This window comes from Tachypleus tridentatus, chromosome 9 (genome assembly GCF_004210375.1).
Source record: "Tachypleus tridentatus isolate NWPU-2018 chromosome 9, ASM421037v1, whole genome shotgun sequence".
Classification (NCBI taxonomy): domain Eukaryota; kingdom Metazoa; phylum Arthropoda; class Merostomata; order Xiphosura; family Limulidae; genus Tachypleus; species Tachypleus tridentatus.
The window spans coordinates 165,160,269-165,269,526 of NC_134833.1; the positions used below are offsets into that span (position 1 = coordinate 165,160,269).

Sequence of the window (109,258 nt, forward strand, 5' to 3'; positions counted from 1 at the left end):
TATGTCTGAAAAACTTATATCGCTAAAATCCAGGGTTCGATACTTGTGCTGCGCAAAACACAGATGGCTTTTTTAGTTTTGCTGAACAACTAAAGTACCAATATTCGACTTCATAGAATACAGGTTTCTTGTTATTAATGTATCCATGATTGTCTCTGTTGATGTGAAAATGGTTACTATCAAAGGTACATCTGTAATTAACTGTTAATGTATACAATATTAATCAATTCATTATTAAACTTTATTAATGTATCGATGGTTGGCTTGATTATTGAATACATTATTAGATGGTTGATTTCGTTATTTTTATCAATTTATATCATTGTTAGATGATTATATCATTATTGGCTTTTCTAATTTATTTTCTAATTCTATCTTCCAATGTATTTCAGGACCGCTTGTATAGGTGTTTAACACTTTATCAATAAAGCAGAGAACAACATTTCGACCTTCTTAAGTTATAAGCACAGATAGCCCTCGAGGACTTTGTGCGAGTAAAAAAACAAACAAACAAACTTAAGTTATGTTCAGGTTGAAACGTTGTTTCTGCTTTATTAGTAAAAGCGGTCCTGAGATACATGTTTACTCAAATGGGTTTCTCGTCATCACGAATATCTTTACTAGTGTATAAATGGAGTATTATCATTGGGTCTTTATTAATGTATCTATTCTGGGTTTACGTTAAGACATTATTTCCTTCATGAGATCATTCTTACTTATACAACACTTACCCATCAGCATCAGGTTGGAGGTTATTAGGGTTCATAAAATATGTATGTAAGTTATTCATTACAACTGGAGTGAAGGCCATCCCTGAAGACACTATTCCTGCCATGAGACCCTTATTGTTGGGGAACCACTAAAATCGATAAAAGTTTGAGTATTAATTCTTAATATCGACAAACAACGTTTTTAAACTCAAGAAGGCAAAGTTCTTACTTAAAAAAAACTTTAGATTCAAGTTTCCTTTTCTTGGTATATAAACACTTTTTTAATCTTTCGTGTTATTACCATTTCCAGTTACTACAAAACAGCACAAACTAAAGATACAACCATTTTAAAAGAGGTTAAGAAATACTATTCACTAAATTCAACATTACAATAATATTTAATAGAACGGTTCTTAAACGTATAATAATTTTCCCTCTTTAATTTTCACAGAGCTACTTTTTTCAACTACAGGTTTAAAAGTTACTACAATAGTTTTACTTCTTACAAACCTTACTTTCTTATTTTTCTTCCTCTACATGATTGAGTACGTTACATTAAAACGATTTTGGAGCTTCACAATGTCGTTACAGTCCATGTCACCACGTCTGGTCATGTTCTCTGTCTTATGACAGTGTCTGGGCAATACCTCTACTGTAGATTCCAAAGTACGCTACCCTCTCTGCATGCCTCCTCTAATCTATCTTGAGAACAAGAACAATGACGCCTTTCAATAGTCTGACAAGCAACTTGACCGGTTTGTCTTAGAACGGGATAGCATGAATAATTGTTTCATTCTGTAAAAACTTGTACTATGCGATTGTTGATCTAATGTCTCGTGGAAGCACATATTATTTACACATAACACATATCTTTTGTTTCCTGGGGCATGGGATTTGATGTTGTATCATGTATTTTAACTTGCTATAAGAAGACACACTTATGGTTGCATGTTTGCTTTTCATGGGTCTTTTATTATATTTTCAAGTTCCCAATTTATACACATATTTATGATCTAGATGTAATAATATTTTGCTCTTGAAAAGACAGTTACCTAACCTTTCAAATAGTGATTAAACGTCACAAATTACAGTATCAAAGTAGTGTTAAACAAAGCCAAACAGCAATTCTAATACATAGCGTTGAACAAGTAGTTGTTGAACATCTCATTCAAAACCATGAGCACTAAGATGGAGTTGGTCCCCTTTTTTGCTGTTATAAGAGCATCCACTCTTGTTGGAATGCTTTCACTAAGTTTTGGAACATGGCCGCAGGAATTCGCTCCTGTTCGGCTACAAGAGCATTAATTTAGATTGGGCACTGATATTGGGCGAGAAAGCCTGGCTCGCAGTCAGTGTTCCAGTTAATCACAGAGGTGTTCATTGGGGTTGAGGTCAGGTCTCCGTGCAGGCGAGTCAAGTTTTTCCACACCACCCTTGACAAACCATATCTCATGGACCTCGTTTTGGGCATGGGGCATTGTCATGCTGAAACACAAAGGGCCTTCTCCAAACTTGCCACAAAGTTGGAGCACATGATTCTCTAGAATGCCATTGTATACTGTAGCATTAATATTTCCCTTCACTGGAACTAAAGAGCCTAGCCCAAACAATGAAAAACAGCCCCTGACCATTATTCCTACTACACAAAACTTCACACTTGGCACGATACATTCAGGCAGGTAACATTCTTCTGGCATTCGTCAAACCCAGATTCGTCCGTCAGACTGCCAGAACGTGAAGCGTGGTCCGTCACTCAAGAAAACGCATTTCCACTGCTCCAGAGTCCAATGACAGTGTGCTTTACACATCTCCAGCTGACGCTTGGCATAATGCATTATGATCTCAGGCTTATGTGTGGCTGCTCGACCATGGAAATCCATTTCGTGAAACTCTAGACGAAGAGTTCTTGTGCTGACGTTGCTTACAGAGGCGGTTTGGTACTCGGTAGTGAGTGTTGTAACTGTGGACAGACGATTTTTACGCGCTTAACCACTCGTCGGTCCCGTTCTGTGAGCTTGTGTGGCCTATCGCTTCGTGGCTAAGCTGTTGTTCCTCCTAGACATTTTCACTTCACAATAACAGCACTTAAAGTTTACCGGAGCATCTCTAGCAGGGCAGAAATTTGACGAATTGACTTGTTGGAAGGTGGTATCCCATGACAGTACCACGTTAAAAGTCACTGTGCTCTTCAGTACGATCCATTCTGCTGCAAATGTTTGTCTGTGGAGATTGCATGGCTGTATGGTTGATTTTATGCACCTGTTAGTGATGAATGTGACTGAAACCACAAATTAGAAGGGTCGTACACATACTTTTGGTCATGCAGTGTACAATAGTGAAATTAACATATAAACTATAAAGTTCCTCTAAGAATAATTTGATAATTATGTGGAGGTTATAACGGTTTATCATGTAAAATCTGAAATTCTCTAATGCATAAAATATTTTAATATTAAAATGTTAATTACTTTGATATTTAATGGTATACATTTGAAAAAGTAGAGCGATAATAACATTGGTTATGAAATTGTAAAATTAATACTGTAATCTGATATTCTACGTGCCTTGGGGTGTTCACAAATAAAGTACAGAATCTTTTAAAGATACGAATATATTAATAAAAGTCAGAGAATGTTACTGTCATGGGTACTTTCATGGCTACATTTGGGTTTTGAAAGCACGATACCCAAATGCTTGTAATAGATTTTGAAGGCATCTAATACTGAACATTAGGTTGCCTCTAGCCACAATTGACCAGTCTAATAACACTAACGGAATGAACACAGTACAAACCAAACACCAAGATTTTCACAGGTCACCATGAAAATATGTAGCTTAGTTTGTAGGTTCCACATATGGCAAAGTGAACCTCATCATGCATACAAACATTTATATCGCCACGCATGTTTCAAAGAGCCATTCAGGTTGAAAATGCGATTTACATAAGCAATAAATGCTCAACATATTGATTAAAACCTTCAAACCAGAAAAAAATATTCGCTTTAAAGAATGAAACGTCTTTTCAAGTAAAAGACTTCGGTAAATATTATGTTTTTTTTGTTTCTTTTTTGTTTGATACATTTGTATCCTACCACAACTATTTTCAGTAAACCTTAAAACACAGTACCTAACTGGTTGTACACACCTGCATTGCCACAGATAACGGAAAACCATAACAACCAATAAACCCAACATTAACGACCATTCCTAAGGTGGCAATTGTAGCTCGAGGCTGTGTTGTATGGTCCAGTACGTCGCTATTATCCCGAGACTGAAAATAAATAAAATATATTGAAAGTAATTTATGTTATATGATTTATCGTGAAAAGAAATTACATTCTAATCGTTTTTGGTATATAATATCATAAAACCTTTGGTCTATTTTTATGTGCTATATTAGACAATTTATTTATTATTTCCAGTATCACTTTGTTTAATACTTTATTGGATTAACAGTTGATCATTCTAAATTTAAATTAATTTTATTTCCACAAATAAATACACAGAGGGACTATTTTGGTCGGTGTAGTGTTTATTATTTTTATAAATGGATTGTTCGTTTTAAACGAAAGCCACATTGGGTTATCTGCTGTGTCTACCACATGAGTATATATTTTGTTTTAAAGCAAACCCATAATGGACTACTTACCGTGTCCAACGTAAGCAATTCAACTTCAGACTTTAGTGTTATAAGCCCATAGTCTTACTGCTCTTCCATTGTGAACCATTAAAGAGCAGAATAGAGTCGTGTGAATATTGTATATTGTTGGAGGCATGTCGTATCAGAAGAGGAAACATTGTGAGTGATGTTCAGTACAGAAATAAGACGTATGTTGATGGTAGTTATCTGTGGAATTAGCATGGTGTAGATGGTACTTATCACTAAGTTGTGAGAATATGATATATACCAGTGGATTAAGAACGTTAAATATGGTGGTTTATTTTATCTCAAGATAAGAAAATACAAAAAAGTTCGGGTGTTGAGTTTAATCTCAAAATAAGTCAGCATACTAATTATTACTGATACAGTTTTCTAATCATTATAGGTACATGTTTAAAGTATTTCAGGTATAGTTTTGCCATTAATGCAACTACAGTTTTCTAATTATTATAGAAGGTTTATTACAGCTTTTTAGGTTCCTTACTTTTATCAGTGACAATATTTCTCAGCTATAATTCAAGATCTTACTGCGCATGATTCTACACGCCTCATACTGACCTACCACCATACAATTTAAGTCTAGTGTTATTTCAATGACTATTTCATACTGACATCAGTTAAACTTTAAAATAGTGAAATGTGGCGAGTTCCAAATCGACCTCGGTCTTACAATTAGAACCATCTATTCAACACTTCATAACTAAAATTTAATTGTGAAATAAGTACAGAATGTTGCCAGAAAACATCTCACATGAATTCGTAATGAACTGCATCCAGGTTCTCACTCTTGACCAAGAATATGTATTATGCAGATCCATTTGCAAATAGAACAGCAACAGAGCAAGTGAATATTTCGCTGTTGACGTTGCAGAAAAAAAGAACAGTGTAAAACATGATTGAAAACATGGACATCGTGCACAACAACAAGGATGCCAGGACAAAACTTAAAAACTAAATACTGACCAAGAAAGCATAACACCACTACGGTGTAACAGCAGACCAAATAGTGTACTATCTCTTGAATAATAAAGAATGGAGAACAAAACTCAAAATGCAAGAAATAGGACAACGTTTTCAAATTAACGATAGAATAATTGTTTAAAATCCCTTAAAATACGAAAAACTGTAACGCTGCTGAATTTGATGAGTTCTGTACTGCACAGATCAAGAAACTTAGTAATAATGTATTGGGTTTTACTATTCACAAAGATACACCACATACAAGTTTGGAAGAAAGTATATCTGGTATCCATCCAGAAGCCCGGAAAAGATCCGGGCACATCTGTGCCTCTTGTACACTCCATTCTGAATCATTTGACTTCTGTCATTGAAAACTAGTTCTCATGAAACAAATTATGCGTGGTTAAGATTTTCCATTTACTCAATATGTTGAAACAACATGATAATTGATACCATGTTTATTGGACTCTCGACATAAGATAACACAGCTCAATTTACATATATTTCACTGTAAAATATTCAACATTACAAAAAAACACCAACTTTATCTGTATGGTCAGTCGTTTTACCTTGAGACCCACGTGGCACAGCGGAATGTCTGCGAACTTACAACACTAGAAACGTTTAACTTCAAATAACCACAACAAAATGTACGTTAAACTAGAAGGAAAGTGCAGCTACCCAAGGAAGCTGTCTTAACTCCTGTATCTCAGGCTGGTATGGGTATTAACACTTTTAATAAAAGCAGCGAACAACATCTCGACCATTTTAGGTCATATTCAGGTTAACAAAACATCCGGGATTCTAAATGGATACCATATATACTTTCTACCAAACTTTTACTATAAGGTGTGTCTTACTGAGTTCTTGATCTGTACGATACAGAACTCATCAAAGTCAACAGCGTTGGAATTTTAAAATTCTTCTATCGTTAATTTGAAAACGCTATCCTATTTCATCTAGTTTGAGTTCTGTTCTCTTTGTGAACCTGAAGATGACTTAAGAAGGTCGAAACGTTGTTCTCTGCTTTATTAGTAAAATTATTAATATCCGTACAAGCCATCATGAGATACATTTTACTTCAAGTGGGTTACTCGTCATCACGAATGTTTTTACTTGTTTTAACATCCACATGAATGACCAGGCCATATTCTAGCAAGTGCAGTCTGGTCTGTGTCAAATATTTCACTATTGCGATGCTATAGTATGAAAAATGTATGTGAAACAGTAGCTGCGATAAAACCCATGTATGTTGGAGATTAACTTCTTTCTTCTGTGAAACAAGAAGTTAAACAGTGGAACATTGACACAAAGATGGAGTTGGAAGTGAATATCTAATTCATTCTCACCTACAAAGAAAACACCAGAAAGACCAAAGTCAGCTCCTGGAGTAACACCATCAGAAAACTCACCAACGTGACATTGGCTCCACAATCAACGACAGCTGTCTAACGTGAAATAACTTTAGAATAACAATCACCAGTAGAAGATTTTATGAGTTTACATAATTATAATTATACACTTATAACTGATTCACGATCATGAATGGTAGGTATTAATGAAAACACGATAACATGATTTGTTAATTACCTTGATCAAAACTAATCTTCTGCCGCTACTTTCCACGTGAATGAGTGTCGCATTGTCTTATAAGATTACTTACTTTATGTATTTAAAATACAGATGTATCTTAGAACAATTCACGGGATTATGAAATGTGTAAGTTTCTATGTTTTTTTTTTAAAGCAAGACCGATAGAACTACCTATCTGTGCAATGTCCACCAAGAGAATTGAACCCCGAATCCTAATATGACAGAAATGATTTTAGAAAAGAAACATAGGTAATATTAAATTACATCCATGACTTGGTTAGTGTATATATAAATAATTATTTTAGAATTATTAAAATAAACTTACAACATCAATAATGCTAATTATTTTAACTTTAACAATTTGATTTGCATTATTTTATCTAGGGCCTGGCATGGCCTAGCGCGTTAAGGCGTGTGCTTTGTAGTCTGAGGTCGCGGGTTCGCACCCGAGTCGCATAAACATGCTCGCCCTCCCAGTCGTGGGGCGTTATAATGTGACGGTCAATCCCACTATTCGTTGGTAAAGTGTAGCCCAAGAGTTGGCGGTGGGTGGTGATGACTAGCTGCCTTCCCTCTAGTCTTACACTGCTAAATTAGGGACGGCTAGCACAGATAGCCCTTGAGTAGCTTTGTGCGAAATTCCAAAACAAACAATTATTTTATCTAAGTGTAATTACACTCAGTTTTGGTGTGTATGTCCAACATTAAATTCACATTCCTGCCTCACCTGTAAATAACTGTACCAATCAGGATGCTAAACCGATGTCCAATCCGTTCAGCTAGCCAAACTCCACAAAAGAAGAATGAAGTTAAACAGTCGGATATATAGATGATCCAGGCAGTCTGTTCGTATCTCGTGTTATTGTTAACTCTTTTTCTGAGGTATGATGTCAGGTAAGGAGTGATGTTTCCAAACAGAAATGTTGTACCAAGACCAAGATAAATCAGAAAACATCAAAACTGATATAAATGGACGAACTTTCATATCTAAAAATTATCGAGAAACGGTTGACTCCAAAGTTTAACTGATTTGATATTAATAAATTATATAATTATTTTACCGGTGAAACACTGTATTACACGAAGGTACCAAAATTATCACATTACAAGAATAAAAATAAACGTTTATTCTGCAGTCTCTTTAGATATGCACGAGTTGAACGTGTGGGTCACGTGAACATTTTCACACGTGATATCTGTGTTTGTTGATTCACTCTTCTAAGGATAAACTGCCATCTGTTTGCTAAAGAAGAGACATAACTGTAACATGTTTATTTCAAAACGGCAACTCTTTCGGTACATATCACACAAGTAGCTTTCTGGTTTTTTGTTTCCAAAAAGAAGTACTTTTCTCCCCATTCTTCACGACACTTGGAAGCCACTTTTCTTCTTTTAAAAGCAGTCATAACGGTTGGTGAAAAACAACAGGATCTGAAAATGAAAAACAAAGAACGCTGTGAGAAAAGTATTGTACTGGTCCAAGAACGCACAAATAAAATATATTGAAACGTACGTTTGACACGACACTTACCTAAGAACGAGTTACGAAAAGCGCATAATTCAACTACGAAGAGAAATGAGCTTGCCCTAGCGGTAACCCTAGGCCGCTAAATTTACAAGACGAGTCAATGGGACAAGGGATAAGTCTGTACTTGTTTTGAAATCTAATGCTTTCATAGAAACGGGCAGCAATGACGAAGGAAGAATTTTCCTGTTGGTTAAATTGCGCGTGACAGCCTTGTTTCTTTATCATAACGTCTTCTGTTTGCCAGGGCCTGGCATGGCCAAACGCGTAAGGCATGCGACTCGTAATCCGAGGGTCGCGGGTTCGCGCCCGCGTCGCGCTAAACATGCTCGCCCTCCCAGCCGTGGGGTGTATAATGTGACGGTCAATCCCACTATTCGTTGGTAAAGAGTAGCCAAGAGTTGGCGGTGGGTGGTGATGACTAGCTGCCTTCCCTCTAGTCTTACACTGCTAAATTAGGGACGGCTAGCACAGATAGCCCTCGAGTAGCTTTGTGCGAAATTCAAAACAAACAAACTGTTTGCCAGCTTAAAGTGGCCATCAGTGTGATTTATTTTGTTATGACAGTCGGACATTTGATGAAATGTCACGTTTTATTTCAAGCGGCTAGCTGTTGGCGGGCCGTACAAAATGACCTCGAGGGCCGTAGTTTGGTGATTCCTGGCCTAGAGTGATGTAGAATGTGAAATGTTTGGGTTTCTGCTCAGCAATCGTTCTTATTGTAAAAGTACAATGATTTTACGTTAGTTGTAGTATTGTTGAACGTTATGTGTAACGTAGACTTACAATTTACAATGTACAATGAGTAACGTTTCTAAGTCAAATTTTCTCTTTAAAGAAAGGTTCAAGTAGCACTGAAACTAAACGCACGTAATTTATATATTTTAAGAATAAGGAATGTATGTTATTTCCCATAAAATTTCGCAAAACCACGTAAGAGAATTTAAAGTTGGTAAAACGCCTTTATTTTAGGTGTATTATGTGAGTTCAATACCCAATCTGGTAGTTATGAAACTTTTAGTTCAGAGAATCTGTGATTTAACAGTGTTTTAATGATGGCTTTTAAGATATGAGATACGTTGTAATTGATCGAAAAATAAATTTGCTTAGTTATTTTAACTTTACATTTGCTACTGTTAAATTGTAATTTATTTGAAAGTTAATGTGTAAGTACATTTATTGGGCTAGAAGTAGCGATGTTTAATAATTGAACATATTTTAAAATACAGTAAAGATGAAACAGGATACATATTTATTTTATTCGATACAAACTCTCATAACTTACCAATAAATAAAATACTCCCAAACAAACAAACAAAATGTTCCGAACCATCCGAAGTACTGAATAATTTTTTGAAACACAATAGGCCAGAAGATAATAGAAATACTATACATGAAGACACATCAAAAAAATGTTTGTCAGTAATCTGATGTACTAGCTACAAGAAAATACACTGTCGCGAAGTGGCGAGAAGGTTGAGACAAAAAAATTACATTTTGAGAAAGAATGAAGTATCAGCTAAAGAATGTATATATAGTCACTTAGCAGTTAGATGGTTATTTAATGATGTCAGCAAGATGAAGTATCAGATAGAAGAATATGTATATATATATATATAGTCACTCAGCAGTTAGATGGTAATTTAATGACATCAGCAAGTTGAAGTATCAGATAGAAGAATATGTATATATATATATAGTCACTCAGCAGTTAGATGGTTATTTAATGACATCAGCAAGTTGAAGTATCAGACAGAAGAATATGTATATATATGGTCACTTGGCAGTCATTTGTTATTTAATGATATCAGCAAGATGAAGTATCAGATAAAAGAATATGTATATATATATATATATAGTCACTCAGCAGTTAGATGATTATTAAATAAAATATCACTAGGCTGGAGTAATACATAGAAGAAAATATACAGACGTTTAGAAGTTAGATGTTTGAGTAAAGATCAATATATAGATTAAAATATAAAACAGAAATTATATCGACATTCAGCAGTTAAGTGTCTATGAAAAGGCTAAAGTAACTATCATGGTTTGAGAGTAACTACGTAGGTGAAATAAAGAATGTTTAATTTAAAAAACAAACAGAAAATTAAACATGGTGTATGAATACTTCATGTATTTAATATTTAATGTTCTCCTTTTATTTTTTATTCATAAAGAAATGACGATATTGGTGCTCGTTGTTTCAACGATAATTTCGACGATACTAAAGAATACATAAACATCTTGTAGATTGTCAGTCAGGTGAAGATACACATATCATTTTAGTTACTTACTGCTATAAAGTAGATCATTCCATAAATCATAGTTGTGTGTTTTCTGCCAAACACTTCAACAACAGCGGCAGCAATGCATACAAACTCAACAGGAAACGCAGCATATAGGGCACAAATCCATATTATGACCATCACTTGCCCACCGTAAGATGTCGCTACCAGCATAAACAGCAATAATGTTCTCAGTCCCATAAAAATCACGCTTGTTGGCTGCATATTAATTCAGTATATATAAAACAGTTTTACGTAAGGTATAAGTTCAAACTGAATTTAATTATTTCAAGACTAGAAATGAAATAGACAATATACAATGACTAAAATTAGATTTAATTTAAAACATTCCGAGATTGTAGTTGATCACTGTGTATTGTATTACAAAATAAAAACATTTTTATCTTAAGAAAAGTTAAAATCGAATGACATTGTTTCGTATGAAAGCGACACAATTATAAACGTTTGTTTCTAGTTCTAAGTATGGTAAAATATGTTAATTACCTAAATAACTTAAAGATAAAAATTAAGCAACAAATTTCAAGACAGCTTTATAAAGAGATCTGTTCCAATTCACTCTTCTATTATAAATTTGGTTTATTTTGAAATTTGCAAAATTCTATTCGAGAGCTATTTCTCCCGGCTTTCTCCAATTTAGCAGTGATAAACTACAAAAAGGCAACGAATGAAGAAATTAAATATTACATTATAACGACCCCAGAGTTGAAAAATAGAGGAAATCACGTTTCGAACTCGTGTATATTAGATTGTGAAGCAAGCGCTCTAACCATCAGGTCACACGTTTAAGAGATATTTCCGGTTAATCATGAGCGAGAAAAAAGGCCTCACTCAAAGAACAAACCTTTTTTATGAAGTTTATTGTGAGCCTCCTCTGGAAATAGTTTGATTAGCACCAATTCTCGTTAAATTCTTTGGTTTTAATGCCGTTTATTTTAAACTAATTCAATAAGAAAGAGTGGTGCCACAGTTGGCTAACACTCCCATCTGATAATGAATGAAAAATCAGATAATGAGGTAAGGAAACTGTATGAGATGGTGAATGTTGTCATTTACTTGTTATGGGTTTATCATTTAGTCTGATTACCCACTTAAAGAGAGGATGTTTTAGAACCTGCCAACACCAACTATCTTGAAGCTCTATAATAGGACGTTCTTCACTGTCATACTGGTACAATATATCATTATTACTTTTTTGGCACAATATCAGACCAACTGTACCTTAACGGGCAGTAATGATGTTGAAAATTGACATTCCATTGACGAAAGTCGTAATTAAGGAACAAATGACCATGAAGGCACCACTCATGGGCCATACAGAAGAAATGTTGATGGATGTTTGGATTCCATAGAAAGTAAAATATACTGTTGTAACTTTGTTTCGAAGGTCCTCCATCTCAAATGCATTGTAGGGTGATGCACAACAATCACTATATCAGTGTTTACGAAAGTGATGAAATTGAGATTTATTAAATAATTGTAACATTAAAAATAATTATAACAAAATAAACATTTCTTGAGGTATATGAAATTATTTTAACAATAATCAGAGTTTCTTTATGCTTTCTTCATAGTTAATTGATAAAGCTTTTATACTGTAAAGATATTTTGATTATCAACTGCAGTAGGCCGTGTACATTTTACACACAAAATTAATATGTAATACTTTCTCAATTAATTTTTCAATCTTGATGAAATAATGACTGAATCATAAGGGAAATATTCTCAGCTTTTAGACTAACACGTCTTCAACCATAATACACAACTATGGATAAATACTTTTTACTTATTCTTTGATAGATTATTTACACATAGTAATCATTATGATTACACTAGAATAGGTAACAATTGCTTGTAGAAAAAAACACAAGTGTAGAAGTCATCAACTCTTTACTATTTCGTTAGCTTATAGCTCTTCTTTTGGATAGTTACTTTCAACTGAAATAAGTTTGGAAAATATTACTGAGATTACTTTTAACCTTTAAAAACTCTGCCCTGTGTTATGTTGCTGTTATTTTTCTCAAAATGGCGAAGGAAAATTATTGTTCAAACAAATATTGATATTAACTTTTAAATATACATAATAATATTTCTTTTTACTTACCTTGAAAGATATTTTGTCCTGAATTAGGCCCATAAGTACCCTAAGAACAACGTGAACACATCCAGATACAGAACCAGTTGTGGTTAGAAATGCGTCATCATCTATAAATGTTTGTCCATATATCTAAAAAATACGATAATGTAATTTAAGTGTATGATCCCTCTCACCAACCTTACTGTAATTCGTACAAATTTCAGATTTCCCCACACACTAGCTAATATTTACCACTATCTCTGAAGAACGAAACGTTACTATTTTGTTGATTTTAATATCTTTACACATAATAATAAATACAACAATATTTGATTTAATGATTCATATTTTTTTAATAACAAAGTTCACTGTAGTTAATAAAATACTCAACTTCAACAACAGCGGCAGGAATGCACACAAACTCAACAGGAAACGTAGCATATAGGGCACAAATCCATATTATGAACATCACTTGTCCACCGTGAGATGTCGCTACCAGCGTAAACAGCAATATTGTTTTCAGTCCCATAAAATCACGCTTGTTGGCTGCATATTAATTCAGTATATATAAAACAGTTTTACGTAAGACATAAGTTCAAATTGAATTTAAGTATTTCAAGACTAGAAAAGAAATAGACAATATACAATGACTAAAATTAGATTTAATTTGAAAACATTCCGAGATTGTAGTTGATCACTGTGTATTGTATTACAAATTAAAACATTTTATCTTAAGAAAAGTTAAAATCGAATGACATTGTTTCGTATGAAAGCGACACAATTATAAACGTTTGTTTCTAGTTCTAAGTATGGTAAAATATGTTAATTACCTAAATAACTTAAAGATAAAAATTAAGCAACAAATTTCAAGACAGCTTTATAAAGAGATCTGTTCCAATTCACTCTTCTATTATAAATTTGGTTTATTTTGAAATTTGCAAAATTCTATTCGAGAGCTATTTCTCCCGGCTTTCTCCAATTTAGCAGTGATAAACTACATAAAGGCAACGAATGAAGAAATTAAATATTACATTATAACGACCCCATAGTTGAAAAATAGAGGAAATCACGTTTCGAACTCGTGTATATTAGATTGTGAAGCAAGCGCTCTAACCATCAGGTACGTTTAAGAGATATTTCCGGTTAATCATGAGCGAAAAAAAGGCCTCAATCAAAGAACAAACCTTTTTTATGAAGTTTATTGTGAGCCCCCTTTGGAAATAGTTTGATTAGCACCAATTCTTCTTAAATTTATTGTTTTTAATGCCGTTTATTTTAAACTAATTCAATAAGAAAGAGTGGTGCCACAGTTGGCTAAGACTCCCATCTGATAATAAATGAAAAATCAGATAATGAGTTAAGGAAACTGTATGAGATGGTGAATGTTATCATTTACTTGTTATGGGTTTATCATTTAGTTTGATTACCCACTTAAAGAGAGGATGTTTTAGAACCTGCCAACACCAACTATCTTGAAGCTCTATAATAGGACGTTCTTCACTGTCATACTGGTACAATATAGCATGATATAGTTTTTGGCACTATATCAGACCAACTGTACCTAAACGGGCAGTAATGATGTTCAAAATTGACATTCCATTGACCAAAGTCATAATTAAGGAGAAAAATGACCATGAAGGTAGCACTTCTGGGCCATGCAGAAGAAATGTTGATGGATGTTTGGATTCCAGAGAAGGTGAAATATACTGTTGTAACGTTGTTTCGAAGGTCCTCCATATCAAATGCATTATAGGGTGATGCACAACAATCACTATGTCAGTGTTTACGAAAGTGATGAAATTGGGATTTACTATTATAATGTAAAATTAAAATAATTATAACAAAATAAACATTTCTTGAGGTATATGAAATTATTTTAACAATAATCAGAGTTTCTTTATGCTTTCTTCATAGTTAATTGATAAAGCTTTTATACTGTAAAGATATTTTGATTATTAACTGCTGTAGGCCATGTACATTTTACACACAAAATTAATATGTAATACTTTCTCTATTATTTTTTCAATCTTGATGAAATAATGACTGAATCATAAGGGGAAATATTCTCAGCTTTTAGACTAACACGTCTTCAACCATAATACACTACTATGGATAAATAATTTTTACTTATTCTTTGATAGATTATTTACACATAGTAATCATTATGATTACACTAGAATAGGTAACAACTGCTTGTAGAAAAAACACAAGTGTAGAGGTCATCAACTCTTTACTATTTCGTTAGCTTATAGCTCTTCTTTTGGATAGTTACTTTCAACTGAAATAAGTTTGGAAAATATTACTGAGATTACTTTTAACCTTTGAAAACTCTGCACTGTATTATGTTGCTGTTATTTTTCTCAAAATTGCAAAGGAAAATTATTGTTCAAACAAATATTGATATTAACTTTTAAATATACATAAAAATATTTCTTTTTACTTACCTTGAAAGATATTTTGTCCTGAATTAGGCCCATAAGTACCCTAAGAACAACGTGAACACATCCAGATACAGAACCAGTTGTGGTTAGAAATGCGTCATCATCTATAAATGTTTGTCCATATATCTAAAAATACGATAATGTAATTTAAGTGTATGATCCCTCTCACCAACCTTACTGTAATTCGTACAAATTTCAGATTTCCCCACACACTAGCTAATATTTACCACTATCTCTGAAGAACGAAACGTTACTATTTTGTTAATTTTAATATCTTTACACATACTTATAAATACAACAATATTTGACTTAATGATTCATATTTTTAATAACAAAAGTTCGTTATAGTTAATAAAATACTCATACAAATTCAACACAGTTTAACAATGTTCAGATAATTATCATAATAGTCTTGTCGACATTTACATGTCTGGATGTAAATTATCTAGTATTTCTTTGTCAGGTAAAAACAATTTACTCTACTGGATATAACTCTCGGTGGACTCAGCAGATAGTCCAATGTGGCTTTGCTATAAGAAAACACACAGAAACAAACACACACACATACTACTGGTTATTTAGATATCGAACCCATAAATCGAATGTTTGGCAGAGTGATTCAAGGGTAAAATGATAAACCCATCAACTCAAACATTTCACTGTTCCAAGTGTATTTGAAGAGTTGATTCTCTTGGCCAGAGAGTTGAAACATAAATTTCATTCTGGAATGTTAAAAAATTCTTTTCAGTTATAATTCCTCCCAGTTCCAGACTGTGTGTACTTGCTTCAACAGACATAATACTCATTTCATCTTTAAAGGGCGTCTACCAATAGTTCCGTGAGGATTTGAAGGATATATTATTGAAGGTGATGAGGTGGGAGATCCATTAATTATTTGAAAAGACAAATAACATAAATAACGTAAATAGTATTTACGAAATACTAACAATGAAACATATTGATTAGTCCCCACTTTCAGGACAAGCTCCTGATTGGCTGTTTATATGTTCGCAAAGGTGTTTACTTTTCACAACAAAATGTAAAATTTTATTTCTGTATTATTTTGTACTGTGTTAAGCTTCAAGATAACTTACATTTGTATTTTATGTTTCTGAACTTCACTTTTAAAACTTGTGAGACAGAATTGTTTCATATTTTAAAGCTTGTAAGATAGTACTGTTTCACATTTTAAATAACAGCACATAATCCTAGCAAATTAATACTGATCTACTTCATTTTTCGAATAAAGATGACGGACGGATTGTCCCACATTCTGGAAATAATGGTTCGTAAATATATGGAAAATTGTTATGTGTTTGGCACTGGCAATGAAGGATTCGTAAGCATACTATATTTTAAACATCAAATGGTAAATTCTTTCAATTTCTTATAATTTTAAATTAATTTAGAAACTAAATCAAAATAGTTTCACTGAAAACAATAAGATAAAGAAAAGCATATCACATACTTTATAAAAATTACAGATAAACGTTCCTGAATGAAGTGACCCAATGCACGTTATTAATAAAATATAAAATTCTCTCATCTTCAAAGCTTCTTTTGGTACAACAACAAATTCTCTTAGTATTGGTATTTGTGATTTTTCTACTTTCTGATTGGTTGAATTTCCTTCTGACATAACAGGAGAATCTTCCTGAAAGGTTAATGTACGGGTCTTGTGTTCACAATCCAACTCTGTTTGTGCTAATGCAGAACATTTGTCAACTTCTGTCTCCTTTAAAGATAAAATAAATTTTCTAACTTCAAAAATAATCAATATTTAGTTTCAATAACTCAGAATACTTCTTGTATTTTGATGCATACTCGAGAAATACTGAATTCTAATAAATTTCAGGTTTTTAGTAATTCTTCATTCACCACATTTGCACAATATACTTTCTGTAACAACATTTTTCAATTTCCTATATAAAATTCTTACTTTTGATTACAGTAACTTCTACATTGTGTATGATATACTCTCAAGTGCGAGTTGATGTTGTTAACTATAACACTGATTTGTTGTGTTTTTATTTAACTATAAAATATATGTAAAGTTTAATATGTTAATGATTTGGTTTATACTAAAAGAGCCATGACATTTCATCATTTATACAGTACTGACATTTAACAGGTTAAAACATATCATAGAAAGTAAAGAATATATATCTATGTAAACGACATTATATCTATCATATCAAGTACTGACTACGCCTCTCTACCAATACCAGGACTCATCAGAGCAGCTGGAACAAACGTGTTGCGATAAAACCAAAAACAATTGTTATGCTGTGAAATAGATTAAGATACTTGGTAGTTACTGTAGTTAAAACATTTAGAAAAGTACAATTGTATTGGTAAAACCCTATGAGGGTTTTGGTCTTATTTAGATCTTGACACAAAAGTTAACTCTATAATTTAAGTAATTATATATTTATAGGTATCAAATTCTTTGCAGTTGTTTCTGTGCCTACCGCTTTAGAGAATATTTCATGCAGCAAGTAGTAAAGAGAAAGGCTTACTATCTATAATATTTCAAAACAGATATTTCTAGACTTCAGGGAGTAGACAGAATTCATGGTTCATATAAATGTGTTAGATGTTGAGTCTCACGAGAAAAAACGTAAGTGAGGTTAAAAGTCCTAAGTTGTTAATACAGAGTTTGATATAACTTATACAAACAAACAAAAATCGTGACAGGGGTTAGGCTTAAGAAATGAGAGAACTCCTTCCAACGGGAGTAGTCAAGAATTGCTGTCCCTCTTGAACCCCCCTTCGTGAATTTATTTGGTCGACGTGGGTGAAGTACAATGATTGATGTGAAAAAGTCTTTAAATCCAGTTTCTGTTGGAGCTGGGGAGATACCCGGAGAGGAAGCGAAAGAAACCAAGGATCTTGAGAAGCATAAAGTTCCTGAAATTTACTTATGATATCTTGCTTCGTTGATTGAATGAACATGAGATTATGTTTAAGATACTGTAATTTGGAATGGAGTTTTAGGTCATTAAAATCGTGGATGGATTATGGGCCCTTTCAGGGAGGCGGGAAAGAAGTCCTATGTGCGTAATTTAGCTGTGGGTGGGAACCGAAGTGCCCAGAGAAACCCACTTTCACAAGCAGAGTGCCACATGAAATACCCTAACCGTGTCCGAATGTTGCTAGTATGGAAACAAGGTAAGTGAAACATAACATTAATTGTAAATATCGATAGGAATATCCTAGTATAAAAGCAAGTTTATACGGTCCCGATTTTTATTGTTGTGAACGGGTTCCGCGTGATGTGCAATTACCCGGGTATGCGTCGACTGTGTCGCCGCTGTGGCCAAGAGTGCCAGACCCCGCGGTGCGGGATATGTCTGGCGTATGGACATGTTGATGACGCGAGTCGTATTTGGTGTGGTGGCCACACGCCCTGGCGTTGCACGCGGCGTGTGGCGACGTATGTTTCGGTGCCTCTTGGGCCACCGACGATAACACGGCCCAAAAATCTTGGGTGAAGAAGGCGGGGGCGTCAGTTCGTCCTCCGGCGTTGTCTGCGGCGGCCGAGGGAGGTGTCCCCGAGGGGGCTTCCGTCACGGCACCTACTGTGTCTGGGGAGAGAGAGCCTCGGTCTTCTGAGGGGGACCATGTCTCGCCCGCCCAGGAAGTGGAGGCTGCGTCCTCTGAGGTGGATGGTGGCGCTTCGGGTGCTGTTCAGGTGAGGGGCCTCTGAGGAGTCTTCGGCCCCTGGCTTGGATGGGGCCCCTGTAGGTGTTCTAAAAGGTCCGAGTGCCCCTGGAGCGTCCCCTATCGCCGTGGGGGCTCAGAACTCCCTGTCGGGTGGTGCGGGGGTTGGGGCTGTTTGGGCGTCAGCTATCCCGCCACACCTGTCAGTGTTGGGGAGGGTCCCTGTGTGGAGGGTCCTGCCCCCCTCTTTATGTGGGGTGTGTCCCTCTGTGAAGGGTCCTGACCCCTGTTGAAGATGGGTCAGTGGGGGTGGTCGGGGAGTACGTGGAGCGTCAGGCATCCCCTGCTGGTGATGCTGTGGCTGGGAGTTCTGAGGGACCATCGGCACTGGCTCTGGGGATGATGGTTGTTCCGGCACCCTACCGCGAGGCGCAGACCCAGACGATGGACGAGCTGCCGTCACTCAGCTCGTTTGTAAGTATCTTGGACTTCCCCATTCTTCCTTGCCTTTGTGGCTTGAGTGAGGACAGTGGGAGGTGCTGGAGCCTTGCATCCTGGATGTTCCCGGTGGTCGGATGTCGGCTGCCGCTGCTGCGAGGATGGGTGGGATTGGGTAGCTCCAAAGTCTGTATGGCCCCTGCCTCCGTCAACTTTGTCAAAGCAGCAGCGTCACTGAGTTCTCCCCTCTCGCTGAACATCCGAGGAATGCGTAGCGTTGCTATTCAATTCTACGCATTCTTCCACTTGAACCGCTTTGTGGTTAACGTTATCTTTCTTCAGGAGACCCATTTTGTCTCTCGAAGGGACCATTTTTCACTGACTTCTCACTACCCTGTGTGTGCTTTTTGGTCGTTTGTCGCGACACGTTCGCGTGCGGTGGGGATCCTCTTCCACCCGCGTTTTACTGGGACTATCCTCGCGTCGCATAGCGATGCTGAAGAGCGGGTGGTGTTCGTTGATATTGTCACTAGGAGTCGTAAGATTCGACTTGTCAATGTCTATGCACTTGTCCGGACTGAAAAGCGGGAAGTCTTCTTTTTGTGGTTGGACAGGTTCCTCCCCTCGACAAGTTTGGGGTGATCCTCTTGCTAGTGATCGGTGTACGCGGTCTATGCATGCGTTGATTTCGGATTTCGCCTTTTTCGATGTCTGGCGTGCACTGCATGGGTCTGCTTTTGTGGCTACCTGGACTTGTCAGGGCATTTCTTGTCGCCTTGACATGTTCTATGTGACACCTAGTCTTCGGCAGAGCCTCGATGGGGCTGCTGTTCATCGGGTTGAAGATGTCTCGTGTTAAGTGTCTGACTATCGGGCGTTTCTCGCCACATTTCGAGAATATGTCCCCGTTTTTCGGGGCCCCGGTGTGTGGAGGCTCAACGTCTCCCTCCTTGACGAGGATCGGGTTGGAGACGCTTTGCTTGCCCTTATTTGGGGCTCTGTTCTGTCAAGTCTGTCAATGGGTCTTGGTGAGCGGGTCTCAAGGATGCCTGTGCCTCCTTGCTGAGGCAAGCTGGCATGCGGCTTTCGTGGGCCCGCCGCCTGGACTTGTGGGGCAAGCAGGACATGTTAGCTGCCTTGCTACATGGCGGACCGACAGATCTCGTTGTAGCGGACTACCAGCGCCTGGATTCCGGGATGTTTTACCATCTCTGCCTACCACTCTCGTTTCTTGTGTGTTTTTGTATATATAAATTTTGTGTATATTTACTGTTTTCTTTTTGTTCACATTAATCTTTGAATATATTTATTGTTTTTTCCACTTGTTAATATTATTGTTTGTATATTGTTTTATTGTTTTTTTCCACTTGTTAATATTATTGTTTGTATATTGTTTTTTTTTCCATTTATTCATATTTACGTCTGTATATATTCATGTTTTTACGCTTGTTTATATTTCTTGTCTTGCCTTTTTGTCCTGTTTTCTTTGTTGTTAATAAATTCAAAATTAGAGCAAAAGAGCTGTCTGAAGCCTTCAGAAAGAAACTTGTAGCAGCTTATGAGTCTGATAAGGGATTTTAATATATCCCAAAGATTTTGAAATCAGCCATTCCACTGTCCGGAAAATAGTCAACAAGTCCAGATCTTAATCCCATTGAGATGCTATTGGGTGATTTGAAACGGGCTGTACAGGCAAAAAAAACCTCAAACATCTCACAGCTGAAAGAATTCTGCATTGAGGAGTGGGGTAAACTTTCTTCAGACCGATGTCAGAGACTGGTAGATGGCTACAAGAAGCGTCTCACTGCAGTTATTTCAGCCAAAGTGGGTAACACTAGCTATTAGGGGCAGAGTGTCCTAAATTTTTCCCAGTTAGAATATGCATTTTTGTAGAATTTCATTTACAGAAGATCTTGAAAAGTCTTTTCTTCAGTTTTAATTGTTTAGTTGTATTCCTATAATCTCTCAGTATTGTTGAAATTGAGATTAAATATCTACCTATCCAAAAATGTTAGAAAAATACACAGGCTTTCATCGGGTGTCCTAACTTTTTCACATGATTGAAATTGCTGAACATCCCTAAGGAAGACAAAAAAAAAAACGGCTGGTTTGGCTTTCCGTGATAGAACACTGAACATTAATGTTGGCATTCCACGGTTTACACAGAAAGGAGAAGTCATCCAAGGTACAAGGCTGGAGAAAAACGTCGCAGAATTCTTTCTCTCTTTTGGTCAATTGGCAGATTTGGTTTGCAATAGTCGATGAAAGCGAAATTTTGTCGATGGGTGAAGTCAGGCGGTAATCCATCAATGATTACCGAGAGATGTGTCAGGTTAGTGCAGTAGAATTTGAGATGGCAACATCTTGGCACCTAATAACTCGCTCGTCTTAACAGCTCTACTACAAGACCAAAAATACCTTGCACATTAAATAATTGCTTTAAAATATGCATGAATATTTCCTGTACCCCAACATATAATACTCAGCATTATGGTAAGCTCCACACTTTTATCCACTTTTCACTTAGGACATGTACTTGAGTAAGTTGTATCAATAGGTAAAATTTACACATAGTGGTTTCATGTTACAGATGTTAGAGTCAGTATTCATAGTGTTGTTTTGTTATAGGGAAATTAAAACAGACTTATTTCAAGCTGTGTTTGTAACTCGTTGATGATGAGAATATACAGAACAGACGATACAGTAATATATATGTACACATATTATGAAATAAGCGGGAGACAGCTGATAGACGTGGACAATAACAGAAGAGAAGAATGTTAGGCCAAGGAAACGTTCGGTGCGATGGTCACTACGGTGAAAGTGCTAGGCCTAACGCTTAAGAGTAAGACTAACAGTAGTAAATGAGATAAAAATAATAAATTATTAGGTCAAAGCGTGATTATAAAGTAACTGAATCAGCCTGAATACACTTTGACAAAAGGAACAGAGGATATTTTAAATAAAGAAGACCAAACGATTACAGGAAAAGTAGTATACGACTGAGGTAACTCACGTCAAAATTGTAAGTAAAATATAACAGAATATTAGTACGATAGAAATAGTGAAAAGTAGTTCAACTTGTCAATTGAAGTTTTAATGTAATTGAGTATGTCTAAGTGCACTTTTGTTAACTAGAAGAATATAGTTTAAGATATCCGTATAATCACTATAGTGTAAATAATTTGTTGTAAATATGTTAAACTATTTTCGGATATATAAGTTAGAAAACTAGTGGAGCGCATGCTGTTCATTTATCGCTAAGAAATCACATAAAATAATGCACAAGAATACTATGCCCAACAACAACACACTATATATTTACACTGAAAGAACACGAGTGAAAGCCTTTAACTGCCAGTTGGCGAACATAACATTAACATCTGATACACAAGCAAACCTGTCACATGCAACGAATACGTAACAGGAAGTTTTGTAATTTTGCATCGCTTGGAATTTGAAACATCTGAATTAGATATAGAATGGAGGGTGATGAAAGGTTGGGAATGGAGAGATATACAGAGTTTGATTTGATATTACTGACACCTTGCTCCTTCTACCAAGAAGATTCATTGATTATTCTCGTGATAAAGTTTAAGGTGTTGTAGGTCCAAGATCTCAGTGAGAATTTACCCCTATGGAAAGTCCTGACAACTTAAAGGTTATATAATTTTCAGACTTAGATGTTACAATAAATAGCGCCCATAACCAGTAAAGTATTTTAACAATTATAAATTATTATTATGAATTATAAAATTCATGCTCTTACAGATTAATAAAGGTGACATTTTACTCAAACATTTGTCTCACAAAAATGCTTGATATGAAAGACAAAAATGTTCAATTAGAATCACTTGTGTGAGCTGCAGTGGTAGAGTATTTAATGTAGGGTCTTACAGAATTTACAAAGTTACAAGTTTATGATTCGGTATCCAATGACCCCACCATAAGATTATGACAAGGAATAATGGTATCAGGCAGAGGATAAACTCAATAAAGGTTCTTCATCACACATGATCATTACTGACCAGCTAAAGGACTAATCTACTTTAAGAACTTATCGAAGGTTGTGGCATTTCAAGTGGCCATAAACTGGCATGTTTATAGTTTTTATTTTCATGAAAACATATTGGTATATACATTGAAATTCCATAGGAAGTAACCTGAACAAGAAGAATATCCCCTGTGAAATCCACGAATATCATGAAGAAGAATAGATATCATGGTAGAATTTCTCTTTGAAACAATATTATAAAATCCTACGTTGAAAACAAAAGGTACTAGTTCCTCTTTTAAATTTACATTATCTCGTATATTAGCATTATAAATGCAATATTTGGACAAATCCACTTACCTCGGGCATATCTGGAGGAGGTTCCTGGTACAGTAGTAATCCAATAAGTAAAATACCACCTTGTACCGATCCTATGATTATAAATAAGAAAGGGACACGATCCAAAATCCCAGAATCGGAGAAATAACTAAAAACAACATATAGAAAGTTAAAAACCATTCTGGTTAATTTGGTAGTAGCACCAAATAGAACTCTCTACAGTTACTCAAATTGGTGATCTTCTAATAACAGGTATTATAATCTATTACGTTAGCTGTTACTTCACTAATATTATTTGTTATTCATTATGCTTAATTAAACATGGATTTTGAAAGTAACCGCAAATGAGACACTATGATGTAACTCAAGAGAAGAACGAGGAAAACTGAGAAAGTTTTAGCAACGTTATGCAACAATATAAGAAGCAACATTATGCAACAATATAACAACCACCAGTTAGTGAAATACTCACGGTATTATCTTCACACAGTTTTGTAAATAAACCTACGATGCGCAGTGCTTTGTCAACCACATATGTAAGCTTACAGATAAGCTTTTAGGGGTACCAAATAAAGGGTACCTGATGTAGATAGCTCACGAGCTTAAAGTGAAGATAAAAAACATACGGTTTGTGATGTGTAAGTTGTTGGCGTTGTGAATGTATCCATGGTTCGTCTTAATACTGATTATTGCTGAATTTATTACTTTGTCAGTGGTTAGCTTTATTATACTCATTCCTTCTTTTATTAATGCAATCGTGTTATGCTTTAGTAATGTACCCAAGCATTATGTATGGATACATCTTTATGTATTGATGCATCAATAGTTATAATTGGTTTGATTAAAGTACCCATGGCTGACGATAATCTGTTATGAGCTTTATTAGTGTTTGTATGATTCTCTTTATTAATGATCCCGTAATGTTTTATTAATATAACAAAGGATAGCGCCAAAAGTGGCTTAGTTGTATGTCTGAAAAACTTATAACGCTAAAATCCAGGGTTCGATACTTGTGCTGCGCAAAACACAGATAGCCTATTCTTTAGTTTTATGCTGAACAACTAAAGTACCAATATTCGACTTCATAGAATACAGGATTTCTTGTTGTTAATGTATCCATGATTGTCTCTGTTGATGTAAAAATGGTTACTATCAAAGGTACATCTGTAATTAACTGTTAATGTATACAATATTAATCAATTCATTATTCGCTTTATTAATGTATCGATGGTTGGCTTGATTATTGAATACATTATTAGATGGTTGATTTCGTTATTTTATCCAATTTATATCATTGTTAGATGATTATATCATTATTGGCTTTTCTAATTTATCCAAGTACGGATTTATTAATATATAAATGGCTAACTTTAATAATATTTTCATTTATTGCATCTATAAGTGTAGTTATTTGGTATTCATCTCTGACTTCAGTACCATATCCGTTAGTTACTTTAACAGTGTATCTGTGGTTGTATTTATTAATGTTTGTCTTTACTAGCATGACCATTACTAATATATCTATAATTATACTTAATTACTGTGTAAATGTTATATGATACATTTATTTCAGTTTATTAACGTATTCAATACTATCTTTACCAATGTATTTCAGGACCGCTTGTATAGGTGTTAACACTTTTATCAATAAAGCAGAGAACAACATTTCGACCTTCTTAAGTTATAAGCACCGATAGCCCTCGTGAGGCTTTGTGCGAAATTAAAAAACAAACAAACAAACTTAAGTTATGTTCAGGTTGAAACGTTGTTTTCTGCTTTATTAGTAAAAGCGGTCCTGAGATACATGTTTACTTCAAATGGGTTTCTCGTCATCACGAATATCTTTACTAGTGTATAAATGGAAGTATTATCATTGGGTCTTTATTAATGTATCTATTCTGGGTTTACGTTAAGACATTATTTCCGCCATGAGATCATTCTTACTTATGCAACACTTACCCATCAGCATCAGGTTGGAGGTTATTAGGGTTCATAAAATATGTATGTAAGTTATTCATTACAACTGGAGTGAAGGCCATCCCTGAAGACACTATTCCTGCCATGAGACCCTTATTGTTGGGGAACCACTAAAATCGATAAAAGTTTGAGTATTAATTCTTAATATCGACAAACAACGTTTTTAAACTCAAGAAGGCAAAGTTCTTACTTAAAAAAAACTTTAGATTCAAGTTTCCTTTTCTTGGTATATAAACACTTTTTAATCTTTCGTGTTATTACCATTTCCAGTTACTACAAAACAGCACAAACTAAAGATACAACCATTTTAAAAGGAGTTAAGAAATACTATTCACTAAATTCAACATTACAATAATATTTAATAGAACGGTTCTTAAACGTATAATAATTTTCCCTCTTTAATTTTCACAGAGCTACTTTCAACTACAGGTTTAAAAAGTTACTACAATAGTTTTACTTCTTACAAACCTTACTTTCTTATTTTTCTTCCTCTACATGATTGAGTACGTTACATTAAAACGATTTTGGAGCTTCACAATGTCGTTACAGTCCATGTCACCACGTCTGGTCATGTTCTCTGTCTTATGACAGTGTCTGGGCAATACCTCTACTGTAGATTCCAAAGTACGCTACTCCTCTCTGCATGCCTCCTCTAATCTATCTTGAGAACAAGAACAATGACGCCTTTCAATAGTCTGACAAGCAACTTGACCGGTTTGTCTTAGAACGAGATAGCATGAATAATTGTTTCATTCTGTAAAAACTTGTACTATGCGATTGTTGATCTAATGTCTCGTGAAAGCACATATTATTTACACATAACACATATCTTTTGTTTCCTGGGGCATGGGATTTGATGTTGTATCATGTATTTTAACTTGCTATAAGAAGACACACTTATGGTTGCATGTTTGCTTTTCATGGGTCTTTTTTTATTATATTTTCAAGTTCCCAATCTATACACATATTTATGATCTAGATGTAATAATATTTTGCTCTTGAAAAGACAGTTACCTAACCTTTCAAATAGTGATTAAACGTCACAAATTACAGTATCAAAGTAGTGTTAAACAAAGCCAAACAGCAATTCTAATACATAGCGTTGAACAAGTAGTTGTTGAACATCTCATTCCAAAACCATGAGCACTAAGATGGAGTTGGTCCCCTTTTTGCTGTTATAAGAGCATCCACTCTTGTTGGAATGCTTTTCACTAAGTTTTGGAACATGGCCGCGGGAATTCGCTCCTGTTCGGCTACAAGAGCATTAATTTAGATTGGGCACTGATGTTGGGCGAGAAAGCCTGGCTCGCAGTCAGTGTTCCAGTTAATCACAGAGGTGTTCATTGGGGTTGAGGTCAGGTCTCCGTGCAGGCGAGTCAAGTTTTTCCACACCACCCTTGACAAACCATATCTCATGGACCTCGTTTTGGGCATGGGGGCATTGTCATGCTGAAACACAAAAGGGCCTTCTCCAAACTTGCCACAAAGTTGGAAGCACATGATTCTCTAGAATGCCATTGTATACTGTAGCATTAATATTTCCCTTCACTGGAACTAAAGAGCCTAGCCCAAACAATGAAAAACAGCCCCTGACCATTATTCCTACTACACAAAACTTCACACTTGGCACGATACATTCAGGCAGGTAACATTCTTCTGGCATTCGTCAAACCCAGATTCGTCCGTCAGACTGCCAGAACGTGAAGCGTGGTCCGTCACTCAAGAAAACGCATTTCCACTGCTCCAGAGTCCAATGACAGTATGCTTTACACATCTCCAGCTGACGCTTGGCATAATGCATGATGATCTCAGGCTTATGTGTAGCTGCTCGACCATGGAAATCCATTTCGTGAAACTCTAGACGAAGAGTTCTTGTGCTGACGTTGCTTACAGAGGCGGTTTGGTACTCGGTAGTGAGTGTTGTAACTGTGGACAGACGATTTTACGCGCTTAACCACTCGTCGGTCCCGTTCTGTGAGCTTGTGTGGCCTATCGCTTCGTGGCTAAGCTGTTGTTCCTCCTAGACATTTTCACTTCACAATAACAGCACTTAAAGTTTACCGGAGCATCTCTAGCAGGGCAGAAATTTGACGAATTGACTTGTTGGAAGGTGGTATCCCATGACAGTACCACGTTAAAAGTCACTGTGCTCTTCAGTACGATCCATTCTGCTGCAAATGTTTGTCTGTGGAGATTGCATGGCTGTATGGTTGATTTTATGCACCTGTTAGTGATGAATGTGACTGAAACCACAAATTAGAAGGGTCGTACACATACTTTTGGTCATGCAGTGTACAATAGTGAAATTAACATATAAACTATAAAGTTCCTCTAAGAATAATTTGATAATTATGTGAAGGTTATAACGGTTTATCATGTAAAATCTGAAATTCTCTAATGCATAAAATATTTTAATATTAAAATGTTAATTACTTTGATATTTAATGGTATACATTTGAAAAAGTAGAGCGATAATAACATTGGTTATGAAATTGTAAAATTAATACTGTAATATGATATTCTACGTGCCTTGGGGTGTTCACAAATAAAGTACAGAATCTTTTAAAGATACGAATATATTGTTAAAAGTCAGAGAATGTTACTGTCATGGGTACTTTCATGGCTACATTTGGGTTTTGAAAGCACGATACCCAAATGCTTGTAATAGATTTTGAAGGCATCTAATACTGAACATTAGGTTGCCTCTAGCCACAATTGACCAGTCTAATAACACTAACGGAATGAACACAGTACAAACCAAACACCAAGATTTTCACAGGTCACCATGAAAATATGTAGCTTAGTTTGTAGGTTCCACATATGGCAAAGTGAACCTCATCATGCATACAAACATTTATATCGCCACGCATGTTTCAAGAGCCATTCAGGTTGAAAATGCGATTTACATAAGCAATAAATGCTCAACATATTGATTAAAACCTTCAAACCAGAAAAAAATATTCGCTTTTAAGCATGAAACGTCTTTTCAAGTAAAAGACTTCGGTAAATATTATGTTTTTTGTTTCTTTTTTTATTTGATACATTTGTATCCTACCACAACTATTTTCAGTAAACCTTAAAACACAGTACCTAACTGGTTGTACACACCTGCATTGCCACAGATAACGGAAAACCATAACAACCAATAAACCCAACATTAACGACCATTCCTAAGGTGGCAATTGTAGCTCCGAGGCTGTGTTGTATGGTCCAGTACGTCGCTATTATCCCGAGACTGAAAATAAATAAAATATATTGAAAGTAATTTATGTTATATGATTTATCGTGAAAAGAAATTACATTCTAATCGTTTTGGTATATAATATCATAAAACCTTTGGTCTATTTTATGTGCTATATCAGACAATTTATTTATTATTTCCAGTATCACTTTGTTTAATACTTTATTGGATTAACAGTTGATCATTCTAAATTTAAATTAATTTTTATTTCCACAAATAAATACACAGAGGGACTATTTTGGTCGGTGTAGTGTTTATTATTTTTATAAATGGATTGTTCGTTTTTAAACGAAAGCCACATTGGGTTATCTGCTGTGTCTACCACATGAGTATATATTTTGTTTTAAAGCAAACCCATAATGGACTACTTACCGTGTCCAACGTAAGCAATTCAACTTCAGACTTTAGTGTTATAAGCCCATAGTCTTACTGCTCTCCCATTGTGAACCATTAAAGAGCAGAATAGAGTCGTGTGAATATTGTATATTGTTTGAGGCATGTCGTATCAGAAGAGGAAACATTGTGAGTGATGTTCAGTACAGAAATAAGACGTATGTTGATGGTAGTTATCTGTGGAATTAGCATGGTGTAGATGGTACTTATCACTAAGTTGTGAGAATATGATATATACCAGTGGATTAAGAACGTTAAATATGGTGGTTTCTTTCATCTCAAGATAAGAAAATACAAAAAGTTCGGGTGTTGAGTTTAATCTCAAAATAAGTCAGCATACTAATTATTACTGATACAGTTTTCTAATCATTATAGGTACATGTTTAAAGTATTTCAGGTATAGTTTTGCCATTAATGCAACTACAGTTTTCTAATTATTATAGAAGGTTTATTACAGCTTTTAGGTTCCTTACTTTTATCAGTGACAATATTTCTCAGCTATAATTCAAGATCTTACTGCGCATGATTCTACACGCCTCATACTGACCTACCACCATACAATTTAAGTCTAGTGTTATTTCAATGACTATTTCATACTGACATCAGTTAAACTTTAAAATAGTGAAATGTGGCGAGTTCCAAATCGACCTCGGTGATACAATGGGAACCATCTATTCAACACTTCATAACTAAAATTTAATTGTGAAATAAGTACAGAATGTTGCCAGAAAACATCTCACATGAATTCGTAATGAACTGCATCCAGGTTCTCACTCTTGACCAAGAATATGTATTATGCAGATCCATTTGCAAATAGAACAGCAACAGAGCAAGTGAATATTTCGCTGCTGACGTTGCAGAAAAAAAAGAACAGTGTAAAACATGATTGAAAACATGGACATCGTGCACAACAACAAGGATGCCAGGACAAAACTTAAAAACTAAATACTGACCAAGAAAGCATAACACCACTACGGTGTAACAGCAGACCAAATAGTGCACTATCTCTTGAATAATAAAGAATGGAGAACAAAACTCAAAATGCAAGAAATAGGACAACGTTTTCAAATTAACGATAGAATAATTGTTTAAAATCCCTTAAAATACGAAAAACTGTAACGCTGCTAAATTTGATGAGTTCTGTACTGCACAGATCAAGAAACTTAGTAATAATGTATTGGGTTTTACTATTCACAAAGATACACCACATACAAGTTTGGAAGAAAGTATATCTGGTATCCATCCAGAAGCCCGGAAAAAGATCCGGGCACATCTGTGCCTCTTGTACACTCCATTCTGAATCATTTGACTTCTGTCATTGAAAACTAGTTCTCACGAAACAAATTATGCGTGGTTAAGATTTTCCATTTACTCAGTATGTTGAAACAACATGATAATTGATACCATGTTTATTGGACTCTCGACATAAGATAACACAGCTCAATTTACATATATTTCACTGTAAAATATTCAACATTACAAAAAACACCAACTTTATCTGTATGGTCAGTCGTTTTTACCTTGAGACCCACGTGGCACAGCGGAATGTCTGCGAACTTACAACACTAGAAACGCTTAACTTCAAATAACCACAACAAAATGTACGTTAAACTAGAAGGAAAGTGCAGCTACCCAAGGAAGCTGTCTTAACTCCTGTATCTCAGGCTGGTATGGGTATTAACACTTTTAATAAAAAAGCAGCGAACAACGTTTCGACCATTTTAGGTCATATTCAGGTTAACAAAACATCCGGGATTCTAAATGGATACCATATATACTTTCTACCAAACTTTTACTATAAGGTGTGTCTTATTGAGTTCTTGATCTGTACGATACAGAACTCATCAAAGTCAGCAGCGTTGGAATTTTTAAATTCTTCTATCGTTAATTTGAAAACGCTATCCTATTTCATCTAGTTTGAGTTCTGTTCTCTTTGTGAACCTGAAGATGACTTAAGAAGGTCGAAACGTTGTTCTCTGCTTTATTAGTAAAATTATTAATATCCGTACAAGCCATCATGAGATACATTTTACTTCAAGTGGGTTACTCGTCATCACGAATGTTTTTACTTGTTTTAACATCCACATGAATGACCAGGCCATATTCTAACAAGTGCAGTCTGGTCTGTGTCAAATATCTCACTATTGCGATGCTATAGTATGAAAAATGTATGTGAAACAGTAGCTGCGATAAAACCCATGTAAGTTGGAGATTAACTTCTTTCTTCTGTGAAACAAGAAGTTAAACAGTGGAACATTGACACAAAGTTGGAGTTGGAAGTGAATATCTAATTCATTCTCACCTACAAAGAAAACACCAGAAAGACCAAAGTCAGCTCCTGGAGTAACACCATCAGAAAACTCACCAACGTGACATTGGCTCCACAATCAGCGACAGCTGTCTAACGTGAAATAACTTTAGAATAACAATCACCAGTAGAAGATTTTATGAGTTTACATAATTATAATTATACACTTATAACTGATTCACGATCATGAATGGTAGGTACTAATGAAAACACGATAACACGATTTGTTAATTACCTTGATCAAAACTAATCTTCTGCCGCTACTTTCCATGTGAATGAGTGTCGCACTGTCTTATAAGATTACTTACTTTATGTATTTAAAATACAGATGTATCTTAGAACAATTCACGGGATTATGAAATGTGTAAGTTTCTATGTTTTTTTTTTTCAAAGTAGACAGAACTACATATCTGTGCAATGTCCACCAAGAGAATTGAACCCCGAATCCTAATATGACAGAAATGATTTTAGAAAAGAAACATAGGTAATATTAAATTACGTCCATGACTTGGTTAGTGTATATATAAATAATTATTTTAGAATTATTAAAATAAACTTACAACACATCAATAATGCTAATTATTTTAACTTTAACAATTTGATTTGCATTATTTTATCTAAGTGTAATTACACTCAGTTTTGGTGTGTATGTCCAACATTACATTCACATTCCTGCCTCACCTGAAAATAACTGTACCAATCAGGATGCTAAACCGATGTCCAATCCGTTCAGCTAGCCAAACTCCACAAAAGAAGAATGAAGTTAAACAGTCGGATATGTAGATGATCCAAGCAGTCTGTTCGTATCTCGTGTTATTGTTAACTCTTTTTCAGAGGTATGATGTCAGGTAAGGAGTGATGTTTCCAAACAGAAATGTTGTACCAAGACCAAGATAAATCAGAAAACATCCAAAAACTGCTATAAATGGGCGAACTTTCATATCTAAAAAATTATCGAGGAAACGGTTGACGCCAAAGTTTAACTGATTTGGTATTAATAAATTATATAATTACTTTACCGGTGAAACACTGTATTACACGAATGTACCAAAATTATCACATTATAAGAATAAAAATAAACTTTTATTCTGCAGTCTCTTATATGCAAGAGTTGAACGTGTGGGTCACGTGAACAGTTTCACACGTGATATCTGTGTTTGTTGATTCACTCTTCTGAGGATAAACTGCCATCTGTTTGTTAAAGAAGAGACATGACTGTAACATGTTTATTTCAAAACGGCAACACTTTCGGTACATATCACACAAGTAACTTTCTGGTTTCCAAAAAGAAGTACTTTTCTCCCCATTCTTCACGACACTTGGAAGCCACTTTTCTTCTTTTAAAAGCAGTCATAACGGTAGGTGAAAAACAACAGGATCTGAAAATGAAAAACACAGAACGCTGTGAGAAAAGTATTGTACTGGTTCAAGAACGCACAAACAAAATATATTGAAACGTACGTTTGTCACGACACTTATCTAAGAACGAGTTACGAAAAGTGCATAACCCGACTACTAAGAAAAATGAGCTTGTTGAAGCAGTAACCCTAGGCCGCTGAATTTACAAGACGAGTCAATAGGACAAGGGTCAAGTCTGTACTTGTTTTTGAAATCCTAATGTTTTTATAGATACGTGGCTCGATTTGAATAAACGGGCAGCAATGACGAAGGAAGAATTTTCCTATTGGTTAAAGTGCGCGTGACAGCCTTGTTTCTTTTTATCTTAACGTCTTGTGTTTGCCAGCTTAAAGTGGCCATCAGTGTGATTTATTTTGTTATGACAGTCGGACATTTGATGAAATGTCACTTTTTATTTCCAAGCGGCTAGCTGTTGGCGGGCCGTACAAAATCACATCGAGAGCCGTAGTTTGTTGATTCCTGGCCTAGAGTGATGTGTAATGTGAAATGTGTGGATCTGTGCTTAGCAATCGTGCTTATTGTAAAAGTACAATGATTTTACGTTAATTGTAGTGTTGTTGAATGTTATGTGTAACGTAGACTTACAATGTACAATGAGTTAGGTTTCTAAGTCAAATTTTCTCTTTAAAAGAAAGGTACAAGTAGCACTGAAACTAAACGCGCGTAATTTATATGTTTTAAGAATAAGGAATGTATGTTATTTCCCATAAAATTTCGCAAAACCACGTAAGAGAATTTAAAGTCGGTAAAACGCCTTTATTTTAGGTGTATCATGTGAGTTCAATACCGAATCTAGTTTGTTATGAAACTTTTAGTTCAGAGAATCTGTGATTTAACAGTGTTTTAATGATGGCTTTTAAGATATGAGATACGTTGTAATTGATCGAAAAATTATTTGCTTAGTTATTTTAACTTTACATTTATTGCTGTTAAGTTGTAATTTATTTGAAAGTTAATGTGTAAGTACATTTAATAGGCTAGAAGTAGCGATGTGAAATAATTGAACATATTTTAAAATACAGTAAAGGTGAAACAGGATACATTTTTATTTTATTCTATACAAACTCTCATAACTTACCAATAAATGAAATACTCCCAAACAAACAAAATGTTCCAAACCATCCGAAGTGCGGAATAATTTTTTGAAACACTATAGGCCAGAAGCTAATAGATATACCATACATGAAGACACATGATAACTATGCATCTAGATGTATATCAAAAAAATGTTTGTCAGTAATCTGATGTACTAGCTACAAGAAAATACCCTGTCGCGAAGTGGCGAGAAGGTTGAGAGAAAAATTATATTTTCGAGAAGAATGAAGTATCAGCTAAAGAATGTATATATAGTCACTTAGCAGTTAGATGGTTATTTAATGATATCAGCAAGATGAAGTATCAGATAGAAAAATATATGTATATATATATATATATAGTCACTCAGCATTTAGATGGTTATTTAATGATGTCAGCAAGATGAAGTATCAGAGAGAAGAATATATGTATATATATATATATATAGTCACTCAGCATTTAGATGGTTATTTAATGATGTCAGCAAGATGAAGTATCAGAGAGAAGAATATATGCATATATATATATATATAGTCACTCAGCATTTAGATGGTTATTTAATGATGTCAGCAAGATGAAGTATCAGAGAGAAGAATATATGTATATATATATATATATAGTCACTCAGCATTTAGATGGTTATTTAATGATGTCAGCAAGATGAAGTATCAGAGAGAAGAATATATGTATATATATATATATATATAGTCACTCAGCATTTAGATGGTTATTTAATGATGTCAGCAAGATGAAGTATCAGAGAGAAGAATATATGTATATATATATATAGTCACTTAGCAGTTAGATCGTTATTAAACAAAATATCATTGGGCTGAAGTAATACATAGAAAGAAATATACAGACGTTTAGAAGTTAGATGTTTGAATAAAGATAAATATATAGATTAAAATATAAAACAAAAATTATATCGACATTCAGCAGTTAAGTGTCTATGAAAAAGGCTAAAGTAACTATCATTGTTTGAGAGTTACTACGTAGGTGAAATAGAGAATTTTTAATTTAAAAAACAAACAGAAAATTAAACATGGTGTATGAATACTTCATGTATTTAATATTTAATGTTCTCCTTTTATTTTTTATTCATAAAGAAATGACGATACTGGTGCTCGTTGCTTCAACGATAATTTCGAGAATTCTAAAGAATACATAAACATCTTGTAGATTTTCAGTCAGGTGAAGATACACATATCATTTTAGTTACTTACTGCTACAAAGTAGATCATTCCATAAATGATAGTTGTGTGTTTTTTGCCAAACACTTCAACAACAGCGGCAGCAATGCATACAAACTCAACAGGAAACGTAGCAAATAGAGCACAAATCCATATTACGAACATCACTTGCTCACCGTGAGATGTCGCCACCAGCGTAAAGAGCAACATTGTTTTCAGTCCCATAAAAATCACGCTTGTTGGTTGCAATATAATTAAGTATATGTAAAACAGTTTTTCGAAAGGCATAAGTTCAAATTGAATTTAATTATTTCAAGACTAGAAATGAAATAGACAATATACAATGACTAAAATTAGATTTAATTTAAAACATTCCGAGATTGTAGTTGATCACTGTGTATTGTATTACAAATTAAAAACATTTTTATCTTAACAAAAGTTAATATCGAATGACATTGTTTCGTATGAAAGCGACATAATTATAAACGTTTGTCTCTAGTTCTAAATATGGTAAAATATGTTAATTACCTAAATAACTTAAAGATAAAAATTAAGCAACAAATGTCAAGACAGCTTTATAAACACATCTGTTCCAATTCACTCTTCTATTATAAATTTGGCTTGTTTTGAAATTTGCGAAAATTCTATTCGAGAGATATTTCTCCCGGCTTTCTCCAATTTAGCAGTGATAAACTACATAAAGGCAACGAATGAAGAAATTAAATATTACATTATAACGACCCCATAGTTGAAAAATAGAGGAAATCACGTTTCGAACTCGTGTATATCAGATTGTGAAGCAAACGCTCTAACCATTTAGTCAAACGTTTAAGAGAGATTTCAGGTTAATGATGTGAGAAAAAAAGGCCTCAATTAAAGAACAAACCTTTTTTTATGAAGTTTATTGTGAGCCACCTCTGGAAATAGTTTGATTAGCACCAATTCTTGTTAAATTCATTGTTTTTAATGCCGTTTATTTTAAACTAATTCAATAAGAAAGAGTGGTGCCACAGTTGGCTAAGACTCCCATCTGATAATGAATGAAAAATCAGATAATGAGATAAGGAAACTGTAGAGATGGTGAATGTTGTCATTTACTTGTTATGGGTTTATCATTTAGTTTGATTACCCACTTAAAGAGAGGATGTTTTAGAACCTGCCAACACCAACTATCTTGAAGCTCTATAATAGGACGTTCTTCACTGTCATACTGGTACAATATAGCATTATTAGTTTTTGGCACTATATCAGACCAACTGTACCTTAACGGGCAGTAATGATGTTCAAAATTGACATTCCATTGACCAAAGTCATAATTGAGGAGCCAAATGACCATGAAGGCACCACTCCTGGGCCATGCAGAAGAAATGTTGGTGGATGTTTGGATTCCATAGTAGGTAAAATATACTGTTGTAACGTTGTTTCGAAGGTCCTCCATCTCAAATGCATTATAGGGTGATGCACAACAATCACTATATCAGTGTTTACGAAAGTGATGAAATTGTGATTTATTAAATAATTGTAACATTAAAAATAATTATAACAAAATAAACATTTCTTGAGGTATATGAAATTATTTTAACAATAATCAGAGTTTCTTTATGCTTTCTTCATAGTTAATTGATAAAGCTTTTATACTGTAAAGATATTTTGATTATTAACTGCTGTAGGCCATGTACATTTTACACACAAAATTAATATGTAATACTTTCTTTATTAATTTTCCAGTCTTGATGAAATAATGACTGAATCATAAGGGGAAAATATTCTCAGCTTTTAGACTAACACGTCTTTAACCATAATACACAACTATGGATAAATACTTTTTACTTATTTTTTGATAGACTATTTACACATAGTAATCATTATGAGTACACTAGAATATGTAACAACTGCTTGTAGAAAAAAACATAAGTGTAGAGGTCATCAACTCTTTACTATTTCGTTAGCTTTTCGCTCTTCTTTTGGATAATTACTTTGAACTGAAACAAGTTTGGAAAATATTAGTGAGACTAGTTTTAACCTTTGAAAACTCTGCACTGTGTTATGTTGCTGTTATTTTTCTCAAAATGGCGAAGGAAAATTATTGTTGGAACAAATATTGATATTAACTTTTAAATATACATAAAAAATATTTTTGCTTACTTACCTTGAAAGATATTTTGTCCTGAATTAGGCCCATAAGTACCCTTAGAACAACGTGAACACATCCAGATGAAGAACCAGTTGTGGTTAGAAATGTGTCATCATCTATAAATGTTTGTCCATATATCTAAAAATAAGATAATGTAATTTAAGTTTATGATCCCAATCACCAACCTTACTGTAATTCGTACAAATTTCTAATTTCCCTATACATTAGCTAATATTTACCACTATCTCTGAAGAACGAAACGTTACTAGTTTGTTAATTTTAATATCTTTACACATAATTATAAATACAACAGTATTTGACTTAATTATTCATATTTTTAATAACAAAAGTTCGTTATAGTTAATAAAATACTCATACAAATTCAGCACAGTTTAACAATGTTCAATTAATTATTATAAGAGTCTTGTTGACATTTACATGTCTGGAAGTAAATTATCTGGTGTTTCTTTGTCAGGTATAAACAAAAAAACTCTACTGGATATTACCCTCGGTGGACTCAGCAGATAGCCTAATGTGGCTTTGCTATAAGAAAACACACAGAAACAAACACACACACATACTACTGGTTATTTAGATATCGAACCCATAAATCGAATGTTTGGCAGAGTGATTCAAGGGTAAAATGATAAACCCATCAACTCAAACATTTCACTGTTCCAAGTGTATTTGAACAGTTGATTCTCTTGGCTAGAGATTTGAAACATAGATTTGATTCTGGAATGTTAAAAAATTCTTTTCAGTTATAATTCCTCCCAGTTCCAGACTGTGTGTACTTGCTTCAACAGACATAATACTAATTTCATCTTTAAAGGGCGTCTACCAATAGTTCCGTGAGGATTTGAAGGATATATTATTGAAGGTGATGAGGTGGGAGATCCATTAATTATTTGAAAAGACAAATAACATAAATAACGTAAATAGTATTTACGAAATACTAACAATGAAACATATTGATTAGTCCCCACTTTCAGGACAAGCTCCTGATTGGCTGTTTATATGTTCGCAAAGGTGTTTACTTTTCACAACAAAATGTAAAATTTTATTTCTGTATTATTTTGTACTGTGTTAAGCTTCAAGATAACTTACATTTGTATTTTATGTTTCTGAACTTCACTTTTAAAACTTGTGAGACAGAATTGTTTCGTATTTTAAAGCTTGTAAGATAGTACTGTTTCACATTTTAAATAACAGCACACAAATCTAGCAAATTAATACTGATCTACTTCATTTTTCGAATAAAGATGACTGACGGATTGTCCCACATTCTGGAAATAATGGTTCGTAAATATATGGAAAATTGTTATGTGTTTGGCACTGGCAATGAAGGATTCGTAAGCATACTATATTTTAAACATCAAATGGTAAATTCTTTCAATTTCTTATAATTTTAAATTAATTTAGAAACTAAATCAGAATATTTTCACTGAAAATAATAAGACAAAGAAAACATATTACATACTTTATAAAAATTACAGATAAACGTTGCTGAATGAAGTGACCCAATGCACGTTATTAATAAAATATAAAATTTTCTCATTTTCAAAGCTTTTGGTACCACACCAAATTCTCTTAGTATTGGTATTTGTGATTTTTATACTTTCTGACTGGTTGAATTTCCTTCTGACATAACAGGAGAATCTTCCTGAAAGGTTAATGTACGGGTCTTGTGTTCACAATCCAACTCTGTTTGTGCTAATGCAGAACATTTGTCAACTTCTGTCTCCTTTAAAGATAAAATAAATTTTCTAACTTAAAAAATAATCAATATTTAGTTTCAATAACTCAGAATACTTCTTGTATTTTGATGCATACTCGAGAAATAATGAATTATAACAAATTTCAGGTTTTTAGTAATTCTTCATTCACCACATTTGCACAATATACTTTCTGTAACAACATTTTTCAATTTTCCATATAAAATATATACTTTTGGTTTTAGTAACTTCTACATTGTGTATGATATACTCTGAAGTGCGAGTTGATGTTGTTAACTATAACAGAGATTTATTGTGATTTTAATTAACTATAAAATATTTGTGAAGTTATGTTAATCATAACAAATCATATGTTAATGATTTGGTTTAAAGTAAAATATCCATAAAACATTTCATCATTTATACAGTACTGACATTTAACAGGTTAAAACATAGCATAGAAAGTGAATAATATATATATACATGTAAACGACATTATATCTATCATATCAAGTACTGACTACGCCTTTCTACAAATACCAGGACTCCTCATAGCAGCTGGAACAAAAGTGTTGCGACAAAACCAAAAACAATTGTTATGGTGTGAAATAGATTAAGATACTTTCTTCTGAATGAATGAATTTTGTTTTCTAAAGAGGTATTTCACCAGTTGTTGAAGACATCTACCTTCAGGGGTAAGAGAGGAAGAACATGTTTTCTAATCTAATCTAAATACTATCAAACTTTAGAAAGCTATAGCACTCAGTTGATCTGTCATCTAGCGATTTAAGTTGTTTTAAATTTCAATTTTGTTTGCAATTGGTTGATTTTGTTCAATATCTTTGCCTTTTGTAGCCACTTATGTTGATGTTGTTTCCAAATATTATTGAATACCTACGAAAAATAGAGACGAAGAAGAAACCTTATCTATAATAGATTCCACTAGTGGTACTTACTGTAGTTAAAAACATTTAGAAAAGTACAATTGTATTGGTAAAACCCTATGAGGGTATTGGTCTTATTTAGATTTTGACACAAAAGTTAACTCTATAATTGAAGTGATAATATATTTATAGGTATCAAATTCTTTGCAGTTGTTTCTGTGCCGACCTCTTTAGAGAATATTTCGTGCAGCAAGTAGTAAAATAGAAAGGCTTACTATCTATAATATTTCAAAACAGATATTTCTAGACTTCAGGGAGTAGACAGAATTCATGGTTCATATAAATGTGTTAGATGTTGAGTCTCACGAGAAAAAACGTAAGTGAGGTTAAAAGTCCTAAGTTATTAATACAGAGTTTGATATAACTTATACAAACAAACAAAAATCGTGACAGGGGTTAGGCTTAAGAAATGAGAGAACTCCTTCCAACGGGAGTAGTCAGGAATTGCTGTTTGTCTTCAACCCCGCTTCATGGATTTATTTGGTCGACGTGGGTGAAGTACGATGATTGATGTGAGAAAGTCTTTGAATCCAGTTTCTGTTGGAGCTGGGGAGATACCCGGAGAGGAAGCGAAAGAAACCAAGGATCTGGAGAAGCAGCGAGTTCCTGAAATTTACTTATGATATCTTGCTTCGCTGATTGAATGAACATGAGATTATGTTTAAGATACTGTAATTTGGAATAGAGTTTCAGGTAATTAAAATCGTGGATGGTTTATGGGCCTTTTTCAGGGAGGCGGGACAGAAGTCCTATGTGCGTAATTTAGCTGTGGGTGGGAACCGAAGTGCCCAGATAAAACTCACTTTCACAATCAGAGTGCCACATGAAATACCCTGACCGTGTCCGAATGTTGCTGGTATGAAAAGAAAGGTTAGTGAAACATAACATTAATTGTAAATATCGATAGGAATATCCTAGTATAAAAACAAGTTTATAATTTAATATAAACAGGTAAGTCCAAATGTAAATTTGAATGGTTTCTTCATCGAGGAAACGGGTGTCGTGGTCGGCTATCAAATCGTATTTGGGTATTCGCCAGGGCGAAATGGGGCAACTAAGTAGCTGGGTAAGTGATGGCTGGGACTCTGTTTGCTCGTGAGATGATCATGGGTATCGGTGATGGACGTTATCTTGTTCTGCTGCTGTCTCGAGATCCGTGTTCTCATTTTCTATATGGGTTTAAGTCTGCTCGCAGGTAGTTGGTAGGTTTTCAGTTGAGGTCGACGTGCGAGTATTCGAGATTCGTGTGGTTTGGGTTCGGGTTGAGGTTAAATATGGCATAGGGTTTGATGGAGTTGGGTAAATTTATGGCACTTCTTGATGGTTGGTTGGGCTGTTTTCAGCGACAGTCTGGGTAAAGTTGTCTGTCAGCTGTAAGATAGATAAGGAGGCAATTTTGGTAGTTGAGGTTGTAAGCAGTGAGGGGGTTGTCGGATTAGATACACGTTGTTCGCTTGTAGTTGTGGTCTTCGGCGGGAAGGGTCGGCTCTGTAGTGAAAAAATTAAGAAAACAGCCTGTGTACTTTTGTAACATTTTTGGAAATACAGATATTTTATCTCAATTTCAAGAATACTGAGAGATTATAGGCATATAACTAAAGAATTAAAACTGAAGAAAAGACTTTTTAAGATCTTCCGTAAATGTAATTTTACAAAAATGCATATTCTAACTGGGGAAAAAGTTATAGACGCCGCCGTCGGGGGTAGCCATACTGAGTGCCTTCAGCATTTTGGCAGCGGCCTACTGGACCAGGGAGACTTTCCCTTGTGGGACCAGCGTATGAATCAACCTCCGGTCGGCCCCTTACGAAATGTCCAATGACGTCGTCAAGGACGTGTTGTCGACGTATGGGACTGTCCTAAAATAGAACATAAAGCGCACCAGTTGCACCCTACTGTGTGTACCGGGAACCGACGTGTCTGCATGGACATGACGATGCCGGTCCCGATTTTTATTGTTGTGAACGGGTTACGGGTGATGTGCAATTACCCGGCTATGCGTCGACTGTGTTGCCGCTGTAACCAAGAGGGCCACCTGTTGGCCAGTGCCAGACCCCGTGGTGCTGTATATATCTGGCGTATTGACATCTTGATGACGCATGTACTATCACGGGTAGTATTTGTTGTGTTGGCCACGCGCCCTCGCGTATGCCTCGGTGGCTTACACCGACGATTTCACGGCCCAAAAATCTTGGGTGAAGAAGTCGGGGGTGGCAGTTCGCCCTCCAGGTTGTTTGCGGCGGCAGCGGGTGGTGTCCCCGATGGGGCGTCCGTCACGGCACCTACTGTGTCTGGGGAGAGAGAGCCTCGGTCTTCTGAGGGGGGCCATGTCTCGCCCGCCCAGGAAGTGGAGGCTGCGTCCTCTGAGGTGGATGGTGGTGCTTCGGGTGCAGTTCAGGTGAGGGGTCTCTGAGGTGTCTTCGACCCATCTTTCGGCCCCTGGCTTGGATGGGGCCCCTGTAGGTGTTCTAGAAGGTCCGAGTGCCCCCGGAGCGTCCCCTATCGCCGTGGGGGCTCAGAACTCCCTGTCGGGTGGTGTGGGGGTTGGAGACTGTTTGGGCACCAGCTATTCCGCCACGCCTGTCAGTGTTGGGAGGGTCCCAGTGTGGAGGGTCCTGTTCCACCTGTTTATGTGGGGATGGGTTCCTCTGTGGAGGGTCCTGCCCCCTGTTCAGGATGGATTAGTGGGGGTGGTCGGGGACTACGTGTAGCCTCAGGCTTCCCCTGCTGGTGATGCTATGGCTGGGAGTTCTGAGGGACCCTGGCACTGGCTCTGGAGATGATGGTTGTTCCGGCACTCTTCCACGAGGCGCAGACCCCGACGATGGACGAGCTGCCGTCACTCAGCTCGTTTATGAGTATCTTGGACTTCCCCATTCTTCCTTGCCTTTCTAGCTCGAGTGAGGATAGTGGGGAGATGCGGGAGCTTTGCATCCTGGATGTTCCCGGTGGTCGGATGTCGGCGGCAGCTGCTGCGAGGAGGGGTGGGGTCGTGTAGCCTAGAGAGGCCGCATGGACCCCTGCATCCGTCAACTTTGTCAAAGCAGCAGCGTCACTGAATTCTCCCCTCTCGCTGAACATCCGGGAAATGCGTAGCGTTGCTATTCAATTCTACGCATTGTTCCTCTTGAACCGCTTTGTGGTTGACGTTATCTTTCTTCAGGAGACCCATTTTGTCTCTCGGAGGGACCATTTTTCATTGACTTCTCACTACCCTGTGTGTGCTTTCTGGTCGCTTGGCGCGAAACGTTCCCGTGCGGTGGGGATCCTCTTCCACCCGCGTTTTACTGGGACCATCCTCGCGTCGCATAGCGACGGGCTGATGGGCGGGTGGTGATCGTTGATGTTGTCACTAGGGGGCGTAATATTCGGCTTGCCAGTGTCTATGCACCTGACCGGCCTGGAAAGCAGGAAGTCTTCTTCTCGTGGTTGGACAGGTTCATGGTTACACAGGCCGATATCGTCCTTGGCGGCGACTTCAATTATGTTTTGGATCCTCACCTCGACAAGATTGGGGGTGATCCTCTTGCTAGTGATCGGTGTACGCTGTCTATGCATGCGATGATATCAGATTTCGCCTTTTTCGATGTCTGGCGTGCACTGCATGGGTCTGCTTTTGTGGCTACCTGGACTTGTCAGGGCATTTCTTGTCGCCTTGACATGTTTTATGTGACACCTGGTCTACGGCAGAGACTCGGCGGGGATGCTGTTCATCGGGTTGTGGATGTCTTGTGTTATGTGTCTGACTATCGGGCGTTTCTGGCCACATTTCAAGAATATGTCCCCGTTTTTCGGGGCCCCGGTGTGTGGAGGCTCAATGTCTCCCTCCTTGCCGAGGATCGGGTTGGAGACGCTTTGCTTGCCCTTCTTCGGGGGCTCTGTTCTGTCAAGTCTGTCAATGGGTATTGGTGGGCGGGTCTCAAGGTTGCCTGTGCCTCCTTTCTGAGGCAAGCTGGCATGCGGTTTTTGCGGGCCCGTCGCCTGGACTTATGGGGCAAGCAGGACATCTTGGTTGCCTTGCTACATGGCGGACCGACAGATCTCCTTGAGGCGGACTACCAGTGCATGGATTCCGGGACGTTTTACCATCTCTGGCGGCCGGACGTCTCGCCCCTTTGTACTTTGGTGGTGGATCGGGTGGAGATCGACTTTTGAGCTGCCCTGCCTCCACTATCGCTTCTTGTGTTTTTGTATATATTAATGTTGTGTATATTTACTGTTTTCTTTTTGTTCACATTAATCTTTGAATATATTTTTTTGTTTTTTCCATTTGTTAATATTATTGTTTGTATATTGTTTTATTGTTTGTATATTGTTTTATCCATTTATTCATATTTACGTTTGTATATATTCATGTTTTTACGCTTGTTTATATTTCTTATCTTGCCTTTTTGTCCTGTTTTCTTTGTTGTTAATAAATTCAAAATGAGAGCAAAAGAGCTGTCTGAAGCCTTCAGAAAGAAAATTGTAGCAGCTTATGAGTCTGATAAGGGATTTTAAAATATCTCAAAAGATTTTGAAATCAGCCATTTCACTGTCCGGAAAATAGTCAACAAGTTGACGGCTTTCTAAACTACTGCCAACGTGCCCAGGTCTGGACGTCCAAGCAAGTTCACCCCGAGAGCAGACCGCAATATTCTAAAAGAGGTCTCCAAACAACCTAACATGTCATTACGGGACCTACAGCAGGCTCTGGCGACTGTCGATGTGAAAGTGCATGCCTCTACAATCAGAAAGATACTGCACAAGTTTAATTTGCATGGGAGGTGTGCAAGGAGGAAACCTTTGCTCTCTAAGAGAAACATCAAAGCCAGACTAACGTTTGCCAGAGAGAATGTAGACAAAGACGAGGACTTCTGTAATAATGTTCTTTGGACAGATAAGTCCAAAATTGATTGAGCAGAGGACATGTTTTGCGTAAACCAAATACAGCATTCCAGGAAAAGAACCTCATACCAACTGTAAAGCATAGAGGTGGAAGTGTCATGGTTTGGGGCTGCTTTGCTGCAGCAGGGCCTGGACAGCTCACAATCATAGAATCCACCATGAATTCTACTGTGTATCAGAGGGTGCTTCAGGATCATGTGAAACCATCTGTACGAAAATTAAAGCTCAGGCGGAACTGGACTCTGCAACACGACAATGATCCAAAACATACCAGTAAATCCATCAAAGACTGGCTTAAAACAAAGAAATGGAGAGTCCTGAAATAGCCGAGTCAACGTCCAGATCTTAATCCCATTGAGATGGTATGGTGTGACTAGAAACGGGCTGTACATGCCAAAAACCCTCAAACATCTCACAGCTGAAAGAATTCTGCATTGAGGAGTGGGGCAAACTTTCTTCTGACCAATGTCAGAGACTGGTAGATGGCTACAAGAAGCATCTCACTGCCGTTATTTCAGCCAAAGGGGGTAACACTAGCTATTAGGGGGCAGAGTGTTCTAACTTTTTCCTCAGTTAGAATATGCATTTTTGTAGAATTAAATTTACAGAAGATTTTGAAAAGTCTTTTCTTTAATTTTAATTGTTTAGCTATATTCCTATAATCTCTCAGTATTGTTAAAATTGAGATTAAATATCTACCTATCCAAAAATGTTACACAAATACACAGTCTTTCATAGGGTGTCCTAACTTTTTCACATGGCTGTAAATAGTTGAACATCCCTGAGGAAGACAAAAAAAAGGCTGGTTTGGCTTTTCGTGGTAAAACATTGAACATTAATGTTGGCATTCCACGGTTAACACAGAAAGGTGAAGTCGTCCAGGGTGGAAGGCTGGAGAAAAACGTCGCAGAATTCTTGCTCTCTTTTGCTCAATTGGCTGATTTGGTTTGCAATAGTCGATGAAAGCGAAATTTTGTCGATGGGTGTAGTCAGGCGGTAATCCATCAAGGATTACCGGGAGATGTGTCAGTTTAGTGCAGTAGAATTTAAGATGGCAATATCTTGGCACCTAATAACTCGCTCGTCTTAACAGCTCGGCTACAAGACCAAAAATACTTTGTACATTACATAATTGTGCCCGGCATGGCCGAGCGCGTCAGGCGTGCAACTCGTAATCCGAGGGTCGCGGATTCGCATGCCAGTCGCGCTAAACATGCTCGCCCTTTGAGCTGTGGGTGCGTTATAATGTGACGGTCAATCCCACTATTCGTTGGTAAAAGAGTAGCCCAAGAGTTGGCGGTGGATGGTGATGACTAGCTGCCTTCCCTCTAGTCTTTCACTGGTAAATCAGGGACGGCTGATGTTTTTCCTCCTGGTTGTGAGTTGTGCAGTAGGCTAACAATTTACTCACTTAAAAACCAGCCTGTTAATGAATACGTAAGCGATTGCGGCCCTATGTCCCTTCATGGAATCGAGAGGCTTAATGTAAATGTAATGTAATTACATAATTGCTTTAAAATATGCATGAATATTTCCTGTGCTCCAACATATGATACTCAGCACTATGGTAAGCTCCACACCTTTTTCCTCTTTTCACTTAGGACATGTACTTGAGTAAGTTGTATCAATATGTAAAATTTACACGCAGTGATTTCATGTTACAGATGTTAGAGTCAGTATTCATAGTGTTGTTTTGTTATAAGGAAATTAAAACAGACTTATTTCAAGCTGTGTTTGTAACTCGTTGATGATGAGAATATACAGAACAGACGATACAGTAATATATATGTACAAGTATTATGAAATAAGCGGGAGACAGCTGATAGACGTAGACAATAACAGAAGAGAAGAATGTTAGGCCAAGGAAACGTTCGGTGTGATGGTCACTACGGTAGAAGTGCTAGGCCTAACGCTTAAGAGTAAGACTAACAGTAGTAAAGGAGATAAAAATAATAAATTATTAGGTCAAAGCGTGATTAGAAAGTAACTGAATCAGCCTGAATACACTTTGACAAAAGGAACAGAGGATATTTTAAATAAAGAAGACCAAACGATTACAGGAAAAGTAGTATACGACTGAGGTAACTCACGTCAAAATTGTAAGTAAAATATAACAGAATATTAGTACGATAGAAATAGTGAAAAGTAGTTCAACTTGTCAATTGAAGTTTTAATGTAATTGAGTATGTCTAAGTGCACTTTTGTTAACTAGAAGAATATAGTTTAAGATATCCGTATAATCACTATAGTGTAAATAATTTGTTGTAAATATGTTAAACTATTTTCGGATATATAAGTTAGAAAACTAGTGGAGCGCATGCTGTTCATTTATCGCTAAGAAATCACATAAACTAATGCACAAGAATACTATGCCCAACAACAACACACTATATATTTACACTGAAAGAATACGAGTGAAAGCCTTTAACTGCCAGTTGGCGAACATAACATTAACATCTGATATACAAGCAAACCTGTCACATGCAACGAATACGTAACAGGAAGTTTTGTAATTTTGCATCGCTTGGAATTTGAAACATCTGAATTAGACATAGAATGGAGGGTGATGAAAGGTTGGGAATGGAGAGATATACAGAGTTTGATTTGATATTACTGACACCTTGCTCCTTCTACCAAGAAGATTCATTGATTATTCTCGTGATAAAGTTTAAGGTGTTGTAGGTCCAAGATCTCAGTGAGAATTTACCCCTATGGAAAGTCCTGACAACTTAAAGGTTATATAATTTTCAGACTTAGATGTTACAATAAATAGCGCCCATAACCAGTAAAGTATTTTAACAATTATAAATTATTATTATGAATTATAAAATTCATGCTCTTACAGATTAATAAAGGTGACATTTTACTCAAACATTTGTCTCACAAAATGGTTGATATGAAAGACAAAAATGTTCAATTAGAATCACTTGTGTGAGCTGCAGTGGTAGAGTATTTAATGTAGGGTCTTACAGAATTTACAAAGTTACAAGTTTATGATATGGTATCCAATGACCCCACCATAAGATTATGACAAGGAATAATGGTATCAGGCAGAGGATAAACTCAATAAAGGTTCTTCATCACACATGATCATTACTGACCAGCTAAAGGACTAATCTACTTTAAGAACTTATCGAAGTTTGTGGCATTTCAAGTGGCCATAAACTGGCATGTTTATCGTTTTTATTTTCATGAAAACATATTGGTATATACATTGAAATTCCATAGGAAGTAACCTGAACAAGAAGAATATCCCCTGTGAAATCCACGAATATCATGAAGAAGAATAGATATCATGGTAGAATTTCTCTTTGAAACAATATTATAATATCCTACGTTGAAAACAAAGGTACTAGTTCCTCTTTAAATTTACATTATCTCGTATATTAGCATTATAAATGCAATATTTGGACAAATCCACTTACCTCGGGCATATCTGGAGGAGGTTCCTGGTACAGTAGTAATCCAATAAGTAAAATACCACCTTGTACCGCTCCCATGATTATAAATAAGAAAGGGACACGATCCAAAATCCCAGAATCGGAGAAATAACTAAAAACAACAAATAGAAAGTTAAAAACCATTCTAGTTAATTTGGTAGTAGCACCAAATAGAACTCTCTACAGTTACTCAAATTGGTGATCTTCTAATAACAGGTATTATAATCTACTACGTTAGCTGTTACTTCACTAATATTATTTGTTATTCATTATGCTTAATTAAACATGGATTTTGAAAGTAACCGCAAATGAGACACTATGATGTAACTCAAGAGAAGAACGAGGAAAACTGAGAAAGTTTTAGCAACGTTATGCAACAATATAAGAAGCAACATTATGCAACAATATAACAACCACCAGTTAGTGAAATACTCATGGTATGATCTTCACACAGTTTTGTAAATAAACCTACGAAGCGCAATGCTTTGCCAACCACATATGTTAGCTTACAGATGAGCTTTTAGGGGTACAAAATAAAGGGTACCTGATGTAGATAGCTCACGAGCTTAAAGTGAAGATAAAAACATACGGTTTGTTGATGTGCAAGATGTTGGCGTTGTGAATGTATCCATGGTTCGTCTTAATCCTGATTATTGCTGAATTTATTACTTTGTCAGTGGTTAGCTTTATTATACTCATTCCTTCTTTTATTAATGCAATCGTGTTATGCTTTAGTAATGTACCCAAGCATTATGTATGGATACATCATTATGTATTGATGCATAAATAGTTATAACTGGTTTGATTAAAGTACCCATGGCTGACGATTATCTGTTATGAGCTTTGTTAATGTTTCTATGATTCGCTTTATTAATGATGGCGTAATTGTTTATTAATATACCAAAGGATTGAGCCAAAAGTGGCTTAGTTGTATGTCTGAAAAACTTATAACGCTAAAATCCAGGGTTCGATACTTGTGCTGGGCAAAACACAGATGGCCCATTCTTTAGTTTTATGCTGAACAACTAAAGTACCAATATTCGACTTCATAGAATATAGGATTTCTCGTTATTAACCTATCTCTTAGGTTATTAGGGTTCATAAAATATGTGTGTAAGTTATTCATTACAACTGGAGTGAAGGCCATCCCCGAAGACACTATTCCTGCCATGAGACCCTTATTGTTGGAGAACGACTAAAATCGATAAAAGTTTGAGTATTAATTCTTAATATCGACAAACAACATTTTTAAACTCAAGAAGGCAAAGTTCTTACTTAAAAAAAACTTTAGATTCAAGTTTCCTTTTCTTGGTATATAAACACTTTTTTAATCTTTCGTGTTATTACCATTTCCAGTTACTACAAAACAGCATAAACTAAAGATACAACCATTTTAAAAAGAAGTTAAGAAATACTATTCACTAAATTCAACATTACAATAATATTTAATAGAACAATTCTTAAACGTATAATAATTTTCCCTCTTCAATTTTCTTAGAGCTACTTTCAACTACAGGTTTAAAAAGTTACTACAATAGTTTTACTTCTTACAAACCTTACTTTCTTATTTTTCATCCTCTACATGATTGAGTACGTAACATTAAAACGATTTTGGAGCTTCACCATGTCGTTACAGTCCATGTCACCACGTCTGGTCATGTTCTCTGTCTTATGACAGTGTCTGAGCAATAGCCCTACTGTAGATTCCAAAGTACGCTACTCCTCTCTGCATGCCTCCTCTAACCTATCTTGAGAACAAGAGCAATGGCGCCTTTCAATAGTCTGACTAGCAACTTGACCGGTTTGTCTTAGAACAGGATAGCATGAATAATTGTTTCATTCTGTAAAAACTTGTACTATGCGATTATTCATCTAATGTCATGTATTTTAACTTGTTGTAAAAAGACACACTTATGGTTGCATGGCCGTGTCGCAGCTTTCCATGGGCCTTTTATTTATTATATTTTCAAGTTCCCAATCTATACACATATTTATGATTTAGATGTAAGAATAGTTTGCTCTTGACGCTTGGCATTATGCATGGTGATGTTAGGCTTGTGTGTGGCTGCTGGACCATGGAAATCCATTTCGTGAAACGAAGAGTTCTTGTGCTGATGTTGCTTCCAGAGGCAGTTTGGAACTCGGTAGTGAGTGTTGTAACTGCGGACAGACGATGTTAACGCGCTTAACCACTCGTCGGTCCCGTTCAGTGAGCTTGTGTGGCCTACCGCTTCGTGGCTAAGCTGTTGTTGCTCCTAGACATTTTCACTTCACAATAACAGCACTTAAAGTTTACCGGAGCAGCTCTAGCAGGGCAGAAATTTGACGAATTGACTTGTTCGAAAGGTGGTATCCCATGACAGTACCACGTTAAAAGTCACTGTGCTCTTCAATACGATCCATTCTACTGCAAATGTTTGTCTGTAGAGATTGCATGGCTGTATGGTTGATTTTATGCACCTGTTAGTAATGAATGTGACTGAAACCACTAATTAGAAGGGTTGTACACATACTTTTGGTCATGCAGTGTACAATAGTGAAATTAACATATAAACTATAAAGTTCTTCTAAGAATAATTTGATAATTATGTGGAGGTTATAACAGTTTATCATGTAAAATTTGAAATTCTCTAATGCATAAAATATTTTAATATTAAAATGGTAATTACTTTGATATTTAATGGTATACATTTGAAAAAAGTAGAGCGATAATAACATTGGTTATGAAATTGTAAAAATTAATACTGTAATATGATATTCTACGTGCCTTGGGGTGTTTACAAATAAAGTACAGAATCTTTTAAAGATACGAATATATTGTTAAAAGTCAGAGAATGTTACTGTCATGGGTACTTTCATGGCTACATATGGGTTTTGAAAGCACGATACCCAAATGCTTGTAATAGATTTTGAAGACATCTAATACTGAACATTTGGTTGCCTGTAGCCACAATTGTCCAGTCTAATAACACTAACGGAATGAACACAGTACAAACCAAACACCAAGATTTTCACAGGTCACCATGAAAATATGTAGCATAGTTTGTAGGTTCCACATATGGCAAAGTGAACCTCATCATGCATACAAACATTTATATCGCCACGCATGTTTCAAGAGCCATTCAGGTTGAAAATCCGATTTACATAAGCAATAAATGCTCAACATATTGATTAAAATCTTCAAAATAGACAAAAAATATTCGCTTTTGAGCATGAAACGTCTTTTCAAGTAAAAGACTTCGGTAAATATTATGTTGTTGTTTTTTATTATTTGATACATTTGTATCCTACCACAACTATTTTCAGTATACTTTAAAACACAGTATTTTTATTTGCACAAATAAATATACAGAGGGACTACTTTGGTCGGTGTAGTGTTTATTATTTTTATAAATGGATTGTTCGTTTTTAAACGAAAGCCACATTGGGTTATCTGCTGTGTCTGATACATGGGATAATCTATATAAATTCATGTCGTCACCATTGTCCCACGAGAAGGGGGAGCATATATTTTGTTTGTTTGTTTTCAAGCAAACACATAATGGGCTACTTACCGTGTCCAACGTAAGTAATTCAGCTTCAGACATTAGTTTTATAAGCCCATAGTCTTACTGCTGTCCCATTGTGAACCATTAAATTGTAGAATAGAGTCGTGTGAATATTATATATTGTTGGAGGCATGGCGTATCAGAAGAGAAAACATTATGAGTTATGTCTAGTACAGAAATAACACGTATGTTGATGGTGGTCAATTAGCATGGCGTAGATAGTACTTATCACTAAGTAGTGAGAATATGATATATACCAGTGGATTAAGAACGTTAATTATGGTTGTTTCTTTCATCTCAGGCCTGGCATGGCCTAGCGCGTTAAGGCGTGCGCTTCGTTATCTGAGGGTCGCGGGTTCGCGCCCGAGTCGCGCCAAACATGCTCGCCCTCCCAGCCGTAGGGGCGTTATAATCTGCGGTAAATCCTACTATTTGTTGGTAAAAGAGTAGCCCAAGAGTTGGCGGTGGGTGGTGATGAACTAGCTGCCTTCCCTCTAGTCTTACACTGCTAAATTAGGGACGGCTAGCATAGATAGCCCTCGAGTAGCTTTGTGCGAAATTCCAAAGAAACAAACAAATCTTTCATCTCAAGATAAGAAAATACAGAAAGTTCGGGTGATGCGTTTAATGTCAAAATGGGTCAGGATACTAATTATTACTGATACAGTTTTCTAATAATTATAGGTATATGTTTAAAGTATTTCAGGTTTAGTTTTGTCATTAATGCAGCTACAGTTTTCTAATTATTGTAGAAGGTTTATTACAGCTTTTTAGGTTCCTTACCTTTATCAATGACAATATTTCTCAGCTATAATTCAAGATCTTACTGCGCATGATTCTACACGCCCCATACCGACCTACCACAATACAATTTAAGTCTAGTGTTATATCAATAACTCTTTCATACTGACATCAGTTAAACTTTAAAATAGTGAAATGTGGCGAGTTCCAAATCGACCTCGGTCTTACTATGGGAACCATCTATTCAACACTTGATAACTAACATTTAATTATGAAATAAGTACAGAATGTCGCCAGAAAACATCTCACATGAATTCGTAATGAACTGCATCCAGGTTCTCACTCTTAAAAATAATATGTATTATACAGATCCATTTGCAAATAGAACAGCAGCAGAGCAAGAGAATATTTCGCTGCTGACGTTGCAGAAAAAAAAGAACAGTGTAAAACATGATTGAAAACATGGACATCGTGCACAACAACAAGGATGCCAGGACAAAACTTAAAAACTAAATACTGAACAAGAAAGCATAACACCACTACGGTGTAACAGCAGACCAAATAGTGCACTATCTCTTGAATAATAAAGAATGGAGAACAAATATCAAAATGCAAGAAATAGGACAACGTTTTTAAATTAACGATAGAATAATTGTTTAGAAATCCCTTAAAATACGAAAAACTGTAACGCCATATTCCTAACAAGTGCAGTCTCGTCTGATGCTATTGTATAAAAATGTATGTGAAGCAGTAGCTGCTATAAAACCCATGTAAGTTGGAGATTAACTTCTTTCTTCTGTGAAACAAGAAGTTAAACAGTGGAATATTGACACAAAGTTGGAGTTGGAAGTGAATATCTAATTCATTCTCACCTACAAAGAAAACACCAGAAAGACCAGAAAGAATAACTTTAGAATAACAGTCATCAGTAGAAGATTTTATGAGTTTACATAATTATAATTATACACTCATAACTGATTCACGATCATTAATGGTTGGTATTAATGAAAACAGGATAACATGATTTGTTAATTACGTTGATCAAAACTAATCTTCTGCCACTACTTTCCATGTGAATGAGTGTCGCACTGTCTTATAAGATTACTTACTTTATGTATTTAAAATACAGATTATTTTAGAACAATTCACGGGATTATGAAATGTGTAAGTTTCTATGGTTTTTTTTTCAAAGCAAGACCGAGAGAACTACCTATCTGTGCAATGTCCACCAAGAGAATTGAACCCAGAATCCTAATATGACAGAAATGATTTTAGAAAAGAAACATAGGTAATATTAAATTACATCCATAACTTGGTTAGTGTATATATAAATAATTATTTTAGAATTATTAAAATAAATTTACAACACATCAATAATGCTAATTATTTTAACTTTATCAATTTGATTTGCATTATTTTATCTAAGTGTAATTACACTCAGTTTTGGTGTGTATGTCCAACATTAAATTCACATTCCTGCCTCTCCTGAAAATAACTGTACCAATCAGGATGCTAAACCGATGTCCAATCCGTTCAGCTAGCCAAACTCCACAGAAGAAGAATGAAGTTAAACAGTCGGATATATAAATGATCCAGGCTGTCTGTTCGTATCTCGTGTTATTGTTAACTCTTTTTCTGAGGTATGATGTCAAGTAAGGAGTGATGTTTCCAAACAGAAATGTTGTACCAAGACGAAGATAAATCAGAAAACATCCAAAAACTGCTATAAATGGGCGAACTTTCATATCTAAAAAATTATCGAGAAAACGGTTGACGCCAAAGTTTAACTGATTTGGTATTAATAAATTATATAATTACTTTACTGGTGAAACACTGTATTACACGAAGGTACCAAAATTATCACATTACAAGAATAAAAATAAACTTTTATTCTGCAGTCTCTTTAGATATGCAAGAGTTGAACGTGTGGGTCACGTGAACAGTTTCACACGTGATATCTGTGTTTGTTGATTCACTCTTCTGAGGATAAACTGCCATCTGTTTGCTAAAGAAGAGACATGACTGTAGCATGTTTATTTCAAAACGTCAACACTTTCGGTACATATCACACAAGTAGCTTTCTGGTTTCCAAAAGGAAGTACTTTTCTCCCCATTCTTCACGACACTTGGAAGCCACTTTTCTTCTTTTAAAAGCAGTCATAACGGTGGGTGAAAAACAGGATCTGAAAATGAAAAACAAAGAACGCTGTGAGAAAAGTATTCTACTGGTCCAAGAACGCACAAACAAAATATATTGAAACGTACGTTTGCCACGACACTAACCTAAGAACGAGTTACGAAAAGCGCATAATTCAACTACGAAGAGAAATGAGCTTGTTGAAGCAGTAATCCTAGGCCGCTGAATTTACAAGACAAGTCAATAGGACAAGGGTCAAGTCTGTACTTGTTTTTGAAATCCTAATGTTTTCATAGATACGTGGCTCGATTTGAATAAACGGGCAGCAATGACGAAGGAAGAATTTTCCTATTGGTTAAATTGCGCGTGACAGCCTTGTTTCTTTTTATCATAACGTCTTGTGTTTGCCAGCTTAAAGTGGCCATCAGTGTGATTTATTTTGTAATGACAGTCGTACATTTGATGAAATGTCCCTTTTTATTTCCAATCGGCTAGCTGTTGGCGGGCCGTACAAAATAACCTCAAGGGCCGTAGTTTGGTGATTCCTGGCCTAGAGTGATGTAGAATGTGAAATGTATGGATCTGTGCTTAGCAATGGTGCTTATTGTGAAAGTAGAATGATTTTACGTTAGTTGTAGTGTTGTTCAACGTTATGTGTAACGTAGACTTACAATGTACAATGAGTTAGGTTTCTAAGTCAAATTTTCTCTTTAAAAGAAAGGTACAAGTAGCACTGAAACTAAACGCACGTAATTTATAGGTTTTAAGAATAAGGAATGTATGTTATTTCCCATAAAATTTCGCAAAACCACATAAGAGAATTTAAAGTTGGTAAAACGCCTTTATTTTAGGTGTATTATGTGAGTTCAATACCGAATCTAGTAGTTATGAAACTTTGAGTTCAGAGAATCTGTGATTTAACAGTGTTTTAATGATGGCTTTTAAGATATGAGATACGTTGTAATTGATCGAAAAATAAATTTGCTTAGTTATTTTAACTATACATTTACTGCTGTTAAGTTGTAATTTATTTGAAAATTAATGTGTAAGTACATTTAATAGGCTAGAAGTAGCGATGTTTAATAATTGAACATATTTTAAAATACAGTAAAGATGAAACACGATACATATTTATTTTATTCGATACAAACTCTCATAACTTACCAATAAATAAAATACTCCCAAACAAACAAACAAAATGTTCCGAACCATCCGAAGTGCGGAATAACTTTTTCAAACACTACAGGCCAGAAGCTAATAGATATACCATGCATGAAGACACAGGATAACTATGCATCTAGATGTATATCAAAAAAATGTTTATCATTAATCTGATGTACTAGCTACAAGAAAATACGCTGTCGCTAATTGGCGAGAAGGTTGAGAGAAAAATTACATTTTTGAGAAGTTTAAGTATCAGCTAAAGAATGTATATATAGTCACTCAGCAGTTAGATGATTATTAAATAAAATATCACTGGGCTGAAGTTATACATAGAAGGAAATGTACAGTCGCTTAGAAGTTAGATGTTTGAGTAAAGATAAATATATAGATTAAAATATCAAACAGAAATCATATCGACATTCAGCAGTTAAGTGTCTATGAAAAATGCTAAACTATCATGGTTTCAGAGTTACTACGTAGGTGAAATAAAGAATGTTTATTTTAAACAACAAACAGAAAATTAAACATGGTGTATGAATACTTCATATATTTAATGTTCTCCTTTTATTTTTTTATTCATAAAGTTTGTTTGTTTGTTTGGAAATTTCGCACAAAGCTACTCTAGGGCTATCTGTGATAGCCGTCCCTAATTTAGCAGTTTAAGACTAGAGGGAAGGCAGCTAGTCATCACCACCCACCGCCAACTCTTGGGCTACTCTTTACCAACGAATAGTGGGATTGACCGTCACCTTATACACCCCCACGGCTGGGAGGGCGAGCATGTTTAGAGCGACGCAGGCGCGAACCCGCGACCCTCGGATTACGCCTTACGCGCTCGGCCATGCCGGGCCTTTATTCATAAAGAAATGACGATATTGGTGCTCGTTGCTTCAACGATAATTTCGACGATACTAAAGAATACATAAACATCTTGCAGATTGTCAGTCAGGTGAAGATACACATATCATTTTAGTTACTTACTGCTATAAAGTAGATCATTCCATAAATCATAGTTGTGTGTTTTTTGCCAAACACTTCAACAGCAGCGGCAGGAATACATACAAACTCCATAGGAAACGTAGCATATAGGGCACAAATCCATATTATGAACATCACTTGCCCACCGTGAGATGTCGCCACCAGCGTAAAGAGCAACATTGTTTTCAGTCCCATAAAAATCACGCTTGTTGGCTCCATATTAACTAAGTACATATAAAACAGTTTTTTGTAAAGCATAAGTTCAAATTAAATTGAATTATTTCAAGACTAGAAAAGAAATAGAAAATATACAATGACTAAAATTAGATTTAATTTGAAAACATTCCGAAATTGTAGTTGATCACTGTGTATTGTATTACAAATTAAAAACATTTTTATCTTAAAAGTTAAACTGGCCTGGCATGGCCAAGCGCGTTAGGCGTGCGACTCGTAATCCGAGGATCGCGGGTTCGCGCCCGCGTCGCGCTAAACATGCTCGCCCTCCCAGCCGTGGGGGCGTATAATGTGACGGTCAATCACATTATTCGTTGGTAAAGAGTAGCCCAAGAGTTGGCGGTGGGTGGTGATGACTAGCTGCCTTCCATCTAGTCTTACACTGCTAAATTAGGGACGGCTAGCACAGATAGCCCTCGAGTAGCTTTGTGCGAAATTCCAAAACAAACAAACTTAAAAGTTAAAATCGAATGACATTGTTTCGTATGAAAGTGACATAATTATAAACGTTTGTTTCTAGTTCTAAATATGGTAAAATATGTTAATTACCTGAATAACTTAAAGATAAAAATTAAGCAACAAATTTCAAGACAGCTTTATAAACACATCTGCTCCAATTATCTCTTCTCTTATAAATTTAGCTTGTTTTGAAATTTGCGAAAATTCTATTCGAGAGCTATTTCTCCCGGCTTTCTCCAATTTAGCAGTGATAAACTACAAAAAGGCAACGAATGAAGAAATTAAATATTACATTATAACGACTCCAGAGTTGAAAAATAGAGGAAATCACGTTTCGAATCGTGTATATTAGATTGTGTAGCAAGCGCTTTAACCATTGATTTGCTGTTTTTATGTTCGCAAAGGTGTTTACTTTTCACAACTAAATGTAAAATTTTATTTCTGTATTATTTTGTACTGTGTTAAGCTTCAAGATAACTTACATTTGTATTTTATGTTTCTGAACTTCACTTTTAAAACTTGTGAGACAGAATTGTTTCATATTTTAAAGCTTGTAAGATAGTACTGTTTCACATTTTAAATAACAGCACATAATCCTAGCAAATTAATACTGATCTACTTCATTTTTCAAATAAAGATGACGGACGGATTGTCCCACTTTCTAGAAATAATGGTTCGTAAATATATGGAAAATTGTTATGTGTTTGGCACTGGCAATGAAGGATTCGTAAGCATACTATATTTTAAAAATCAAATGGTAAATTCTTTCAATTTCTTATAATTTTAAATTAATTTAGAAACTAAATCAAAATATTTTCACTGAAACAATAAGATAAAGAAAAACATATAACATACCTAATAAAAATTACAGATAAACGTTGCTGAATAAAGTGATCCAATACACGTTATTAATAAAATATAAAATTCTCTCATTTTCAAAGCTACTTTTGATACCACACCAAATTCTCTTAGTATTGGTATTTGTGATTTTTGTACTTTCTCATTGGTTGAATTTATTTTTGACATAACAGGAGGATCTTCCTGAAAGGTTAATGTACGGGTCTTGTGTTCACAATCCAACTCTCTTTTTGCTAATGCAGAACATTTGTCAACTTCTGTCTCCTTTAAAGATAAAATAAATTTTCTAACTTCAAAAATATTCAATATTTAGTTTCAATAACTCAGAATACTTCTTGTATTTTGATGCATACTCGAGAAATACTGAATTCTAATAAATTTCAGGTTTTTAGTAATTCTTCATTCACCACATTTGCACAATATACTTTCTGTAACAACATTTTTCAATTTCCTATATAAAATTCTTACTTTTGATTACAGTAACTTCTACATTGTGTATGATATACTCTCAAGTGCGAGTTGATGTTGTTAACTATAACACTGATTTATTGTGATTTTAATTAACTATAAAATATATGTAAAGTTTAATATGTTAATGATTTGGTTTATACTAAAAGAGCCATGACATTTCATCATTTATCAGTACTGACATTTAACAGGTTAAAACATATCATAGAAAGTAAAGAATATATATCTATGTAAACGACATTATATCTATCATATCAAGTACTGACTACGCCTCGCTACAAATACCAGGACTCATCAGAGCAGCTGGAACAAACGTGTTGCGATAAAACCAAAAACAATTGTTATGCTGTGAAATAGATTAAGATACTTGGTAGTTACTGTAGTTAAAAACATTTAGAAAAGTACAATTGTATTGGTAAAACCCGATGAGGGTTTTATTTAGATCTTGACACAAAAGTTAACTCTATAATTTAAGTAATTATATATTTATAGGTATCAAATTCTTTGCAGTTGTTTCTGTGCCGACCGCTTTAAAGAATATTTCCTGCAGCAAGTAGTGAAAGAGAAAGGCTTACTATCTATAATATTTCAAAACAGATATTTCTAGACTTCAGGGAGTAGACAAAATTCATGGTTCATATAAATGTGTTAGATGTTGAGTCTCACAAAAAAAAAAAAAAAGTGAGGTTAAAAGTCCTAAGTTGTTAATATAGAGTTTGATATAACTTATACAAACAAACAAAAATCGTGACAGGGGTTAGGCTTAAGAAATGAGAGACCTCCTTCCAACTGGAGTAGTCAAGAATTGCTGTTTCTCTTCAACCCCGCTTCGTGGATTTATTTGGTCGACGTGGGTGAAGTACGATGATTGATGTGAAAAGTCTTTGAATCCAGTTTCTGTTGGAGCTGGGGAGATACCCGGAAAGGAAGCGAAAGAAACCAAGGATCTGGAGAAGCATAAAGTTCCTGAAATTTACTTATGATATCTTGCTTCGTTGATTGAATTAACATGAGATTATGTGTAAGATACTGTAATTTGGAATGGAGTTTTAGGTAATTAAAATCGTGGATTGATTATTGGCCCTTTTCAGGGAGGCGGGACAGAAGTCCTATGTCCGTAATTTAGCTGTAGGTGGGAACCGAAGTGCCCAGATAAAACTCACTTTCACAATCAGAGTGCCACATGAAATACCCTGACCGTGTACGAATGTTGCTGGTATGAAAAGAAAGGTTAGTGAAACATAACATTAATTGTAAATATCGATAGGAATATCCTAGTATAAAAACAAGTTTATAATTTAATATAAACAGGTAAGTCCAAATGTAAATTTGAATGGTTTCTTCATCGAGGAAACGGGTGTCGTGGTCGGCTATCAAATCGTGTTTGGATATTCGCCAGGGCGAAATGGGGCAACTAAGTAGCTGGGTAAGTGATGGCTGGGACTCTGTTTGCTCGTGAGATGATCATGGGTATCGGTGATGGACGTTATCTTGTTCTACTGCTGTCTCGAGATCCGTGTTCTCATTTTCTATATGGGTTTAAGTCTGCTCGCAAGTAGTTGGTAGGTTTTCAGTTGAGGTCGACGTGCGAGTATTCGAGATTCGTGTGGTTTGGGTTCGGGTTGAGGTTAAATATGGCATAGGGTTTGATGGAGTCTGGGTAAATTTATGGCACTTCTTGATGGTTGGTTGGGCTGTTGTCAGCGACAGTCTGGGTAAAGTTGTCTGTCAGCTGTAAGATAGATAAGGAGGTATTTTTGGTAGTTGAGGTTGTAAGCAGTGAGGGGGTTGTCGGATTAGATACACGTTGTTCGCTTGTAGTTGTGGTATTCGGCGGAAAGGGTCGGCTCTGTAGTGAAAAAAATTAAGAAAACATCCGTGAGTCAAGTAAGATAGCCTAGTTTCCTTGCACCATAAAACAGCAAAACAAATCGAGTCAAGAAATATTCTGTTACTTGGTTAGAATAAGTTACCACCTTCTCGAAGTGGGTGGGTAACCCTGTGATGTGGGTGTGATGAAGTGGCTGCTTCCAGTGAATGTTGAACATCGTCTTGGGAGACACAGTCATGTGAAAAGTTAGGACACCCTATGAAAGCCTGTGTACTTTTGTAACATTTTTGGAAATACAGATATTTTATCTCAATTTCAAGAATACTGAGAGATTATAGGCATATAACTAAACAATTAAAACTGAAGAAAAGACTTTTTAAGATCTTCCGTAAATGTAATTCTATAAAAATGCATATTCTAACTGAGGAAAAAGTTATAGACGCCGCCGTCGGGGGTAGCCATACTGAGTGCCTTCAGCATTTTGGCAGCGGCCTACTGGACCAGGGAGACTTTCCCTTGTGGGACCAGCGTATGAATCAACCTCCGGTCGGCCCCTTACGAAATGTCCAATGACGTCGTCAAGGACGTGTTGTCGACGTATGGGACTGTCCTAAAATAGATCATGAGGCGCACCAGTTGCACCCTACTGTGTGTACCGGGAACCGGCGTGTCTGCATGGACATGACGACGCCGGTCCCGATTTTGATTGTTGTGAACGGGTTACGGGTGATGTGCAATTACTCGGGTATGCGTCGACTGTGTCGCCGCTGTAACCAAGAGGGCCACCTGTTGGCCGAGTGCCAGACCTCGTGGTGCTGGATATGTCTGGCGTATTGACATATTGATGACGCATGTACTATCACGAGTAGTATTTGTTGTGTTGACCACGCGCCCTCGCGTATGCCACGGTAGCTTACACCGACGATTTCACGGCCCAAAAATCTTGGGTGAAGAAGTCCGCGGTTGCAGTTCGCCCTCCAGCGTTGATTGCGGCGGCCGCGGGTGGTGTCCCCGATGGGGCGTCCTTCACGGCACCTACTGTGTCTGGGGAGAGAGAGCCTCGGTCTTCTGAGGGGGGCCATGTCTCGCCTGCCCAGGAAGTGGAGGCTGCGTCCTCTGAGGTGGATGGTGGTGCTTCGGGTGCTGTTCAGGTGAGGGGTCTCTGAGGAGTCTTCGGCCCATCTTTCGCCCCTGGCTTGGATGGGGCCCCTGTAGGTGTTCTAGAAGGTCCGAGTGACCCCGGAGCGTCCCCTATCGCCGTGGGGGCTCAGAACTCCCTGTCGGGTGGTGTGGAGGTTGGAGACTGTTTGGGCACCAGCTATCCCGCCACCCCTATCAGTGTTGGGAGGGTCCTGTTTCACCTGTTTATGTGGGGGTGGGTTCCTCTGTGGAGGGTCTTGCCCCCTGTTCAGGATGGGTTAGTGGGGGTGGTCGGGGACTACGTGTAGCCTCAGGCTTCCCCTGCTGGTGATGCTATGGCTGGGAGTTCTGAGGGACCCTCGGCACTGGCTCTGCGGATGATGGTTGTTCCGGCACTCTTCCCCGAGGCGCAGACCCTGACGATGGACGTGCTGCCGTCACTCAGCTCGTTTATGAGTATCTTGGACCTCCTCATTCTTCCTTGCCTTTCTGGCTTGAGTGAGGACAGTGGGGAGGTGCTAGAGCCTTGCATCCTGGATGCTCCCGGTGGTCGGATGTCGGCGCCGCTGCTGCGAGGAGGGGTGCATCCGTCAACTTTGTCAAAGCAGCAGCGTCACTGAGTTCTCCTCTCTCGCTGAACATCCGGGGGATGCGTAAAGTTGCTATCCAATTCTACGCATTCTTCCTCTTCAACCGCTTTGTGGTTGACGTTATCTTTCTTCAGGAGACCCATTTTGTCTCTCGGAGGGACCATTTTTCATTGATTTCTCACTACCCTGTGTGTGCTTTCTGGTCGTGTGTCGCGACACGTTCGCGTGCGGTGGGGATCATCTTCCACCCGCGTTTTACTGGGACCATCCTCGCGTCGCATAGCGACGGGCTGATGGGCGGGTGGTGATCGTTGATGTTGTCACTAGGGGGCGTAAGATTCGGCTTGTCAGTGTCTAAGCACCTGTCCGGCCTGGAAAGCAGGAAGTCTTCTTCTCGTGGTTGGACAGGTTCATGGTTACACAGACCGATATCGTCCTTGGTGGCGACTTCAATTGTGTTTTGGATCCTCACCTCGACAAGATTGGGGGTGATCCTCTTGCGAGTGATCGGTGTTCTCAGTCTATGCATGCGATGATACCGGATTTCGCCTTTATCGATGTCTGGCGTGCACTGTATGGGTCTGCTTTTGTGGCTACCTGGACTTGTCAGGGCATTTCTTGTCGCCTTGACATGTTTTATGTGACACCTGGTCTACGGTAGAGACTCGGTGGGGCTGCTGTTCATCGGGTTGTGGATGTCTTGTGTTATGTGTCTGACTATCGGGCGTTTCTCGCCACATTTCGAGAATATGTCCCCATTTTTCGGGGCCCCGCTGTGTGGAGACTCAACTTCTCCCTCCTTGCCGAGGATCGGGTTGGAGACGCTTTGCTTGCCCTTCTTCGGGGGCTCTGTTCTGTGAAGTCTATCAATGTGTCTTGGTGGGCGGGTCTCAAGGATGCCTGTGCCTCCTTTCTGAGGCAAGCTGGCATGCGGCTTTCGCGGGCCCGCCGCCTGGACTTATGGGGCAAGCAGGACATCTTGGTTGCCTTGCTACATGGCGGACCGACAGATCTCCTTGAGGCGGACTACAAGCGCCTGGATTCCTGGACGTTTCCCCATCTCTGGCGGCCGGACGTCTCGCCCCTTTGTACTTTGGTGGTGGGTCGAGTGGAGATCGACTTCTGAGCTGCCCTGCCTCCACTATCGCTTCTTGTGTTTTTGTTTATATTAATGTTGTGTATATTTACTGTTTTCTTTTTGTTCACATTAATCTTTGAATATATTTATTTTTTTTACATTTTTTCGTATTTACGTTTGTATATATTCATGTTTTTACGCTTGTTTATATTTCTTGTCTTGCCTTTTTGTCCTGTTTTCTTTGTTGTTAATAAATTCAAAATGAGAGCAAAAGAGCTGTCTGAAACCTTCAGAAAGAAAATTGTAGCAGCTTATGAGTCTGATAAGGAATTTTAACAAATCCCAAGATTTTGAAATCAGCCATTCCACTGTCCAGAAAATAGTCAACAAGTTGACGGCTTTCTAAACAACTGCCAACGTGCCCAGGTCTGGACGTCCAAGCAAGTTCACCCCGAGAGCAGACCGCAATATTCTAAAAGAGGTCTCCAAACAACCTAACATGTCATTACGGGACCTACAGCAGGCTCTGGTGACTGTCGATGTGAAAGTGCATGCCTCTGCAATCAGAAAGAGACTGCACAAGTTTAATTAGCATGGGAGGTGTGCAAGGAGGAAACCTTTGCTCTCTAAGAGAAACATCAAAGCCAGACTAACGTTTGCCAGAGAGAATGTAAACAAAGACCAGGACTTCTGTAATAATGTTCTTTGGAATAGATTGTCCAAAATTGAATTGAACAGAGGACATGTTTTGCGTAAACCAAATACAGCATTCCAGGAAAAGAACCTCATACCAACTGTAAAGCATAGAGGTGGAAGTGTCATGGTTTGGGGCTGCTTTGCTGTAGCAGGACCTGGACAGCTCACAATAATAGAATCCACCATGAATTCTACTGTGTATCAGAGGGTGCTTGAGGATCATGTGAGACCATCTGTACGAAAATTAAAGCTCAGGCAGAACTGGACTCTGCAACACGACAATGACCCAAAACATGCCAGTAAATCCATCAAGGACTGGCTTAAAACAAAGAAATGGAGAGTCCTGAAATAGCCGAGTCAACGTCCAGATCTTAATCCCATTGAGATGGTATGGGGTGACTAGAAACGGGCTGCACATGCCAAAAACCCTCCATCTCACAGCTGAAAGAATTCTGCATTGAGGAGTGGGGCAAACTTTCTTCAGAGCGATGTCAGAGACTGGTAGATGGCTACAAGAAGCATCTCACTGCCGTTATTTCAGCCAAAGGGGGTAACACTAGCTATTAGGGGCAGAGTGTTCTAACTTTTTCCTCAGTTAGAATATGCATTTTTGTAGAATTAAATTTACAGAAGATTTTGAAAAGTCTTTTCTTTAGTTTTAATTGTTTAGCTATATTCCTATAATCTCTCAGTATTGTTAAAATTGAGATTAAATATCTACCTATCCAAAAATGTTACACAAATACACAGTCTTTCATAGGGTGTCCTAACTTTTTCACATGGCTGTAAATAGTTGAACATCCCTGAGGAAGACAAAAAAAGGCTGGTTTGGCTTTTCGTGGTAAAACATTGAACATTAATGTTGGCATTCCACGGTTAACACAGAAAGGTGAAGTCGTCCAGGGTGGAAGGCTGGAGAAAAACATCGCAGAATTCTTGCTCTCTTTTGCTCAATTGGCTGATTTGGTTTGCAATAGTCGATGAAAGCGAAATTTTGTCGATGGGTGTAGTCAGGCGGTAATCCATCAAGGATTACCGGGAGATGTGTCAGGTTAGTGCAGTAGAATTTGAGATTACAAATTGTAAATACATTACATAATTGTGCCCGGCATGGCCGAGCGCGTTAGGCGTGCAACTCGTAATCCGAGGGTCGCGGATTCGCATGCCAGTCGCGCTAAACATGCTCGCCCTTTGAGCCGTTGGGGCGTTATAATGTGACGGTCAATCCCACTATTCGTTGGTAAAAGCCCAAGAGTTGGCGGTGGGTGGTGATGACTAGCTCCCTTCCCTCTAGTCTTTCACTGGTAAATCAGGGACGGCTGAGGTTTTTCCTCCTGGTTGTGAGTTGTGCAATAGGTTAACAATTTACTCACTTTAAAAACCAGCCTGTTAATGAATCCGCAAGCGATTGGGGCCCTAAGTTCCTTCATGGAATCGAGAGTCTTAATGTAAATGTAATGTAATTACATAATTGCTTTAAAATATGCATGAATATTTCCTGTACCCCAACATATGATACTCAGCATTATGGTAAGCTCCACACGTTTATCCTCTTTTCAATTAGGACATGTACTTGAGTAAGTTGTATCAATATGTAAAATTTACACGCAGTGATTTCATGTTACAGATGTTAGAGTCAGTATTCATAGTGTTGTTTTGTTATAAGGAAATTAAAACAGACTTATTTCAAGCTGTGTTTGTAACTCGTTGATGATGAGAATATACAGAAGAGACGATTCAGTAATATATATGTACAAGTATTATGAAATAAGCGGGAGACAGCTGATAGACGTAGACAATAACAGAAGAGAAGAATGTTAGGCCAAGGAAACGTTCGGTGTGATGGTCACTACGGTAGAAGTGCTAGGCCTAACGCTTAAGAGTAAGACTAACAGTAGTAAATGAGATAAAAATAATAAATTATTAGTTCAAAGCGTGATTAGAAAGTAACTGAATCAGCCTGAATACACTTTGACAAAAGGAACAGAGGATATTTTAAATAAAGAAGACCAAACGATTACAGGAAAAGTAGTATACGACTGAGGTAACTCACGTCAAAATTGTAAGTAAAATATAACAGAATATTAGTACGATAGAAATAGTGAAAAGTAGTTCAGCTTGTCAATTGAAGTTTTAATGTAATTGAGAATGTCTAAGTGCTCTTTTGTTAACTAGAAGAATATAGGTTAAGATATCCGTATAATCACTATAGTGTAAATAATTTGTTGTAAATATGTTAAACTATTTTCGGATATATAATTTGGAAAACTAGTGGAGCGCATGCTGTTCATTTATTGTTGAATTTATCGCTAAGAAATCACATAAACCTAATGCAGAAGAATACTATGCCCAACAACAACACACTATATATTTACACTGAAAGAATACGAGTGAAAGCCTTTAACTGCCAGTTGGCGAACATAACATTAACATCTGATACACAAGCAAAGCTGCCACATGCAACGAATGCATAACAGGAAGTTTTGTAATTTTTGTATCGCTTGGAATTTGAAACATCTGAATTAGATATAGAATGGAGGGTGATAAAAGGTTGGGAATGGAGAGATATACAGAGATTGATTTGATATTACTCACACCTTGCTCCTTCTACCAAGAAGATTCATTGATTATTCTAGTGATGAAGTTTAAGGTGTTGTAGGTGTAAGATCTCAGTGAGAATTTACCCCTATGGAAAGTCCTGAGAACTTAAGGGTTATATAATTTTCAGACTTAGATGTTACAATAAGTAGCGCCCATCACCGGTAAAATATTTTAAGAATTATAAATTATTATTATGAATTATAAAATTCATGCTCTTATAGATTAATAAAGGTGACATTTTACTCAAACATTTGTCTCACAAAAATGGTTGATATGAAAGACAAAAATGTTAAATCAGAATTACTTGTGTTAGCTGCAGTGGTAGAGTATTTAATGTAGGGTCTTACAGAATTTACAAAGTTACAAGTTTATGATTCGGTATCCAATGACCCCACCATAAGATTATAACAAGGAATAATGGTATCAGGCGGAGGATAAACTCAATAAAGGTTCTTCATCACACATGATCATTACTGACCAGCTGAAGGTCTCCCAGAATCGGAGAAATAACTAAAAACAACATATAGAAAGATAAAAACCATTCTGGTTAATTTGGTAGTAGCACCAAATAGTACTCTCTCCAGTTAGTCAAATTGGTGATCTTCTAATAGTAGGTATTATAATCTACTACGTTAGCTGTTATTTCACTAATATTATTTGTTATTCATTATGCTTAATTAAACATGGATTTTGAAAGTAACCGCAAATGAGACACTATGATGTAACAATACTCAACAGAAGAACGAGGAAAACTGAGAAAGTTCTAGCAACGTTATGCAACAATATAAGAAGCAACATTATGCAACAATATAACAACCACCAGTTAGTGAAATACTCACGGTATGATCTTCACACAGTTTTGTAAATAAACCTACGAAGCGCAATGCTTTTCCAACCACATATGTTAGCTTACAGATGAGCTTTTAGGGGTACCAAATAAAGGGTACCTGATGTAGATAGCTCACGAGCTTAAAGTGAAGATAAAAAACATACGGTTTGTTGATGTGTAAGTTGTTGGCGATGTGAATGTATCCATGGTTCGTCTTAATATTGCTGAATTTATTACTTTTTCAGTGGTTAGCTTTATTATACTCATTCCTTCTTTTATTAATGCAATCGTGTTATGCTTTAGTAATGTACCCAAGCATTATGTATGGATACATCTTTATGTATTGATGCATAAATAGTTATAATTGGTTTGATTAAAGTACCCATGGCTGACGATAATCTGTTATGAGCTTTATTAATGTTTCTATGATTCGCTTTATTAATGATGGCGTAATTGTTTATTAATATAACAAAGGATAGCGCCAAAAGTGGCTTAGTTGTATGTCTGAAAACCTATAACGCTACAATCCAGGGTCCGATACTTGTGCTGGGCAAAACACAGATGGCCCATTCTTTAGTTTTATGCTGAAAACCAAAAAAACAAAGTACCAATAGTCGACTCCAGAGAATATAGGATTTCTCGTTATTAATGTATCCATGTTTGTCACTGTTGATGTAAAAATGGTTATTATCAATGGTACATCTATAATTAACTATTAATGTATACATTATTAATGAATTCATTATTGGCTTTATCAATGTATCGATGGTTGGCTTGATTATTGAATACATTATTAGATGGTTGATTTCGTTATTTTATCCAATTTATATCATTGTCAGATGATTATATCATTATTGGCTTTTCTAATTTATCCATGTACGGATTTATTAATGTATAAATGGCTAACTTTAATAATGTTTTCATTTATTGCATCTATAAGTGTAGTTATTTGGTATTCATTACTGACTTCAGTACCATATCCGTTATTTACTTTAACAGTGTATCTGTGGTTGTATTTATTAATGTTTGTCTTTACTTGCGTGACCATTACTAATATATCTATAATTATACTTAATTACTGTGTAAATGTTATATGATACATTTATTTCAGTTTATTAACGTATTCAATACTATCTTTACCAATGTATCTCAGGACGGCTTGTATAGGTGTTAACACTTTTATTAATAAAGCAGAGAACAACATTTCGACCTTCTTAAGTTATAAGCACAGATAGCCCTCGTGTAGCTTTGTGCGAAATTACAAAACAAACAAACTTAAGTTATGTTCAGGTTGAAATGTTGTTATCTGCTTTATTAGTAAAAGTGTTAATACCCATACCAGCCGTCTTGAGATACATGTTTACTTCAAATGGGTTTCTCGTCATCACGAATATCTTTACTAGTGTATAAATGGTTGTACAATCATTGGGTCTTTATTAATGTATCTATTATGGGTTTAAGTTAAGACAATATTTCCGCCATTAGATCATTTTTACTTATACAACAAACTTACCCATCAGCATCAGGTTGAAGGTTATTAGGGTTGACAAAATATGTGTGTAAGTTATTCATTACAACTGGAGTGAAGGCCATCCCGAAGACACTATTCCTGCCATGAGACCCTTATTGTTGGGGAACCACTAAAATCGATAAAAGTTTGAGTATTAATTCTTAATATCGACAAACAACGTTTTTAAACTCAAGAAGGCAAAGTTCTTACTTAAAAAAAACTTTAGATTCAAGTTTCCTTTTCTTGGAATATAAACACTTTTTTAATCTTTCGTGTTATTACCATTTCCAGTTACTACAAAACAGCATAAACTAAAGATACAACCATTTTAAAAAGAAGTTAAGAAATACTATTCACTAAATTCAACATTACAATAATATTTAATAGAACAATTTTTAAACGTATAATAATTTTCCCTCTTCAATTTTCTTAGAGCTACTTTCAACTACAGGTTTAAAAAGTTACTACAATAGTTTTACTTCTTACAAACCTTACTTTCTTATTTTTCTTCGTCTACATGATTGAGTACGTTACATTAAAACGATTTTGGAGCTTCACCATGTCGTTACAGTCCATGTCACCACGTCTGGTCATGTTCTCTGTCTTATGACAGTGTCTGGGCAATAGCCCTACTGTAGATTCCAAAGTACGCTACTCCTCTCTGCATGCCTCTTCTAATCTATCTTGAGAACAAGAACAATGGCGCCTTTCAATAGTTTAACTAGCAACTTGACCGGTTTGTCTTAGAACGGAATAGCATGAATAATTGTTTCATTCTGCAAAAAAATTGTCCTATGCGATTGTTGATCTAATGTCTCGTGGAAGCACATCTTATTTACACGTAACACATATCTTCTGTTTCCTGGGACATGGGATTTGATGTTGTATCATGTATTTTAACTTGTTATAAGAAGACACATTTATGGTTGCATGGCCGTGGTGCAGCTTTCCATGGGTCTTTTATTTATTATATTTTCAAAATCCCCATCTATACACATATTTATGATCTAGATGTAAGAATATTTTGTTCTTGAAAAGCCAGTTACCTAACCTTTCAAATAGTGATTAAAAGTCACAAATTACAGTGTCAAACTAGTGTTAAACAAAGCCAAACAGCAATACTAATACATAGCGTTGAGCAAGTACTTGTTGAACATCTCATTCCAAAACCATGAGCACTAAGATGGAGTTGGTCCCCTTTCTTGCTGTTATAAGAATATCCACTCTTGTGGGAAGGCTTTTCACTAGGTTTTGGAACATGGCCGCGGGAATTCGCTCCTGTTCAGCTACAAGAGCATTAATTTAAATTGGGCACTGATGTTGGGCGAGAAGTCAGTGTTCCAGTTTATCACAGAGGTGTTCAATGGGGTTGAGGTCAGGTCTCTGTGCAGGCCAGTCAAGTTTTTCCACACCACCCTTGACAAACCATATCTTTATGGACCTTGTTTTGGGCATGGGGACACTGTCATGCTGAAACAAAATGGACCTTCTCCAAACTTGCCACAAAGTTGGAAGCACATGATTCTCTAGAATGTCATTGTATACTGTAGCATTAATATTTCCCTTCACTGGAACTAAGGAGCCTAGCACAAACAATGAAAAACAGCCCCTGACCATTATTCCTACTACACAAAACTTCACTCTTGGCACTATGCATTCAGGCAGGTAGCATTCTTCTGGTATTCGTCAAACCCAGATTCGTCCGTCAGACTGCCAGATAGTGAAGCGTGATCCATCACTCCAGAAAACGCGTTTCCACTGCTCTAGAGTACAATGGCAGTGTGCTTTACACATCTCCAGCTGACGCTTGGCATAATGCATGGTGATCTTAGGCTTATGTGTGGCTGCTCGACCATGGAAATCCATTTCGTGAAACTCTAGACGAAGAGTTCTTGTGCTGACATTGCTTACAGAGGCAGTTTGGAACTCGATAGTGAGTGTTGTAACTGCGGACGGACGATTTTTACGCGCTTAACCACTCGTCGGTCCCGTTCTATGAGCAGCTCTAGCAGGGTAGAAATTTGACGAATTGACTTGTTGGAAAGGTGGCATCCTATGACAGTACCACGTTAAAAGTCACTGTGCTCTTCAGTACGATCCATTCAGCTGCAAATGTTTGTCTGTGGAGATTGCATGGCTGTATGGTTGATTTTATGCACCTGTTAGTGATGAATGTGACTGAAACCACTAATTAGAAGGGTTATACACATACTTTTGATCATGCAGTGTACAATAGTGAAATTAACATATAAACTATAAAGTTCTTCTAAGAATAATTTGATAATTATGTGAAGGTTATAACAGTGTATCATGTAAAATTTGAAATTCTCTAATGCATAAAATATTTTAATATTAAAATGTTAATTACTTTGATATTTAATAGTATACATTTGAAAAAAGTAGAGCGATAATAACATTGGTTATGAAATTGTAAAAAATTAATACTGTAATCTGATATTCTACGTGCCTTGGGGTGTTTACTAATAAAGTACAGAATCTTTTAAAGATACGAATATATTGTTAAAAGTCAGAGAATGTTACTGTCATGGGTACTTTCATGGCTACATATGGGTTTTGAAAGCACCATACCCAAATGCTTGTAATAGATTTTGAAGACATCTAATACTGAACATTTGGTTGCCTGTAGCCACAATTGACCAGTCTAATAACACTAACGGAATGAACACAGTACAAACCAAACACCAAGATTTTCACAGGTCACCATGAAAATATGTAGCTTAGTTTGTAGGTTCCACATATGGCAAAGTGAACCTCATCATGCATACAAACATTTATATCGTCTTTTCAAGTAAAAGACTTCGGTAAATATTATGTTGTTGTTTTTTATTATTTGATACATTTGTATCTTACCACAACTATTTTCAGTATACTTTAAAACACAGTATTTTTATTTGCACAAATAAATATACAGAGGGACTACTTTGGTCGGTGTAGTGTTTATTATTTTTATAAATGGATTGTTCGTTTTTAAACGAAAGCCACATTGGGTTATCTGCTGTGTCTGATACATGGGATAATCTATATAAATTCATGTCGTCACCATTGTCCCACGAGAAGGGGGGAGCATATATTTTGTTTGTTTGTTTTCAAGCAAACACATAATGGGCTACTTACCGTGTCCAACGTAAGTAATTCAGTTTCAGACTTTAGTGTTATAAGCCCATAGCCTTACTGTCCCATTGTGAACCATTAAATTGTAGAATAGAGTCGTGTGAATATTATATATTGTTGGAGGCATGTGGTATCAGAAGAGGAAACATTGTGAGTGATGTCCAGTACAGAAATAAGACGTATGTTGATGGTAGTTATCTGTGGAATTAGCATGGTGTAGATGGTACTTATCACTAAGTTGTGAGAATATGATATATACCAGTGGATTAAGAACGTTAAATATTGTGGTTTCTTTCATCTCAAGATAAGAAAATACGAAAAGTTCGGGTGTTGGGTTTAATCTCAAAATAGGTCAGCATACTAATTATTACTGATACAGTTTTCTAATCATTATAGGTACATGTTTAAAGTATTTCAGGTATAGTTTTGTCATTAATGCAGCTACAGTTTTCTAATTATTGTAGAAGGTTTACTACAGCTTTTTAGGTTCCTTACATTTATCAGTGACAATATTTCTCAGCTATAATTCAAGATTTTACTGCGCATGATTCTACACGTCCCATACCGACCTACCACAATACAATTTAAGTCTAGTGTTATATCAATAACTATTTCATCCTGACATCAGTTAAACTTTAAAATAGTGAAATGTGGCGAGTTCCAAATCGACCTCGGTCTTACAATGGGAACCATCTATTCAACACTTCATAACTAAAATTTAATTATGAAATAAGTACAGAATGTCGCCAGAAAACATCTCACCTGAATTCGTAATGAACTGCATCCAGGTTCTCACTCTTAAAAATAATATGTATTATGCAGATCCATTTGCAAATAGAACAGCAACAGAGCAAGTGAATATTTCGCTGCTGACGTTGCAGAAAAAAAAGAACAGTGTAAAACATGATTGAAAACATGGACATCGTGCACAACAACAAGGATGCCAGGACAAAACTTAAAAACTAAATACTGAACAAGAAAGCATAACACCACTACGGTGTAACAGCAGACCAAATAGTGCACTATCTCTTGAATAATAAAGAATGGAGAACAAAACTCAAAATACAAGAAATAGGACAACGTTTTCAAATTAACGATAGAATAATTTTTTAAAAAATCCCTTAAAATACGAAAAACTGTAACGCCATATTCCTAACAAGTGCAGTCTCGTCTGTGTCAAGTATCTCACTATTGCGATGCTATTGTATCAAAAATGTATGTGAAGCAGTAGCTGCGATAAAACCCATGTAAGGTGGAGATTAACTTCTTTCTTCTGTGAAAGAAGGAGTTAAACAGTGGAACATTGACACAAAGTTGGAGTTGGAAGTGAATATCTAATTCATTCTCACCTACAAAGAAAACACCAGAAAGACCAAAGTCAGCTCCTGGAGTAACACCATCAGAAAACTAACCAATGTGACATTGGCTCCACAATCAGCGACAGCTGTCTAACGTGAAATAACTTTAGAATAACAGTCATCAGTAGAAGATTTTATGAGTTTACATAATTATAATTATACACTTATAACTGATTCACGATCATGAATGGTTGGTATTAATGAAAACACGATAACATGATTTGCTAATTACGTTGATCAAAACTAATCTTCTGCCACTACTTTCCATGTGAATGAGTGTCGCACTGTCTTATAAGATTACTTACTTTATGTATTTAAAATACAGATTATTTTAGAACAATTCACGGGATTATGAAATGTGTAAGTTTCTATGTTTTTTTTTTCAAAGCAAGACCGAGAGAACTACATATCTGTGCAATGTCCACCAAGAGAATTGAACCCAGAATCCTAATATGACAGAAATGATTTTAGAAAAGAAACATAGGTAATATTAAATTACATCCATGACTTGGTTAGTGTATATATAAATAATTATTTTAGAATTATTAAAATAAATTTACAACACATCAATAATGCTAATTATTTTAACTTTATCAATTTGATTTGCATTATTTTATCCAAGTGTAATTACACTCAGTTTTGGTGTGTATGTGGTGTGTATTCACATTCCTGCCTCACCTGAAAATAACTGTACCAATCAGGATGCTAAACCGATGTCCAATCCGTTCAGCTAGCCAAACTCCACAAAAGAAGAATGAAGTTAAACAGTCGGATATATAGATGATCCAGGCAGTCTGTTCGTATCTCGTGTTATTGTTAACTCTTTTTCTGAGGTATGATGTCAGGTAAGGAGTGATGTTTCCAAACAGAAATGTTGTACCAAGACCAAGATAAATCAGAAAACATCCAAAAACTGATATAAATGGACGAACTTTCGTATCTAAAAAATTATCGAGTAAATGGTTGACGCCAAACTAAAGTTTAACTGATTTGGTATTAATAAATTATATAATTATTTTACCGGTGAAACACTGTATTTTAACATTTGATATTAGAAAAGGCTGAGATACTAAAGTGAACTTTATAACAACCTCAGTGATGCTTTGTAGTAGCGAACAAAGTAAAACAGTGTCATGAGACATCAACACAGGGCACCAAATCACCAAGTCCATAAACTTTCTGCTAACCCGCCACGGAAGCTAGGGGAATATATAATGATAACTGGAATACACGAAGGTACCAAAATTATGACATTACAAGAATAAAAATAAACGTTTAGTTCTGCAGTCACTTTAGATATGCACGAGTTGAACGTGTGGGTCACGTGAACAGTTTCACAAGTGATATCTGTGTTTGTTGATTCACTCTTCTATTGATAAACTGCGAACTGTTTGCTAAAGAAGAGGCATGACTGTAGCATGTTTATTTCAGGATGGTTCTAATGTCTGAACATGATTTATATTTCATGGGTTTCCAGTTTCAATAAGGACAATAGATATCACCGTCTTATAAAATCTGAGTACGCGATATGAACATATTTCTGTGATTTGAGTGTATAAATGTTTCGAGTCCATGTCACTCCCAAAAGCGATCTCTTTTCAAGCTATTTACATTACGCCATTATAAACAGTTGACTTCGCTGGTGATGTGTCGTACTTCTCATAATATACTTTTGACGCAAGGAAGGAAACATTTATAGATAACAAAATAGGTAAAGTATTACATAAAAGAAATAGTTTTTGTGAAGCGAGATGGAGCTGAATTAAATAATTTATGAATATGCAATTAATATGAGTAAAGTATTATTCATTGTATTTCTATATTATCCAATTATATATTGAAAACATGTATCTGTGACGTCAGAGAAGGATGGGAGAAAAACATCAGTCTGTTGTGTGTGTTTTTCTTATAGGGAAGCCACATCGGGGTATCTGCTGAGCCCATCGCGGGGAATCGAACCCCTAATTATGGCGTTGTACATCCGTAGACTTACCGGTGTACTAACGGGGTCCACGAGTCTATTACTTTACAAAAAAAAAAAAAAAGATATCAAAATTGCAACATCTAACACATATTTAACACATCTAATTATTTAGGTAAAATATAACTCTACACTTTATTCCACAAGTCAACTGGGTCATAAACTACTTCTTTACCGAAGTAATCAATGTAATTTTGAAATTGTATAAACACTATTTGTAATTATTAAACATACACATAGATCTATTATGTTTCATTTCCGAATTATCCTTACAAATCTTTCTTTTAACTATCGTCTATTACCATACTACTAACGGTTAATTTTCTTATTGAACATTAGGAAATAGAATGTATACATATTGCATGAATATACAGTTATATTTTAATGTTGTAATTTGCTTGTTAGTAAGAAAAATACGATTTGTTAACGCGTGCGTTAAGATAGACCAAGAGTAGAGTACAATGTAAAATATTTGTATATGTGCTCAGCGATTGTGCTTATTGTACAAATACATTGACTTTACGTTAGTCCTAGTAAGTGTTGAACGTTATGTGTAAAGTAGACCTACAGCAATTTACAATAGTTATGTTATTAAGCCTAATTCTCTTTTTCTTAGGGTAGCGGGTTCGCATTCCCGTCGCGCCCAACATTCTAGACCTTTCAGCCGTGGGGACGTTATAAAGTGACGGTCAATACCACTATTCGTTGGTAAAAGAGTAGCTCAAGAGTTGGCAGTGGGTGGTGATGACTAGCTGCCTTTCCTCTAGTCTTACACTGATAAATTAGGGACGGCTAGCAAGATAGCCCTCGAGTAGATTTGTGAGAAATTCAAAACAAACAAACAAGTCGTGCTTGTTGGCTGCATATTAATTCAGTATATATAAAACAGTTGTACGAAAAGCGTAAGTTCGACTTGAATTAATTATTTCAAAACTAGAAAAGAAATAGACAATATACAATGAGTAAAAGATTAATTTTAAAATATTACGAGATTATAGTTGATCACTATTTGCTGCATTACAAGTTAAAAGCAGCTTTTTTCTTAATAAAAGTTAAAATCGATTGGTAATGTTTCATATGATAACGACATAGTTATAAACGTTTTGTCTGTGGTTTTAAACATGGTCAAATATGTTAATTACTTAAGCAACTTGGAGATAAAAATTAAGCAACAGATTTCAAGACAAAGTTTTATAGATGCACTATTCTCTTATAAAGTTGGTTTATTTTGTAATTTCACGAAACATCTGTTCAAGGGTTTTCTCATGTTTAGCAGGAATAAACAATATGAAAAACAACGAATAGTAAAATTTAATATTGTATTATAACGACTCCAGAGTTGAACAAGAAGGAAATCACGGTTCGAACTTGTGTATATCAGATTGTGAGGCAACCGCCCTAACCATCTGGTCACACGCTTAGGGGTCGAACATTTCCAGTTAATGATGAGAGGGAAAAAGACCTGAATTAACGAACAAACATTTTTTTTCATGAAGGTTAATGTGGGCTATCTCTGGAAATAGTGTTTCATTAACATCAATTCTCGTTAATTTCTTTGTTCACAATGCTGCTTATTTTGAAAGTCTTCTTCTGGTGATAGGTAAAGAAAGAATAGTATGAACGAGGAAAAACTTCATAACATTGGCTTTCAAAGCGTTCTAAGTGATACATCTATCAAGAAACAATGTTGATAATTTAGCAATACTACTCCATTCATTACATAACATGTTATTTCTGTAAAATGATTACTGTCAAATGATGACAGTATCTGAAGGTTTGAAGAGAGGTTTACTGTGAAACCTGAACTAAATAGAAGGCACGAGTCACTTTTAGATGAATGAGATTCAAGTAAGCACAGATAGAACCGAATAATATTTCTGTACCTTGGAGGCGACTCCAACCACTCGCTAGTGGTATTGGCTGATACTGTAATGTTGTAGTCATTACTTCACCGATGTACTTGCCCACTGTATTCCTTGCCTCAGAATAGAATACGTTATGTAAACATTGACTATCTGAAAGGTTTAGAGTGCCTGAACTATTGACAGTTAAAATGGTTACAAATATGTGGTCATAAGTTAAAGAATCAGTATTATTTAATAAATTTGTATCTGTAGTTGTTTCACCTGGTCATAACACCTAACAGAAGTTTAAATTTACAACATTTTAATGAACAAGATCTGTATGATGTTTTTATTTTATATTTAGTAAAAAAACAAATACATAGTTTTAGTAAATAATTTTCCGTTGCACTTATAAAAGAACACATTTGCCTGTTAATATAAAAACATTTTTGAGTCACATTCAAGTGTTTGTAATTCATAAATATTCAACATGTATGGAGTAAATATTGGCACTTTAAAATGCTGTAACATACACTGTTATTCTATCCTTTGCTCATCTGACATTACAATAGTTTTGTGATGCTTTAACATATATAATGAAAGGGCAAGGGATCTTTTTAACCATGTAGATCATTCCTTTCACTAAAGTAAACTTTAAAAACAGGACACTTAAAGTCAGTCCTTTTTAAAAGGCCGTTATTACAACTCTGAACTCAGTCCTTTTTAAAAGGCCATTGTTACAACTCTGAACTCAGTCCTTTTTGAAAGGCCGTTGTTACAACTCTGAACTCAGTCCTTTTTAAAAGGCCGTTGTTACAACTCTGAACTCAGTCCTTTTTAAAAGGCCGTTGTTACAACTCTGAACGACGACACCATTTTTGATAGTTTTCCATGAGGTTACCCCTGGTGCTGCACAATTGGCATTTTAAATTCTATTTTAAGTTTTTAAATGTTTTTTGAACTTTCTTTAATTTTACCTTAAGTTATTTTTACATTTTATAATAATTTTACTTTCACCATTTTTTTAGTGGTTGCTTGACACAGATACTTCAATTGCTTTGCACCAATAATGCCAACCAACCAACCTTTTTGAAAGGTTTGTCAAGCCTTATCTTATATTCACTTAACAGCATCCATTACATCTGAAACCAAACTATTCCATTGACCAACCATCTTGTAATGAAGCAAGAAGTTCACAGTTTACTTCATTTCATGTCATTATACCAATTACCTTTAACCAGTTTGCTGAACATAACAGCACCAATGTCGGCTCTCAAGAAGGTGGAAGTGCACTTTGGATGGACCAAGAAAAATAACAGACATACCAGTTTCTACAGTTCTGTCTTATCCATACCAAGAATGAGTTTCTGTTGGCCACCAATACCAGCAACAATGGAGATGGAAGAGTGTTATTGCATATACATGATGGAATAGAAAATTTAATCACACACACTAGTTATACACTTATGACTCCCAAACCTAAATCCTCTACAAAGAAGAAAGAACTGCTTGGAGTGATCGTTTTTATTAAACTATTTGTTGCCACTAATTTTAAGGTAGTAAGTTTACCATATAGGTCAAGTATGCTTTTCTTAAATGCTAAGTGAACATGAAAAATCAAAAGGGGATAGTACATGTGGTGATGTAATTACAAGAATATGATGTTCTCATAGTTCACTGCCTGGAATCTCAACACAGAAATGTAAGCAGTTTCTCTGGTACAACATAATCTACTTTCTGATGAAAAAGGAATGATTAGGCATGCTCACCAACCTACAACATAATCTACTTTCTGATGAAAAAGGAATTATTAGGCATGCTCATCAAGGTACAACATAATCTACTTTCTGATGAAGAAGGAATTATTAGGCATGCTCATCAAGGTACAACATAATCTACTTTCTGATGAAGAAGGAATTATTAGGCATGCTCACCAACATACAACATAATCTACTTTCTGATGAAGAAGGAATTATTAGGCATGCTCATCAAGGTACAACATAATCTACTTTCTGATGAAGAAGGAATTACTAGGCATGCTCATCAAGGTACAACATAATCTACTTTCTGATGAAGAAGGAATGATTAGACATGCTCACCAACATACAACATAATCTACTTTCTGATGAAGAAGGAATTATTAGACATGCTCATCAAGGTACAACAATCTATTTTTTGATGAAGAAGGAATGATTAGGCATGTTCACCAACATACAACATAATCTACTTTCTGAGGAAGAAGGAATTATTAGGCATGCTCACCAACATACAACATAATCTACTTTCTGAGGAAGAAGGAATTATTAGGCATGCTCATCAAGGTACAACATAATCTACTTTCTGATGAAGAAGGAATTATTAGGCATGCTCATCAAGGTACAACATAATCTACTTTCTGATGAAGAAGGAATTATTAGACATGCTCATCAAGGTACAACATAATCTACTTTCTGATGAAGAAAGAATGATTAGGCATGCTCACCAACATACAACATAATCTACTTTCTGATGAAGAAGGAATTATCAGGCATGCTCATCAAAGTACAACATAATCTACTTTCTGATGAAGATTAATTCAACACATCAGACTCCAGCATTTTCACAATCACTACTGTTTCATGTAAGGAAAACCAGGATGAAATAAAAAAACATAAGAACAAAGCTGTTCAACTGATACCATCCAAGGCACTACTGCTGACGTCAAAATTACAAACAACAAATGACATCAACTCTCGACAACAACCAGTCATCAGAGTAGAAGGCTTACTGCCTACCTTTCAACAACCTCAAGTTTCTACAGAACTGTAACAGTTATTCACAAACACTGAGCAACTACTCTATGAAGTAATCTTGAACAAATGCTCTTAATGAAGAGACTACTGAAAATTACTTAAACTCTGGCCATTAACCCACACATTCCTACTGATAACCAGCCCAAGAAAACTATTCTGATCCGTTATATTCTGATTGACACAAACAATAATGAAATTGAACAAAAGCCTTTGCTTCTGAAGATACTAAATTTGAGCATTAAGTCCACATGCACAATAGATTAACACCACTTGTCCACATCGCCCAAAACAAGCCACACAGATACTATGAATAACACTGGGAATAACACTATGGTTCAGATGCTTAAAACTAAAAGAACCCAACTATCCAATTAATCAATTTTTAGTGTTTTAGTTATTAGACCTTCTGCCACACCCATATCACCTGTATCTCAAAAGCCTGCCACGTTAGATGCACTAGAGAACATTGGGTCAAGGATAGGACACAACATATAAAATCATGGAGAACACAACATACATGCTACAGGGAATGTCCCAAATTTCTATTTGTTGCTGGAAATAGAGCCAAGATACAATGTCCAACACTATCTCCCTTACAGACAACATGCCAACGCTTTCCATCACACTATCTCAACAACCACAATTAAACAATAGGAGACAGGAACAATCACCAAAACAACTGGCTCCACTTCCTGTTTTCTATGCTACCACCCATCCCAACTACAGCAAACCCAATACTTGTAAAAAAATATATATGTAAAAATGGCTGGTTTGGATTGAAAAAAATTTTTATGTAGAGGAGCAAACAACGTTTTGACCCTTGTGAACCTGACAATGACTGAAGAAGGTAGAAACATTGTTCACTCCTCTACATAAAACATTTTCTCAACCCAAACCAGCCATTTTTACATAAATATTTTTCTCTACAGTGGGTTTACTTGTCATCACTGATTGAACCCAATACTTGGTACATACTTTGTCAGAGACACATCTCCATCATACTAGCAGTCATAACCATCAATGATGATTAACCTACATACCTCATCAACACATATACTATGTAGTTCCAGGTGAAAATATAATGTATATCATGCAAATAAGATATTTGAGGACTATTCTATGAAAATAAGTACATATTTCCATTTCCTAATTTTAAACATTTTAACTTATTCTCATTAGTGATTCAAAGAGAAAATGGAAAGTAAAATATATTAGGTTGGAAAAAATAACATTGTTTTTCATTTTAAAAAGTTGTTAGTTTTAAGGAAAAAAACTTGCAAATTTATGCCTTTTATTAAGTTAATATACTAATAAATCTCACCTCTCGTTTCAGAATAATTAATAAACATTTGAAGCAAAATTTTATCCTATAAAGACCTAAGAAGTGAGTACAAATGAGACACACCTATGTGTGCTATATGAATTTAAAAAAGGTTCAAAAACTTCAGAGGTTACAAGAAACACATACAGTTTATGGAGAAAATGTGTTGAACACCAGGAAGTGTCAATGATGGGTCATAAAGTTCTTATTGGGAGAATTTGATCTTACTGATTCCCCACATTCAGAAAGGTGAAGATCAATTGATAAAGATATCCTACAATTCACAGTTGAAGTTAATCCAAAGTTGATCACACAAGAAATGTCTCAACAGCTTTGTAATAATCAACATGCTCAGATGTTCACCACCTGTTTATCTTCGAAAACAAGACATGCTAATGAGCAATTTCTAGAAATAATTGTTACTGGCAACGAAAAATGGGTTGTTTATGAGCATATTCAATATAATTAATAATGATCCACCACTGAAGAGTAGTTCGCATCCACAAAAGGTTCTGCTTTATGTTTTGTGGGATCTGGGAGGTGTCATCTGTCACAAAATTTTGGATCCAAATCAAACAATCACAGCTGAAAGATATTGTTGGTGGTTGTAGTGTTTACACCAAACACTGATAAGAAAAACAATAACTTTGGTACAATCACCTGTGAAAACAAATCTGTTTCAACAGACATACAAAAGTCAAACCTGTATTTCTACACTTCCTTCACTTCACACAACAATAACAACTATATGAAAATTATAGATAACCAAAACTGTTTCTCAACTTGCTTTCCCAGGGTTGGCATCAGGAGGCGAGGGCACAAAGTATGTGACTGCACCCAGACAAACCTCTGCTGGTATCCATACCAAGATTTTCTTATGTCCATTATAAAGAAAAAAATTCTTCTTCTAGCAAAACTTGGCAGCTAAGTCGATTAAAAACTAAACAATATAATTGTCAGTTTACTGGGTGAAAGGCATATTTATTTTACAGTTGCTTTTTACAAAAATTATACCAAACAGATAGTTAGTTATACATAATCATAAACACTTAATGGAAAGATGGCAGAGGCTTACCAGTTGTTGTTAATTCCTTGTACAAATTCCTACATATCGCATACCATTATTTTCCATAATATTTAACAAAAAGCAGAGCTCGGTGAAAGTTTTTTTTCACAGTCATGGTAGGCATAACACATAATATATATCTAATATTCCACCAAAACATAAGCTGGGTTGTTTCAAAGAAAAACAAACAGAATAAATATTTGGAAAATTCACAAAAAGAAGCACAAAATGCAAAGACAAAAGTGTTCAATAAATGGTTCAAAGCTGGCTGACAACAGCAGATGAGGGAAGTGTGGCAGAAGAACTGTCAACCTACTCACATGAAAAATCTTCTGTAGTTGATTGAGCCCCAGGAAAGATCTGAATCAGACACCAATTTTGGCCATGTACAACAGCAGCAAAGAGAAAGTGCCAAAACATGTGCTATACACACTGCATCAACTCAGTCACCATTATGTAACTTTTATGATACAACTCCTTAACTAGCCTTTTGTACAAAAGAATTGAAATCATGAAACATAAAACTGAGCAGCTTAAAGAAACTGAGATTGAATACCTGAAAACCACTGGTCACCATCTTAAATTTGCAAGTTATCAACATAAAGTCTGGTTCGTGAATATTAATAACCCTGGTTAATGTACTCCAAATCTACAGACACTGCATTCTGTTTTCACTTTAAGCTGGTATGCAAGGATAGGAGAGTGTTTAACAAACACTGTATTTTGTTTTCAATTTAGACTGTTTTAAGAGTGTTTAACAAACACTGTATTTTGTTTTCAATTTAGACTGTTTGGCAAGGATAGGAGAGTGTTTAACAAACACTGTATTTTGTTTTCAATTTAGACTGTTTGGCAAGGATAGGAGAGTGTTTAACAAACACTGTATTTTGTTTTCAATTTAGACTGTTTGGCAAGGATAGGGGAGTGTTTAACAAACACTGTATTTTGTTTTCAATTTAGACTGTTTGGCAAGGATAGGAGAGTGTTTAACAAACACTGTATTTTGTTTTCACTTTAGACTGTTTGGCAAGGATAGAGGAGTGTTTAACAAACACTGTATTTTGTTTTCACTTTAGACTGTTTGGCAAGGATAGGGGAGTGTTTAACAAACACTGTATTTTGTTTTCACTTTAGACTGTTTGGCAAGGATAGGAGAGTGTTTAACAAACACTGTATTTTGTTTTCACTTTAGACTGTTTGGCAAGAATAGGGGAGTGTTTAACAAACACTATTTTGTTTTCACTTTAGACTGTTTGGCAAGAATAGGGGAGTGTTTAAGAAACACTGTATTTTGTTTTCACTTTAGACTGTTTGGCAAGAATAGGGGAGTGTTTAACAAACACTGTATTTTGTTTTCACTTTAGACTGTTTGGCAAGAATAGGGGAGTGTTTAAGAAACACTGTATTTTGTTTTCACTTTAGACTGTTTGGCAAGAATAGGGGAGTGTTTAACAAACACTGTATTTTGTTTTCACTTTAGACTGTTTGGCAAGAATAGGGGAGTGTTTACCTTAACTGGAAATAAAATGATCTCAAAATGAAGTTTACCAATTGCAACTGGAAACATCTAGAAATTGAGTTACAAAAAAAACTGCAATAGATATTTTCAAGAAGAGGTAAAAAGAGCAGGATTTGTTTTCTTAACATACTCAGTACTGCTTGCAACTTCAAAAAGGAAGCCACAAGTCCAAGTGACTTAAGATTTTTCAGTTCTTCTGATGACAGCTCATCCAAGACACTCCCCTCCTTGCAGTCTTAACCATGCATTATGACTTGATGCAACATGCATAGTTAGTCGACCAAAATCTAATGTAAAAAATCCCACACTAACAAAAGTTGAAAAATATATACGTGGTACATTGTAGACGTTTATGAAGTGGATCACTGAACAGTTTAGTACTAGAGCTGAATAAATAACAACAAATCAATATATCATTTACTGAACAGTTTAGTACTAGAGCTGAATAAATAACAACAAATCAATATATCATTTACTGAACAGTTTAGTACTAGAGCTGAATAAGTAACAACAAATCAATATATCATTTACTGAACAGTTTAGTACTAGAGCTGAATAAATAACAACAAATCAATATATCATTTCATCCAAAAGTGCAACAGGAAATCATATTAATTTGTCAGGATATCACTTATGCTAATTCAAAGACAAGTTCACACATTGTTCTAGGGATGACCATTCAACCTCCCACAGTGTAAAGAACTGATAACCATTCTCAGCAAAACTGGATACTATGTCAGTTATAATGACTTAGAGAAGATGAATGCTTCCATGTTTCAAAATGTGTTAGAAACATATTAATAAAGCAATGTTGTAAATAAATCTAATATCATTTTTGGTAGTTCAGTACATGCAGTAGCCGATAATGCTGCCTAACGTGAGGAGACACTTGTAAACAATACAGGCAACACCTGTATTATTTCAAAACAAAGAACGTTTTGACACCAATCAACTTTCTTTGACAAAAATTCAAATTAATCACAAACATTAAGTGATCCCTTGCAGTCCCCAATACCAACAAGAACACTCAATTTAAGTACCTGCAAGAAAACATCTTTCATTTTCTTCAGCACAATCAATGTTGAATGGTGCCATACCTCTACCTGTATATCAGCCCAGTCTTGATATGGCATGGTTTCTGCTTTGTCTGTGTCCACAAAAGTTGTTTCAAGTCATATATTCTAAGAACTCCAGAATTTTTTTCTGGATGGTGTGCATTAAGTGCCAGCAATTCAAAAAAGATATTTCCATCAAGTAATATTGAATTCTATTCACTTCTGAACTCATCAGCCACAGAACACAGCATAGTATACACAGTCATATCAATGGTAAGGAGGTAGATGGAAGCATTGCTACAAGACAAAATAGCCATTACATTCAACAAAGATATCTACTGAAAAGAAAGGAGATCCAATGGCAAAGAATGTATGAAATGATGATGTAATACTAAGTGTTGGTGGCTTCCATCCTGTGCTCAATTTTCTTCATGCTACTGGTCACAACATAACACTCATTAAAGTTAGTGTGCATGGTAAGAATGAGGTCAGTAAAATTGTGAGAAGAAAGTCATACAACAATGTGATGAGGGCACACAAATCTACATTTGAAGCAATAACGTGGCTCAAATGGAGAGCATCTGTGGTTAGATGAATTCAATACTGACCTGGAACCAACCAATATCAAAGATAAACTTGATACTTGTCCTTTAGCACATTTAGGTAAAGCATGCCAGTGAAATTCAAAAGATGAGAAATAAGAACCAACTCAGCATATCCTGAAGGTTTGAGACATACTTGATTTGTTCAGTGAGGTAGAACCACAAAAGTCACAGACGACTAACTCAGCATATCCTGAAGGTTGGAGACATACTTGATTTGTTCAGTGAGGTAGAACCACAAAAGTCACAGACAACTAACTCAGCATATCCTGAAGGTTGGAGACATACTTGATTAGTTCAATTATGTAACTCTGTGTGTGTATATATATATATATATAGATAGATAGTGGACAACTGTCTTCTTCCCCAGAAAACACCTACTGATTTATTGCTGCTAACTTCACTGGCACAGTCAATTAATAGACATGTAAAATCAGAACTGGGTAACTGGCCTCAACACTAGGCCATTACCACTGCAACATTGGTTTCTGCTTTGCCTGTGTCCACAGACTATATTTGGTCTGACAGACTGTAAGAGAGCCAGCCACTAAAATCCAGCATACAATGAGAAACCAGTGACAAAACTGAGCTCCAGGAAAATCACTGAATGTTCAGAGAGACAATGACTAATCATTTTAATGTTTGTATGGACGATATGAAACTTGTTAATATTGTTACTGGAACAGTAGTGCCAGACAACATTCCTATTGGACTTCCAGAGATTGAAAGCCTTGGTACCATGTTTATAGAAGTTTTATTTTTTAATTAAATGATAGAAAACAAATTTGTCATATATAAAAGCAGAAAAATAATGCATGATCAAATATGTCTAGATTCTTCAAGAGAGTCTGAACCTCCTAGTGTAATCACATTCAGTAGTTGAATAAACACCACCGTAGTTAACCTAATGCACACACATTCAGCAGTTGAATCAACATCAAAATAGTCAGCTCAGTGTAACCACATTCAGCAACTGAATCAACATCAAAAGAGGCAGCCCAGTGTAACCACATTCAGTAGTTGAATCAACATCAAAATAGTCAGCCCAGTGTAACCACATTTAGTAGCTGAATCAACATCAAAATAGTCAGCCCAGTGTAACCACATTCAGTAGTTAAATCAGCATAAAAATTGTCAGCCCAATGTAATCACATTCAGTAGTTGAATAAACACTAACACAGTTAGCCTAATGCACCCACATTCAGCAGCTGAATCAACATCAAAATAGTCAGCCCAGTATAACCACATTCAGCAGCTGAATCAACATCAAAATAATCAGCCCAGTGTAACCACATTTAGTAGCCGAATCAACATCAAAATAGTCAGCCCAGTGTAACCACATTCAGAGTTGAATTCACACTAAAGTAGTGAGGCTAATGTAACCAGAACACAGCCCATGACTTAACAATAAATTTCTCATCTTCCTTATCTACTTCATATACATCCTTATCACTAACTAAATCAAGACTCTAAATATGGTATATAGAACACTGCAAAATATATTATTTATTAACAAGTTCTACCTTCCTCATGTATGAAAGAACAAGATTCTGAAGTTTTATAGATGGTGAGAATATAAGAGTTAAGTATCCTACATTTATCATTTTGATACTGCTGAAAACTTTGATGGGTACAATGTCTAAAAAATGTCATTTTTCTGTGTTAAGCAGGTATTCATTTATAATAATTTGTTGTTTTTAGTAGCTTTTTTTCTCTTTTAGAGCAAAACTAAACCACTTTTTATGTTCAGTATTTCCAGTAGTTAAAGGTATTAACTTTATACTGTATAAAAGTTCCACCTAATAATTGTTTAACAACCATTTACCAGAGGTATATTCAAAATGTGAGATCAGACAAGGCAATACCTTCTTATATATTTGTTAACTTTCAAGTATTTACATTTTACACAAATAAGGTTTCTTAACATCTCTGAAGTAAAAATGTATTCTAAAGGCAGTTGGTATGGGTATTAGAACTTTAATTAAAATAAAGCACAGAACATTTTGATCTTCTTAGGTCATCTTCAGGTTAGCAAAGAGGGTTTACATCTGACCGTTGTTGGACACGTGTTAGGGATGAGTGTGTAAACAGATACAAAATTGTAGGGGTGTTGCAGTTAGATGTTAGGTTATTAACTTGAAGATGACCTAAGAAAATCAAAATGTTGTTCTGTACTTTATTTTAATTAAAGTTTTAATACCCAGACCAACCATCTTGAGAATACAGTATGCATCTTTTTTTTTCAAGATTTTAATATTTGCTACTTACTAGAAAGCTGTAAGGTTTTTACCAGATTATTCTTCTCACAGTAATTCAGGTTACTGTTTCCATCAGAATCTTTGCTTCACAGTAAGCAGTATGATTTTTCCATGTTGTTTGTCAGAAACTGAACAACTGTAAGGTCTCTCACCAGTGTGTTTCCTTTGATGTCTTTTCAGTGAAATGCTTGATCCAAGTTGCTTTCCATTGACTGAACAATCTTAAGTTTCCTCATAAGTATGTTTTTTTTATTGATGTTTCTTTAACTGTTTAATTCTAGTTGTTTTCCACAAACTGCTGTAACTATAAATGTATGTGTTGTTTGATATATCTGTAATTTCTTAAAATCATACTGAATTGTTGGACAAGGTTTAATGAAGCTACTAGGATGATGTCTTGGATGGAAATGCAATCACTAGATCAAGGTCTCTAGGTATTCACCTACAGATCTGATTCAGGTGCTTAATATCATTAAAATAATTGATACAGTTGACACATCCTTTTTTCTTACTTATTGGTAAGAATGTTTGTACTAGTGAATACAAATAATTCCACCAAAGTCATCTATACCCAAGTCAACTTTATTTCTCTGAAGGTGCTTCGACTTTGGAACAGACTGCCTTATGATTTGGAGGATGCTATTAATTTAAAAGGGATAAAAGGAAAGTTTTGTAATTTTTCAAACTGGTTTAAAGATTTTTGTAGAAATACAATTTAGAGATTATGAAAGCCCAGACTGATCAAATGGTCCTTTGTTATTGTTTAATATTATATGGTATGCTATAAAATTACATAATAGGCCATATGAACTGAGTCAATTACTGGTATCAAAGCCAAATTATTAATTATTGTAAAACATCAGAATCACTGTTGTGATAGGTGGGTGGAGGTTACAACTGTAATGTTTCTCATGTTTTTAAGCTATAATTACTTACAAATGGTTTTACACAACTGTAAGGTTTCTACTTAGTGTATATTCCTTTATACTTTAAGCAACTATTTTTTTTACAAATTTTTTCACTAACTCGACAACTGTAAGGTTTCTCCCCAGAATGTCTTCTTTCATGTATTTTTAATTCACTATTTGTTCCAAGTTTTTTACCACACACTCTACAACTGTAAGGTTTTTCACCAGTGTGTCTTCTTTGATGTATTTTTAATTCACCCTTTGTTCCAAACCGTTTCTCACAATCTGTACAACTGTAAGGTTTCTCCCCAGTGTGTCTTCTTTTGTGTGTTTTTAATTCACTGTTTGTTCCAAACTGTTTTTCACACATTGTACAATTGTAAGGTTTCTCTCCAGTGTGTATTCTTTGATGACATTTTAAGTTACCATTTGTTATAAATTGTTTTCCACACACAGTACAACCATAAGGTTTCTCACCAGTGTGTATTCTTTGATGTTGTATTAAATTACAGCTGGATATAAACTGTTTAGCACACACTGTACAGCTGTAAGGTTTCTCACCAGTGTGTATTCTTTGATGAGTTTTTAAGATACTATTTGTACCAAACTGTTTTCCACACAGCGTACAACTGTAAGATTTCTCCCCAGTGTGTATCCTTTGATGTCTTTTTAAGATACTGCTTGTATTAAACTGTTTTCCACATACTCTACAACTGTAAGGTTTCTCCCCAGTGTGTATTCTTTGATGTGTTCTTAAGTGACTATTTGTAGAAAACTGTTTTCCACAAACTGCACAAAGGAAAGGTTTCTGTCCAGAATGTATCCTCTTTTGTTGTGTTAGTTTATCAAATGTTTTTCCACAACCTTTTGAGCCTTTTAGTTTACTTCCACTCAACTTTGTTTCTCCACTAATATTGTTATTTGAGGACTTTACATCTTCATTAAAGCAACCTTCTTGATAACCAGAAACATGACTTCCACAACAGGTGTTCACACTGGTCTTTACATCTAAAACAGATATATAAATGCTGTCATAAAAATAGTTAATGATAAATATATTATACAGTACTATATTTGATGAACATCTAAAAATATTTTAATATTCTAATATAATCAAGATCTAAAGGTATAACTAATTATGATGTAGTTTTCATAGTTTTAACTTTATTAAAGCATTTCTACCTAGATCACAAAAAAAACTTTCAGTCAGTACCTTCGTAGATTAACTGTTAGATACTTTCTAACTTGAAATGGTCAACTATCACAGAACACTTTAATAATGTTTCTATTTTAACATGTTACTTAAGGTTACATATTTTATATGTGTTAAATAAGTATTTATAAAAGTCAAGATTTAGACTACACTAAAATATTTATCTATAGATCACTATTTAGGCTAAACTAACAAATTTATCTATATATTATTTATCAAGTTCAGGTATCATTCCTGTAACTATAAACAGTTTCATTACTGACTCCAACATGTTCGACTGTAGATTTGTGATCAGTCAAGTGTCAAGAACCTATAGACTGGTAGTGTTCAGGATAACCATATATGTGGTAACACATGACAACAGTACATTCACTGAACATGAAGAACCACAAAGATAACAAACACTGGTCACATAAAAAGTTTTATTTTATAGAAGCATGTACTGTTCTCAACATTCATTTTGAGGTTAATTAAATGTTAACATTTATTAAATGTTTTGTTTTCATTTTATCACATTAAAACTTTTACACAATAACTCCCAAGTAGAAGTAACAAAAGACAAACCACATCTATAAACTTGAAGTTAATCCTGTCTCAACAGATGTTTAAAATATCATGAAAAATTATTTTGACCTTCTCATTACATGTATACCAAAATGCACACTGCATCTTTTCAGTTATTTACATTCAAAAATTAATATTTTCCTCTTTTTTTCTAAGACACTTAACTTGGTTCACACTTCCACCTACCTCCAATTTGGCTTTCTTCTAAAGCACAATTTTCCACTTGATACTAGCCTTGAAATTTCCATATGGTTCAGCTGCATTATAGCATATAAAGCACATGTCACTCCTCTACCAATAGGAGTGACACACACCTTCCTATTGCAGCTGACTCCCTCTATCCAGTTCAATCCAATCTTCACATTCAGATTAGGCATCAAAAAAATACTGACACACAAATTCAGAGGGTTGGTTGGAAATGTGAAACAAGGTAAGTATATATCGGAAGTATATTTTTCAATGTAGGAAAATACCAACTTCTGTTACAGTCACTTACCTCTTCTTACAATTACAAACTACAATCCCCCAGATTAGAGTGTTCCATCTCTATGCAGAAGAATCATACACATGGGAGACTGCACCACAACTGAACAAGGTATACTCAGGTGAAGAAGCCAAATCAACAAGGAAGTGGAATATGTGTAGAGTAGCTAGAATGCATCATACTATGAGCAGGAAGGTAACTCCAATTAAAATCAGTGTACCAGAAATGAATCACCCAACCCATGGAAAGAAGGTCCTGAACCATTCACTTTAGGCTTAAGAACCAGAGAAGAAAAGGAATCTTAATCACAAGAACTTAAACCATCACGGGTGCAAATACATCACAATCTATAACAATGGACACTGGAAATGTACATATGGACAATGGCAGGAAGATGGAAATATAGTGTAGAGGATTAAGTGCAGTCAAAAACCATGTAGTTCACAACAGAAGGATGAATCCAACCCACACACACGTGAGAAATTATGTTGGATGATCCTGCTTCAACAACATACACATGGCAGTGGAAGGAAGGGTTCCCAACTGGAAGACTTAATTCAAAAATAGATAGATGAAAACATTTAGTCCAGACCTGCAGCATAACATAAGATCCACTAATAGTCATGTTTTCTACATAGGCAGATCACCACCTCCGTACTCTTGACTGAGTGGAATTGTGCACATTGAGAGGATTCCTTCACAGTCCACTACCCCAGCAGTTATAAACTGGTTAGTGGTAAGGACTACTGTAGTCCATTGGAATAGGAGATGGAATGCATTGGAGAGTCTACTGTCCATTGTCAATGAAACAAAAAATTTAGGTATAAACATGTATATATACTGTAAGCAGTTTTAGGCTATACTCTACTTTCATGTTGCAATTTGTTGTCATTCTACAAAGAAAAATTGTAGTTCAGATTTATGTGGTATTTTTAAGGTGATTATGAGGTTGGTCAAATTGATGGATTTCCTATAGCATTAGGATAAATAGAATAATAGATAAAATACAGTTTTACTGACAAAAATTAGTTATGATACCAGAGACTACTCTAATGGAATTTGACAATTGTAATATGACAACAGTATATTTAATTTTAACAAGTAAATCACTGCACTTGAAATGGGCAACACTCTGACTCCAGGCATTGATGGAAAAACTTTCAATAAAAATAGTTAATTCAATTAATTTTTTGTACATAAAAGGATTGAATTTTTAATGAAATTCGTGAAGATACAGCAACAATTTAAAAGTTACAGTAAGAAGCTTGGATTTAATTCATAGTTACAAATCTGAATTGTGTTAAGCCAATGCTCACAAACTTAAGTTTTAGGTGATGTTTTTACTTACCAGATGTTCTTTCTAACCCTGATTCAATATCTCTTTGATATTCAGTTTCTGTTTTCACATTCATAACATTATAACATGAACCATCCTGGTCCTCATCATCACTATAACTGAACTTGGAAATTACATCATCTTGTAGCAGATCATTAGATTGTTCCATTTTCACTTGGACACATATATTCTAAAATCAAACAATGCTTGAAAGAGTTAACAGAAATTACTAATGTTATCATTACGTACAGTCTCCACAGCTCACTAACTTAAGGCACAATAACATAATTAATAAACCCAAAATATCAAATGTAGTTACATATGTAAATAGTGATAAAACTATCAAAAGTGTAACCAAATAACACATATTGATCAAAGTATATAATTAATTGGACCTCTCTTCAACTTGCACTTTAGCATTAAACAATTTTGAGAATACTTAGTTTATTTATAAGTGCTAAAATTAATTAAATACAATATAGTTTTGTTTGATTCTATAACAAAAATATAAGAAAAAATTTTGGGAAAAGCAATTCAGTTTACATTACCTGTAATTCAATATTTTGGATTCACAAATTAAGATAAGAAGATACTATTCACTAAACTCAAAGCAATCACTTTTTGTTTAAACTGACAAGTAAAAAACCCAATAACAATTTTGTTATTTAAATAAACAAAAGCTTTTTTCTACAGGAAACACTCATAAACAATTTTCAGATTTGAAAATGCAAGAAACTATTTGACAGATTTACCCAACAACAATTTTATTTAAATAGGCAAGAAATTATTATATTTAACCAAAAATCTCTTTCTTACTTAAATTATTTTTTTTATAAGAGAAACAATGAATAATCATTTTCTTATTTAAACGGTGATGAACTTTTTCAAAAGAAACACTCAAATACTACTTTCTTATTTATATGGAACAGTTATTATTATTCAAAAAGCATACAGTAACTAAATTGTGATTTGAAGAAACAAGACGGGATATGCTCGATTACTATTTACTTTAAAAAACAGATAGCAAATTATTCTACAGTAAACACCAGAGACAAGATATTACTCTACATATTTACCCAAAACATAATTCCCAAAGAATTTTCTATATTCCTACATGATTTCAAAAAACTACATTTTTTAATTAATATTTAAACTTACGTGAACATTCGCGGGCGAGTTTTCTTCTCACAAACAGACAAATATTGATTTCTTTTCAAATGTATGTTTACCATGTAGGTTGTTTTTTAGTTATCCTTGTGATTACTTGCTAAAACGAGATCTAATAGTAATGCTAAAACTAAAAAAAAAAACAAATTTCGTAATCCTAATACTGATAAAGTTAACAGTAACAAAAAAATAATTCGTATGATAACCATTACCCAAATGAATATGAAAGACGAAAGCAGTATTAGTTATTAATTAAAACAGTATACAAACAAAATTACTTTCACTAAATGAAATACAGACTAAATTAGTGTAATAACAAAAAAAAAACATTAATAATTATATTACCTAAAATATATTGTTTAACCCATCATACACAGCTGTAACTTTAATTTTGATGGTTTGATTATTGTTATGCGCATGCGCGTTACTATCTTCCGATTCACGTATATTATACAGCGCTCCTTGGGAATGTATCGCGCAATGCATTATGGGCTTGTTAGGGTTTTAAGTTATTGTGAAAGATGTTTGTTACAGAAGACGAAACAAAATTAGAGTGCTGGAGCTTTGGATATTTCTCATAGTTGAAGAAAATATGGCTGGTACAATTTGTAACCAGAAAAAAGATGTGTCGTGAGGATTTGTTATGTTAGGCTGATACCCTAAAATTATAACATAGAAACAAGATGCGACATTTCAAAACAAGCTCCTATTGGATGGTGGGATGATTATTTTACCAGTCTTCTGGACCCGGCGCAGAGTTGTGCTGACAAGTACTTTGACAGAAGTAATATTAATAGCTCTATATATTTTTCAAATATTATTTAAGATAAATAATGTGAAAAGGGTACACATTGTGTTATTTAATATCGTGATTATATGATAAAGGAAGATAAAATTATGATAAAGAGAATTATTTTTCTGGAAAATGTTTTATTTTATGAATATAAGGTTGAAATAGCACTATAGTTCGTACTTAAAGTTTCTTGAAATATTTTAATTAAAATCTATCAACGTCTATTGTTATAGACGTTCTGTAGTAGCATTTTTAATTCATTTATGAAATGTAACTCAACCAATCCCTTTATTTATAATTTCAGAAACCAAACCCAGCAATTGAGGTACTACGAGAAGAAAATGGAAAGTCATAAATCTTTCTGTGCACGTGAAACATTCAGAACTATGGCAATGGAGAGAATCTGCCTTACTCTTTATTGATTCTGAAGTTGTCAGCAAGACAACTACTAATGTTGCACCATATTCATGCTGAATCATTGTTCATTGAGAGAGAGAAATGTTGATCGAAGGATACTGCTTATGTCTTTGTGGGTAGCCTATGATGGATTGATAGAAAATGAATTAATTTCATAAAAGCTGTTGCAGATTTTGGCATATTAATACTGGGTTTCATAATGTAATATGTTGCAACAATGATAAACAAAATTATAAGAATGTGAAAAATGTAAAACTGAAAAGTAGCAAGTACACAACATCACAATTGCTAAGAAATAGGGGCCTGGCATGGCCTAGCGCGTTAAGGTGTGCGCTTCGTAATCTGAGGGTCGCGGGTTCGCGCCCGAGTCGTGCCAAACATGCTCGCCCTCCCAGCCGTGGGGGCGTTATAATGTGACGGTCAATCCCACTTTTCGTTGGTAAAAGAGTAGCCCAAGAGTTGGCGGTGGGTGGTGATGACTAGCTGCCTTCCCTCTAGTCTTACACTGCTAAATTAGGGACGGCTAGCACAGATAGCCCTCGAGTAGCTTTGTGCGAAATTCCAAAACAAGCTAAGAAATAACATTTCCTGTTTTCACCAGCTTAACTGATGTTCTAAATTTCAAACATTTTTATAAATTTTCTAATTTATAAAAATGAAACCAGATTTCTAGGATCTTGCAAGCATGTGGCTTCTTTGTGTGACAGCACCAATAAAAAAACTGGTTCTGGCCAAACAAGACACTAACACAGCTCTTGAAACTGTAGAATAAGACATCAGATAAACTTCACAAGGGAGAAAATATTGTGATCCATAAAGTTAAAGGTACATTATATGTCTCATTAAATCTGTAGCAACAAATAAGAATATTGAATATTTTATGACTTGCAGTTAAAAGGATTTTGTTCTTTCCCTTTTTAATAGGAAATTGTATAATAAAAGAGGAAGCACATAATTCAAAGAGATTCAAGTTTGAACCATAAACTGAAGAAGACAGGCAACCAAAGACAATTCATGACATCAATCTGAAATCATTATGTGTACTTAACACCCTTTTCTGATCCATCACGTCAGTTGCCCATCATCAGTGAGTGCTTGGTAGTAAGTAAAATTGTTATAATCCCAGAGGATGCTACAGTAATAGTTCAGCCCATGTCATCAAGCAGTTTGTTTGGCATAGTGGATAATCAAGCCTATGGACCCACACACTGTTGAAGTAGTATCACAAGTGACAAAGAGTCAAGACTCACCCAACAGTAATAGTTCAGCCCATGTCATCAAGCAGTTTGTTTGGCATAGTGGATACTCAAGCCTATGGACCCACACACTGTTGAAGTAGTATCACAGGTAACAAAGGGTCAAGACTCATCCAACCTCTGGTATCAATGCAGTACAGAAAGGACAAGTTTCAGCAAAATGCATGATATGACTCACAAGGTTCGTCACAAAGGTAGCATAAGCAGCAAAAGTTATTCCTTTCTCAAGAGTCTAAAGAACAATAATTTACCAATATAATCACCAGCACTAAACAGCATAACATCAAATGAAAGTGTTACAGTTCAAAATATTTTAAAGGCAACTCGTCAATACCTTAAGAAAATGGAAATACGATAATGTGGTCTAATTATGTGTGAATAGAACCTCATTATTGCAGCCTCATCTGATGTCATTGTTTCTTGCAGATGTTGCAGCATCCAACCTTTAGAGGTGAAGAATCCATGTGCAGAAACACTTGTCCATAGGGAAACTGGCCAAGAATACGGGTTCTTCTCTCTATGTCACTGTTTCTGTAGATATACAGCTCAGAACGACTCACTCTTACTATTGCCAAGTCCAGACACAACCATTAGCGATACGCTGTGAGACTGGCAAATATAGTACAAAGACAGCAGCACCCTATAACATTTTTTGTTTTGTCTCAATGCTCATGGAAGAAGTTATTCATAAAGCTTTTATTTTCTCAAATACTTCATGCTACTAGAATTTTTACATGGAACTTTGTGTGCACAATGACTGAAAATTTCCAGGAACCCTAACAGAACTAAAAACTACAAGCCACATCATCTTTTGTTGTAGAATATGTATGTCATGTTTGTGAGAAAGAGTCCATAGATGAACCAAAAAAATTCTCAGACATGACCTTATGACTTTCTAGTGTCACTCTTAAGAATGCAAACGCTGTATCCAATGTATCCACCAAAGAATGGGTTTTGAAAAAATATCTTGCAGAAAGCTAAAAAGAAATTGTACGTGGAGTACATTTCTGACCTTGAAAAAATTGAGGTAAAAATTGCAAATATTAGATAATTTTAGATCAGTTGTATGTACTAATCGTTGATCTTTAGACACACAGTTATTATATGATTCTGATAAGAAGTCATATAAAATGGTATGAAATATAAATTCATACCCCATAAATCCAAGATCATACACGTTTAATCAATTTTATATCAGAACCCCTTGGTGTGGATTCCTGTACGTGGTGAAAGGACCTCCCAGAGAAAGTTTTGTTCTTTCTGGTTACCGCCTCTGGGATCTAAACATCCACCCACATGTTTGCCGTGCATGGCGACCTGTGAAGGGAAGGAGAAGATCCTGGTGGTTGAGGGATCCAATCCTAACACACCATTTTGGCCTTGAATTCTTGTAGACTTTGGGGTGGCTCTCCCCTAGGATCAATTGGCTGATCCACTTGAACTAGTGTCAACCAAATACCAGTGTTGGATGTTCTCAGTGGATATTGTTGTCATTGTATCTGCTGCAATGCCCTTGTTTGGCACTGTAGTGCATCCTCTCATAAGGCTCCATGGTGGGTGGGATCAGTGGGCACCGAAATATTCTTTCCTTATTATGGATTCCCCAAATAAAAACTTAAATAGTGAAAAAACGGTCCATAGGTAAAGGACCACGTCTTGAAGATTCTGAGCAGTAATCTTCAACATGTACTTCATTTTCTTATATAACGTTCTCTTTCAGACAAACGTTTAGGGCAAATCACTTCTTTTTATTCAGAAGGAACTAGAGGGACTTGCTGGCTCTTCTAAATCAGTCAAAAAACTTTTCTCTGGTGACATATTGCTGGAAACATCTACTCCTAAACACAGTGAACTCTTGTATTCAAAGGTGATTGGAGATATACCCGTTGAGGTTACTCCTCATACTACTTTGAATTTGTCACGAGAAGTTATTGTTGAGAGGAATTTGAAGAACATCCCCGAGTCAGAGATCCTTGCTGGTTTCTCTACCCAAGGAATTTGTGCAGTGAGGCATATCTCCACGTGCAAAGATGGAATTATGATGCTGACCAGTGTCCTCATTTCGACATTTACATCACTGCATCCACCTGTTTCCACCAAGGCAGGTTATCTTAATTGCAAGGTATGGTCATATATTCCAAACCCTCTCAGATTTCTTTAATATCAGCAGTTCGGTCATTTGAAGACATCATGTCCTGGTTCCTTTATGCATGCTCGTTGCAGTGGTCCTCACAATGCCTATGAGCGTGAAACAGACTCTTATTGCATTAATTGTAACATCTCTCACCCATCCTATTTTTGTTCTTGCCCTAAGTGGTTGGAAGAAAAAGAGGTCCAGCATTTGAAAACAACTCAAAACATTACTTACCCTGGAGCTCAAATGTTACTCTCTACCACTTCACCTGAGATATATGCTGCTGCACTCTATTCCACTACTGCAGTGGAAATGCTAACAGATTTCTCCTTGCCTCTGAAAGAATCTTTCTCAAACCATATGAAAAGCTTTTTGACCTCCATGGTTAAGAAAGTTGATGAAGCAACGTCAACACCCATCTCTGTCCTTAACATTCATTCCAGCAAACTCTGAGATCCACTTCCTTTGGTTCTGGGAACATTTTCTTCTCCTGCTCAAGATACAAAATGATCATTCATTCTAGTCCTCAGTCACTGGAATCTTCTTCCAACAACAAAGACCTGCCCAATCAACCCAAGGCAGGATCCATGGAGGTCAATAGACCTTCCATGAATACAGAAAATAGACATGGTTGAAAACAGAAGGGCTCTCCACCTAATTCGCTTACACACAGGTTAAAAATTGCCAATTTGATACAAAGGAACTGTCAAGGTTCACATTCTAATCTGGATGACATCAAAGCACTGACTGCTCATTACTATCCTGTATTTCTTTCCTTATAGGAAACATTTCTGAAAACTGCCGATACAGTCAACTTTGCACAGTTTTCTTTGTATGGAAATGATGTTTTGTGGTGGACAAGTGCATGGTGGGGTGATATTGTTGGTTGATCAGCGTGTGCCCATTCTGTCTTTGCCACTCGACACACCCATAGAGGCCATAACCATTCATGTTTCCTTGAGTCATACCATCATTGTTTGTTCTCTCTACCTGTCACCTTTATGCTCTCATTGAACAGTTGCCATCTCCATTTTTAGTCCTGGGGAACTTTAATGAACATAATCCCCTCTAGGGAGGTGCTGATATTGATGGAAGGTGTTGCTCCATAGAGTGTATGCTCTCAGATCACAACCTTTCTCTTTTCAATACTGGTTCTTATCCTTATTTTTATGCGCCTAGTCAGTCTTTTACTGCTCTTGATCTCTCAATTTGCTTCCTTTCACTATTCTTCCAGTTTTCATGGAGGGTTGATAGTAGCACATGAGGCAGTGGTCATTTTCCTGTCATTTTGAAAGAGACTGGCCATCGTCAAGCCACCTGACCTGCATGCCCTGGTAGAAACTGAATCAAGCCAATTGGCCCTCTTTCACTGCTCTTGCAGAACTTAATTCTGCCAATGCCTGTCAGCCATCAGTAGACGACAGCGTTGCAGCAGTGACTGATTGTATTATACAAACAGCTGCTCAATGTATTCCTGAAACCTCGACAAGATATCGTTATCTGTGGTGGAATCCTGCCTACCACATGGCACGGAAGGCTCGGAAACAGGCCTGTGATACCTTTCATAGGTATCCTACACTGTCGAACTGCATCACGTAGGCCCGTGCACGTGCTTGGCAGGTAAGATATCAAAGCTGGAAGGAATTTTGGATTAAGTTCACAACCAGTTTATCTTCTACTGCCAGTTCCAAAGTCATACGGAACAAAATTCAAAAGGTCAGTGGGCAATATAATTCTGTGACCCATTCGATCTTGCTCTCTGATGGCCAGGAAGTAGCTGATGCCCAGAACATTGCCGTTACTCTCAGTGAAAGCTTTTGTCGGGTATCCAGCACTTCTGATTCATCCTCCATCTTCTTAACCATCAAGACTCGGGCAGAGCAATCTGTTTTCCTTTTGAACTGATTGTCTCTATGACTATAATTGCCCCTTTACACTGGTGAAACTCAAAACTGTCCCTTCATTGGTATGACAGTTCATCAGTCAGACCTGATAATATACACTACGAGATGCTGTGCCATCTACCTCCTGCTTCTCTTGCTATTCTTTAGATTGTTTTCAACTGAATTTCGCAGGAGAATGTTTTTCCTGATATCTGGCGCCAGGATATTGATCTACCTTTCTCTAAGTCTGGAAATGATCCCAAGATTATTTCATATTACCTTCCAATTGCTATGACGAACTGTCTCTGTAAGACCTTAGAGCTTGTGCTCGTCTTTTCTGGTACTCTGAATCAAATAACTTCCTCTCGCCCACCCAGTGTGGATTCTGATGACAATGCTCCACCATGGGCCATCTGATTCGACTTGAAATGTCAATCATAGAAGCTTTTCTCAAACAACAGCATTTTGTATTAATATTCTTTTACCTCGAGAATGCTTATGATACTACACGGAGCAATAGCAATTTGCAAGACCTCCACTTATATGGATTACGTGTCCCATTTTTGTTAAAAAATTTAATGGGCAGGCAATTCCGAAACGTGTGGGTTCGACATTTTCCCGTTCTTTTCTACAAGAACTTAGTGTCCCTCAGGGCTGTGTTTTGAATGTCACACTTTTCAGGATAAAGTAAACAATAAATCTACTTTGCTGGGTATCTTCAGTCATTGTTCCAGTTAGACACTACATAACAATCTACATTGTCCATTTATATTCTGATATTATTTTGTCAGTTTCAAAAAAACACAAATGAGACAAAAACCTCTTGATTTTGTAAACTAAATAAATTTATTTAGAGATACTGATCATATGTTTTACTTTGAAGGCTTGAAAAATGTTAAACATCAAATCCTATTTTGAATTTTGTTTATTTTTTTTTTACGTTTCAATTTCTAATGTATGTTGATTTGGACACAGATTAACCTTCTCCTGTATTTAAAAATACGACTGCTTGGTAGAGGGTACTTACAGAAGTAGATTATTGTATTAAAGAACGTAAGTAAACTTTTTTTTCATCTGGCTTGTTTCTATGTCGTCCAAAAACTCCATTTCAACAAATTGAGCAAACTGTATTGTGTTAGTGATTGCAGAATTACATAAATGTACGAACTTTCATTATCGTTCCTACTGTCACTGAAAGTTAATCCAGAGAACCGGAAGCATTTCGTACACTTAACTCATAGTTTTTTGGATTTCTACATTGTTCATCACCTTCAGAATGATACTCATCCAAACAGGCTAGTTGGCAAGGGCAATTCTCTTTCATCAAGCATTTAGTGGTACCAATTAAACCAAAGTTGAAGTCCTACAGTATATCTAAGTCTGTTGGTCTTTTTAAGAAGACAAGAATCATGGTGTTTTCCTACAATGTACAACAGGACTGGTGTCAGAGTTTTGTGTATGGACTTGGATACTTTACAGTAGGTGTCTGTGATTTGTTGGCGATAAAGTCGAATAATAAGGAGACACTACATAATTCACCTATTTTAAAATAATATATTTAAAATAATTCAAACGTCTATTTAAAAATTCTTTACATTATAGAGTATTAAGCTCTATCTAAAATTCTAAGTAATTGTCTTTTCTGGTGAAAAAGCCTGCACAGGCTGATTTAACTGTTTCAGAATTCAATAAACAAGAATTATAATTCTCTATTCTGCAATAAATTCACTTGCATTACTCACGGGTTATCACAGTTGTATCTCAAACTTTAAAGCCCCCTAGTAGCACAGTGGTTTGCATACAAGCTCGCTCTGCTAAAAACCGGGTTCAATACCCGAGATGGGCAGAACACAGGTACCTCTTTGTGTAGCTTTGTGCTTAATTCTAAACAAACGAACTTTAAGTAATTGTCTCCTTTCGTTAAAATTCACACGGAGGGGTTGAAAACTTAGAACACTCTCAGACAAGAAGAATTATTCTCTATATCTCGGTTAAACTGTGAAATTCACTTTTAAAAGAAATATCAAATTTTATGGTTAATCCTACAATTATGCAGTCTAACTAAACCTTTCTGACTTCATTTACTTTTTAGTTAATAGAGTTTTAAATAATTGTCTCTTTCTTTCCTAAAAAGCTCGTTTGTTTAAAAGTAAGCACAATGTTACACAGTTGGCTATCTGTGCTCTGCCCACTACGGGTATCGAAACCCGGTTTTTAGCAGTGTGAGTTTGCAGACATACTGCTGTACCACTGGGAGACAAAAGGTTCATATAGGTTGGTTTAATTACTTTAGAACCCAATTGACAAATTATTTTTCCTATCTCTGTTGTTGTAATACAGCTATGAAACGATAAAAATCACCCGTTAAGGCTTGTCATTTAGCTAACTACACAATTTTCTGAACTCGAGCCCACGTGGTTCTCTATAGATATATAAATATATGCATCTTGTACAACTGCGGCCTCGAACTTTTAACAAACTATACGACACTATAATGTATCAATACTTTCTTAGCGAGAAAAAAAGGTTTCGAGAAAGATGACATCAACTGAACTCTCAACGTACAACTCTTACCGAGTTAAATAACAAACGCTGTTATAACTATCGCTTTTAAAATAATTAACAATCTTGTCACTAAATATTAACTCTTACACTAACATTTTTGTATATGCAACAGTTAGGTTTTACCTTTGATCACCTTGAAGTGCATTTAAACGTGATACACAAAAGAGGCGACTTTGCTATAGGTACAAACATTCGATAATTTAGAATTTTCGTCAACAGGTATTTAAGTGAGTAGATTGTTAGCCCACTGCACCGAGCCGTCCCTAATTTAGTAGTGTAAGACTAGAGGGAAGGCAGCTAGTCATCACCACCCACCGCCAACTCTTGGGCTACTCTCTTTCCAACGAATAGTGGGATTGACCGTCACCTTATAACGCCCCCACGGCTGGGAGGGCGAGCATGTTTGGCGCGACCCTCGGATTACGAGTCGCACGCCTTACGCGCTTGGCCATGCCGGGCCGTTGGATAGTATGTGTTATTTCTTAATTGCTTATGTTGTAAAAATACAGAAAATGGCCATTATTCCCTTCAAACTTTGATTTGTGACCTGAATAATGAAATTTAGAAATTAACCTATTTTCTATGTAAAAACGGGCAAATTTACACACTTTCGTTTACATAAGGTCTGAACGACGTCGGTGACGCTTCATCTGACTTGCACATCTAACAAATCCTACTCCTTGAGTCGAGATGTCAAAAGCTCGACATTCGACTTTGTTAGATCAAGATCTCTGATCAAGTCATTGAGGTCTCTTTGATTAGAGTAGTATCGGTTTCTCTCACCATCTGCACCTCTGAAATTGTAATCTGGATCTTCAACGTCGACCTCCTCTTCTGATTTGTTGCTCTCTTCTGAGGATGGCTGCTTTATCTCTGATGGAGTGGATACAGGGAGCTCAAGGCACTAGGCCGATGGATGATGGAAGGTCCGGATACATAACAGCAGATGCTTTCTTCCGATGTTTGGAAGGGTCCACCATGTAGAAGTAGCAATTACTTGACTGATCAGTGGGTTCACGCTTAATTCTTGGAATAGCGAACTTCATGGTTCTCTTTTCCCCTTAAATCATTCTGCAAAAGAGCAAAATAAAGTTGTTATTATGAAGAATTAATTTATTTCATCCACAACTAATGTGTGAGAGGTTCATACAAAATATTTTATATGTGATATTTTTTTCTATACTATTGGAAATTAAAAAATAAAAGATATTTAACTTTCAAAAGGTCTAAAATTTATATAATATAAAATTTTACTATTCAAGCAAGCAAAAATTGTCCGTCTTACCTTCTAGAGTTTTTTGTAGTGTTCGCAGGTAAAATGAGGTACCCAGGGTTTGTCTTCATCCCCGACAAGCATACCAAAATATGTCTTGTAGGCTTCACACATTTTAGCAGATGCTGTCACAAAGCACTTTTTCGCTCTTGTCTTGATAAATTGGCCATGTACATAGCAGAATGTGTCTGGAGAATGCTTGCAACTTCTTGATACCATCTCTGATAAAATCAGATAGGTCTATGTGTTCCATATTACTATGGAAAGTCATAGAAAATTCTAAAAGGTTCTTGAAAATTCTCGCCTACAACATTCTAGAAAATTCTTTGTCAGCTACTCAGCACTGAATCTTCCTGAAATGTTCTGGAAAATGGGTAAATTTGAACATTTCATTACCCAGATCACAAAAGCAAAGTTTTAAGAGGAAAATATATCTTTTCCATTTACTTTAGGCATAAGCAATTTCGAGCTAACACTTTTTGCCCAGGAATTTTGTTAAATAGTGTTATAATTTCGATATCATTTGTTATAGATCGTGAAAATTCCTTTGTAAATATGGACAGAGTAGTAAAGGCTGCTCTTATTTGTAGTTAGTTTTGTATTCGTTATCACTATAAATAAAGATTGTGGATAAACTAGTTTATAGTCATACTAAGGCTATTTTTAAACATATATATATATAAGAAAACTGAAAGCTGTTTGTTTGTTTTTTGAATTTTGCGCAAAGCTACTCGAGAGCTATCTGCGCTAGCCGTCCCTAATTTAGCAGTGTAAGACTAGAGGGAAGGCAGCTAGTCATCACCACCCACCGACAACTCTTTGGCTACTCTTTTAACAATGAATAGTGAATAGAATGGGATTGACCGTAGCATTATAACGCCCCCACGGCTGAAAGGGCGAGCATGTTTGGTGCGACCGGGATTCGAACCCGCGACCCTCTAATTAAACTGAAAGCTTTTAATCTCTTTAATTTAAATTAATCCTAATCAGTATTTCAACCAAAGAAATACAGAGTTTATCATTGTAACAAGACATAAGCAATAAGACTTTCCTCTCCATACTGACATTCACAGGTTTTTGTTAATTTTATGGACAATGTATGCTTGAATATTATATTAAACCTTCAATACGGCACATGTTGCATAAGGTTGCTTATGCAAAAGTATGTGACTTATATTCGATGTTAAATATACTAATAGTATTTATAATGATGTTTTAGTATATATTCTTAGTGTATTTGACTACACTTTTCAACTGAAAATTGTGAAAAATGATGCTGTATTAACTTTCTAAATGTATTTTACCACACTCATTTAGATGAAAAACCTCGTCAGATTCGATGTTCTATAGGCGTTTTATATTATAAGCTTTCTATTTTATTTATGAATAGTTGGGTCTTTATTGAATACCAATAAGCATTGAAGATTCTTTGCAAAATACAAAGAAAATGGTTTTGTATCGAATGTGATTAACTTAGGTGTAGATTTGACAAACAAAAATAAAGATGGTGGGTGATGTCCTCTGGAGGTGAATAGGAGATATTATATAGTTCCTTCATCATGTACATCCATGCTTAACATTTTCAGACATTAGAAACATGATATCTGTGCTGTAATAGTTTCATTCAGGATAAAGGTTTACCATATGTATAATTTTTATAATCTTTTATTCCATTATTTAGTGATTCCATTGCAATGTCCTTTGCATTTCCTAACCCTTTTTATTTCTTCCTCGATGCTCGCTGGCTTAAATGCTTGCATAAAGTTCAGGATGGGAATTTTAAATCTAGAAATATATCTATTATTTATGTAATTAATATTTTTTTCCATTGATAGCTTTATTCAACCAGGTATAGAAAAACATTTTGCTCACTTACCTTTGTTAATTTTTTACCCACCATTTTGAACTACAACTGATAATGTTCATAGCAGTCAAGTATATTTTCAGAACATGCTCTATACTGAAAGTCAGTTCTTTTCCATGCACCTGTATATCATTTCAGAAGTTATGGAAGAGATCTGTTCTTCTTTATACATTGTGAACATTTTGATTATAATTTGTTGAAAAATAATCAATATTGAATGTTGTTATAGAATAACCTACACTGTTTGTACTTCTAACTCCAGAAGAAGCCGATTTATTGGGAGAATATTCTCTACAAACAATTTTTCGTTTGGTAAAGTGAAATAACAAGAGTTATTAAAGAGAATATGTGGTTGTAATTGTGTCGTTCTGAGTTTCACTGTAATCACAAGCTGAAGAAATTCACTACAAGTTGCTGCGCTGTTGTGGAAAATCTCATTATATTTCTTCTTTTTGCATAAGCAATACTACTACTTCAGAAAGATTCAGGTAGCATAGTGCACATCAGAGCGTAAATATGTGTTATGAAAAGAAACAGCCATTATCCATTGAAAATCCTGTATTTTATTTTACATAATAATGTTTTCAGGTTTCTAGAACATATTTACCTTCAAAAACAAGGATTAGCCATAAGTAGTAGGGTGGCTGTAGCCTTTGCTGTAGGTTCCGTGCATATCAGAGACAAAGGTAATTCGAGATTGGACACTTGAAAGACAGCAGTTTATTTCCAACTGGCTGCATTATATTATATGTATTTATGAGATTTGAAATGGTGGATTTAAAAGGTTAATTCTGTTTCACCAGTTTCTAAGGAAGCTTACGATGATATCGTTTTTATTTTTTAATATGCTCTACCTCGTAGCATGGCCAGGTGGGTTAAGGCATTCGACTCAATATCGGAGGGTCGCGGGTTCGAATCCCAGTCGCACCAAACATGCTCGCCTTTTCAGTCATGGGGCGTTATAATGTGACGGCCAATCCCACTATTCGTTGGTAAAAGAGTAGCCCAAGAGTTGGCGGTGGGTGGTGATGACTAGTTACCTTCTCTCTAGTCTTACACTGCTAAATTAGGGACAGCTAGCGCAGATAGCCCTCGAGTGAAATTCAAAACAAACGAAACCTGACCATCCATGATGACGAGAAACCCACTTCAGGTAAAAATGTATCTCAGGACGGTTGGTATGGATATAAATACTTTTACTGATAAAGCAGAGAAGAAGGTCGAAACGTTGTTCTCTGCTTTACTTGTAAAAATGTTAATACCAGTCGTCCTGAGAAACTTGACCATCTTACAATCTAAACACAATCATAGAAGTGTCTAGAAATTGCATGTACTTACCAGGTAAATTGTTTGTTTGTTTTTTAGTTTCGCGCAAAGCTATACAAGGACTATCTGTGCTAGCCATTCCCTAATTTAGCAGTGTAAGACTAGATGGAAGGCAGCTGGTCATCACTATCCACCACCAACTCTTGGGCTACTCTTTCACCAATGAATAGTGGGATTAATCATAACTCTATAACGCCTACATGGCTGAAAGAGCAAGCATGTTTGATGCAACGGGGATTCGAACCCGCGATCTTTAAATTACGAGTTGAATGCCTTAATCACCTGGCCATGCCGGGCCAAAGATGGTCAGTAGCTCAAAAACTGTTATGGTGACACAACACCTTACATCCTCTCACAAAAAACTTATGATTAGTGCCTTCTCTATCAGCATAAATGTTTTTCTTTTCCCTTAGCCTTGTAATTCCCACCTCCTTCTGCATATTTACATGCAAATGAACATGCAACATTCAACAGCAACTCTCATCGATTAGGATTGAATACAACCCCTATTGTAACGAGTGCTCTCTCTAACAATCACCTGTTACTCATTCTCAATTGGTAGTTTTAACGTTCAGACGTGTTTGTTTTCGTTTATGATTTCTTCATTATATCTACTCGTTTTTTAATTTCAAGAGTTTTATAATTTAGTCAGTGCCGTTTTCACCTTTTTTCTATTTTATGAGTTACGTACTTACAATTTCGGATGCTCACGACTACCGTTGCTGTTACAGCTACAGCAGATTTCCCATTCACGATTGCTGGGATGATAACTAACACAATTGTTGGCCGCAGGCATGACGACCATATTCCGTCTAGAATTGTACCATTTTTGTTAATGTTCTGTATAAACTGTTGAGTAGGTTCTTAGGTATGTCTGAACAGATCGATGTGACTTTGGACAATTTGTTTTTAACCCTCCTAAATGTGCTTTACCATTACTTGTCGTTTTTGGGGTCTTGCCTAGGTCTCCTTTGCCTTTGTTTCTTGTTGAACTGTTTCTTCAAGTATGTTATTTTTCATAGTTGTCTCTTGTAATCTTGGATTATATCTATAACCTCTTTGAAGATTAATTTTAATCTTTGGGTTTTCTTTGATTTTGAGAGCTGGTAGGTTTTATCACTTATGTGTGTTGGCATATCATGTTTTGCTTTTCTTATTCTACCCATAAATTTCATCACACCAATACGATTCTTCTTACATGGCTTTAAGACCCTAATGATTCAGTTGTGTTTCCCTTCCTCGGAGCTTTTTGTTCATTTATTACATTATCCATTATTGTCTGTGTTTTATCCTCCCTTTGCCTTTTGAATTGGGATGTTTTTATACTTTCATTATTGTTACTTTTTTCTGTTTTTCATAGTTCTCTTTCATTCTTTTTTTTTTTTTACAATGGCACCCATTTCCTTTTCGGTCTATTTTGCACAGACGTGACTGCTACGATATTGAGTTCTTCTAAGATGGTATCCTGTTTTCTTTAGTGTTCTTTTACCCTGTTTTTCATTCCATTTACAGTGCATCACACCTTTTCTTCTAATGAAAGGTGTTGGAAGTCTACCTTCCTATTTGGAGACCATGGTGGTTTCATAAAGTCATAACTCCATTTACGCTTGTTCTCCCCTGTTACATCACCTTCTGTTTTATTTCACCCTCAGTGGGATCTCGTTTTATCACAGCATCAGCAAGAGGTGGTTCTAGTCTTACTTCTCCTCTTTTGTGAATAATGCAGGTCAATTTCTCGGATACATGTCTCCATAGCACTGTTTACCAGGCATCCGTACAATTTTCTTTGTACTTCATGGATGGGTGTGCTTTCAGTTTAGGGTGTTTTTGTTTGACTTTGTCTCGACTCCCTCTGT

The 109,258-nt window shown here is 35.7% G+C and overlaps 3 protein-coding genes and 1 long non-coding RNA gene across 8 annotated transcripts; all 4 read right to left on the reverse strand.

Moving 5' to 3' along the window:
• Positions 1-7,937: 7,937 nt before the first annotated feature.
• Positions 7,938-12,987, reverse strand: LOC143226870 (uncharacterized). The gene is made up of 3 exons (XR_013014791.1): positions 12,857-12,987; positions 10,744-10,953; positions 7,938-8,355 (listed from the first exon to the last, which is right to left on the reverse strand). It is a non-coding gene; the product is annotated as an uncharacterized LOC143226870 (long non-coding RNA).
• A 1,127-nt stretch (positions 12,988-14,114) lies between these two features.
• Positions 14,115-37,600, reverse strand: LOC143227566 (uncharacterized). The gene is made up of 8 exons (XM_076458995.1): positions 37,459-37,600; positions 32,305-33,002; positions 28,790-28,916; positions 25,664-25,791; positions 23,726-23,852; positions 16,739-17,005; positions 15,274-15,396; positions 14,115-14,156 (listed from the first exon to the last, which is right to left on the reverse strand). The coding sequence occupies exons 3-8, from the start codon at positions 28,847-28,849 to the stop codon at positions 14,115-14,117; spliced, it is 747 nt and encodes a 248-aa protein (XP_076315110.1). The 5' UTR covers positions 28,850-28,916; positions 32,305-33,002; positions 37,459-37,600.
• On the reverse strand, positions 36,400-69,409 carry LOC143227567 (uncharacterized). The gene is made up of 5 exons (XM_076458996.1): positions 69,295-69,409; positions 48,415-48,541; positions 39,062-39,187; positions 37,459-37,581; positions 36,400-36,519 (listed from the first exon to the last, which is right to left on the reverse strand). The coding sequence occupies exons 1-5, from the start codon at positions 69,372-69,374 to the stop codon at positions 36,400-36,402; spliced, it is 576 nt and encodes a 191-aa protein (XP_076315111.1). The 5' UTR covers positions 69,375-69,409.
• Positions 69,410-88,783: 19,374 nt separating this feature from the next.
• Positions 88,784-94,345, reverse strand: LOC143226866 (uncharacterized). 5 transcript variants are annotated; one of them, XM_076458387.1, is made up of 4 exons: positions 94,237-94,325; positions 93,883-94,021; positions 92,737-92,914; positions 88,784-90,135 (listed from the first exon to the last, which is right to left on the reverse strand). In XM_076458387.1, exons 3-4 carry the CDS (start codon positions 92,891-92,893, stop codon positions 89,183-89,185), a joined length of 1,110 nt encoding a protein of 369 aa, XP_076314502.1. In that variant the 5' UTR covers positions 92,894-92,914; positions 93,883-94,021; positions 94,237-94,325; the 3' UTR covers positions 88,784-89,182. The 5 variants fall into 5 exon arrangements, with proteins under 5 accessions (XP_076314502.1, XP_076314503.1, XP_076314501.1 ...); XM_076458388.1 differs by lacking the exon at positions 93,883-94,021 and having other exon boundaries at positions 94,237-94,345; XM_076458386.1 differs by lacking the exon at positions 94,237-94,325 and having other exon boundaries at positions 93,883-94,187.
• Between the last annotated feature and the right edge of the window lie 14,913 nt (positions 94,346-109,258).

What these genes read in the sequence shown, in the direction of transcription:
- LOC143227566 (XM_076458995.1), bottom strand. Translation starts at nt 28,849, where the DNA reads ATGGTCGTTAATGTTGGGTTTATTGGTTGTTATGGTTTTCCGTTATCT. An exon ending in CTCCAACCTGATGCTGATGG is followed by an intron (nt 23,853 to 25,663) that starts GTAAGTGTTGCA and finishes TGTTGTTTTTAG; the next exon opens with TTATTTCTCCGATTCTGGGA. An exon ending in AGGACAAAATATCTTTCAAG is followed by an intron (nt 14,157 to 15,273) that starts GTAAGTAAAAAG and finishes ATTTATTATCAG; the next exon opens with ATGGGAGTCTTAGCCAACTG.
- LOC143227567 (XM_076458996.1), bottom strand. Translation starts at nt 69,374, where the DNA reads ATGGCCTTCACTCCAGTTGTAATGAATAACTTACACACATATTTTGTC. An exon ending in CTTCAACCTGATGCTGATGG is followed by an intron (nt 48,542 to 69,294) that starts GTAAGTTTGTTG and finishes TGTTGTTTTTAG; the next exon opens with TTATTTCTCCGATTCTGGGA. An exon ending in GAAATTCAACCAGTCAGAAA is followed by an intron (nt 37,582 to 39,061) that starts GTATAAAAATCA and finishes TCTTATTTTTAG; the next exon opens with ATATATGGACAAACATTTAT.
- LOC143226866 (XM_076458385.1), bottom strand. An exon ending in AGGGTTAGAAAGAACATCTG is followed by an intron (nt 90,136 to 92,736) that starts GTAAGTAAAAAC and finishes TATCTGTTTTAG; the next exon opens with ATGTAAAGACCAGTGTGAAC.